Here is a 144,179-nt window from a genome sequence, read left to right as displayed (position 1 = left end):
AGCACGCAGTAGTGATGCTGGCACCGCAGAGAGTAGGGGGAGAGGAACGGGGCTTCGTTCGCCCCCATGGCTGGACCGTGGGACAGGTGAGTGTCCAATTATTAAAAGTCAGCAGTTACACTTTTTGTAGCTGCTGACTTTTAAATGGGTGGAAATTCCGCTTTAAGTTACTTACAACGCGACTTACAAGGTGACAACGCTTTGTACCTGTCTCCCAATTTTGCTCCTGCATTGTCAGCCTGTCCCTGTGGTTTCCAATGGAGACAAAATGTGACCATTTCATCACAGGTTATGCAGGCATGGTCTAACAAATAACTCTGCGCTACCCAAAAAAGAGAGCAGCTAACACAGCAAAAAGGATATATGCACTAAATATGGAAAACAGAACAGTGTAGCTGTAATATAAAAAATCATGAAAAGAAAAAATGTATGCAATATGAAAAGTGAAACACACAACACATACAATTATGTGTATAGTGTAAGTACCATAAATTTAGTGGCTACTGGTGCATCATCAAAAATCCAAATAGAAAACAATAATAAATAGGTGATATGAGTCCCATATGTATGAAAAACTTCATATGAAGATCGTGACAGTGAACAGATAAAGTCCTGAAGTGAAGAAAACACCACCAACAACAACAAGGAGGCTTACCAGAACGTTTGAACCCAAAAGAACATACGTTTGATGGGTCAAACAAACTTGTGTTGTAAAACAGCCAATGCGAATGTGAAGTTCTATGGAAGTTGCAACAGGAACCTACCACCATCCATGGACTGATGTATCTCTCGGAAGTGGTGTCCCAATATGCATATGCAACAGCTGGGTTAAGATAAGAAGAACAGAAAAGGCCACATAGTGTAATTCCATATATAAAAATTAAAAAATTATTAAAAATAAGATAAACTCACATTTGAGTAGATAAAACAGCGCTGTGCAATATAAAATGGCGGCAGTGGGGTCCTACCCGACGCGTTTTGTCTCCTTGGACATCGTCTGGTGGTCCCCCCACTGCAGCCAACAAAGTATATGTAGGCAATATGACCTCAAAATTAAAAGCCAAGTTCCCAGTGTGTTTAGCATGGAGAAAATATTACTTCCGGTTTTTAGGCAAAATGGCCGATCAGCGTGCGTTCCACACCTCACTATGAAGCCTGTAATATGCTGACCTGGAACTACTTCTGATGGAAAAGCATGCGTTCCACAACATAAAATGTAACCCATATGTAATGTTAAATGACATTGCTTCATTATTAAGCCCGAGTCATTCTTATGTGCTTATTTAAATATTTAAATACTTTGTTATACTTTTCATAATTTATTTTCGGGACCGCCATCTTTGGATCACGTGCTTTTGTCATGTGACCTAGTGTAGTTGTGTCCGTTGCAAGCAATTTCCTTGTTTTGGAACGTACGTTTTAGACGGCGTTGAGACGCATGACGTAATCACGGCATCATTGTGTTTTGGAGCGCACGCTGTGAATGCCGGTGAGACGTCACTACACATCGACGCACCTGGAATACAAGCCGCTGGCTCTGCTGAGGTGCTGAGGTGCATTATGTCATTGCGCAGTCGCGCCTCCGAGCGGTACCCTTATATTTTATTCTTTATTTTTTTCTCAGTAACTATGCCTCTTACCTGGTTCTTTATGTCCCCTCATAAGACACGCTACTTAATGGCGCAATGTCATTTAACATTACATATGAGTTACATTTTATATTGTGGAATGCATGGTGCAATTTCTTGCTGAATGGTCTGCTCCACATTTATGTAGCTGAGTGTTTGGGTTCACTAAAGCCTCCTCAAGCTGTGCATGCCTTTTTCTGTCCATTTATTGCTGGAAAAGCCTTTTTGTATCTGGAGGATCATCCTGATAAGCATTATTTTCCCTCCTAAAAAGTTTTCACACTTTATCCTATGGTGGAGGAAATTCACTAAGTAGGGTATACCAGCAATTAACACTGCTATATCCTCTGTGAATAAGAGTTTGACTAGTTCGGCAGACAATGCTGAAATGCTTAGGGATCCAACGGATAAAAAAATGGAATTCCTATTAAAAAAAAAAAAAAAAACACTTTTTTCTCCGGCAGATTGAGTGTCTCAGCCTGCGCTGACAGTAATTTTTTAATCATTGAGAGACCAGTTTAAACAGGTGTTCAAGGTTATCCTGCTCAGCAGGCCCAGGATCTGGCAGCTTTATGTTTGCAATAGTTGCTATGAGAGATTCTATCCTTCAGGCCTTGCGCCCTTCGCTAAGCACCATGCAGAAGCTCCTGGCTAGTCTTTCTTTTTACGGTGAAACAGCTATTTGGGGATTTTTTGGATAATACTTCCAAAGAAATTCTAGTGGAAAAAGTACCCCTTTTGCCATTTAAGAAAAGAAGTAAATGTATTTTTGTTTTAAAGCTCCTTCTTCTGTGCCAGGGGCATTAGCCTCCAGGCAGTCACGACGGCTTCCGCCATCAGATTTAAAAGGTAGTCCTCAGGGTTAACCCCAGGGACAAAAGAGGTCTTGGGGGAGGAAACCTACAAGTACTGAAGCCTCCTTATGAGAAGGCACCCCTGCTCGCTCAATAGGGAGAATTCTTCTGCAGTTCTCAAGGATCTGGCAGGAAGAGTGTCAAGACGAATGGGGGACTTCCTCAATAGCTCCAAGGTACAAACTGGAGTTCCAAGAGTTCCCCTCTCCTCGTTTTCTCAGATCAAACGTTCCTAAGGATCCAGAGAAAAAGAAGTCTTTCTCTCAAGCATTAGGCCATCTTTTGGCAAAAAGTGATCATGGTGGCCCCCATGTAAGAGCAGAGGTTGGGGTTTGGTTAACTCCAAATGGACATTCTGGATCTCAAAAATCTAAATTCAATTCCTGAATATAACTACTCTTTTTTTGCATGGAGTCAATCCAATCAGTTATCTCCATCCTACAAGGAGGAGAACTTCTGGCGTGAATCGACGTTAAAGATGTATACCACCATATCCTCGCTCACTAGTAATATCTACTTTTCAAGGTGGAAAATCTTAATTTTCAGTGTGTAGCTCTGCTTTCCAGTCTAGCTACTGCACCTTGAGTGTTTACAAAGGATCTGACCCCTCTTCTAGCCAGATTAAGGGCCCAAGGTATGACAATTATGGTTTACCTGGACGATCTGTTCTTGATAGTCCAGTCGGTAGGCCAAAGTATGGACACCATTTTCAACTACCTGGAATATCTAGGTCAGATTCTCAGCCTAGAAGAAATCTTCTTTAAAACCGTGAAAAGGGCTAAGATACTTGGGTCTGATCATAGGCACACCCAGAAAAGGGTATTCTTGCCCCAGCAAAGATCAGCGCCATAAAGGAATTGATTTAGGTGGTTGAAGCAAGATGAATTCTTCTATTCAACTTGGCATGAGGTAGTTGGGAAAGATGGTGGTTTCATTTGAGGCCATTCCTTATGCTCAGTTTCATTTGAGACTGCTGCAAAACATTATCCTATTGGCTTGGAACAAAGGGTTGAAGCTCTAGATTCCCAATGTGTCTGACTCCAAAGCCTACGGCCACGTCACCCTGAAAGCACCCGATCTCGTCTGATCTTGAAGGCTAAGCAGGGTCGGGCCTGGTTAGTACCCAGCAGTGTTGCCAACTGTCAGTATTTTTACTGGCAGTCAGTAAAAAACAGGCAATTTCCTCCTGCCAGTAAATGCCAGTAAAAGTAAAAGGTTGCCAGTAAAAAAATATGGCTGTGACGTTTGGCTTGGTCTGGAGCTAGCTGAGACCATCCGAGTGCCTGCTACAGTGTGATCGGGCGGCTCTCGTGGAGGCGGTGCCTGAGCATGTCGTGTGATGTCATGGTGCAATGGAGCCAAGCAAAGCGGCCAAAGCCTCGTGTGGGGATGGGGGATTGGGCGCGATTTCACCGTGCATCAGCGCCACACCTGTCACTCCATGCGTGCGACGCCCAGTGGGCGTCCCTTCACGCAGGTGTGTGCTATTTCAGCTTGGCTGACACATGGTGAGTAGGTCTGGCTGCTGTCGTGCTGTCTCTCCCTTGTCATGTCAGTGTGACGCTGGATGGTACCCTGGCCCTTGGGCTCACTCTGCAGTTCCCCCTCAGTGACCTTTTCTCAGCAGTCCCATATTGCATTCCATTTTTGGTTCATATCCCATTAGGACCTATATGGGTAAATACATAGCAAGCTTTTGATCTAGTCTAAATTCCTGTATAACAAGCATTACTAATATTTCTTTACTCCAGTTTTCATCCATTTCTCCTGATTTCAGGAATTTCATCTCCTCTTCCCTATTCTTACTCTATGGACACCCTATTTTTTCATTCTGTTCACTTTGTTGATATGCTCCACAATATACTTCTATACTGTGGTGATGGGTTTACTCTATATGACATTTCTTTTTATTTATACCAATATGGTAACAAACCACTTTGTCAGAGAACCATTGCAACGCTCGTTTCTGTGCGCCAGCCAGACGTGCGGCACGAACGCGTGAACCCCGGACCAGGCACGCACGTTAGTACTCTCATACGAACGAGTGCACGTCGGCGTGGGCACGTCCGCACGCCAACGAATCACAGCACAGGGCGCCCTATTTAAAGGATCAGTATACTAGTATCAGTGCTGGATTGTCTCAGCTAGTTCCTGTATCCTTGATTGCTGTTTGATTGAACCTTGATCCTGAAACCTTGGCCTTCCTGACTACTCTTTTGGATTATCCCTGCAACTCTGCTTACTTCTGCTTCCTGTACCAAACCCGGCTTGAATTTCTGACCACGGCTCTGTCTTCCGAACTTGTACCTCTGCCAGCCCATTGCCAACCTCCGCTAGCCCCTGACTACGAACCTGCCTATCATTTGTGTACCTTCCTGCCAGCACGTTGCCGACTCCTGTTTGTTCCCGACCTTGCAAGTTCTCCTGTTGGACTTTCCTGAACCAATCCAGGATCAACATCTCACCAGCACCTCTAAGGCTCCGGTGTTCCTGATCCTGCCAACAGGCACCTGCACCCTTCCGTTGCCCTAGCAGCCCTGTCTCCACCTCCAGGGGTGTTAGGACCGGAACCGTGCAAAAGGCCACCCTCGTCATTTCAGACTCCACAGTAAGGTACGTGACACACTTACTTTATTGTATACAATACAGAAATCCCATCTACAGTTACATCAAGATTTTTCTATACACACTTTTTTTGGGGGGACTGTGTGTGTGCTCCAGATCCATGCTTGGGTACTTTCCTCAGCTTCCGTGCTGGACATAATTATCTGGCTGACCCCCAGCAGGTGGTATCGCATGGCCTAGTATCAGCTCTTATGTGAGTACTTTCAGTTATGGCCGTTTATTTTGTTCATCATCATCTTTAACCCCTCTACCCCTCCAGTCTGTGGTTATATTAAACTAAAATCGTGATTTTTCTTTATCGTACATCACGGGACACAGAGCATCATAATAATGACTATGTGGGTTATACACTTACCTTTAGGTGATTGGACACTGGCAACCAATAGTAAGGCGGTTCCTCCCATATAACCCCTCCTACACAGGAAGTGCCTCAGTTTTTTCGCCAGTGTCATGAGGGTGATGGTCATGGCTGTTGAAGCTCTTCAGTTTCTTCAAAGAAATGTCCCACTGAGGACGTTATAATCGGATCCATTCGGATGGCTTCCTAAGCTAAAGTGGATGGTACCCGAACCTCAGTTCAAGAACGAGGTGTTGCTTGTAATGTGTCCTTTATAGGCGCTGGACCCTTGTTAAAGTTGGTATTCCTGGTCAATCTTGCCCAAGGAAACCATAAAGGGTGCTTTACAGGTCCAGGGGTGTGGACCCCAATATGGGGGACCCAGTCCCTGAAGGTCCTTAGATGCGCTACCCGCCGTGATGGGGGAAGATTGGGCCTGGCAAGACAAGCCCTGCTGCTTGGGATTGTGAGTACTCCCTTTGGGGCCTTTTTTATATATGTATATATATATATATATATGTAAAACTGCTAGTGTAAGCCTTGAGCCTGTGGCAGGATTACAGAGGCCGGTTTGGCGCGCATTTTTTAAATTTTTTGCGTGCGAGTGCACATGCGTGTGCGCGCCGCGTGCACACCGCGTGCGCATCAACGGCATGCGAGTGCACATCACAGGTGTGCCGCGAGCGTCAGGACAGCGCATGCGCCATGCGGTAGGCGGGTCGCCAATCGCTGACGCGCATGCTCGCTCTCATGCTAGTGCTTATAAGCATGGAGCTCCTGACGTGCGCATGGAGGAAGCAGAGCGAATGGTGGGCACGTGAGCCTGGTGGTCTTGGACACAGCGGTGACAGGTTTAAAACTAGTTGTAGTTTGTGGGAAGTACTCCTTTTTAGATTCCTCATGTGTAAGCAATGTCTTCCAGAAAACGAGGAACAGGGAACAAGGCAAGCACAGGGGTAAGAGTCCCTCCACAAAAGACAGGAGACCAACCCCATGCTGATGCAGCCTCAGTTTCTCCTGAAGGACCTGCGGCTTCTGACCTGGCTGAGCCATTGCACTTGTCAGACATAGTAGCCACTACCAATGTACCTGCCTCAGCTTATGTTACAAAGGATGATTTGGCATCTGCCTTAGCGGGTCTTGAAGGCAAAATAGCTGGCATGATTGCCTCTGTAACACAGGGGGAAAGGAAGTGTAATAGATCTCCCTCCCCCGGGCCTGGGCCAAGTGGTGAGTCACTAGAGCCCCAGGACTCTTATAGCCAGATGGGTCCAGGTAACCTGGAACCAGAATGGGCAGAGGATCCTGATGAGGTGGTCATGAAGGACCAGGAGGTAGGAGAGGCTGAAGATTCCTCGGCTGAGGACTCTGACTCTGAGGAGCCAATTTCAGCCTCCCATTGCCAGAAATTGTTTATCCAATCTCTAATGGAGATGGTACAAATTGGGTTTAAGTTACCCCCGGTTCAGGAGTCTGCACTCTCTTGTTCCACTCTGGGATCTTTGCGACATAAACAAATTGCCAAGCCTTTCCCTTGCATCCATTACTGGAGCTGGTGATTTATGCGGACTGGGAGCATCCTGACAGGATATACTTACCTCCCAAAAGGTTTTCTGTTTTATACTCTATGGAGGAGAAGTTTAGGAAGAAATGGAGCACACCTTTGGTAGATGCTGCCATATCTTCCATGGTTAAAAACGTAACCTGTCCAGTGGATAATGTCCAGGTTTTTAAGGATCCGGATGATAAAAAGCTAGAGTCCTTATTGAAGGCCTCCTTTTCAGTTGCCAGTGCAGCAGTTCAGCCTGCTATTGCAGCCATTGGGATTTGTCAATCCCTAAAGGATCGCTTTAAGAGGATAGTAAAGAACATACCTGGCCTGGAGGAATCTGCTGAGGAGCTATCAGAGATCCCTCATGCCATGTGTTTTGCGGTAGACGCTTTAAAAGACTTATCCAACAGATGTCTCGTTTTGCGTTACTATCAGTTCATATGCGCCAATTATTGTGGCTAAAGAACTGGTCTGCTGAGACGCCATGTAAAAGGCTACTTGCTGCTTTTCCATTTCATGGAGAGCGCCTGTTTGGTGAAGATCTGGATAAATATATCCAAAAGATCTCTGGAGGAAAGAGCGCTCTGCTTCCTATTAAAAAGAAGGGGAAGCAGCCCTCTTATAAAATTCCTAATCCTCCAGGGCCTGGTGTCTCTTCCCCTAAGCGGTATCGACGGCCTCAGCCATCTGGGTTTAAAAGACCACAGGGTCAGAAAAAACCCTGGACCCAAAAGCCACCCAAGCCCAACTCCAAGTCTACCTTGTGAAGGGGCGCCCCCGCTCTCACGGGTGAGGGGCAGGCTTCGGCTGTTTGGGGAGGCCTGGGAAGAACTGGTTCAAGGCAGATGGGTCATTTCCACTGTAAAATACGGTTACAGTATAGAGTTCCAGGAGGTCCCCCCGAACCGGTTTCTGTACTCAAGGGTCCTCCAAGGGTCCCACATCCCCCCAGATGTGGATCTGCTGGCATCCAGATTCAATGCCAAACTGGACAGGTTTGTGTCCAGGACCAAGGATCCGCTTGCTGTCGGGATAGAGGCATTAGTGGTTCCTTGGGATCAGTATTCTCTGATATATGCCTTCCCTCTGATCCAAATTCTGCTGCACTTACTGCGCAGAATACGGGAGGAACGGAAGCCGGTGATCTTAGTGGCCCCAGCGTGGCCCAGGAGATCATGGTACTCGCAGATTGTGAAGTTGGCAGTAGGAGATCCGTTGGTTCATCCTTGCCGCCCAGACCTGTTGTCTCAAGGGCCCATATTCCATCCTTCTTTACGGTTGCTGAATTTGATGGCCTGGCTATTGAGACCAGACTATTGAAAGACCGTGGTATTATGGGTTCAGTCTTGTCCACTTTGATAAACGCTAGAAACTCAGTTTCTAGAGCTATCTATTATAGAGTCTGGAAGTCATACATTTCTTGGTGTGAGAAAAGAAAATGGAACCCTCGTAGGTATACGATTGGAAGGGTGCTCGCCTTTCTCCAAACAGGAGTAGACTTGCAGCTTGCTTTAGGGACAATCAAGGGACAGATTTCGGCCTTATCGGTTTTTTTCCAAAGACCAATTGCATCCCATTCTTTGGTGCGAACCTTTGTCAGGGGAGTAACACACCTGAGGCCACCGCTTAAACCACCTTTATGTCCTTGGGACCTAAATTTGGTACTGTCAGCCTTACAGAGTCAGCCCTTTGAACCTATTAGGCATATCCCTTTTGTCCTATTAACCAGGAAATTAGTTTTCCTAGTGGCTATAACATCGGCTGGAAGAGTGTCAGAATTGGCCGCCCTTTCGTGCAAAGAACCTTTTATGGTTCTTCATCAGGACAGAGTGGTCATGCGTCCTAGTCCGGATTTTCTACGGAAGGTAGTTTCCAAATTTCATTTGAATCAGGATATCATTTTACCTCCCTTTTTTCCAAACCCTAAAACTGGGGAGGAAAGGTCGCTTCACTCACTGGATGTGGTAAGAGCGATAAGGGTTTACTTGGAAATGTCAGCTCCCTTTCGGAAAACTGACTGTCTTTTTGTCTTGCCTGAGGGTCCTAAAAAAGGACAGCCGGCAACAAGTTCATCTATATCCAGGTGGATTCGCCAGACTATTGTCCAGGAGTATGGATTAAAGCGCAGGGTTCCACCCCGGGATTTAAAAGCACATTCCACTAGAGGAGTTAGTGCATCATGGGCAGTATGCCAGCAGGTGTCTATGGCTCAGGTTTGCAAAGCAGCCGTTTGGTCTTCAGTTCATACGTTCACCAGGTTTTACCAGGTGGATGTGAGATCTCAAAATTAGACTGTTTTTGGCCACAGCGTGTTGAAGGTTGCTTTATAATCTCAGATCCATTGGGTCTAGGGATGATGTGTCCCCCCCTCAGATGCATTGCTTTAGGACATCCCACAGTCATTATTATGGTACTCTGTGTCCCGTGATGTACGATAAAGAAAAATGGATTTTTAAAACAGCTTACCTGTAAAATCCTTTTCTTGGAGTACATCACGGGACACAGAGGTCCCTCCCCTCTTTTTCTGGGATCATCATTGCTTGCTACAAAACTGAGACACTTCCCGGGTAGGAGGGGTTATATGGGAGGAACCGTCTTACTATTGGTTGCCAGTGTCCAATCATTATTATGGTGCTCTGTGTCCTGTGATGTATTCCAAGAAAAGGATTTTACAGGTAAGCTGTTTTAAAACAATTTTTTTATCCCCTTTTAGTACATGGATGCACTTGCTCCTGATGAGTGGATAGAAGTCCACGAAGCGTCGTCAAGCTTATGTTGATGCATCCATTTCACATTTATGATTCCAGATGGTTTTTATTGCTCTACCACCCTGACATAATGTTATGCCTACTCTATTTGAGGGACTGTGATGTATAATATTTACTTTCTGTGTCATGTTGGTGACTATCCTTAATATGTATGTTGATACTTTGTATTTTATATGCCAATGTGCTATTATGCATGTATATGGGTTAATCCATGCCCCATCTTTGGTCTAATAAAGAATACAATTTTTTACATATGTATATGGTTTTGTCTGGCTCTACCCCACGCACCTCATCTAAAGTCCCCCCCCCCCCCCTCTTTTTTGCAAAAGCAACCAGGGATGGAGGCGCACTATTCCCCGTTGCAGCTTATTTAAAGTCACAAATATTCCCCTTTTTTCTTTAAAGCCTCGTGTGCGGGTCTGCGGTATGGGAGCAAGGCAGGGTGGGACCAGGACCATCAGTGCTGTTTAGACTGGAGTTGACTGGGAGACTTGGCTTGGAGGGAGACTGTCATTGTGACTCAAGAGGGGACATGTTGTGTCAGTGAGATGTCATCATCATCTGAGCTGCTGTACACTGCTGTCAGTGTCACTGAGAGTCAATTTTGTGTGTGCGCGCCATCCATTCTAATTCTTTGCCCTCCTGAGTCCTGTCCCTGAGCTACTTCTTTACTATATCAAAAATAAAATAAGAAATATGTTTTTTGCCTTATTATCTACCTTAAATCATATTGTTAATTGCATATTGCATTTGTTTGTAGCCTAAATACTCAGATTTGCACTTTAAACTGTAATTTTGTAACTTTTGGAAGTGCCAGTAAAAACTTGGCTGTGCCAGTAAATTTCGGGTGTTGTGTCAGTAAATTTAAATCTGGTAGGTTGGCAACACTGGTACCCGGATGGACCACCTGGAAATACCGGGTACTGTAGGCTGGGTACGCCGGAGCCTCAGTTTATGGTTAATATCCAAAAATCTGCAAAGGGGAAAAACCTTCCTTCAGTTACCACGGAAGTGGCCAAGATCAGAAATGGCCTTGCCCATTATCTTTCTAGAAATTCAGGCAAAGCATTTGGTTCTGAGGGCCTGAACGTTCAGTTTACTGTATTGTCCTGCCAGGATTCAATCCGCCTATGCCACAGCAATGGCCTATAATAATCACCAAGGTAGCAAAAGAAGTTGTGCGGCCCAGAGAAAGGTGAATCCTATCCTATCTTGGGCAGAAAACAATGTACTTTGCCTATCGGCGGTCTTCATTCTAGGAATAGAAAATTGTCAGGCGGACTACTTGAGTCGCCAGTAGGAATGAGCTTTGTGTTCGAGTCGAACCCATGTTCGACTCGAACATTGTGTGTTCGGTCGTTCAACGAATAACGAACGATATGGGCCGTTCGGTCCAAATTCGAGTGGCGCGTCATGGCCCATAATTCCCTGCGGCATCGCAGTGCATTGCTGGCTGATGAATGGCCAAGCATGCACTAAGACTTGCATGCTTGGCCAATCACAGCGCCATCTGAACAGAGAGCCGTAATTGGCCAAAGCCGAGGAGGCTTTGGCCAATTATGGCTCAGGGGGTTTAGTACAGGCCCCACATTATATAAGGCCGCCTGCACGGCGGTGTATTGTGTATATATATGCATCCCAGGTGTTGTATATATATATATATATATATATATATATATATATATATATATATATATATATATATATATATATATACACATACACTGTATTCAGTTTAGCTAGATCCTGTTCTTCTCTTCCTAATATACTGACAGACAGGCAAGTGTTTTTACAAAAGAAATCAAAAAAAGACTGCGCTAGAATACCTATTGAACACCTTGTATGATTAGGTAATTAATAAAAAAGCAATAAGTCAATTATTCAAAGGTAAATGAATGAAAATAGGTGAACCGAATATGACACAGATGATGACATTGAAATATATGTGTCAACTGCCAAGAATATGTCCAAAGGATTGGTGAAAATGTTCAAAAAAGAAAAGTGAGTCTCTGAAGTTAGAGCTTAATAAAGGGTGATCAAACGGTTAACACTCAGCACCCAGTGAGAAATCCTCCACCTTATAAGATATACGCTTACCAGAGGTAAGCTGGATAATAGCTTATCTATGGATATCCACACAGGGGACACAACTCTATGGACCTCCTCGCCAGGAAGGGGTAGACAGGAACTCTCTTGCAGCGGACCTCAGACAGCATACCAAGGGGACCCAAAAATAAAAGGAATTTCCTCCATAGTGTGAATCCGTTTTGTATTTTATTGTGAAATAAGGTAAAAACACTTACATAAAATCTGGTTAAAATCACAGAGACAGCCGGCCGGCTAGCATACACCCGTTCGGTGAGATGAAACGATGACGTCAGCGCGTCGACCTTCCGACGTACGTTTCGTCCTATTGGACGTCGTCATGGGAACGGGCGACGCACTGACTCATCGCTACTTATAGGAACAAATCGAAACCAAGCCTCGCTGTGAAGCTCGGATGGCGTCATCACAACATCCGGTTGGAAGGGGATGTGTGTATCAAATGACATAGCATAGGCTGACGTTTCCCTCGTCAGCCAATCATAGCATCCTATTGTGAGGGAAGAGTTAGATTAGTAAAACACATTGGAGGGCGTGATCGAAAACTGATACACGCCATCTAGTGGACTGAATGAAATAAACATTCAAAACCACATACTGTTGCGTGGAAGGAAAAAATAACCAGTAAATTAGAATAGAAAAAATAAAAAAGAAAAAAATTGAAGAAACTTATGTAGATAGAATTGTGATATCTGAATGTTAGAAAAAATGACTTATTGACGCCATCAGAGAATCAAAGGAAGCTTGCAAAATTGTATGAACATCATATCAATATAAATATTGTAATGCAAAAATAAAAATAAAATAAAACTCATCCAAATAATGCGTAGAGAATATCACCCCTCACATCCTACTCAGTAGATTAGATGAAATGATGATAGGATAATGGAATTTAAACCATACAGTATATTGATTTAAGAATTATCTAGAAAAGCGTTTAAATCTACGTCAACATTGAGCCCAAAGGGGGTATAACACTTCAATCTGTGTATCCAGGTCATCTCGAGTCTGGAAATCCCTCGTAAAACAGACCCTCCCCTCCAATGTGGAGTGTACCTATCAATACCTAAAAAGATAGTTTTCCTGGGGTCACGATCATGTACTTCTAGGTAGTGTCTTGAGACCGGGTGTTTGGGAAAACCAGTTAGGATGTTGGTAATATGCTCGTTAAGCCTTACGGATAAGGGGCGCTTGGTTCTTCCTACATATTGTAGGCCGCAAGGACATTGAAGAAGGTACACCACTCGCTCTGTGGAACACGTGATAAATGGTCTGATCTCATATTCCATCTGAGTGCTGGTGGAAATAAAGTTATGTGTCCTTCTATGTGTGCAACCACTAAGGGAACAAACCCTACACCTCCTGCACTGATAAAAACCAGTCATGTATTCAAAAAATCCTTTTTTAATGAGAGGAGGATCTAAGACATTCGGAGCCACTCTATTTCTAAGCGAGGGGGCACCTCTATAAATTACCTGTGGTTTAGCCGGGAGGATAGGACCAAGCACATGGTCATTTTTAAGAACATGCCAATGTTTTTTTATTAGTTTAGCTACATTGTTATGTTGGAAGGAATAGGTGGTAATAAAAGGAATGGCGGGTAATCTCTCACATTGAGGCTTCTTAGTTTCGAGTAAAGTACATCTATCAATCTTGGCCACTTCATCCAATGTGTTCCTCAAAGATGTCTCCACGTAGCCCTTTTCTAGGAAACGTTTTAATAGAATATCCGCTTGGGCTAGAAATTCAGCATGGTTAGAACAATTACGTTTTAAACGGATAAATTGGCTTTTCGGCACAGACTTCAACCAGGCCTCATGGTGGCAGCTGTCAGTCGGTATGTAGGAATTCCGATCTGTGTTTTTAAAGAAGGTGGCTGTGGTGAATTCCCCATCCTTCACACCAATCTTTAGGTCCAAGAAATTAATCTCGGACTGGCTGGCCTCATATGAAAGTTGGATCCCCCGGTCATTGTTATTCAACCCCACCATATATGCATCGAGATCATCACGATCACCATTCCATAGGAGGAGGATGTCATCTATGTATCTAGCCCACAACACCACCTGAGGTTTCTGTTGGGCATAGATGACATCCTCCTCCCACAGGGCCATAAAGAGGTTCGCCAAGCTGGGGGCATATTTTGCCCCCATGGCGACCCCCCTATCCTGCCTATAAAACTGACCCCCAAACCAAAAATAATTTCTAGTGGCCACAAAGTGGAGTAATTGCATGATGAAACATATTTGTTCATCAAACAATGACGAATCTCGTCTAAGATAATATTCAACCGCAAACAACCCCAAGTCATGGGGTATTACGGTGTACAATGAGGCGACGTCCGCTGTCACCAACCACCAATTGGGCCCAGGGGTATAATTGGAGAGCAAATTGATTACATGACGGGTATCCTTTAGGTACGACGGCATCTTAGTAACTAATGGCTGCAGGTAGAAATCTATATACCTGCCCACCCGGGATGATACGGAATCAATTCCACTAACAATTGGACGTCCCGGGGGGCAGGTAGGATGCTTGTGAATTTTTGGCAGGTAATAAAGAACAGGGGTACGGGGGGCTTTCGGTACCAAATAGGATTTCTCCTTGTTATTTAGGATACCCTGCTCTGATCCAAACTTAATCAGCACCTCCAATTCTTTTTTATACTGAACTTTTGGGTCTGATCTAAGGGGGGTATAGGTGTCACGATCCCCCAATATATTAGACATTTCTTTGAGGTAATCTTTTCTGTCCAGAACTATAATACCACCCCCCTTATCTGCTGGTCTGATTACTAAGTTTTTGTTGTGACACAAAGAGTCCAAACCAGTTTTCAAATTCCTGTCAAAATATACTCTTTTAAGGGGTAATTCCTTTACAGTATTTCTAGTTACTGTACTGTGTACCCTGCACAGTCTCACCTACAGTATAGCTATCTGCAGCCAGGTGCTTGTTTAGGCTAATTGAAGTATTTCCAGCTACTGTACTGTGTACCCTGCACAGTCTCACCTACAGTATAGCTACCTGCAGCCAGGTGCTTGTGTAGGCTCATTGAAGTATTTCCAGTTACTGTACTGTCTACGCTGCACAGTCTCACCCACAGTATAGCTACCTGCAGCCAGGTGCTTGTGTAGGCTCATTGAAGTATTTAGAGTTACTGTACTGTGTACCCTGCACAGTCTCACCCACAGTATAGCTACCTGCAGCCAGGTGCTTGTGTAGGCTCATTGAAGTATTTCCAGCTACTGTACTGTGTACCCTGCACAGTCTCACCTACAGTATAGCTACCTGCAGCCAGGTGCTTGTGTAGGCTCATTGAAGTATTTCTAGTTACTGTACTGTGTACCCTGCACAGTCTCACCTACAGTATAGCTACCTGCAGCCAGGTGCTTGTTTAGGCTAATTTAAGTATTTCCAGCTACTGTACTGTGTACCCTGCACAGTCTCACCTACAGTATAGCTACCTGCAGCCAGGTGCTTGTGTAGGCTCATTGAAGTATTTCCAGTTACTGTACTGTGTACCCTGCACAGTCTCACCTACAGTATAGCTACCTGCAGCCAGGTGCTTGTGTAGGCTCATTGAAGTATTTCCAGCTACTGTACTTTGTACCCTGCACAGTCTCACCTACAGTATAGCTACCTGCAGCCAGATGCTTGTGTAGGCTCATTGAAGTATTTTCAGTTACTGTACTGTGTACCCTGAACAGTCTCACCTACAGTATAGCTACCTGCAGCCAGGTGCTTGTGTAAGCTCATTGAAGTATTTCCAGCTACTGTACTGTGTACCCTGCACAGTCTCACCTACAGTATAGCTACCTGCAGCCAGGTGCTTGTGTAGGCTCATTGAAGTATTTCTAGTTACTGTACTGTGTACCCTGCACAGTCTCACCTACAGTATAGCTACCTGCAGCCAGGTGCTTGTGTAGGCTCATTGAAGTATTTACACCTATTGTACTGTCTACCCTGCAAAGTCTCACCTACAGTATAGCTACCTGCAGCCAGGTGCTTGTGTAGGCTCATTGAAGTATTTCCAGTTACTGTACTGTGTACCCTGCACAGTCTCAACTACAGTATAGCTACCTGCAGCCAGGTGCTTGTGTAGGCTAATTTAAGTATTTCCAGCTACTGTACTGTGTACCCTGCACAGTCTCACCTACAGTATAGCTACCTGCAGCCAGGTGCTTGTGTAGGCTCATTGAAGTATTTCCAGTTACTGTACTGTGTACCCTGAACAGTCTCACCTACAGTATAGCTACCTGCAGCCAGGTGCTTGTGTAGGCTCATTGAAGTATTTCCAGCTACTGTACTTTGTACCCTGCACAGTCTCACCTACAGTATAGCTACCTGCAGCCAGGTGCTTGTGTAGGCTCATTGAAGTATTTCCAGTTACTGTACTGTGTACCCTGCACAGTCTCACCTACAGTATAGCTACCTGCAGCCAGGTGCTTGTGTAGGCTCATTGAAGTATTTCCAGCTACTGTACTGTGTACCCTGCACAGTCTCACCAACAGTATAGCTACCTGCAGCCAGGTGCTTGTGTAGGCTCATTGAAGTATTTCTAGTTACTGTACTGTGTACCCTGCACAGTCTCACCTACAGTATAGCTACCTGCAGCCAGGTGCTTGTGTAGGCTCATTGAAGTATTTACACCTATTGTACTGTCTACCCTGCAAAGTCTCACCTACAGTATAGCTACCTGCAGCCAGGTGCTTGTGTAGGCTCATTGAAGTATTTCCAGTTACTGTACTGTGTACCCTGCACAGTCTCAACTACAGTATAGCTACCTGCAGCCAGGTGCTTGTGTAGGCTCATTGAAGTATTTCCAGTTACTGTACTGTGTACCCTGCACAGTCTCACCTACAGTATAGCTACCTGCAGCCAGGTGCTTGTGTAGGCTCATTGAAGTATTTCCAGCTACTGTACTGTGTACCCTGCACAGTCTCACCTACAGTATAGCTACCTGCAGCCAGGTGCTTCTGTAGGCTCATTGAAGTATTTCTAGTTACTGTACTGTGTACCCTGCACAGTCTCACCTACAGTATAGCTACCTGCAGCCAGGTGCTTGTGTAGGCTCATTGAAGTATTTACACCTATTGTACTGTCTACCCTGCACAGTCTCACCTACAGTATAGCTACCTGCAGCCAGGTGCTTGTGTAGGCTCATTGAAGTATTTCCAGTTACTGTACTGTGTACCCTGCAAAGTCTCAACTACAGTATAGCTACCTGCAGCCAGGTGCTTGGGTAGGCTCATTGAAGTATTTCCAGTTACTGTACTGTGTACCCTGCACAGTCTCACCTACAGTATAGCTACCTGCAGCCAGGTGCTTGTGTAGGGTCACTGAAGTATTTCCAGCTACTGTACTGTGTACCCTGCACAGTCTCACCACCAGTATAGCTACCTGCAGTCAGGTGCTTGTGTAGGCTCTTTGAAGTATTTCCAGTTACTGTACTGTGTACCCTACACAGTCTCACCTACAGTATAGCTCCCTGCAGCCAGGTGCTTGTGTAGGCTCATTGAAGTATTTCCAGTTACTGTACTGTGTACCCTGCACAGTCTCACCTACAGTATAGCTACCTGCAGCCAGGTGCTTGTGTAGGGTCACTGAAGTATTTCCAGCTACTGTACTGTGTACCCTGCACAGTCTCACCACCAGTATAGCTACCTGCAGTCAGGTGCTTGTGTAGGGTCACTGAAGTATTTCCAGCTACTGTACTGTGTACCCTGCACAGTCTCACCTACAGTATAGCTACCTGCAGCCAGGTGCTTGTGTAGGCTCATTGAAGTATTTCCAGCTACTGTACTGTGTACCCTGCACAGTCTCACCTACAGTATAGCTACCTGCAGCCAGGTGCTTGTGTAGGCTCATTGAAGTATTTCCAGTTACTGTACTGTGTACCCTGAACAGTCTCACCTACAGTATAGCTACCTGCAGCCAGGTGCTTGTGTAGGCTCATTGAAGTATTTCCAGCTACTGTACTTTGTACCCTGCACAGTCTCACCTACAGTATAGCTACCTGCAGCCAGGTGCTTGTGTAGGCTCATTGAAGTATTTCCAGTTACTGTACTGTGTACCCTGCACAGTCTCACCTACAGTATAGCTACCTGCAGCCAGGTGCTTGTGTAGGCTCATTGAAGTATTTCCAGCTACTGTACTGTGTACCCTGCACAGTCTCACCTACAGTATAGCTACCTGCAGCCAGGTGCTTGTGTAGGCTCATTGAAGTATTTCTAGTTACTGTACTGTGTACCCTGCACAGTCTCACCTACAGTATAGCTACCTGCAGCCAGGTGCTTGTGTAGGCTCATTGAAGTATTTACACCTATTGTACTGTCTACCCTGCAAAGTCTCACCTACAGTATAGCTACCTGCAGCCAGGTGCTTGTGTAGGCTCATTGAAGTATTTCCAGTTACTGTACTGTGTACCCTGCACAGTCTCAACTACAGTATAGCTACCTGCAGCCAGGTGCTTGTGTAGGCTCATTGAAGTATTTCCAGTTACTGTACTGTGTACCCTGCACAGTCTCACCTACAGTATAGCTACCTGCAGCCAGGTGCTTGTGTAGGCTCATTGAAGTATTTCCAGCTACTGTACTGTGTACCCTGCACAGTCTCACCTACAGTATAGCTACCTGCAGCCAGGTGCTTCTGTAGGCTCATTGAAGTATTTCTAGTTACTGTACTGTGTACCCTGCACAGTCTCACCTACAGTATAGCTACCTGCAGCCAGGTGCTTGTGTAGGCTCATTGAAGTATTTACACCTATTGTACTGTCTACCCTGCACAGTCTCACCTACAGTATAGCTACCTGCAGCCAGGTGCTTGTGTAGGCTCATTGAAGTACTTCCATTTATTGTATTGTGTACCCCGCACAGTCTCACCTACAGTATAGCTACCTGCAGCCAGGTGCTTGTGTAGGCTCATTGAAGTATTTCCAGTTACTGTACTGTGTACCCTGCACAGTCTCACCTACAGTATAGCTACCTGCAGCCAGGTGCTTGTGTAGGGTCACTGAAGTATTTCCAGCTACTGTACTGTGTACCCTGCACAGTCTCACCACCAGTATAGCTACCTGCAGTCAGGTGCTTGTGTAGGCTCATTGAAGTATTTCCAGTTACTGTACTGTGTACCCTGCAAAGTTGCACCTACAGTATAGCTACCTGCAGTCAGGTGCTTGTGTAGGCTCATTGAAGTATTTCCAGTTACTGTACTGTGTACCCTGCACAGTCTCACCTACAGTATAGCTACCTGCAGTCAGGTGCTTGTGTAGGCTCTTTGAAGTATTTCCAGTTACTGTACTGTGTACTCTACACAGTCTCACCTACAGTATAGCTCCCTGCAGCCAGGTGCTTGTGTAGGCTCATTGAAGTATTTCCAGTTACTGTACTGTGTACCCTGCACAGTCTCACCTACAGTATAGCTACCTGCAGCCAGGTGCTTGTGTAGGCTCATTGAAGTATTTCCAGTTACTGTACTGTGTACCCTACACAGTCTCACCTACAGTATAGCTCCCTGCAGCCAGGTGCTTGTGTAGGCTCATTGAAGTATTTCCAGTTACTGTACTGTGTACCCTGCACAGTCTCACCTACAGTATAGCTACCTGCAGCCAAGTGCTTGTGTAGGCTCATTGAAGTATTTCCAGCTACTGTACTGTGTACCCTGCACAGTCTCACCTACAGTATAGCTACCTGCAGCCAGGTGCTTGTGTAGGCTCATTGAAGTATTTCCAGCTACTGTACTGTGTACCCTGCACAGTCTCACCTACAGTATAGCTACCTGCAGCCAGGTGCTTGTTTAGGCTAATTTAAGTATTTCCAGCTACTGTACTGTGTACCCTGCACAGTCTCACCTACAGTATAGCTACCTGCAGCCAGGTGCTTGTTTAGGCTAATTTAAGTATTTCCAGCTACTGTACTGTGTACCCTGCACAGTCTCACCTACAGTATAGCTACCTGCAGCCAGGTGCTTGTGTAGGCTCATTGAAGTATTTCCAGTTACTGTACTGTGTACCTTGCACAGTCTCACCTACAGTATAGCTACCTGCAGCCAGGTGCTTGTGTAGGCTCATTGAAGTATTTACACCTATTGTACTGTCTACCCTGCACAGTCTCATCTACAGTATAGCTACCTGCAGCCAGGTGCTTGTGTAGGCTCATTGAAGTATTTCCAGTTACTGTACTGTGTACCCTGCACAGTCTCACCTACAGTATAGCTATCTGCAGCCAGGTGCTTGTGTAGGCTCATTGAAGTATTTCCAGCTACTGTACTGTGTACCCTGCACAGTCTCACCAACAGTATAGCTACCTGCAGCCAGGTGCTTGTGTAGGCTCATTGAAGTATTTCTAGTTACTGTACTGTGTACCCTGCACAGTCTCACCTACAGTATAGCTACCTGCAGCCAGGTGCTTGTGTAGGCTCATTGAAGTATTTACACCTATTGTACTGTCTACCCTGCAAAGTCTCACCTACAGTATAGCTACCTGCAGCCAGGTGCTTGTGTAGGCTCATTGAAGTATTTCCAGTTACTGTACTGTGTACCCTGCACAGTCTCAACTACAGTATAGCTACCTGCAGCCAGGTGCTTGTGTAGGCTCATTGAAGTATTTCCAGTTACTGTACTGTGTACCCTGCACAGTCTCACCTACAGTATAGCTACCTGCAGCCAGGTGCTTGTGTAGGCTCATTGACGTATTTCCAGCTACTGTACTGTGTACCCTGCACAGTCTCACCTACAGTATAGCTACCTGCAGCCAGGTGCTTGTGTAGGGTCACTGAAGTATTTCCAGTTACTGTACTGTGTACCCTGCACAGTCTCAACTACAGTATAGCTACCTGCAGCCAGGTGCTTGTGTAGGCTCATTGAAGTATTTCCAGTTACTGTACTGTGTACCCTGCACAGTCTCACCTACAGTATAGCTACCTGCAGCCAGGTGCTTGTGTAGGGTCACTGAAGTATTTCCAGCTACTGTACTGTGTACCCTGCACAGTCTCACCACCAGTATAGCTACCTGCAGTCAGGTGCTTGTGTAGGGTCACTGAAGTATTTCCAGCTACTGTACTGTGTACCCTGCACAGTCTCAACTACAGTATAGCTACCTGCAGCCAGGTGCTTGTGTAGGCTAATTTAAGTATTTCCAGCTACTGTACTGTGTACCCTGCACAGTCTCACCTACAGTATAGCTACCTGCAGCCAGGTGCTTGTGTAGGCTCATTGAAGTATTTCCAGTTACTGTACTGTGTACCCTGCACAGTCTCAACTACAGTATAGCTACCTGCAGCCAGGTGCTTGTGTAGGCTCATTGAAGTATTTCCAGTTACTGTACTGTGTACCCTGCACAGTCTCACCTACAGTATAGCTACCTGCAGCCAGGTGCTTGTGTAGGGTCACTGAAGTATTTCCAGCTACTGTACTGTGTACCCTGCACAGTCTCACCACCAGTATAGCTACCTGCAGTCAGGTGCTTGTGTAGGGTCACTGAAGTATTTCCAGCTACTGTACTGTGTACCCTGCACAGTCTCAACTACAGTATAGCTACCTGCAGCCAGGTGCTTGTGTAGGCTAATTTAAGTATTTCCAGCTACTGTACTGTGTACCCTGCACAGTCTCACCTACAGTATAGCTACCTGCAGCCAGGTGCTTGTGTAGGCTCATTGAAGTATTTCCAGTTACTGTACTGTGTACCCTGAACAGTCTCACCTACAGTATAGCTACCTGCAGCCAGGTGCTTGTGTAGGCTCATTGAAGTATTTCCAGCTACTGTACTTTGTACCCTGCACAGTCTCACCTACAGTATAGCTACCTGCAGCCAGGTGCTTGTGTAGGCTCATTGAAGTATTTCCAGCTACTGTACTGTGTGCCCTGCACAGTCTCACCTACAGTATAGCTACCTGCAGCCAGGTGCTTGTGTAGGCTCATTGAAGTATTTCCAGCTACTGTACTGTGTACCCTGCACAGTCTCACCTACAGTATAGCTACCTGCAGCCAGGTGCTTGTGTAGGCTCATTGAAGTATTTCTAGTTACTGTACTGTGTACCCTGCACAGTCTCACCTACAGTATAGCTACCTGCAGCCAGGTGCTTGTGTAGGCTCATTGAAGTATTTACACCTATTGTACTGTCTACCCTGCAAAGTCTCACCTACAGTATAGCTACCTGCAGCCAGGTGCTTGTGTAGGCTCATTGAAGTATTTCCAGTTACTGTACTGTGTACCCTGCACAGTCTCAACTACAGTATAGCTACCTGCAGCCAGGTGCTTGTGTAGGCTCATTGAAGTATTTCCAGTTACTGTACTGTGTACCCTGCACAGTCTCACCTACAGTATAGCTACCTGCAGCCAGGTGCTTGTGTAGGCTCATTGAAGTATTTCCAGCTACTGTACTGTGTACCCTGCACAGTCTCACCTACAGTATAGCTACCTGCAGCCAGGTGCTTCTGTAGGCTCATTGAAGTATTTCTAGTTACTGTACTGTGTACCCTGCACAGTCTCACCTACAGTATAGCTACCTGCAGCCAGGTGCTTGTGTAGGCTCATTGAAGTATTTACACCTATTGTACTGTCTACCCTGCACAGTCTCACCTACAGTATAGCTACCTGCAGCCAGGTGCTTGTGTAGGCTCATTGAAGTACTTCCATTTATTGTATTGTGTACCCCGCACAGTCTCACCTACAGTATAGCTACCTGCAGCCAGGTGCTTGTGTAGGCTCATTGAAGTATTTCCAGTTACTGTACTGTGTACCCTGCACAGTCTCACCTACAGTATAGCTACCTGCAGCCAGGTGCTTGTGTAGGGTCACTGAAGTATTTCCAGCTACTGTACTGTGTACCCTGCACAGTCTCACCACCAGTATAGCTACCTGCAGTCAGGTGCTTGTGTAGGCTCATTGAAGTATTTCCAGTTACTGTACTGTGTACCCTGCAAAGTTGCACCTACAGTATAGCTACCTGCAGTCAGGTGCTTGTGTAGGCTCATTGAAGTATTTCCAGTTACTGTACTGTGTACCCTGCACAGTCTCACCTACAGTATAGCTACCTGCAGTCAGGTGCTTGTGTAGGCTCTTTGAAGTATTTCCAGTTACTGTACTGTGTACCCTACACAGTCTCACCTACAGTATAGCTCCCTGCAGCCAGGTGCTTGTGTAGGCTCATTGAAGTATTTCCAGTTACTGTACTGTGTACCCTGCACAGTCTCACCTACAGTATAGCTACCTGCAGCCAGGTGCTTGTGTAGGCTCATTGAAGTATTTCCAGTTACTGTACTGTGTACCCTACACAGTCTCACCTACATTATAGCTCCCTGCAGCCAGGTGCTTGTGTAGGCTCATTGAAGTATTTCCAGTTACTGTACTGTGTACCCTGCACAGTCTCACCTACAGTATAGCTACCTGCAACCAAGTGCTTGTGTAGGCTCATTGAAGTATTTCCAGCTACTGTACTGTGTACCCTGCACAGTCTCACCTACAGTATAGCTACCTGCAGCCAGGTGCTTGTGTAGGCTCATTGAAGTATTTCCAGCTACTGTACTGTGTACCCTGCACAGTCTCACCTACAGTATAGCTACCTGCAGCCAGGTGCTTGTTTAGGCTAATTTAAGTATTTCCAGCTACTGTACTGTGTACCCTGCACAGTCTCACCTACAGTATAGCTACCTGCAGCCAGGTGCTTGTTTAGGCTAATTTAAGTATTTCCAGCTACTGTACTGTGTACCCTGCACAGTCTCACCTACAGTATAGCTACCTGCAGCCAGGTGCTTGTGTAGGCTCATTGAAGTATTTCCAGTTACTGTACTGTGTACCTTGCACAGTCTCACCTACAGTATAGCTACCTGCAGCCAGGTGCTTGTGTAGGCTCATTGAAGTATTTACACCTATTGTACTGTCTACCCTGCACAGTCTCATCTACAGTATAGCTACCTGCAGCCAGGTGCTTGTGTAGGCTCATTGAAGTATTTCCAGTTACTGTACTGTGTACCCTGCACAGTCTCACCTACAGTATAGCTATCTGCAGCCAGGTGCTTGTGTAGGCTCATTGAAGTATTTCCAGCTACTGTACTGTGTACCCTGCACAGTCTCACCAACAGTATAGCTACCTGCAGCCAGGTGCTTGTGTAGGCTCATTGAAGTATTTCTAGTTACTGTACTGTGTACCCTGCACAGTCTCACCTACAGTATAGCTACCTGCAGCCAGGTGCTTGTGTAGGCTCATTGAAGTATTTACACCTATTGTACTGTCTACCCTGCAAAGTCTCACCTACAGTATAGCTACCTGCAGCCAGGTGCTTGTGTAGGCTCATTGAAGTATTTCCAGTTACTGTACTGTGTACCCTGCACAGTCTCAACTACAGTATAGCTACCTGCAGCCAGGTGCTTGTGTAGGCTCATTGAAGTATTTCCAGTTACTGTACTGTGTACCCTGCACAGTCTCACCTACAGTATAGCTACCTGCAGCCAGGTGCTTGTGTAGGCTCATTGACGTATTTCCAGCTACTGTACTGTGTACCCTGCACAGTCTCACCTACAGTATAGCTACCTGCAGCCAGGTGCTTGTGTAGGGTCACTGAAGTATTTCCAGTTACTGTACTGTGTACCCTGCACAGTCTCAACTACAGTATAGCTACCTGCAGCCAGGTGCTTGTGTAGGCTCATTGAAGTATTTCCAGTTACTGTACTGTGTACCCTGCACAGTCTCACCTACAGTATAGCTACCTGCAGCCAGGTGCTTGTGTAGGGTCACTGAAGTATTTCCAGCTACTGTACTGTGTACCCTGCACAGTCTCACCACCAGTATAGCTACCTGCAGTCAGGTGCTTGTGTAGGGTCACTGAAGTATTTCCAGCTACTGTACTGTGTACCCTGCACAGTCTCAACTACAGTATAGCTACCTGCAGCCAGGTGCTTGTGTAGGCTAATTTAAGTATTTCCAGCTACTGTACTGTGTACCCTGCACAGTCTCACCTACAGTATAGCTACCTGCAGCCAGGTGCTTGTGTAGGCTCATTGAAGTATTTCCAGTTACTGTACTGTGTACCCTGCACAGTCTCAACTACAGTATAGCTACCTGCAGCCAGGTGCTTGTGTAGGCTCATTGAAGTATTTCCAGTTACTGTACTGTGTACCCTGCACAGTCTCACCTACAGTATAGCTACCTGCAGCCAGGTGCTTGTGTAGGGTCACTGAAGTATTTCCAGCTACTGTACTGTGTACCCTGCACAGTCTCACCACCAGTATAGCTACCTGCAGTCAGGTGCTTGTGTAGGGTCACTGAAGTATTTCCAGCTACTGTACTGTGTACCCTGCACAGTCTCAACTACAGTATAGCTACCTGCAGCCAGGTGCTTGTGTAGGCTAATTTAAGTATTTCCAGCTACTGTACTGTGTACCCTGCACAGTCTCACCTACAGTATAGCTACCTGCAGCCAGGTGCTTGTGTAGGCTCATTGAAGTATTTCCAGTTACTGTACTGTGCACCCTGAACAGTCTCACCTACAGTATAGCTACCTGCAGCCAGGTGCTTGTGTAGGCTCATTGAAGTATTTCCAGCTACTGTACTTTGTACCCTGCACAGTCTCACCTACAGTATAGCTACCTGCAGCCAGGTGCTTGTGTAGGCTCATTGAAGTATTTCCAGCTACTGTACTGTGTGCCCTGCACAGTCTCACCAACAGTATAGCTACCTGCAGCCAGGTGCTTGTGTAGGCTCATTGAAGTATTTCTAGTTACTGTACTGTGTACCCTGCACAGTCTCACCTACAGTATAGCTACCTGCAGCCAGGTGCTTGTGTAGGCTCATTGAAGTATTTACACCTATTGTACTGTCTACCCTGCACAGTCTCACCTACAGTATAGCTACCTGCAGCCAGGTGCTTGTGTAGGCTCATTGAAGTATTTCCAGTTACTGTACTGTGTACCCTGCACAGTCTCAACTACAGTATAGCTACCTGCAGCCAGGTGCTTGTGTAGGCTCATTGAAGTATTTCCAGTTACTGTACTGTGTACCCTGCACAGTCTCACCTACAGTATAGCTACCTGCAGCCAGGTGCTTGTTTAGGCTAATTTAAGTATTTCCAGCTACTGTACTGTGTACCCTGCACAGTCTCACCTACAGTATAGCTACCTGCAGCCAGGTGCTTGTGTAGGCTCATTGAAGTATTTCCAGTTACTGTACTGTGTACCTTGCACAGTCTCACCTACAGTATAGCTACCTGCAGCCAGGTGCTTGTGTAGGCTCATTGAAGTATTTACACCTATTGTACTGTCTACCCTGCACAGTCTCACCTACAGTATAGCTACCTGCAGCCAGGTGCTTGTGTAGGCTCATTGAAGTATTTCCAGTTACTGTACTGTGTACCCTGCACAGTCTCACCTACAGTATAGCTATCTGCAGCCAGGTGCTTGTGTAGGGTCATTGAAGTATTTCCAGCTACTGTACTGTGTACCCTGCACAGTCTCACCTACAGTATAGCTACCTGCAGTCAGGTGCTTGTGTAGGCTCATTGAAGTATTTCCAGTTACTGTACTGTGTACCCTGCAAAGTTGCACCTACAGTATAGCTACCTGCAGTCAAGTGCTTATGTAGGCTCATTGAAGTATTTCTAGTTACTGTACTGTGTACCCTGCACAGTCTCACCTACAGTATAGCTACCTGCAGTCAGGTGCTTGTGTAGGCTCTTTGAAGTATTTCCAGTTACTGTACTGTGTACCCTACACAGTCTCACCTACAGTATAGCTCCCTGCAGCCAGGTGCTTGTGTAGGCTCATTGAAGTATTTCCAGTTACTGTACTGTGTACCCTGCACAGTCTCACCTACAGTATAGCTACCTGCAGCCAAGTGCTTGTGAAAGCTCATTGAAGTATTTCCAGTTACTGTACTGTGTACCCTGCACAGTCTCACCTACAGTATAGCTACCTGCAGCCAGGTGCTTGTGTAGGCTCATTGAAGTATTTCCAGTTACTGTACTGTGTACCCTGCACAGTCTCACCTACAGTATAGCTACCTGCAGTCAGGTGCTTGTGTAGGCTCTTTGAATTATTTCTAGTAACTGTACTGTGTACCCTGCACAGTCTCACCTACAGTATAACTACCTACAGCCAGGTGCTTGTGTAGGCTCATTGAAGTATTTCCAGTTACTGTACTGTGTACCCTGCACAGTCTCACCTACAGTATAGCTACCTGCAGCCAGGTGTTTGTGTAGGCTCTTTGAAGTATTTCCAGTTACTGTACTGTGTACCCTGCACAGTCTCACCTACAGTATAGCTACCTGCAGCCAGGTGCTTGTGTAGGCTCATTGAAGTATTTACACCTATTGTACTGTCTACCCTGCACAGTCTCACCTACAGTATAGTTACCTGCAGCCAGGTGCTTGTGTAGGCTCATTGAAGTATTTCCAGTTACTGTACTGTGTACCCTGCACAGTCTCACCTACAGTATAGCTATCTGCAGCCAGGTGCTTGTGTAGGGTCATTGAAGTATTTCCAGCTACTGTACTGTGTACCCTGCACAGTCTCACCTACAGTATAGCTACCTGCAGTCAGGTGCTTGTGTAGGCTCATTGAAGTATTTCCAGTTACTGTACTGTGTACCCTGCAAAGTTGCACCTACAGTATAGCTACCTGCAGTCAAGTGCTTATGTAGGCTCATTGAAGTATTTCCAGTTACTGTACTGTGTACCCTGCACAGTCTCACCTACAGTATAGCTACCTGCAGTCAGGTGCTTGTGTAGGCTCTTTGAAGTATTTCCAGTTACTGTACTGTGTACCCTACACAGTCTCACCTACAGTATAGCTCCCTGCAGCCAGGTGCTTGTGTAGGCTCATTGAAGTATTTCCAGTTACTGTACTGTGTACCCTGCACAGTCTCACCTACAGTATAGCTACCTGCAGCCAAGTGCTTGTGAAAGCTCATTGAAGTATTTCCAGTTACTGTACTGTGTACCCTGCACAGTCTCACCTACAGTATAGCTACCTGCAGCCAGGTGCTTGTGTAGGCTCATTGAAGTATTTCCAGTTACTGTACTGTGTACCCTGCACAGTCTCACCTACAGTATAGCTACCTGCAGTCAGGTGCTTGTGTAGGCTCTTTGAATTATTTCTAGTAACTGTACTGTGTACCCTGCACAGTCTCACCTACAGTATAACTACCTACAGCCAGGTGCTTGTGTAGGCTCATTGAAGTATTTCCAGTTACTGTACTGTGTACCCTGCACAGTCTCACCTACAGTATAGCTACCTGCAGCCAGGTGCTTGTGTAGGCTCATTGAAGTACTTCCATTTATTGTACTGTGTACCCCGCACAGTCTCACCTACAGTATAGCTACCTGCAGCCAGGTGCTTGTGTAGGCTCATTGAAGTATTTCCAGTTACTGTACTGTGTACTCTGCACAGTCTCACCTACAGTATAGCTACCTGCAGCCAGGTGCTTGTGTAGGCTCATTGAAGTATTTCCAGTTACTGTACTGTGTACCCTGCACAGTCACACCTACAGTATAGCTACCTACAGCCAGGTGCTTGTGTAGGCTCATTGAAGTATTTCCAGCTACTGTACTGTGTACCCTGCACAGTCTCACCTACAGTATAGCTACCTGCAGCCAGGTGTTTGTGTAGGCTCTTTGAAGTATTTCTAGTAACTGTACTGTATATCCTACACAGTCTCACCTACAGTATAACTACCTGCAGCCAGGTGCTTGTGTAGGCTCATTGAAGTATTTCCAGTTACTGTACTGTGTACCCTGCACAGTCTCACCTACAGTATAGCTACCTGCAGCCAGGTGTTTGTGTAGGCTCTTTGAAGTATTTCCAGTTACTGTACTGTGTACCCTGCACAGTCGCACCTACAGTATAGCTACCTGCAGCCAGGCGCTTGTGTAGGCTCTTTGAAGTATTTCCAGTTACTGTACTGTGTACCCTGCACAGTTGCACCTACAGTATAGCTACCTGAAGACAAGTGCAGGTGTTATCATACTAATAATACTACAGGCAGGCAGTTGATTCTACTAGTTGCAGTATAATCGGTGTATATATATATATATATATATATATAATATATACATCCCAGTTTTGTGCAGCTCACTGCAGGCCAATAGTATGTCTGGAAGGCCAACAAGTGGAGGCAGACAGTCACAAGCCAATAAAAGAGGGCAAGCAGGCTCTGTGTCTAGAGGCAACAGTGCTGGTCGTGGACACGGTGCATCCTCATCAGCACATGGCCGTGGGACACGCTTGGCCTTTTTTTCGGCAGCTGGCCGTGTTGAGCAGCAACATGCGGAAGACTTGGTCGAGTGGATGACCAAGCCATCCTCATCCTCCTCATCCTCTCTCACCCAGTCTCAGGGTACTTTATCTGGCAAAGCAGCTGCCAACGTGGCCTCTTCCCTCGGCTCAATGGCATCAGTGACTCCTTCCCTAACCCCACCATGTCCTCCTGAGGAGTCCCTCGAACTGTTTGACCACAGTGTTGGGTACATGCTCCAGGAGGATGCCCAGCGTTTTGAAGGCTCCGATGATGGCACTCAGCTAGAGGAAGGCAGTAACGTGAGCCCAGACAGAGGGGGTGCCCAAGAAGGACAGCAATCTGGCAGTCATGTTCCCCCTGCTGCAGCATACTGCCAGCTTTGCTCCAGTGATGAGGAGGGAGGGGATGATGAGGTCACTGACTCCATGTGGGTGCCTGATAGGAGAGAGGAGGAGGAGGCACATCACAAACGAGGCAGGATGCCCTCCAGGGGCCAGCCTAAGGGCAGCACACTGACTGCATCACACCGCAGAGCTCCGCATGTGCAGGGAGCTGCTGTCTCTATGCGTTATTCCAAAAGTCCTTTGGTGTGGGCCTTTTTTGAGACGAGTGCATCAGATCGCACCGCTGCTATTTGCAACATATGTCTCAAGCGTATCTCTCGTGGCCAAAACATCTCCCGCTTGGGCACCACATGCTTGACCAGACATATGTTGACCTGCCATGCAGTTCGTTGGCAAGCGTACCTAAAAGACCCACACCAAAGAACAAAGAGGACCTCTCCTTGCTCCTCATCAGCTCCATCAGAGTGAACATTTTTGGTTCTGGGTGCTGCCACCAGTGGCTAAGGCCCAATTTTTCAGCCCCTGTTCAACAGGGGCGTGTAATTACAATTTTTGATGCAATACTTTGCAGCAGGGCTCGTTCCTGCACTCCAACTAGAGTATCTGTGAGGGGTTGCAGTGTTGTGGCACCAGCACCAGTGCCTTAGGCCCAATTTTTCAGCCCCTGTTTAACAGGGGCGTGTAATTATAATTTTTGATGCAATTCTTTGCAGCAGGGCTCATTCCTGCAACACCAACTAGAGTATCTGTGAGGGGTTGCAGTGTTGTGGCACCAGCACCAGTGCCTAAGACTCAATTTTTCTGCCCCTGTTCAACAAGTGCATTTAATTACAATTCTTGATCTAATATTTCACAGCAGGGCCCTGTGAGGGCTTACAGTGTTGTGGCAACACCAACACCTAAGGCCCAAATTTCTGCTGAGTATATAGGGCAGGCCCCTACTTTCAAACATCCAACTTACAAATGACTCCTACTTGCAAATGGAAGGAGACAACAGGAAATTAGATGAAATCTACCCCTAGGAAGGAAAATTCTCTCCTGTAAGAGTTAATATGGGAAAAACGTTTCTCCTTTCCACTGATGCTTTATCACCAATCCTTGTTTCACTAAAAACCCCAAATTTTCTAAAAACATTTGTCATTGGGACAGATAGTGAGGTGAAATCTTCTGAAGAGGAGCACAAACAGCAAAACAAATGTCACAGGGGTGATAACCCTTCCCTATGTTTTCCAAAAAGCTTAAAATAGATTTTTTGGCTGGAGCTAAACACGTTAAAAATGTACCAGTTCAAAATTACAAACAGATTCTACTTAACAACAAACCTACAGTCCCTGTCTTGTTTGCACCGCCTGTATACTGCTGTTCAGAGTATATAGGGCCTGGTGGCCCCACACCTTTCCTTTTTTTTAATTTGGGTGTGGGGTTCCCCTTAATATCCATACAAGACCCAAAGAGCCTGATAATGGATTGGGGGGTACCCATGCCATTTGTCTCACTGATTTTCATCCATATTGCCAGGACCGGACATTACATTAAAGCTGCAAGCAGTTTAAAATTACTTTTATTCCTTTAAAAATGTCATTTTGTGCAGGGACTGTTCTAAGCACGGGAAACACGCAGCACTTTACAGGCATACTGTAGACACCCCCAGGTACGATATTTAACCACTTCAGCACCGGGCCATAGACATATGACGTCCACAGATGGGTTCTCCCATCCTGGGTGGACATCATATGACGGCCTGGGATTCCCGGCCGTCTAGGGGGTGCGCGCCCGCCCGCCGTGTTGCTCGGGACCTGGTGCGTGTGCCCGGCGGCCGCGATGTCCGCCGGACACCCGCGATTGCCCGTTAACCGGGCCGGACCGTGGATCTGTGTGTGTAAACACACAGATCCATGTCCTGTCAGTTGTGAGGAGAGCGATCTGTGTTCGCAGTACAGCGGAACACTGATCGGTCTCCTCCCCTTGTACGTCCCCGCCCCCTACAGTTAGAATCATTCCCTAGGAAACATACGTAACCCCTTGTGTCCCCCTAGTGGTTAACCCCTTCACTGCCTGTCACATTTACACAGTAATCAATGCAATTTTATAGCATTGATCGCTGTATAAATGTGAATGGTCCCAAAAATGTGTCAAAAGTGTCTGATGTGTCCGACATAATGTCGCAGTCACGAAAAAAAATCGTGATCGCCGCTATTACTAGTAAAAAAAAAAAAATAAATAATTTTTTTTTAAAAATGCCATAAATCTATCCCGTATTTTGTAGATGCTATAAATTTTGCGCAAACCAATCAATATACGCTTATTGCGATTTTTTTTACCAAAAATATGTAGAAGAATACGTATCGGCCGAAACTGAGGAAAAAATTTGTTTTTTAAAAAAAAAATTGGGATATTTATTATAGCAAAAAGTAAAAAATATTGTGTTTTTTTCAAAATTGTTGCTCTTCTTTTGTTTATAGAGCAAAAAATAAAAACCGCAGAGGTGATCAAATACCACCAAAAGAAAGCTCTATTTGTGGGGAAAAAAAGGACGTCAATTTTTTTTGGGTACAACGTCGCACGACAGCGCAATTGTCGTTTAAAGTGCGACAGCGCTGAAAACTAAAAATTGGCCTGGGAAGGAAGGGGGTGAAAATGCCCTGTATTGAACCGGTTAAAGGAATATTTCACTTTTTTTTTTTTTTTTTTTTTACTTTAAGCATCATTAAAATCACTGCTCCCGAAAAAACAGACGTTTTTAAAACTTTTTTTTGCATTGATATATGTCCCCTGAGGCAGGACCCGGGTCCCCAAACCCTTTTTAGGACAATACTATGCAAATTAGCCTTTAAAATTAGCACTATTGATTTTGAACATTCAAGTCCCATAGACATCAATGGGGTTCTAACGTTTGTGCAAATTTTCGGTCCGTTCGCAGGTTCTGGTGCGAACCGAACCGGGGGGGTGTTCGGCTCATCCCTAGTCGCCAGCAGTTGTTCCCGGGAGAATGGTTCCTTCACCCTGATATCTTCCTGTCAATATGTCAAAGATGGGGGATCCCAGACATAGATCTGTTTACGTCTAGGTTCAACAAAGAAATCAACGACTTTGTGTCAAAAACAAAGGATCCACCAGCATGTGGAACAGAGAGAATAGTAAGGCCTCAGTTACAATTCAGTAAAGAGCTGGTGTAGGTACCATCATTCCAAAATTGTATAGTAAAAGGGGATATGGGGATGGAGACGTGACGGCAGTTGCTGCTACTGTCTATTCACGTGTGCACCCCCAAAATTGGAAGTTGGGACTATCACGGTACTCGATAATAATATACAGTTACAAAAATCTTTAAAAATTGTATACATTTTTAATAATTCAAAATACAGAATTACAAGCACAATATCTACATACAATCATAAAATCAAGAAATATACCGCACTGAATACAGTGAGTAGAACCCGCACATTTTTACGGGGGATGTATGTAAAACTTTAATCTCGACCGGTTTCGCGGTTGAAACCGCTTCTTCAGGAGAAACAAGTCTACAAGGTAATTAAGGATAACTTTAATATATAGGTAGATTAGACAAGTGCAGCAAACATCATTAATCACAAGGTAATCACAAAACATAATACATAAAAGATAAAATTAAGGACAGGCTCACCCACTCAGGCGGAATCAGTGGGACAGCAGGACCCAACACAATTCCCCCCGCGGCGGACACGGGGGATTGTGAACAGACTCTGGTTTGGTAAACAATGGATAAAAATAATATAATAATTGGAGTAATGACAACGTAAAGTAGTGTGCAGGGGAGTGCATATCCAATGGAGGAACGGTGAGCCCAGGATAGTGAAATTGGGAAGGGGAGGAGGAGAGGAGGATTGGAAGGAAGGGGGGAAAAAGGGTGATGGGAATAGGGATAGATGGGTTGCAAAACATTTTCATGACTACTACACTAGTCTTTACAATTTACCGCAGCAACACAAACTGCCAAGAATGACAGGTGACAGATCCCAGATCATCAGAGAATATCTAGACAAGAGTGGGCTCCTGTCATTGGAGGACATAGAGGCCAATACACTTGATTGTCCAATAGACACAACTGAGAATAAACTGGCCATTAAAAATTTGAAACAAGGTAAAAGCCCGGGTCCGGACGGGTACATGGCAATTTATTATAAAACATTTACAGATCTATTAACGGTCCCGCTGGCAGCGGCCTTGAACTCCGTGTCCGACTCCAAAGAGATAACACCTGATTTGCTCTCAGCATTTATAACGGTCATCCCAAAAGAGGGTAAGGACCCTCATGAATGTGCAAGCTACCGTCCCATATCCTTGCTAAATATAGACGTTAAAATATTCGCAAAAATACTCGCCAACAGACTGAAACCCGTCCTTCATAAATTAATTGGGCCTGAACAGGTTGGCTTCATGCCTGGTCGTGAGGCCAAGGATAATGTCATTAAATCTCTGTTACTAATAAACAAGATTAGAACTGGCGACACAGAGGGCCTTCTCCTATCCACAGATGCGGAGAAGGCCTTCGACCGAGTGGCTTGGGACTACATGCTGGCCACCTGCAAACATGTAGGGCTGGGCGCGAGGATGTTGGCTTGGATTTCAGATCTTTATCAAAAGCCCACGGCAAGATTAAAAATTAATGGCACGCTCTCCGAGAGAGTCCACATTGCAAATGGTACAAGACAGGGGTGCCCTTTATCCCCTCTCCTGTTTATATTGTCCTTGGAACCATTCATCAGACAAACCAATTTAAATCCCTCTATAAGGGGTTGGCATGTGAAGGATCGGGAGTTCAAGATCGCTGCTTATGCAGACGACTTATTGTTCTTTATATCTAGACCTCAAATTACTTTCCCAAACCTCATGAAGGAATTTGGACATTATGGTTATGTGTCTAACTTAAAAATAAACTACTCTAAGTCAGAAGCCATTAACATTTTGCTTCCCACCCACTCACTCTCTTCTCTAATGGACAACTCTCCTTTCAAGTGGGACCCTAAAAAACTGAAGTATTAATTTAACCCCACAGATTTCTTCATCCTATGATCAAAACTTCACTCATCTATTGAAAAATATTGACAGAGACCTACATAACTGGCACTCAGGAACTTTTCGTGGTTTGGTAGAGCGGCCATTATTAAAATGACCGTTTTGCCCAGGCTTCTTTACGTAATACGCACACTACCGATTAAGTTACCACCAAGTTTGTTTAGGACCTTAAGAACTTTGTTCTTGAGATTCATCTGGGCACATAAAAAACCAAGAATCAAATTTGAATCATTATTAAAAGTAAAAGAATTGGGGGGGCTCGGAGTACCCAACTTGAGAGATTACTATCTGGCATCACACGTAGCGAGGATTATAGACTGGCATTGCCATCAAGACAGTAAAGATTGGGTGAAGTTGGAGATGGATCTCTCTCCCACACCACTTTCTTTTGCCCCATGGTTACAATGGTCAACTTACCCTGAGGACCTAAAGCGCCACCCCATAACAGGAACCACTCTTAAATTGATTCATGATTTACCTAGAGGTACCAAGATCACTTCTGCATTAGGTCCACTAACACCGATGAAAGACAACCCAGAGTTTATCCCAGGGATTAATAATGCTCATCTCAAATCACCTCTCACTGACAGACCTCTTCTGACAGGTGAGTGTTATCATCAGGATAGAGTAAAGGATTACCACGTCCTAAAGAGGGAGGATAATGTGACAGATCTACCCTTTTGGGTTTACTTACAAGCTAGAAGTTATCTTAAGGATAACCACAAGGGGGGAGACTTCTCTAGACCCCTGACGGAATTTGAGTCGGTGTGCCATAAGGGGGAACCGGTTAGCAGAACAACTTCCATTTCTTACGCTTGGTTACAGGTTGCAAGGGGTCCAGCAGATGACAGACTCAGAGGGAGGTGGTCTGATGCTCTACAGATAAACATAACATCTAAACAATGGAAGAACACTTGTATTTTATCACACAAGTGCTCCATCAGAACTAAGGTTCAAGAAACAGCATATAAATTGTTGACACAGTGGTACTTGACACCAATGGAATTAAACTAGTGGTATCCACAAGCGTCAGACAGTTGCTGGAGATGCTTGAAGGATAAGGGTTCTTTGCTGCATATTTGGTGGCAATGGCCTCTGATCGCTAGCTATTGGAACAAAGTCTTAGAACTAATCAAACTTATAATGGAGACAACTTTACCTCTGGATGCAGCTTGTTGCCTATTACACATCTCAAATTGGTCTCTAAAAAAATACAAGCGTTCTCTCACAAGACATCTACTAAATGCTGCCAAATCACTTATTCCAATTCACTGGAAATCTAAACGAGTACCAACAGTCACTGAGTGGCTGCATAGAGTTGCAGATTTCTATGAAATGGAGGACACTCTCGCTCAATCCAATGAGCGGGTAGAAAACTTTCTTGAGACCTGGCGTCCCTGGAATGTATTCAAATACTCTAAGACTTTCAATGACATTATCAATGCTCAAACAACTGGACCTGTTTAAGATCAGAATGCATGTTTTCCTTTTTTTTTTGCATTAACAGGCTCTCACTGGATCTATACTGCTGGGCAATGCGGTTGGTCACTTGCCGATATTTATCTGATTATACAATGGTCATAAATTCTTTTTCCTTCTGTTTCCTTTTTTTCAGTTTTTTTGTTTTTTTCACTATCTCTCTTAAATCTGGCAAACAAATCGGATGACTCTCTTTATTGTATCACCTTTGAGAAGAATAGGTCTTGACAAGGATAAGTGTGAGTGCCAAGGGTCTTTAACATGGTTAAATTTTATACAAAAGACCACACTTAACAAAACTGATATTAATTTTATAATATACCATAAGTTGTTTGCTTTCAGTTTTAATGTAATCTAATGTCGACCAACTATTGTTATATAAGGATACTTGAAACCATTACAGTTACCCTGATTTGTACTGACTTTCAACTACTAAATAAACTTTTTTGATAAAAAAAAAAAAAAAAAAAAAAAAAAAAAAGATGGGAACAAGGGAAGGGAAAAAGGAAAAAGAAGGGGGAGCGGAGAGAAAGGGGGGAAAAAGGGGGGGGGAGAGGGAAGGAGGGGGAGAAAGGAGGGGGGGGGACGGCGGGAGGAACCGGGGTGGGAACGGAGGAAAGGGAGGAAGGGCAAGGAAGGAAAGGGGAAGGAGGGAAGGAAAGAAAGAAAAGAGGGGGGGGAAAGGGAAGGGGGGCAGAAGGGGGTGGGGGCCAGGAAGGAAAAGGAGGGAAACCAAGGGGGAAAAAGGGGAAGGAGAGGACAAGAAGGAAATATAGTGTATAGGATAGGAAAAGGAAGGGGGGAGGGGGGAGTGGGGGATGAAGAAGGAAGGGGGGGAAAGAGGAGGTGGAAGGGGAAAGAAAAGAGAGAGGGGGGGAGGGGAGGAAAGGGGGGGGAAACACCAAGGGACCCCGGGTATGGACGTGCTGGGGGATTATAAATTATTAATTTTGTTATTAAAAAATGATAAAGAACACGGAAAACTGGCACTCACCGGGTATTAAGTGAGCCACAATTATGCGCATGAGCTGTGAATGATGCAAGGTGCTAGAGGTGGGCAGCATAAATCGAAAGCATGGAGGGAAAATGATGTTTGATGGTTAAACCTCAGGATTTCAGGGTTACAATACTGCTGGGCACCATAAAACATGACAAATTCAGCTAAAAGGTAGAAAGTATGTACATCACAATCAAGCAATGTGACCAGTATAGATGGATCACAGCCCCAGGGGTCAGAGGTAAGGAAAGATACTACTGAACACACAGAAAAAGAGGAGGGGGAGGGGACCAAACGTACTGCAGTTAGCAGAGGTATGGGTAGAGAGAGAGAAGGTATAGGGTGAAACAGCCCTGTAAAGATTACAGGGACACACAATATATAGGAAAGAAGGAAACCAAGAGAAAGTGAGAACATGCCTCTGCACTTGGTACAAGTGCAGACCGACACTGGGAATTAGGGAGAGGTGTGGGGATAATAAAGGACTGCATAATAGAAAGCAGTAAGGAACTGACCTTAGGGTGAGTGATCCATCTGGCAGCTCATCGCAGGAGTCCCTCAGCTCAGACAGCGGTCCTTGCATATCCGCTAAAAGGGTTCCCCAACCCGGAAGTCAGAGCACGCCGACGTGGGCGGCCTCTGACATAGCCGGGTCTGTTTGCCCGCACTGAGCAGGTGCGCGATCGCGTGCTACTGCGCAAGCGCGCGCCGGTGTCGAAAGGCATTACAGTCCCAGACACACAGTCGCAAGCAGACCTAATTGAGGCTGCCAGGGCAAACACATGTCTGCCGAGGGGAGAGAAGAATGGAATCCCGCAGAGTGCCACCACCGCTGAGGGAAAGGGGGAGCGCGTCCTCTTACAGCAAGCAAGAGTTCAATAAACAGGAGTTACAAATAAGTGATCAAAAAATATGTAAAATATATGGTGATCTCAGGTGATATCACCTAGGGACTGTCATTAATCCCAACATAACTAATAAGTCAGTCATAGAATAAAATGGAATAGTGGAATAATACAAAATTCGAAATTAAAAGGAGAACTAACAGTAACAATTGCCATCATCCATAGGGAAGAAGGGGGGGGAAGGGGGAAGAAGGGGAGGCAGGGGGGACAGGGGGGATGGGAAGCAGGGAAGGAATGCAGCACTAAAGGAAGAAAGGGAGAGAAGAAGGAGGGGAGGGAGAGTAGGAAGAGGAAAGAAGAAGGGAAAAAGAAAAAGAGAGAAAGAAAGAGAAAGAGGGAGAGAGAGAGAGAGAGAGAGAGAGAGAGAGAGAGAGAGAGAGAGAGAGAGAGAAAGAGAGAGAGAGAGGGGGAGAGAGAGAGAGGGAAGGAGAGAGGGAGAGAAACAGAAAGAGAAAGAAAGAGAAAGAGAGAGAGAGAGGGGGGGGGGAAGGGGAGGAGAAAGGAAGGGAGGAAAGGGCACGAACGAATGGGGAAATAAGGGGTGGAATGATTGAAGGGACCCAAGGTTATCACAGGAAGGGTTTATAAGATACTGTCTCATTAAGGCCAGGGGGGAAGGTGGCATTGAGCCACTCAATCCATAAGGTCTCCCTCTGAAGGACTGAGCGGTCCCAATCGCCACCCCTGGGGTTAGATTGAACTACCTCGAGGACCAGAAATTGGACAACAGAGCTGTCAAATTTATAATATAGGCCAATGTGTCTACCAATCGTGGTCAGTTTCCCATTCTCCGAGTAGTAGAGGTGGTCACCAATCCTTTGTCTAAATTCTCGGATGGTTTTTCCCATGTGCATACCATCAAGTAGATCACTCCTTTTGTACCGCAGTTAGCGAAGGTCCGTGGGACAAGGGGCTCTCCATTGGGTAGGATGAAGCGCCTGCCCTTGCGGACCCAGGGGCAGCGGGGACAATCCCCACATCTAAACGTGCTGTTAGGTCCTGTCCTAGGAGGTTTAGTAAGAGTGTATTGGCTGGAGGTTAGTTGGTCCCGCAAGGAACGAGCCCTGCGGAACACTAATTCCGGGGTGGGCCGTATATATTTGGCTAAAGTATGATGCTCAGCCAAAAAATGCCAATTCTTGGTTAAAATGTTGCGAAGCATATTATGATGTGCCGAGTAGGTGGTGATGAATCTCACGGTATCATTAGAGGGAGGGGGCTTTTTACGATTGAGTAGTAGGGAATTACGAGAACGTGACACAGCTCTATTGTATGCTTTTCTGAGATTAGTGGAGGAATAACCCCGCAAGAGCAAACGTTCACGTAGCGCCTTGGTCTGGAGTTTAAAGTCGCTATCAAGTGTACAATTTCTGCGCAAACGCAGGTATTGTGCTATGGTATACTGTGCAATAGTGGACTGGGGTGAGCACTAGTGGCAAACAGAAGCGTATTACCGGCCGTGGGTTTACGGTAAAGGTCCGTACCCAGGGTACCATCTTGTTGTTTGGTAATATTCAGATCTAAAAAGGAAATCTGGTCTGTATCAATCTTGAAAGTGAATTTAAGATTTAAGTCATTGATGTCCAACTCATGGAGGAACTGCAGCAATTTGTCAAAGTAATAATAGATGAACCTTGCGAGCCACTTACGGATAAATGCCCAAAAAAAAAAAAAATCAAAATGATGTATAACCAATCCTGTGTAACCAATCAGCTGCAAACAGTCAATCACGTTTCATAATCGTGTAAGTGACAAATAGAAAAAAATGTGTCTGCGCTAGATAAAAATTATCGTTTCAATAATAAATACAAAATTAAATACGTAAAAAAATTGTTATAGCTATCCAATAAATCAAAAAATAACCATAAGTACATAAATTTGTAAAGTGCTCAGTGCTATATCAAACATGCAATAAAGGTGCTCAATCAGAGAATAGAATATCAAAAAATTCGATATAAGTACTCAATCAAAAAATTGAATACAGTATAAAAGGGAATATCTTCTTGTGAATCTAATAAAGTCCAAGACAATGTGCATCCAAAGATGTAAAAGTGCCCAAAAACATTGTCCATATTCAGTGAAATCCACACATCTTTCCTTCTGAAGGTGTATCACCATAAAACGTGCTAAAGTGTCTTCCAGTGTTCCCCATAAGCATGTATGCTCACCTTCTTGCGTGTGACACAGTGGTTACACTCTGTCAGGAGTGTCTCCAAAGCTTGGTTTGACAGAGTGTAACCACTGTGTCACACGCAAGAAGGTGAGCATACATGCTTATGGGGAACACTGGAAGACACTTTAGCACGTTTTATGGTGATACACCTTCAGAAGGAAAGATGTGTGGATTTCACTGAATATGGACAATGTTTTTGGGCACTTTTACATCTTTGGATGCACATTGTCTTGGACTTTATTAGATTCACAAGAAGATATTCCCTTTTATACTGTATTCAATTTTTTGATTGAGCACTTATATCGAATTTTTTGATATTCTATTCTCTGATTGAGCACCTTTATTGCATGTTTGATATAGCACTGAGCACTTTACAAATTTATGTACTTATGGTTATTTTTTGATTTATTGGATAGCTATAACAATTTTTTTACGTATTTAATTTTGTATTTATTATTGAAACGATAATTTTTATCTAGCGCAGACACATTTTTTTCTATTTGCAGCAATTTGTCCCTGGGTCCAGTCCATACCAATAGTAGATCATCAATGAAATGGTACCACAGAAGAATGTCATCCAGAAATTCTGAAAATCTATCATCCGAATAGATATGCCTCTCCCAACCACCTAGATATAGGTTTGCGTAGGCTGGGGCACAGATTGATTGTTAAAGGTAAAATAGTTTTTGGTTAATATAAAGTGTAGTAATGCAAGCACAAAGTGGTTTAAAGGCCACGTGGTGGTATCCTGTTCAAACAAGAAGGAACCAGCCGTCCGTACGCCCTGCTCGTGGGGGATACTGGAGTAAAGTGCCTCAATATCTACAGCCACGAGCAGGGCGTCAGGAGAGATCTGGTTTCCTTCAAGGCATTGCAGTAGGTCGGTGGTGTCTCCAATGTAGGACGGGAGGCTGCGGACATGTGGCATCAGAAATGCATCCACAAATTTAATGGCATTATCAGTTAAAGAACCTATCCCTGAGACTATGGGTCTTCCTGGGGGGGGGGGGTTTACATTTTTGTGAGTCTTGGGTAGGGAATAGAAGGTGGGGACACAGGGAAATTTGGGGACCAGGAACTCCAGGGTGTCTTTGTCAATGAGGCCAGAGAAGTAGGCCTCAGTGCAAAGAACCTGGAGTTCCTGTGCAAAGGAAGATACATAAGATTGGGTGATGGGTAAGTACCAGTTCCTATTATTGAGAATGGCCAGGCACATAGATTGGTATTGGTAGTGTGTCATGAGGACGATGTTCCCGCCCTTGTCAGACTGTTTTATGATGACATCCATGCATCTCTGCAAGGATTGAAGTGCTCGAGTTTGGCTAGAATTGAGATTAGAGGGAAAATCAGGCCATTGTTGTTTTTTAAGGTCTCTGATAGTAGTTTGGAGAAAGGCCCAAATCTCCGGACAGGTATTGAGATCAGGGAACCTGCGAGACCGTAATCGAAAAGGTTTGGATCGTGAGACTTGGTTGGGGGCAGCAGTTCGACCAGGAGAGCTAGATATAGGGGTGTGGTAAGAGGAAGTCCCCATAGAGGACACTCTCTGAGGGGTATCAACAGGGGGCCGGGTGTTCAGGGACAGACCGGAATCCCCCGTATCCCCCTCATCAAAAAGGAGCATGAAGTCACGGAGCGCCCGAAACCCCTCCATAGTGAAGTGTCTGGTGCGCTCCGCGAGCTCCCGCTCCAAATTGAGGTTGGTACGGTCAGTGTCGTAAATGTATCTAAATGTGAGGTTGCGTGCAAACAAGTATAAGTCCTTGATGGTCTTGGTGACTTTGAGCACATCAAGGGGACAAAGGCCTAGCCCCAATTGCAATAACGAGATTTCCTCGTCAGTTAGCATGTAGGGAGTGAGATTTATGACATTGAGGTTGGTGTCACGTGAGGACTGTTCTGCTGGAGTTGTGAAGGTTTCAGGACATATGTGTCTAGGTTGCTCTGTTGCTTCTTCAGGTCTAAAAAAATGGCATCTTCATTAATTTTGGTATATTTATTTGTCATCAAAGCTGAACTCAAAACTTTTGGAATAGTGCCATGTAGTGTAGAGTGGCCAACTGCCCCTTCTAAGGAGGTAGTGGTATCATTGGGGGTTTGTGTAAGGGGTGCACATGAAGATCTGGGGCCTTTAGGGCCTTTTTTATCCTTTTTAGGATTCGTTGGTGGAGTGTTACCCCCAAAACGAAGTCTCTTATGTGAAGAATTGGATGCAGGTAAAGCATTAGGATGGACGGTGCTCTGAAAGGACAGGGTTGAGGATAAAGAAGAGTCAGATTCAATATCCGTAGTGGAATTTCTAGTGGTGTTGGCCCGAGGAGGACCACGTCTACCCTGGTTCCTTCCGGACCAACGGTAGGCTAGGCCCTCTGTAAAGGCTGACTTGTCCCTCCCAAATTTGATTTGTTTCTTGACAATGATATCTTTATTCATACTTTCCAAGCGCTCTTTGAGCTCTTTCCACTTGATTTTAAATACAGTATTGTCTACCAAGTGAGAGTAATCAGAGTTAAGACGTTCTATGTCACTGTCAAGAATAGTCATATCATGGGTGTATTGGGTAATAAGAAGTCTTATTAGGTCAAGACTACAATTCGTTAGGATATTCTCCCAGGTTTTCTTAAAGTCCACTGATGGATCTTTTATGGTGGGGAATATCTGACCTCTCAAACCGAGAGGGCAAATATTCTTGCTGACATACATTTTAAAGTATTCGATGTGCCAATGTAAGTGCGACTTACGTTTAAGTAGTTTAAACATTTTAGCAAAGAATGTTTGGATGTCGTCTTCAGTTTTATGATCATTTAGACATGCAGTTTTAAGGTTCGACATAAAGCCTACCCAATCGGTGCCTAGGACGTCCATATTTATATTCATCTATGACAAAGAGACCCAGATTATGTTAAGGTGACAGAAAGATGCGTTGATAGAGGTCATACAAGAGGGAAACAAAAGATATAAAGGCACAATTGAGGGCATCAATTGATGTTGCTGTCCATCAAGAGATGCACAGACCGGAAAAAATGGGTGTATTGTCCACCCTATGTATACTAGAGAGAATAGTAAGGCCTCAGTTACAATTCAGTAAAGAGCTGGTGTAGGTACCATCATCCCGAAATTGTATAGTAAAAGGGGATATGGGGATGGAGACGTGACGGCAGTTGCTGCTACTGTCTATTCACGTGTGCACCCCCAAAATTGGAAGTTGGGACTATCACGGTATTCGATAATGATATACAGTTACAAAAATCTAAAAAAATGTATACATTTTTAATGATTCAAAATACAGAATTACAAACACAATATCTACATACAATCATAAAATCAAGAAATATACCGCACTGAATACAGCGAGTGGAACCCGCACATTTTTACGGGGGATGTATGTAAAACTTTAATCTCGACCGGTTTCGCGGTTGAAACCGCTTCTTCAGGAGAAACAAGTCTACAAGGTAATTAAGGATAACTTTAATATATAGGTAGATTAGACAAGTGCAGCAAACATCATTAATCACAAGGTAATCACAAAACATAATACATAAAAGATAAAATTGAGGACAGGCTCACCCGCTCAGGCGGAATCAGTGGGTTCAATCGGTTCTCACTGATTTATGCATTCCCTCCTATTCTGCCTGCGTCCACGACTTCTTCGCAGGTTTATGCAGAAAGGGAAGTCAGTGATTCTTGTGGTCCCCAGCGGGGCCCAGGAAATCTTGGTATGCAGGGATCATAAAGATGACAGTAGGGGACCCATGGGCCCTACCGCCACAGCCAAACCTTCTTTCCTAAGGTCCGGTATTCCATCCTATTTTACAAACGCTAAATTTAACGGTTTGGCTATTGAGACCCACACTCTGAAGAAACATGGGCTGTCAGGTTCAGTGGTTTCTATCTTGGTTAATGCAAGGGAGCCGGCCTCCATAATTATATATTATGGAGTCTGGGAAGCATATGTCTCCTGGTGTGAAACCAGGGGTTGCACCCCAGGTAATAGGTGAAAGGTAGAATCCTTGACTTTCTGCAGATGGGGTGAGAAATAAAGCTGTCCATAAGTGCTTTCTAAGGACAGGTCTCAGCCTTATCTGTATTATTTCAATGACCACTTGCTTCACTTTGGTTCTAACTTTATTCAGGGGGTAACACGGCTTAATCCCCGGTTAGGTCACCCCTGAACCCTTGGGGCTTGAATTTAGTTTTGGCAGCATTACAAAACAGCCTTTTTTTGGACCGATACAACATATTCCTTTGGTCCTTTTTTTGACAAGGAAACAATTTTTTCTGGTAACTATATCTGCTGCAAGAAGGGTATCAGAATTGGCTGCTCTTTCTTGTAAAGAGCCATATTATTATTGTTCTCAAGGATAAGGTAGTATTGCATCCTCATCCTAACTTTTTACCGAAGGTAGTATCAGGTTTTTATCTAAACCAGGATATTGTTCTATCTTCATTTTTTTCAGAACCCTGTTCTATGGAAGAAAAATCACTACATTCTCTTGATGTGGTGAGAGCAGTCTACTTAAAGACTACTGCTCAGATTCGGAAAACGGATGTTTTGTTCGTATTGCCTGAAGGTCCTAAAAGAGGACAGGCAGTATGGAAATCTACTATTCTAAATGGATTGGACAAGTAATCGTTCAAGCTTATGGTTTAAAGAGGTAGTTTCTACCCTCAAAGCACACTCCTTTAGGGCTGTTAGTGCTTCGTGGGCAGTGCATTACCAGGTCTCCATGGATCAAATCTGCAAGGCCGCAACTTGGTCTTCAATCCATACATTTACCAGATTCTATCAGGTGGATGTAAAAGACATAAGGATGTCGCCTTTGGGCGCAGTGTGCTGCAGGCAGCAGTATAAGTCCTTTGATCTCATGGTGCCCTACTTTTGTTGTGTCTCCCTCCCCTCAGTTGGCATTGCTCTGGGACATCCCACATAGTAATTACTATGGCTCTGTGTCCCGTGATGTATGATTAATTTTTATAACAGCTTACCTGTAAAATCCTTTTCTTTTGAAGTACATCACGGGACACAGGGGTCCCGCCCTTGTTTCTAGTATACACGTGTATTGCTTTGCTACAAAACTGAGATGCTCCTGGAATGGGAGGGGTTATATAGGGAGGCAACTTCCTGTTTAGGGTGTGCCAGTGTCCAGCACCTGAAGGTGGACTATAACCACATAGTAATTACTATGGCTCTGTGTCCCATGATGTACTTCAAAAGAAAAGGATTTTACAGGTAATCTGTTATACAAATCCTATTTTCTTTACTACACTGCTATGGGCTCTAGCCCCAGATCTTTTGTAGACCTAGCAACGCCCCTGATTGCATGACCACAATTTTACCTAAGACAGCTAAGACAGGTATTCCAGAAATGTTTTGACACCCATGTATTTTATTTTGCTTGCTTCCGGGCAATGCACTACCACTCCCTACCTGTCTGCCATATTATTGATAAAAACAAACTAAAAAAACATTGTAAAAATGTCTATTTCTAGTCAAATGTCTAGGACATATGTTACCCTATGTCTCCTAAGTTCCACTAGCTGTCTTAGGGAGGATGGATCTTGCTACACTATGTTGATGTGGGGTACTGTCCTGGCACTATAACTCCTGGTGTTCCACAGTGAACATGCTCCTAGGACCATTACTGGGTGGAAAAAGAGTTGCTGTAAGTCACTCCAAACAGAGCTAGAGATAAAACCATGAGATCAGCTAACTCTGGCTCTGGGATCCCTTCTTCCAATAAATTGACCCACCTCCGCCCATGTGGCCGCTTTGTTTGTATATTTTGCTTTTAGTTTTACATTTTTTTTGTTTTTTTTTTCCAGGCTGGTCATGTGACGGGCTGGTCTTCTTCCTCCTCAAATCTTTTTTTTTTTCAGACGTGAGAAATCCCTTATAAGACAGAGATTGGTGCTATGGTGAAGACATCAGTTCTACTCATTGCATCAATACACTGTATGAGGGGGTACCATGTTTATGCTCCTTTAAGGGGTTGGCCCATGACACCCTACCATAGCTCCCAACTGTCCCTGATTTTGTGGGACTGCTCCTGATATGGAACAATGTCCCTCTGGCCCTCTTTCTTCCTTATTTCTCCCTCATTTTGGTCTGATCTATATAGTTGTATATAAAATGCACTACTTATCTATTAAAAAAGTGTTTCCCAGTGCTAAACCTTTCATCCAATTATTCTCCTTTAAGTGGGGTGTGGCACGGGGTGTGTCTTATGCCTATATACTTTTGCTAATATGTATCCTTCATTGCCATCTCAGAAAGTTGGGAGGTATGCCCTACATTCACCAGATGTCCTCAGTTTTGTGGGTTAAATGATGCATTGGAGAGGAACATCATTGAAAAAGAGGTGAATATTGCAGCCAGAGAATTTTAATAATAAAATAGCCTGGTGCTGGCATTAAGGAAGGAACATGATTTGTTCATTATGGCAAAAAGTTAATCAAATGAACCTGATTTTAAGAGATCAAGAAAAAAAATTAGCATTTATTATTTGCCATGTGTTTTAATAACAGAAATTAGATGTACATAGATGTAGACATATTGGTGTCTTAGAAAGGCACCCCCCCCCCCGCGCGTGCGGGAGACGTACGGGAAAGCGGCAACCCCCCGCAGGAGATGGATGGGAAGGCAGCACCCCCCCCCTTTGTGGGACATGGACAGGAAGGCGGCGATACACCATTTTCATAGCCCTGACTCATGCGGGCCCTCCTGGCCAAGCTCTTTGTACCCATGTTGGAGAGGACAAGGGCCTCTTTACCACCACCCTGGCTTGTCAGGATTATCAGAATATGAAAGCCCTCTTTAAAAAAAGGTAACCTAGAAATAAGCACCTAAATGACTGACAAGTCCATTATTAAAAAAAAAAAAAAAATCCCCAAAAAATTACCCTACCCTAAATTAATCCAACCTCAATTACAATGCCCACCACCCCAAGAATCGCCGAAAAAAAAAAAAAAAAAACAATGGACCAGGCATACAGGACTGATCCTGATGCCACTACTCACTAAATGACAGCTCCCTGACAGCTAAATAAAGGAACAGGTGAGGAAAGTGGTAACATCATTGATTAAACATGGCCATGGCCATATTTGGTTAATATACCTGCCCAAATATGACCAGTGGCCATATTTGGGCAGTGATGTCAATGCTATCCCCGCCCCTGTATTTATGTGGCCAGGGATTCCTAGTCATGTACAGTAAGTCAATGGTGCCAGTTACATCAATGGTTGCTAAGGATGCAGCAAATATCAGAACCTACCCCTTCCAAAGCAATAATTGACAGTGGAAAGCTGTCATCTATAGAAGCGGTAGAGAAATACTGCCTTTTATATACGAAGTTTGGCTCCCGAAGAACAGGGAGGGAAACAGGCCAACTGACCAAATTAACCTGTCCAACAGTCTGAGTAAAAAAACAGGGGTTTAGTTAGTACGCATTTGCAAACGCATGCATAAGCTGCAAGGCCTCTTCACGGCACCCTGTGTATGCTTGCAGTCCTAACGCTACTGAATTTATAAGCGTCTCCACAATGGAAGCACATGCATTAAAGGGATAGATGAGGGGCAGGTGGGCCTGGAGGTAGCCCAATGCCCCTTAAAGGAACAGGAGCACACTGGACACAAAGCAAGAGCAGCTTATGCATGCGTTTGCAAATGCGTGCTAACTAAACCCCTGTTTTTAACGCCTCCAGGCCCACCTGCCCCTCATCTATCCATCTGCCCCTCATCTAATTATAAGCGGAGACTTGGAGTAAGCCTTCTTGTCCAACATCAGTGCCTGATCTCACAAATGTGCTTCTGGAAGAATGGTCAAACATTTCCATAGACACACTCCTATACCTTGTGGACAGCCTTTCCAGAAGAGTTATAGCTATTAAGGGTGGGCCAACTCAATATTGAACCCTACGGACTAAGACTGGGATGTCATTAAAGTTCATGTGCGTGTAAAAGCCGACGTCCCAATACTTTTGTCAATATAGCGTTGATTTTATCATTCCCTTTCTCTACAGCCCCAGCTGCACCAACTAATTATTAGGAAGCACTCTGAGGCTTCCTTCTCATTCACAAACTGAAGCATAGTAAAGCCATTTTACTATGCCTCAGTGATGAATGAACACATGAGTGATTGGTACAGATTGCTCACTGTTCATTCAGGAAAGGAAGGGGCCAATAAATTACATTTACTGACTCGTTTCCCGCTCTCCATCCTGAAAGTAGGAGAAGCTGGCAGTGTTACAGGGAGAGGCTGAAGAGGATCGGTGTCTGCAATAAGACAGTACAGCCGGCCCTCCTGCTCAGCAGGTGCCCGGGCCCCCCTTTTGAACTGATGGGGCCCGGGCCCAGTACAGGAGGGCTGGCTGTACTGCCTTATCAGTGGGCCTGGTTGTTTTACAAGGTCATTGTTTACAATCTTTTTAAAGAATAAAATGTAACTGTTGGTCGCTCGATGTAGTTCATTGAGGTTCCTGGCAGAATGTAACTGCCTGTCCATAGTAAAGGTACAGGCAGACAGCTACACAGCCAGTCTGCAGGACCGTGGCATTACACCCACCGTCTACTGATTTTGGGTGCAATGCTTTACAGGTCCCTAACAAAAATAAATAATAAATGCATATTTTTTTACCTGCAAAAAATGTGCATTTATTTTTTTTATTTCTTTGTAAAAGTGAACTTATCCTTTAAGAAAACTATAGCATTCACCACATCTCAGGACTAGTAGCTGCGATTTATTACATATTTGTTCTTGGATTTAGATACAATAAATAATACTAATTAAATAAATAATACAATAAATACAATTAAAGGAATACTAAAATATCTTTAAAATACCATTGGTTGTGAGGCCACGTGGCATACCTTATGTATACTTCGGTAATATTACAGGTTGATAAAGCAGGGTCTATGCCTCTAAAGCATTGTTAAATTTTTTTTTTGTTACGTTCTCATTCCTACCAAGTTCTTGTCTTCTAACTTGTTTTGCTGCATATTTCCATTATAATCTATGACATTGATTAAAAGGATGACTTTTTAGTTTCCTCATACCATTGGTCATATTCACCCCCCTCCAGATTTCACATAAAATAGGCTCAGCATTGACCTCCAGCAGTAGTGACGGAGGTGACACCAGGGCAGAACACGTTGGGTGGAGAATGGACGGTCTGCTGAGTTTTCTCTGCCTGCTTTGTGTCTTCATAACACCAGGTATGTCTGATCCCAGCAGGGGATAGATTTTGAACTACATCCATGCTATCTCTGTGGAATGAGAAGGTCCACGTCCCGTCATAGTCAATGAGATAGTTAGGTGTGTTGCTGGTTGGATCACCAGGCCATATATTACATCTTTATTCTTGGGTTTAGTGGTTGTCACTTTTGTCTTGCAGCCCTGGGGTTATGGGGTTAAATCCTAGTCAGGATTACATGGAGTTTACATGTTCTCCATTTGCTTGCATACTCCAAAGACATGCTGGTAGACTAATTGCCTCCTGTGTAAATTATCCCTAGTATGTGAGCGAGGGAAACCTTAGATTGTAAGCTATTTGAGGGCATGGACTGGTGAATGTACAATATTTAAAATGCTGTGTGAATTGATGGCACCATTTAAATACCTGTAATAAATACAATTTTACAATAAATGGAAGCTAGTGTTCATGCAAGGGGTTCTGTCTGTCAATCAATATTCACTCTTATATTCTAATATATTTTTCAGGTCATTCTCTTTCATGCATCAAATGTGTGGGACTAAATTCCTGCACGGGAGATTCTGAGACATGTATGTCTAATTACAGTTGCGGCGTGGTCTATAGAGAGACCACTGAAGGTAAGCCTTGCAAAATATTTCTGGAGTACAATCAATTTTTATTTTCATTATTTATTATATTTAATGAGGACTCATAGGCGTGCGCACAGGTGGTGCCAGATGTTGCTGGGCACACCCTAATCACCCTGTTTTGCACAGAATCCCCCTGCTGCTTGGCTGCAGAAAAAGGGACTGAGGAATCTCTGTCCCCAGTCTCTTTCTCTGTCTCAAAAGTGAGACATCAGGGGTCTGTCCAGACCCCTGATATTTCATCAAAGCCCCCAATGGGGCTCCTAAAAAACTGTAAAAAAATAAAACAATAAAAAATTATTGTAAAAGAGTATGGTAAAAAATGCCCTACTAACACCGTTCACTGCTCTACTGACACTGTCCACTGCCCTGATGCTATATATATATATATATATATATATATATATATATATATATATATATATATATGTATGTATGTATATATATATATATATATATATATATATATATATATGTATGTATGTATATATATATATATATATATATATATATATATATTCAGTCACACAGTATGTGTGTGAGTTTTGGGGTGCACACCCTAATGCAATAGGCTGCACACACCTATGTGAGGACTCCGACAAAAGCAAATAATTCTAAGTAGAGTGAGTGAAAGTGATTTTCTCCGATGGGTTTGTGAGGGTTCCCTGATCCTTGAAGTCTGTATTGCCTTGGGCAAGATTGTCTTGTGGTGACTTTAGGTTCTCTAGTATGCATAGTCTTGTATGTATGATTCTTAAAGGCTGTATTGTCTCCACCATGTTTGTCTTGTGGTGGATTCAGGGCTTCTAATATGTCTACTCTAATACTCTATGTGTGATATTTCAAGGCTGTATTGTCTTGGCCATGCTTGTTTTATGGTGTCTTAAAGTGTAGTTCCACCCAAAAGTGGAACCTCTGCTTATCTTCTTCCTCCCCCCCTCCGGTGCCACATTTGGCACCTTTCAAGGGGGAGGGGGGAACGGGTACCTGTTTTTGACAGGTACCCGTCCCCACTTCCTGGAGACAGAGCCATGGCGCCATCCCTCAGAAGTTTGGTCCCCTCCTCCGCCGCCAGGCCAGTTATAAAATGTAACACGCTTCGTGCATGTGCAGTAGGGAACCAGCTGTCAAGCCAAAAGGCTTCACTACCAGTTTCCCTTATGACGAATGGTGACAGAGGCACCCGACAGCCAATACGAAAATCGGCTGTTGTGCCAACATCACGGGCTCCCTGGACAGGTAAGTGTCCATATATTAAAAATCAGCAGCTACAGTATTTGTAGCTGCTGACTTTCAATTTTTTCCCCAGGCAGAACACCTCTTTAAGTTCTCCAGTATGTCTAGTCCACTGTGTAAAAAAATGATCATGTCTTAAAGGGTCAGTCCACCCAAAACAGATTTTAGTTTTTGAGAAATATAAACCTTAGCGCCTTTGGATTATATAATTGATCATCAAACTCCAGCTGCAGTAAAAAAAGCTCGCTAGTAAGCAAATGGCAAAGAAGCAAAGTAGGAATGTAAAAACAGTTTGCTGTGCTTAGGGTTGATCAAATTCATATAAAACATGCAAAATACGCAAAAAAATTCAGAACATGCAAAAAACATGCATAACACACAAAGGGTTAATAAAGTCCCATTAGGTGATGAAATAAAGTCCTTGTGCTTAAATTGACATCTCCTGTGCAATGGTGTTAAGACTGGGTGCCCCACATAGATGTACACACACCCTGGATGTTGACCAACTATCACTAGTATGGTCCAAAAGGCATGTGGGGATACCCCTAGGGAGCCTGTTGAAATGACATCTCTTGCAAGAGTGCACCTGAAAACGACAAACGAAAACGACAAACGAAAACCTTCATTGTGCAATGTTGTAAAATGCGCAATGAAGGTTTTCCTTTAAAAATATTTGCATATGGTTTCTCCATAGATGTACACATAAACTAACTGCGGCTGTCTCCTGATGAAGTGGGCGCTGTCCCGTGAAATGCATAGAGATTACCGCTTCTGCAAATCAACAATGATTTACTAACCACATTGGCATTTAGAATGCCCTTTGGTGAAACAGTGTTTTTATTTCTTCACGAAAATGTGGATATGTATATGTTTTTTTATGTAAATTGAAATCATTTTTATATATTTTTTTAATTTGTTGTACCATTTTACTTAGCACCAATCCTAAAAGTCTTTTTGGTTGTTCTGGTATATTGGGGACTGAGTGCTGCTAAGGTCTGAGCATGGGGGGGGGGCTGTTTTTGTTTCTAGATTAATATATTGCAGCTATATAATTCTACTGTATTAATTATTGTGCAGGGGGAAACATCACTACAGTCTATATACAGTCATGTGTGTCGAATAGCAAGTGTAATAAAACGGGCAGCATCAGCTATACTGGCGGCACAATAAAGATGGGGATTTCATGCTGCGACACCGATAACTGCACTGCACCTCCACCCCAATGTAAGTTCCTTTATTTTATTATTAATATTTTTATGTTCTCATTCACAAAATATTAAAATATTAACATATTCACAATATTAATACTTTTATAGTCACATATTTACATTTCCCTAAATACAAACCCCAATATATCCTCAACGTGAAATCAATTTCACCTCTATACATAAAAGTGTATCAATTCTTCAAAATTAAGTAAATCAAATATTTCATATAAATTTCATTTCATAAATAGTATAAAAAAATCACAATGTTTGGGTGCAGTCTTACCCCAAGTTTCCAGGTATCTGTAAATACTTTAATTGTTCTTTCAATTATTTTATTTATTCCATCATAAGACAAGTTCAAATACATATACATATACAGTAGAACAGGCTAATATTACATCCATTATCACATGAAATCATATCTTAATATCTATCATGTAGTAAATTAAGTCGCTACCCGGACACTACTCATCAGCACAAAATTCTTAACCAAGAATCCCCTGTCCAGCCAGCCTGTAGTCTCGAACTCGTCTTAATCTATTTTATACAAAAGAAAATATTTTATACAAAAACAACAAAACAACAAAGCAACAAAAAAAAAAAAAAAGGGGGGGGGGGGAGGTCAAGCTCCTCCATGGAAATATACCTCAATTGTGCTCATGTATCAAAAGGAGGATTGAGTTAAGAACCTTGAATTAAGTACTCCCTCTAACTACCCGGATTAATGTCAAGGAGGGTGCTTCCCTCCCCTGAAACCATAAACACATTCCAAAGTCACCAAGTCTTAGAGTAACGCTCCTGCTGGTGTCGCGCAGAAATCCATAAACATTTGAACAATACGTCTAATTTCTGTCCAAAACTTCTCTAGTTTAGGACACTTCCAGAAAATATGTAACATCGTACACCTGTCTCTCTGACATCTCCAACACAAGTCAGAGGAGTCAGGAAAGATTCTCTTCAGTTTCACTGGCGTTCTGTACCACCGAGCGAAAATTTTGTAATTAGTCTCTTGAACTTTCGCACAGATCGATGATTCATGCGTAAATTTAAGAATATGTTGTAACTGTGTTAAGCTAAAAGGCTTTCCCAACTCTTGTTCCCATTCCTGAACACACTTCAAAAGATTACTTCCCTTAAGTGTAATCAATAGTTCATAATTGACCGATAAAGTATGAGATATTGCTCCAGTCTCTGCGCACATTTTTTCAAAAGTGTTAAGGGGCCTGGTAAACCGTTCCGGGGCCGGAAGAGTGCTAAAAAAGTGGGTGATCTGGAGAGCATTCCAGAATCTTAGTCTAAACATACCTGCCTGTTCCATCAACTCCGAGACTGTCTGCCACGCCCCAGCTTTTATATAGCAAGACACCTGTACATAGCCCATATTCCATAAGTGCTTAAATGCCACATCTTCCATCCCAGGAGGAAAACAGGGGTTTCCCAGTATCGGGTATAGGGGGGATTCCTCGGATGTTATGCCCATACTAGGTAACAAAGCTGAACAGAGCCTAATAGTAGTACCTATTAAAGGATGTTTGGTAGGCTCTCCAGGAAGATGGGCAGAGCACCATAGAGCTCCGTCCAATGGAACGAGCGACTGAGCATATTCCAACTGTACCCATAGTTTAAGATCTTTATGTCTGTTCCAATCAATTAATCTGCTCAGATGTATAGCTTGATAATATTTTAGTATATCTGGAACCGCTAGTCCCCCACATCTTTTTGGAAGTGTTAATTGGTTGCGTTGCAACCGAGGTTGTTTATGTGCCCAAATAAAGTCAAAGATTAACCTCTGAGTTTGTTTAAAATATGTAGATGGTATACGTATCGGCAATGGCTGTAGAAGAAAAAGAAATTTGGGGAGAATGCTCATTTTAATGATGTTACAGCGTCCAAGCCATGAGTGAAAGCCCGTTTTCCAATTATCCAGTAAACTTTTAACCTTTTTAAGCAATGGGGGGAAATTTGACTCAAAGATCTTACCTATATTGGGTGGAATCAACGTACCCAAATATGTTAGCGCTTTATCTGTCCATTTAAATTTAAAATTTTGCTTAAATTGCTCAATTGATATTCGAGGACAATTAACCCCCATTGCTTCTGACTTAGAAAAATTAATACGGAGATTGGAAATTAGACTATATTTCTCAAATTCTCTCATTAAATTTGGAATTGTGATCAAAGGGTTTGTGAGAGAGAATAGCATATCGTCTGCATACGCTGAAATTTTACATTGGGCCTCCCCTATTTGTATTCCTGTAATGTCTTGATTCAGACGTATTGTGCAAAGAAACGGTTCCAATGACAGGGCGAACAGGAGTGGTGACAGGGGGCATCCCTGGCATGTCCCATTAAAGATTGAAAAAGTTTCTGATAATATCCCGTTCGCCCGAACTCAAGCTGCTGGGCGAGAGTAAATGGAGGTGATCCACTGCAACATTTTATTCCCAAAACCTCCATATTGCAAAACTGCCAGCATATACCTCCAGTTCACCCTATCAAAGGCCTTTTCTGCATCTGTATTTAAAAACACACATTGTGTCTGTGTTTTATTCATTACCTGTAAAAGATTCAGGACCTTCGTAGTATTGTCTCTTGCTTCACGTGTGGGAACGAATCCCAGATCCAGGTGTATCAGGTTTGGAACATACTGTTGAATCCTATTTGCTAAAATTTTGGTAAAGATTTTGAGATCTAAATTGAGCAAAGAAATCGGTCTATAGCTTCCACAGGAAGCTGAGTCTCTCCCCTCCTTCGGTATCACCGAAATATGAGCTAGCAAGGTATCCTGTGTTAGTGTTGCTGACAAACCAAGAGCGTTAAATAATTTAGTCATATATTGGGCTAGAGAAGGGAGCAGAATCTTATAATATTGTGCCGTCAAGCCGTCGGGGCCTGGTGCTTTACCCATTTTAATGGCCTTTACAGCTTCTTGAAGTTCTTCCATAGTTATGGGACTTTCAAGGTTATTTCTATCCTCATCCGACAATTGGGACATTAATGACCTCGAAAGATACCGATCTATCTGGGCTTGAGTGGGGGGTTGCGTCTGTAAATTATACTATTAGATGTAACCAAGTGTGGGATATAGTTCCTTGATTTCTGCTCACGCAGAGACCTAGCTAAAAATTTTCCACACTTGTCCCCAGACTCGTATGAGAACTTCCTACAAGTTTGTAGTGCTGCCTTCGCCTTAAACGATAATTCTCCCGCTCTACAAGACTCTGGTCCGCCCGCACCTGGAGTATGCTGTCCAGTTCTGGGCACCAGTCCTCAGGAGGGACATACTGGAAATGGAGCGAGTACAAAGAAGGGCAACAAAGCTAATAAAGGGTCTGGAGGATCTTAGTTATGAGGAAAGGTTGCGAGCACTGAACTTATTCTCTCTGGAGAAGAGACGCTTGAGAGGGGATATGATTTCAATTTACAAATACTGTACTGGTGACCCCACAATAGGGATAAAACTTTTTCGCAGAAGAGAGTTTAATAAGACTCGTGGCCACTCATTGCAATTAGAGGAAAAGAGGTTTAACCTTAAACTACGTAGAGGGTTCTTTACTGTAAGAGCGGCAAGGATGTGGAATTCCCTTCCACAGGCGGTGGTCTCAGCGGGGAGCATTGATAGCTTCAAGAAACTATTAGATAATCACCTGAATGACCGCAATATACAGGGATATGTAATGTAATACTGACACATAATCACACACATAGGTTGGACTTGATGGACTTGTGTCTTTTTTCAACCTCACCTACTATGTAACTATGTAACTATGCCTTATATTGTAGAAGATCTGAAATTTGTGCCAGTTTAGCCAAAAGATCTGTCTCTAATGACGCGGATTGAGCTTGTTTATGCCGCTGCTCTAAAGAAGTCAACTCCTCCAATAGTAATTTAAGCTGTTCTGCCCATTTCCGTTTAATCCTAGCTCCATGTTTGATCAGCACCCCTCTAATGACCGCCTTATGTGCTGCCCAGACAATTCCGGGATCACAATCTGGGGTATCGTTGGCGCTAAAGTAAAATTCTAACTCTTTGATTACGTCTTCCCGGACATCTTTGTCCTGTAGGAGACTCTCATTCAATCTCCATTGAGTCGGTCTATTCGTCCGGGATTTATCTAGGTCATATGTCAAAAATATAGGTGCATGGTCTGACAAAGTAATAGAGCCGATTGTAGCAGTTCGTACTGAATGAAGTTGGGCACGTGGAACGAAGAAGATATCTATACGGGAGTAGGATTTATGCGGAAGGGAGTAAAAAGTATTGTCTTTTTCTGTAGGATGGAGTATACGCCATATATCAATCAATTGGTTCCTGTACAGGATTTGGGCAATACCATTCCGTGTACTAAAAGAAATAGATGACAGTCCAGTGGAAGTATCCTCCACTGGGTTTAATGACATGTTCCAGTCTCCTCCTAAGATCAACTGACCTTCTGAAAATTCAGTTAACCGCTTAAGCGTTTTATCCAAGAAAGTCCCTTGATGTACATTGGGAGCATACACTGTCGCCAATGTAACCCCCACATCGCCCACCCTGCCCTTTACAAACAAGAAGCGCCCTCCAGGATCTCTAACTGCGTCTACAAAACACCATGGTACTCTACTCGAGAGGATAATAGACACTCCCCTTGACTTCGCCATTTGATTTGTAGAATGATAAACTATTGGATATGGCCGGCTTTTTAAAATAGGTACTTTATCATCTCTAAAATGTGTCTCCTGTATAAATGCAACCTCTATCTTAAGACGCTGCAAGTCATGCAGGAGCATCCTCCTTTTTTCTGGCGTATTTAGGCCCTTAACATTGAGCGAGAGCACATTGAGGGTTTCCATGGTGAGGAGAAAGGGAAAAGAGAAAAAGGAAAGAAAAAAAAAATGAAAAAAGGGGGGGGGGAGGGGAGGGATAAAGCAATAAGGGATAAACACTTAAACATCTAACCTAAAAAAAATAAATAAAAAAATTTTAAAAAAGCAATATACTGCTAAAACGCTCACCGGTCCAACCCGGTACTTGAGCGTTAACCTATATGGGGTTGTGGACAAAAATGGTCGGAGGTGGGGATCCGGGTCCACCCATCTCCCCCGACCATCTAAAAAATATATACATAAAATTAAAAAAAAGAAGCCGACTTTCTAGGCCATATCGAACAACATATAACAATCTTTATGTTATTACACGGTATCAACTTACAAGAGGGTACAATCTTATAATTCGCAGTTTATAATCAAAGGCATATGGTAATGTCCCTTCAAAGTCTGAGGGTTCCCCTTTCTAAAAAAAAAAAAAAAAAGACCCAATATTCATTTAAGTCATTACATAAAAAAAAAAAAAAAAAAAAAAGAGGGGGAGGTACCTATTGCTTCCATGAATTAAAACACCAGTAAGTGCAAGAGTGAAAAAAAAAAAAAAAGAGGGGGAGGTACCTATTGCTTCCATGAATTAAAACACCAGTAAGTGCAAGAGAGAAAAAAAAAAAAATAAAATAAGAGGGGGGGGGGGATGAGAAGGGAAATATCCTTCCAATTGTGATAGCTAAATATCTATTTATCAAGTGCTCTAGGGCAACAGGCAAAGCTTCAAAAAAAAAAAATATAGAAGGGGGTGACCCCAATATCACACCAGAACGAACCTATACACCCATGTTTCTACTGGTTCTTCTACTTCCAGACCCAGTTTAACCATCTTTACATTTGGACAGTATAAAAAAAAGGGGGGTGTCTTACAAAATATATCATATATATATTAGGGGGCTACCGCTAGACCCCAAATAATATTGCTATCAATGGACACTTGAACAAAACAAGAAATCACAGATTCAAAAGGAGAAACCAGTGCCATAGACACTTTAGAAGAAGGAAGGATACACCAGCTGCCTCAATTAAAACACAAACACAAAAAAAACCAAAAAATTATTATCAAGTACAAATTTCAAAATCTATGACTCAAAAAAAAAAAGAAAAACAACCGTGCTATCCAAGTGTGAGGAAAAAAAATAAAAAGCCCTGTGAAAAAACAGATAATTGAACATCCAACTGTGAACTTATAAAAAGAAGAAGGACTATAACCTTCTAAATTGACAAATCTCCACATAGCAATCTCGTGTTCCAAACAAACCCTTAACCACTAATTGATTTTGTGTTAAGAAAAAAGGAGAGAGGGAAATACCCTTTCAACTGTGAATAATTGATTGCCTATTAAGTGCTATGAGGCAGCAGGTGCAAACCTTCCTAAATAATTACACACAAAAAAACAACAGAACCACACAAAAAAAAAAAGAAAAAAGGAGGGGGGAAGACTTATACATCATACTGAATGCAAATAATTATCTTCTTAATGCATCCTAAATAAAGGGCTAGCCATTTCTTATTTCAATAAGTAATTACATTAGTGTCCTGTTTTAGGGTATCTATAGCATCCATTCAGAAATTCCAGGGTGCCTATCTTAGTACCTATAGCAGAGGTCGAAATTACAGCTCTAAGATAGGAGGGACTGTATAAAAAAAAATACAAAATAAAAAAAAATAAAGGGTCCCCCTAGTATTCTTTCTGTCACCTCTTTCCTTCAATTGGACAAAAGGTCTGAGTCCTGGTTCTTAGTTCTGTGTTCTGCTGAAACTTTGGGGTCCACATCAAGGTTGCTATTGTTGTATCACTTAAGAGTTATTTCTCCGACCTTGCTTGCTCTGGAGGCCCGATCTACCCCCCATATGTGGAATATAAAAGAGCCAGTTGGGGGTCTGAATAGGTGGCACATCCATAAAAGCAAATGGTCCCGGGAGATCTGTCGGTGTACGAAGCATATATGAAGATGATGCCTTACGAAATGTCACCGTCAGTGGATATCCCCATCTATATGTGTACCCCTGTTTTTTAGCCAGATCTAAAATTGGCCGCAGACATGCTCTTCTCTGGAGGGTAGCCCGGGATAGATCCGGCAAAATTTTAATAGGGTTCCCCTCAAAGTCAATATTCCCTACTCCCCACGCAGCTCTAAGTATTTGCTCCTTCTGTGAATATCTATATAGTCGACATATAACATTTCTAGGTCTTTCTGGATCTCTTGATTTTGGGCCCAGGGCTCTGTGGACCCTGTCTAACTCAACCACCAACTGAGGGGATTTTAAAGCCGTCTGAAATATAGTATTCACTATTTTTTGGAGATCTTCTACCTCCGTCACTTCAGGGATACCCCGAAGCCGCAAATTGTTGCGGCGGCTTCTATCTTCCAAAACCTCCATATGGAGCTGTAGTTCCACCGCTGTATCAGCCTGAACAGTCTGTGTTTTTTCAATAGCTTTAACCCGCTGTTCAAGTGAAGACACAGTTCCCTCTCCTATGCTCACCCTCTCCACGAGTGTTTCAATGTCTGCCCTTACCGCTTGAATGTCCCGGTGGTGTGATTCCTCTACCCGGCGAATCAGGTCCTCAATATCCCGGCGTGTGGGGAGCTTTCTCAGTAGCGCTCGGATGTCTCCTTCCATGCTGCCTGTATCCTCAGCTTGTAGAGGATAGCCGGCTTCCGCATGCGCATGTTGTGAGGACACCGGGACTTCCAGCTTAGAATCCGGCATATGGGGTAAAGCAGGTATGCTCGGCTTGATACTGACAGCCCGACTTGAGCTGTGTAAAGCAGCCACTGTAACGCCTGGAGACTCTCGTAAGGGTGAGACAAAGTATTGCTGGATATCTCCCTGTATAGTGTGGGAAGCAGGAGGCTGGGCTCTCCTTGTTGTAGATCGTGTCTCCCGGGCTGTTCTCATACCGCGGCAATGCCTATTGGTCGGCTATTGTTTGGTCGGGGAGAGCATGGTGTTCCCGGTGCTCCACTCTAGCGTGTCTTCACACCGCCATGTCCAGGCCACGCCCCTACTTTAATCGTTCTTGTTGTTGTTCAGTTATTTAGTTGTGTCCGACTCTTCGTGACCTCATGGACCATAGAGTGCCAGGCTTCTTTGTCCTCCACTCCCAGAGTTTGCTTAAAGCGTTTGTTAACCCCCCCAAAAAATGGATCCTGCTCCTTTAAAGCATGTTATATGACACAGTGCTTGTCCTGTGTCATTTGGCCCCCTATAACACCTAAAACACCTGGCTGATCCTGCCAGTTTCTCCCCACCTCTCTGTAAACTGGCCACGGTGTATACTGGCTGCTGAGCCCTAACACTGTGGTCAGTTTCATCACCAGCCTGCTATCTACTCTCCTCTTTGCTCCTGTGTCCTCCTCCTCTCTCTGTCTGTGTGTGAGCCACCCCTCCCCCCTCCTGCTGCTCTCATAACACTTACACTAACACACCATCAGCACTGCCTCCTATTGCAGTGCCCCCCTCTGTGAATGATTTATAAATAGAAATGCTGTAAATACCTAATTTAAGAGCCGAGATAGCGATCACATGACCAGCCAGCCATGACCTCTCCTCCCCTCCTCCTCCCTCCACACTGACATCAGCAGGGGAATATCAGCCCCGCCCACTGCATCTCTCAGAGGAGGAAAGGAGAAAGCTGGCCGGTCATGTGATAGCAATCTTGGCAGTGAAATTAGGTATTTGCAGCATTTATTTATATAAATAACACACAGAGGGGGATACTACAATAGGAGGCAGTGCTGATCGTGTATACAGGTTAGGGCTCTGTCACACGGGGCGGATCAGTGATGATCTGCCTCGTGAACATCCGCTTGCTCAGTGGGGATCGCTCGGCTGATCCCCGCTGAGCAGGAAGATGACAGGTCCCTCGCTGCACACTGTGCAGCGAGGGACCTGTCAGAGCGCCGCTCTCCCCTATGGGGGATTGGATGATGACGGACCGTAGAGTCCGTCGTCACCCGATCCGATCCGAAAACGGATGGAAAAGTAGGGTTTTCCTCCGTTACACTTTTCGGATCGGAGCGGGTCGGATGTCAGCAGACATGTCACCGCTGACATCCGACGCTCCATAGGGATACATGTATGTCCGTTTTTCATCCGAAAACGGAAGCATGAAAAACGGACATACGCATCATCCGTGTGAAAGAGGCCTTAACATCCACTTTAAAGAGAAGTTCCGCCTGAAAAAAAAGTCAGCAGCTACAAATAGTGTAGCTGCTGACTTTTAATATATGGACACTTACCTGTCCAGGGAGCCCGTAATGTCGGCACCTGAAGCCGATCTTCGGATCGACTCATGGGTGCAGCCGCCACCATTCCTGGTAATGGAACCAGGCAGTGGAGACTTTCTTCTTCACGCCTGGTTCCCTACTGTGCATGCGTGAGTCGCGCTGCACTAGTTTGATATTCTTGCTGTCCAAGGGACTTTCATTTCTTCTCCAACACCCTAGTTCAAAAGCACTGATTGTTCGGCGTTCAGCCTTCCCTATGGTACAACTTTCACAGCCATAGGTCACTACTGGGAATACCATAGCTTTAACTATACAGCACTTTGGGGGTTATTTACTAAAGGCAAATCCACTTTGCACTACAAGTGCAAACTACAAGTGCAAAGTGCACTTGAAATTACACTGAAAGTGCACTTGGAAATGCAGTCACTGTAAATCTAAGGGGTAGATCTGAAATGAGGGGAAGCTCTGCTGATTTTATCATCCAATCATGTGCAAGCTAAAATGGTGTTTTTTATTTTCCTTGCATGTCCCCCTCAGATCTACAGCGACTGCACTTCCAAGTGCACTTTCAGTGGAATTTCAAGTGCACATTGCACTTGTAGTTTGCACTTGTAGTGCAAAGTGGATTTGCCTTTAGTAAATAACCCTCTATGTCGGTAGGGTGATGTCTGCTTTTGATGTCTGCTTTTTTATAATGTTGTCTAGGTTTGCCATGGCTTTCCTCCCAAGAAGCAAGCGTCTCTTAATTTCATGGCTACAGTCACCGTCTGCCGTGATCTTGGAGCCTAGGAAGATAAAATCTGTCGTGGGACACTGTACACAAATAAAATTGTCTTTTTTTTCCCACAATTAAAGCTTTCTTTTGGTGGTATTTGATTACTTCTGCGGTTTTATTTTTTTACGCTATAAACGAAACAAGACTGAGAATTTTGAAAAAAATAAATATTTTTTACTTATTGCTATAAAACACATCCAGTAAAAAAAAATCGAATTTCTTCATAAATTTAGGCCAATATGTATTCTGCTACATGTTTTTGGTAAAAAGCCGGTCCGCTCTGCTGCAGTATATATATGCGGTGGGCGGTCCAGAAGTGGTTAATACATAATTCGCTGCCAGCAAGACAAAATTTAAGGGGAAATCTCTCTAACCACAGCTAGCTGTCCATGTTTGCATGTCTTGTGCATATTGGCTGAGCCAATGCAGAAATGACAGCCCAAATACTGTTTTGGTCCAAAAGAAACCAAATAGGATGGAGGGGTGGGAGATGTTACGTCGTGGTTAGATTATTGTAGCATAGCCGTATTATGCAATGTGCAAAATCTATTTTTTCATCTGGGAATTAAGGTATTTTATAAGTCACCCACAGTGAAATTTTATTCTGTGCTTTGCCCCATTTAATAAAGCCCCTGAAGTTATGTTTCTGTTTCTGGAAAAAAAAGTATATTTAATGTTGAGCTACAAACAAAATTTGTTTTTGTATGAATTGTATATAAAAAAAAAAATAATGAAGAAAAATAAAAGCTAAAGGAAGAAGGTAATGATGGGGTTAATAAAAAGCAATTGGGGTTAACAAGGGTTTAAACTTTCATTCATGTGTTTGTAATAGGTTTACAATTCACAATGAGTAATTTATGAAGAATGACTACAACTATAGACTTCAGAAATAAAACTGTTGAAGAGATAAAGAGTAGGTCTCAGCTTTCGGTATTTGCAATATAGCCAGGGCTGCGGTTAGAAATCATGGGGCCCCATACAGCCTACCTAATCATTATTAGTGGACACAAACATAACAGAAAACCTGTGTGAATTACCCTTTTCTTATTTGTTTTTTTTTTAAAAAATGTATATATATATACAGAGGCGGCTCTCTAATTAGGCGAAATAGGCGGTGGCCTCAGGCCTCACAGTCATAGGGGCCTCGCACAGCTGGATTGTTTACCTAATCAGAGAGCCACAGAGGTATCCGCCATCACACAGTCCTGAGTCCCCTCGTTTTGTTACAGGGAGAGATAACAAGGCTGCGAGTGAGATGTGTGATCGGAGCTCAGTACATCTCCGATCACAGATAGGGAGAGCCGCTCAGCATAGCCTGTTCTGACAGATCTCCCCCCTCCCCCTGCTGCCCGCACAGCCAGACAGAAGAGGAGAGAGAGCTTCTGCTCCTCCTCCTCCCGCCCTCTCCTCCTGTGTCTGCCCCGCCCACTCTCCTCGGCAGTGTTCTCTGCTCTGCCTCAGAAGGGGATGTGTGGGCGGGAAGATTCATGCTGAAGAAGAAAACGGAAAAGGAAAAGGGGACTCTGATCCATCCCTCCAGTCCCTCCTGCGTCCCAGTGAGTACACTGATGTAGGGGATGCTCTTCCTTCCCTTCTTCCTCCACCCCCTTCTCTTTCTTTCCTTCCATTTTTCTTTCTTTCTTTCCATCCATCTTTCTTTCTTTCTTTCTTTCTTTCTTTCTTTCTTTCTTTCTTTCTTTCTTTCTTTCTTTCTTTCTTTCTTTCTTTCTTTCCTTCCATCCATCCATCCATCCATCCATCCATCTTTCTTTCTTTCTTTCTTTCCTTCCATCTCTCATTCCATCCATCCATCCATCCATCCATCCATCTTTCTCTTTCTTTCTTTCTTTCTTTCTTTCTTTCTTTCTTTCTTTCTTTCTTTCTTTCTTTCTTTCTTTCTTTCTTTCTTTCTTTCTTTCTTTCTTTCTTTCTTTCTTTCTTTCCTTCCTTCTTTCTTTCCTTCCATCTCTCATTCTTTCCATCCATCTCTCATTCTTTCCATCCATCCATCCATGTTTCTCTTTCTTTCTTTTCTTCTATCTTTCTTTCTATTTCTTTCTTTCTTTCCATCTTTTTTTCTCTTTCTTTCTTTCCTTCCATCTTTCTTTCTTTCTCTTTCTTTCTTTCCTTCCATCTTTCTTTCTATTTCTTTCTTTCTCTTTCCTTCCATCCATGTTTCTCTTTCTTTCTTTCCTTCCATCTTTCTTTCTATTTCTTTCTTTCTTTCCATCTTTTTTTCTCTTTCTTTCTTTCCTTGCATCTTTCTTTCTCTTTCTTTTTTTCCTTCCATCTTTCTTTCTTTCTTTCTTTCTTTCTTTCTTTCTTTCTTTCTTTCTTTCTTTCTTTCTTTCTTTCTTTCTTTCTTTCTTTCTTTCTTTCTTTCTTTCTTTCTTTCTTTCCATCCCTTCCATCCATCTTTCTTTCTCTTTCTTTCTTTCCTTACATCTTTCTTTCTCTTTCTTTCTTTCCTTCCATCCATCTTTCTTTCTCTTTCTTTCTTTCCTTACATCTTTCTTTCTCTTTCTTTCTTTCCTTCCATCCATCTTTCTTTCTCTTTCTTTCTTTCTTTCCTTCCATCCATCTTTATCTTTCTTTCTTTCTTTCTTTCTTTCTTTCTTTCTTTCTTTCTTTCTTTCTTTCTTTCTTTCTTTCTTTCTTTCTTTCCTTCCATCTTTCTTTCTCTTTCTTTCTTTCCTTCCATCTTTTTTTCCTTCCATCTTTCTTTCTCTTTCTTTCTTTCCTTCCATCTTTCTCTTTCTTTCTCTTTCTTTTTTTCTTTCTTTCTTTCTCTTTCTTTCTTTCCTTCCATCTTTCTTTCTCTTTCTTTCTTTCCTTCCATCCATCTTTCTTTCTTTCCTTACATCCCTTCCATCCATCTTTATTTCTCTTTCTTTCTTTCCTTCCATCCATCTTTCTTTCTCTTTCTTTCTTTCCTTACATCTTTCTTTCTCTTTCTTTCTTTCCTTCCATCCATCTTTCTTTCTCTTTCTTTCTTTCTTTCCTTCCATCCATCTTTATCTTTCTTTCTTTCTTTCTTTCTTTCTTTCTTTCTTTCTTTCTTTCTTTCTTTCTTTCTTTCTTTCTTTCTTTCTTTCTTTCTTTCTTTCTTTCTTTCTTTCTTTCTTTCTTTCTTTCTTTCTTTCTTTCTTTCTTTCCATCCCTTCCATCCATCTTTATTTCTCTTTCTTTCTTTCCTTCCATCCATCTTTATTTCTCTTTCTTTCTTTCCTTCCATCCATCTTTCTCTTTCTTTCTTTTCGTCCATCTTTCTTTCTCTTTCTTTCTTTTTCTTTCTTTCTTTCTTTCTTTCTTTCTTTCTTTCTTTCTTTCTTTCTTTCTTTCTTTCTTTCTTTCTTTCTTTCTTTCTTTCTTTCTTTCTTTCTTTCTTTCTTTCTTTCCTTCTTTCTTTCCTTCCATCTCTCATTCTTTCCATCCATCTCTCATTCTTTCCATCCATCCATCCATGTTTCTCTTTCTTTCTTTTCTTCTATCTTTCTTTCTATTTCTTTCTTTCTTTCCATCTTTTTTTCTCTTTCTTTCTTTCCTTCCATCTTTCTTTCTTTCTCTTTCTTTCTTTCCTTCCATCTTTCTTTCTATTTCTTTCTTTCTCTTTCCTTCCATCCATGTTTCTCTTTCTTTCTTTCCTTCCATCTTTCTTTCTATTTCTTTCTTTCTTTCCATCTTTTTTTCTCTTTCTTTCTTTCCTTGCATCTTTCTTTCTCTTTCTTTTTTTCCTTCCATCTTTCTTTCTTTCTTTCTTTCTTTCTTTCTTTCTTTCTTTCTTTCTTTCTTTCTTTCTTTCTTTCTTTCTTTCTTTCTTTCTTTCTTTCTTTCTTTCTTTCTTTCTTTCTTTCTTTCCTTCCATCTTTCTTTCTCTTTCTTTCTTTCCTTCCATCTTTTTTTCCTTCCATCTTTCTTTCTCTTTCTTTCTTTCCTTCCATCTTTCTCTTTCTTTCTCTTTCTTTTTTTCTTTCTTTCTTTCTCTTTCTTTCTTTCCTTCCATCTTTCTTTCTCTTTCTTTCTTTCCTTCCATCCATCTTTCTTTCTTTCCTTACATCCCTTCCATCCATCTTTATTTCTCTTTCTTTCTTTCCTTCCATCCATCTTTCTTTCTCTTTCTTTCTTTCCTTACATCTTTCTTTCTCTTTCTTTCTTTCCTTCCATCCATCTTTCTTTCTCTTTCTTTCTTTCTTTCCTTCCATCCATCTTTATCTTTCTTTCTTTCTTTCTTTCTTTCTTTCTTTCTTTCTTTCTTTCTTTCTTTCTTTCTTTCTTTCTTTCTTTCTTTCTTTCTTTCTTTCTTTCTTTCCTTCCATCTTTCTTTCTCTTTCTTTCTTTCCTTCCATCTTTTTTTCCTTCCATCTTTCTTTCTCTTTCTTTCTTTCCTTCCATCTTTCTCTTTCTTTCTCTTTCTTTTTTTCTTTCTTTCTTTCTCTTTCTTTCTTTCCTTCCATCTTTCTTTCTCTTTCTTTCTTTCCTTCCATCTTTCTCTTTCTTTCTCTTTCTTTTTTTCTTTCTTTCTTTCTCTTTCTTTCTTTCCATTCATATTTCTTTCTCTTTCTTTCTTTCCTTCCATCTTTCTCTTTCTTTCTCTTTCTTTTTTTCTTTCTTTCTCTTTCTTTCTTTCCATTCATATTTCTTTCTCTTTCTTTCTTTCATATTTCTTTCTCTTTCTTTCTTTCCTTCCATCTTTCTTTCTCTCTTTTTCTCTTTCCTTCCTTCCTTCCTTCCTTCCTTCCTTCCTTCCTTCCTTCCTTCCTTCCTTCCTTCCTTCCTTCTCCACCCATCCCCCTTTATTTCTCTCTTTGTGACAGCCTACCAGAATAGGTAGGATCTGTGAGAGCAGCTTCCCTGTGCAGCTCTGCTTGAGGAAAATATATCTTTATTATGCCCACTTACCTACCCCCTGTACTGTCCACTCCCCTATACTGTCCACTCCTAATACAGTTCATTTTCATCCCTTGAATTATTTTTCCCATTATGGGAGTGAGTGGGGCCTCATGTCTAAGTTTTGCCTAAGGCCTCACAAAGTCTAGAGCCGCCTCTGTATATATATATATATATAAGAGGACAGATTACTCTCCTTTGACAGGGCTACAGTCAGCACTAGAGAAAGCAAATGCAGCCGACTGTCCCTTCTGTGGTCTGTGCCAGAAACCCAGGACAGCAAGGGAATCCAGCGGCCATGGCTGCGCCCTAGGCATCAGTGCCCCCTAGTCGGCTGCCTAGTTTGCCTTGCAGAAGCACCGGCCCTGGGAAGGAGATGCCCCCCCCCCCCCGCCCCAGCTACACGCTCTCCATTGCAGCACCTAAGGCAGGTGCCTCTCCTGCCTCTGGCTTGGCCCAGCCCTGGATCGACTTGCACTTCTCTCTTCTCATAAATCTTTTTTCTATCTCTTTCATTTTTTTTCAGCAGATGCCTCAGGCAGTTCGGCATTGATCCTCCTTGTTCTGCTCTCATTTGACACTTTTGTTTCTCAAAAACATATTTTCTATTTCCTTCTGTTTCAGCACATTGCCTCAAGCAGTTTAGAATTTCTGTGCTCTTGATTGAAATTCTGAACTCTACATACTATAGAAACCAGTGTTACAATATGACATCTCGGTCTACTGTCATTATTTACAGTAGCTTTGTTAGTTCCAAGTCATTGAGTTTTCTCCTAATGCTTGTCAGGACCTTCTCAACCTTGGGAGAAGTTCAATAACATCAAAATGTAATCAAGTAGAGGAGTGCAGCGTTATATCATATGGATCTTATACTATTACCAAACAAATGGCCCCTGCCCCCACCTATAACTGGCCTTCACAGCAAGGAGCACATGGAAGGGCAAACACATAAAAGACAAAAACAGTCTTCGTTGGACAGTCTGTTTTTAATGCAGACTGCTGGACAGGTTCATTCAGTTGGTCAGCAGAATGGTTGGTGAGTTGGAATGTTCTGTTTTTGTCTTTTATCTTATACTATATGGCCTATGTATGTGGACCACCCTCCACATAGAGTTCAGATGTTTCCAGTGAAGTGTACAATTAATGCTACAACATATAAAGACATTTTTGACAAATGTGTGCTTCCAATTTTGTGGCCAAATCCATTTCTGTTCCAGCATGACAGTATCCCTGGGCACAAATCCAGCTCCATAGAGATATGGTTTGATGAGTTTGGTTTTGAGAAACTCAAGTGTCCTGAACAGAGCCCTGACCTCAATTCTACTGAACACCTTTGCGATGAATTGAAATGCCCATAGCAAGCCAGGTCTTCCTTTCCAAGTACCTGGCCATCCTCTTTTGGCTGAATGAGTACAAATTCGCACAGACACACTCAAAAAATATTGTGGAAAGTCGTCCCAGAAGACGGGAGGCCACAAAATGTGAAATTCCGTGTTAACAGCCATGGTTTTGGAATGAAATGTCCTACAAACTCATATAGGTGTAACAGTCAGGTGTCCGGACACCATTGACCGATTACTCACCTGGTAATAACTTTTTCTGCTGGTTAATACTTTGCACTGGGACTCTACTAAAAATGGAAGTGTGATTCCAAACAGAAATGGAAATAAAGAACATTCTTTTCGATCTGTAGTCCTATCTTGTACATTTTATGTCTGTGTGAAGAACTTTGGAGGACAGTAAGAAACTCAGATTTAGGGCCCATCTCTGGTATATTGTCTGGTGACTAAGATGATACAAGAGAATGTCTGATACTGTCAGTAAAACCTTTTCTACATGTTTAGCTAGTAGTAGTTAGTTATATTCTGTGGAGCTGTTCTGTAATGTTGAAGATGTTTCCTCACTTATCCAAGGTCCAATGGATGTTGGGAACATTCCCCAGCATTTATAGCTTCAAATATGAGTCACCTTAATCAAATCACACCTTTGTTACATCTTCATCAATGTAAGGTTTATTAAGAAACGACACAAATACCGCATCTCTCAGTTTTCATGGCACCATGGATATTGGGTTACGTAATTAGAGCAGTGTGGTTTCACAAACTCACACCTCCCATGTTTTTGGACAATCAGAATTTGCCTTGACACATAACATGACACCATGGCCATGGAATTGCCTCGTTAGCACTGGCATGATGATCACATGACTTTGTTTGTAAATAAAAGGTTAGGGTTACTGTTATGGTTCATTATTATCTACCGTCATGTTCCCAGCTAACAAGGGGCCTTTTTGCACACAATAAGAGGTCCAGGATAGTTGAATGGGACTTCTCTAACCCTCATGAGCCATTTAAAGCCATTACACCCTTAAAAACCACGAAAATTTGTACCCTAATGCATTTTAGCAACATTTCAACAATACAAAAACTGATGTTTAAGGGTTAATCTAACCCAAAACCTGCTGAGCTTACATAGAGCCATAAAATAATGTTCTGCTTAATTATTAAGACTTCAAAATTGTCTTTGAAGAATACTTTTGTATCATACTTATGTTTTTTTTTTTTAAACTAACATTATCATGTTCTAACAGTGCCAGCTACCAGTTCCCAGGCCAATGAACTTGTTTGCCCATCATGCCGAGGGCAGTTCTGGTGTGATCAAGAGACGAATATACAATGTACTGGCAGTGAGAAAACTTGCATTTTTCAACCTTCATTAGGTATTTTAACATTATTTTATGTTTGTATGTGTTTATTTACTTTAATTAAAAAGCATTTGACATGAAAACACATTCCCAACCACATCAAAATTAGTCTTTAACCCTATCAGTGCTTTGAAGTGATAGAGATGCACGAGGCTGCCATCTTTATCTTGGAAAAGCTTCTGTCCTTCAGCTGTATTGTCCCAATGACCATCGGATCGGTCGGCCTCCATGACTTACTTTTCATTGCTAGGGGGAGGTGGCCAAAGCCAGTTCCTTCTGATGCCTAGGGCAAGAGGAGAAGGCAAACGTTCTGGGGAATGTGGTGGGTCAATGTGTGTGTATATGTTGGAAAATGGAGGCAAAATGGAATCTCATGGTACAGTATGGACTTACACAATGAATTTAGAAAAAATATAAATTTATTATACAAAAAATATTTGTAGACAAATGTATACTAAACACCGGATGCTGCTCATTGGGCTAGCTTTACTGTTTAGTATTTTTTTTAATTCATTAAAGTGTATCTTTTCCAAAAAAATTAGGTTTGAAAGAACACTGAGCAAATATGGTGTTACATAAAATATTGCAACGACCAACATTTTACTCTCTAGGGTCTCTAAAAAAAAGACGGAGGCTCCTTACCTCGTGATCAGCTGTGACCAATCAGCTGTGAACCAGGAAGTGCCGGTAAACGACTTTCCTCGGTTCGCTCAGACAGGGAGAGCCGATCGGCGGCTCTCCCTGTCAGAGGGAAAGGTCTGTGCTGATAATCAGCACATTTATTATTAGTGCAGCCCCCATCAGAGGTGCCCATCAGCTGCCAATCACTGACTATCAGCTGCCAACCTGTGCCCAATAAAGAATGCCTGTCAGTGCCCAAAGTGCCAATCAGTGCCCATAAATGTGCCAATCAGTGCCCCATCAGTAATGCCTGTCAGTAGCTCTTCATCAGTGCCGCCTATCAGTGCCATTTATCAGTGCCATCTATTAGTGCCCATTAGTGCCGCCTATCAGTGCCCATCAGTTTTTGTTTTTTTAAATTTTCGGTCTTTTTGTAGTTTGTTTAGCAAAAAATAAAAACTTCAGTGTAGATCAAATACCACCAAAAGAAAGCTCTATTTATGGGAAGAAAATGCTAAAAATGTAGTATGGGTACAGTGTTGCATGACTGTGCAATTTTCATTGAAAGTGTGACAGCACTGATAATTGTCCTGGGCAGGAAGGGGGGAAAGTGCCCGGTATTGAAGTGGTTAATGTGCAATATATTGACTGTACCATTTGGATAAATAAACGTTGTTTTTTACGGCTATGCCTGGCGTTCCTCTGACCCTGGAGATAACATGAATGAACGAAAACCCATTTGACAAACTTTTCCAAATATTCGTAAATTAGAATATTCAAAAATTCGTAAATTTGAGTAAAATTTGGAAATTTGAAAAAATGTGTAAATTCGGGAATTCAAAAAAAAATCATAAATTCGTAAATTGAAAAAAAAAAAAAAAAACGGAAATTCTTACATTCTAATAAATTCGTAAGTTTGGAAATTCGATAAAAAAACAGAAATTCAAAGAAAATCAGAAATTCAGAAATTAAAAAAAAATCTAAAATTCGGAAATTCGAAAAAAAATCAGAAATTCGGAAGTTCGAAACCCTGAAAATTCGGAAATCTGAAATAATAACTAATTAATAATAACTTAACTATTACTAGCTATTAAATTATAGATATTGGAATTTCCTTTCAAATTTGGCTGTTGGTGAACGTAACAAATATAAATTTATTCCGAAGTTACGAATTATCCGAAATAAAGAATGCCGCATCTAAACGAATGGAACGTAACTAATTAATAATAATAAATTACAATAATATTAATAAAAAAAATTTTATTATTATTAATTTGTTCCGTTCCATTTGTTTAGATGCGGCATTTGTTATTTCGGATAATTCGTAACTTTGGATAAATTCGTCTTTGTTATGTTCACTAACAGCCAAATTTGAAAGGAATTTCCAATACCTATAATCTAATAGTTAGTAATAGTTAAGTTATTATTAGTTAGTTATTATTTTAGATTTTCAAATTTTCGGGTTTTCGAATTTCCGAATTACCGATTTTTTTCCAATTTCTGAAATTTCCAATTTTTATTGAATTTCTGATTTTTATCGAATGTCTGAATTTCAGATTTTTTTTCCAATTTCTGATTTTTTATTAAAATTTTTTAGAATTCCCAATTTTTTTTTAATTTAAGAATTGCGATCATAACTAATGACCCAAAAAACAAAAAAACAAAAACAAAAAAACAAATGAAATGAAAACAAACAAATTTTTCGGCAGTGCACATGTCTAGTAATTATACAAATATATCCATACCTGGAATTCTTCATTAACTGTGATTTTACGTGTTACCTGAAATTGTTTCTAAATTTGAGATTTGTTTGTTTTCTTCAGAAGCTGTGATGGGCTGCGCAACTTCAACCCTCTGTGATGTGGCAGATTATTCCTATAATTCTACAAATTACTTTGTAGCAATAGAATTTTATTGTTTCCCTGCAACCAGCAGCAATGCAACAGGTAAGAAAAAGACTATTCCGTTGTGCCTATGAAGGTTTCGATGTGCGGAGGTCATGGTATATCTAGTAGTAGTTGGTTGCATTAAATTGGACTTGAGTAACGTTATAGACGTTTTGCAAATCATTCAGGCAGTCCCTTCAGCACATACCCCAGCCTCAGTCACCTTCATAGGCGTGTGCAGAGGGTGTGCCAGGTGTGCATGGGCACACCCTAATCACTACGTGCAGTCAGTGGTGGCCCGTCCATAAGGGGCGCAGGGGCACCCCCCCCCCCAATCCATTCGCCTGGCCCCTAATCTACATGGACGCATGGATGCCAATACATTTTTTATTTGGAAGCATGTGATTAGAGCCGGAGGCTTTAATTGGCTTCAAAAAGGGTGGGCTCGGGGGCGCAGTGCCCTGCACCCCCGAGCCCACCCAGTTATGTGACAATAGCGATTGAATGTTCACTATTGCTACACTGATCCTCCTCCTGGCCAATCAGGAAGCAGGTCTTGTGACCCCTCACCCGATTGGCTGAAAGGACAGGCGATCCTATTGAACACCTAGGAGGAGGGAGGAGCCGCACAAGAGAAGTGGCCTTGATGCAAAAGAGGAGGAGAGGACACAGGAGCCACTGCCCACCGTCTGTAGGAGCCAACAACCTGCCCATAGGAGCCGACTGCCCGTAAGAGTCCCTCAACCCGCCCATAGGAGCCCGCAATCCAGCTGTAGGAGCCCGCAATCCGCCTATAGGAGCCCACTACCCGTAGGAGCCCGCAATCTGCCCATAGGAGTCCACTACCCGTAGGAGCCCACAATCCGCCCATAGGAGCCCACTACCCGTAGGAGCCCGCAATCCGCCCATAGGAGCCCACTACCCGTAGGAGCCCGCAATCCGCCCATAGGAGCCCACTGCCCGTAGAAGGCCGCAATCCGCCCATAGGAGCTCACTGCCTGTAGGAGCCCGCAATCCACCCGTAGAAGCCCGCAATCCGCCCATAGGAGCCCACTGCCCGTAGGAGCCCGCAATCCGCCCATAGGAGCCCACTGCCTCTAGGAGCCCGCAATCCGCCCGTAGGAGCCCACTGCCCATAGGAGCCCGCAATCCGCCCGCAGGAGCCCACTGCCTGTAGGAGCCCGTAACCCGCCCAAAGGAGCCTGCAATCTGTATGCTGCCTGCCGCCGGTAGGAGCCCCCAAGCTAGTTGGGGTAAGTGCCAGGGATGGTTGTTTGCACTGCACTCCGAGCCCACCCACTTGTGTGACAATAGCAATTTAATATTCGCTATTGTCTTCCTGATTCTTCTCCCAGGCTAATCAGGAAGCGGGTCCTGAGACCCGATTGGCCCGAGAGGAGAAGCACGGGCCTCCATTCTCCCACATCATCCAGGTACGCCTGACACTTTGACTCGGCTCCCCTGGTCCCCTGGTCTCCAGTCCCGCTTCCCACCTCCCGCAGGGGTAAGTGCAGGGCTGGTGGGGTGGACGGGCGAGCGAGCGATGGGGGGGGGATCGACTGAGCAGGGGGGGTGGCCATTGGTTTGTTTGCCGCCCCCAAAAATGAGCACCAGCTGGCACTGCGTGCAGTGCAAATTCCCGCTACTGCCTGGGCTACCCCCCGCTCCGCAGTGTTGCAAGCTTCCCTCCTCTCTCCCTGGTTGCTGCAGGATGGAGAGCGGGGGAAGGGGCTAGTAAATATGTAATTTACCAGTCCCTTCCTTTTTTAAACTCACTCACTGTGTTCATTCAAAACTGAAGCATTGTAAACTGTGTTTACTTTGCTTCAGTTTGTGAATGAGCAGAAAGTGCTCTTGCAGGGGTCTCCAAACTATGGCCCTCCAGAACTACAATTCCCATCATGCCTGGTCATGTCTGTGAATGTCAGAGTTTTACAATGCCTCATGGGATGTGTAGTTTTTCAACAGCTGGTGGGCCGTAGTTTGGAGATCCCTACGTCTATTGGATGAGATGTGTTGAGTGTGGAGGCCATTGGAGTACAGGGACCTCATTGTCCAGTGGTGAGATGATTGGAGCTTTGTGACATGGTGCATTATCCTGCTGGAAGGAGCCATCAGAAGATGGGGACACTGTAGTCATAAAGGGATGGACATGGTCAGCAACAATACTCAGGTAGGCCGTGGTAACCACTTCAGCCCTGGAAGATTTGGTTGCTCAATGACCAGGTCATTTTTTGCGGTTCGGCACTGCGCCGCTTTAACTGACAATTGCGCGGTTGTGCAACGTTGTACCCAAACAAAATTTGACATCCTTTTTTTCCCACAAATAGAGCTTTCTTTTGGTGGTATTTGATCACCTCTGCGGTTTTTATTTTTTGCACGATAAACAAAAAAAGACCGACAATTTTGAAAAAAAAAACTACCACTATTTTATTCTCTAAGGTGTCTGCTTTCAGAGAATATATAATATTTGTGGGTAATATTCAGGCCTAAAATTATTTTTTTAAACGTGTGCAAAAAAACCCTGCAAAAACAGCTCTGGCAGCGAAAGGGTTAATTATTTTTTTTTAGGTGGGGGGACTGGAGCTTCTCTTTAGTTGACATTAACCTGCTGGTTCCTTTTTTTTTTGTTGTAAAAATTTGCATGAGACCCCTAAGAATCCCCCCAAAATACATACATGACACCATAGGTGTGCGCAGCCTAATGCATTAGGGTGTGCACCCTTAAGCTCAAACGTACATGCATGTGTATGTATCTACATATATATGATCCTGGCACATTGATCTCCCTGCTGGCACAGTGAAAGAGAAAAGGATAAACACTTCTCTTATGGCAGAGCCGGTAAGAGGGAGATCTTTCCCATGTTCCTGTTGCTACACAGAATGATAACAATAATGCGCATGGGGGGATTAGGGTGTGCCTGGGCACACCCGGCACACCCTGTGCGCACACCTATGCATGACACGTAGACCAGGTTCACAGTTGTGCAGCCGCGGCTTCCAGCCTGGGGTCCGGTGCGTTTCTGATCCAAATTTTTGCCTGAATTTGCACCTGAACCGGACCCAAAACACGCACAGGGCCCTTTTAGAATGCACATCGTGGCCGCCCCGGACATGTGTGAACCGGCTCCATTGCGAATCATGCGAACTGAACGCAATAAAAAAAAAATCGAATTCACACATACACTATATTACCAAAAGTATTGGGACGTGCTTCTGGAAGAATGTTTGAACATTCCCATAGACACACTCCTAAACCTTGTGGACGGCCTTCCCAGAAGAGTTGAAGCTGTTATAGCTGCAAAGGGTGGGCCAACTCAATATTGAACCCTACGGACTAAGACTGGGATGTCATTAAAGTTCATGTGTGTGTAAAGGCAGGCGTCCCAATACTTTTGGTAATATAGTGTAGGTGAACTCAGCCTTAAGGTCTCATATGTATCTTGGAGGATCCCAGAGATCCACATGCTGTTAATAAAATAAAAAAAAGAGAGAAAAAAAGCCGGCATGGAAATGTCAACTACCACAATCTAAATGACTTCTAAATGCCTTGGTACCCCCAAACATATTATTAAATCATTAAAGTGTTACTAAACCCACAACAGTACAATCAGTCTGTATATGCAGTAAAGCATGCTTGTTATACTCACTATGGAACCTAAGGGGTTAATCCTCTGCATTGTGTAAAAAGGCTGTTTGATCCTGTCTTCTCTGATCCTCACCTTCTTCCACTGTCCCCAATCCATCTGCTGATAGAACAGAGTAGTGGTGGCTGGTGGTATATTTTTTGGGGTCCCGTACCTACCCTATCTAGGTCGGGGGCCTCTGCTTCTCCTCCTTCCTTGGCTTCACGCCGGCGTGGCTTCCCCTGCATCTCCTCCCTACTCCTCCTCCAATAGAGTCGCTTCTCCTCTCAGCCAATCTCAGGACTTGAGCCTGGATTGGCTGGGAGGAGAATCAGAAAGACAATAGTGAATATCAGCCAATTAGAGCCTCCAGCTCTAATCATGTGCTTCTAAAAAAAAACAAAAAAAACAAACCCCATTGGAATCCATGTGTCCGGAGCCCTGCATGTAAATTAGGGGACGGGCACATGGATTTGGGGGGTGGCGCTAGAGTTACCAACTTAGTGGCAACCCTAGTCAAACCCGAACACTTTAGCGGCACACAGCAATTTTTTGTTTATAATATAAACTATACATATATTTTGCTATTAAATAACATTTCTAATTGTATGAAGTTAATAAGAAGAGTTCCCCTTTACATCAGAGGCCACAGAGTTCCCCTTTTACATCTGAAATTGCAAAGTTCCCCTTTTACTGTAAGGAGAGACTCTGCAGACTCTGATGTAAGGGAGAACTCTGGGGACTCTAACATAAGGGATGCTCTGGGAACCCCGATTTAAGGGGGGACACTGAGAACTCTGAGGTATGGAGAGGACTCTGATGTAAGGGGGGACACTGTGGCCTCTGGTGTAAAGGGGAACTCTGATGTAAGGGGTGCTCTGAGAACCCTGAATTATCTTAGTGTACTCACTCAGAGGCAGGAGAGAGAAGGGGGAGACTTCAGTCACAGACAGGAATGGATGGTGAGCTCACTCACCCCTTGGCAGTCAGCATCTCTTATCTAGATGTATCTGGAAGCCATAGTCTGGTCTGAATAATGTGCCGGGTTTCAGGCAGTCTGAAACCTAGACACATGACTCTGAACCCAAAATGTCCAGATGAATCCCGTACAGGTGGCAACCCCGCCACTTTTCTTGGGAGAGTACATGTGATCAGCACAGGGCCAATCAGAACTGTCCAGACAGAGGGTTAGGGGTCCTGCAGCCTCAAAGGACAGTCAGAGGAGAATGAAAACTCCTCCTACAAGCTTTAACCAGACACTGGTAGAAGTCATGAGACTGCTATATACTGCTGATGAGAAAAAGTATTTAGCAGTTCATATTTTGTAAAATAATTGCATTTCCATGTTCTGTGTATTGAGGGAGACCAGATATAGTGAATGCAGGGTCCTGGGTTTAGTAACACTTTAATTGTTTTTTTTTTTTAAATGAAAGCAGTGTAAGCACTTGAATTGTACTGGTTATCAGCCTTATACTGGGGGAGGGAGAATAAATAAGGAGCCAATCAAATGGACTGCAGTGCAAAGGACATGCTGAAAGGAGGAGAGAGCAGAGTGACAGAGAGCTGAGCTTATCAGTTTTCAGTTTTGAAGTTCATCTTTAATGTGATTGTTTTGTATTTTAGGCACTTCATGTGTCGTCTGCTCATCCTGGAATTCCCTAACATGTAACGCCTCATTAAGTGTAATCCCTGCAAATTCCAAATGTGCGTCCGCTTACCAGATATCCACCACAAGTAAGAGACATTTTTATATTCTTTTGGTTCGCTCTCATCTGTAAACTTTCTTCCTTCTGTACAAACATCTAAAAATCAGAAGGGGCTAAATATAAATCTCAGAATATTATTTTGTCAGCTGCATAATAATAGCTCTAATGTTTGTTTTCTACTCAAAAAAAAAGTCTTTCTTGGTTTTTATTGTATATTTTATACATTTATCACACAATAACAAATAACTTATCACAACCTAAAAAATAAAAAGCAGTAAACACTTTATTGGGGGTTATTATCTAAAGCCCCGTTCACACTTTTCCGGTGTCCGGTGCCTTAAAGTGTCTCTGAACCCACAACAGTGAAATCAGTCTGTATATGCAGTAAATCATGCTTGTTATACTCACTATGGAACCTAAGGGGCTAATCCTCTGCAGTGTGCAAAAAATGGAAAATTTCTATCAAATACTTACCGTAATTTTCCTTTCCTGACGGACTCCATGGCAGCCTACCTGTGGGAAATAACTAGCCATACACACCCAGGTGGGCAGAGTGCTGGACAAAAGAAAAAAGGTTTAATTGTCACCATCAACAGACAAGATACGTAAACCAAATTTAACAGAAGATAACAAAGCTGGCTCTATGCAGTAGTGCATCATGAACGTGTTAATTGAAGACCACGAGGCCGCCTTGCAAATAAATCCTGGAGCCACGTGACGTGAAGCCGCCCATGATGTAGACACACTCCTAGTTGAGTGAGCAGTCACCACTTCTGGAGGCGCCAAGCCCTTAGCTTTGTAAGCCCACTGAATGGCCAGAACAATCCATGCTGTGATAGATCTGGTAGAAGCACGCATTCCCTTATTCTTCCCATGAAAAAGAACAAACGGGTGGTCAGTCTGACGGAACGAAGCTGTAGCTTCTAGATATTGACTCGGAGCTTTCCTGACATCTAGGGGATGAATACTGGAATCCTCAGAAGATTTGAACATTGGAAGAGCAATCTCCCGGATTGTCGTGAAACACAGATGACACTTTGGGGTTTGAACCCAACATAGGGATTAAGACTACCCGATCAGGAAAAAAGGTTAGAAATGGCTCCTTGCATCCCAGAGAGCTGATTTCAGAGACCTTCTTGGCCGATGTTATAGCCACCAGGAAGGCAACTTTTAGAGAAAGTTCTTTAATAGAGGACTGATCTTCATGTTCCAACTCTCTGCAGGACAATGGGAAGATCCCATTTAGAGAATTTTGGCTTTTTCTGAGGTCTGAGCCTTATTGCGCCTCTGAAAAAGTGCTGAGTAAGAGGGTGTCTAGCCCAGGAAATGCCCATAAAAGGCAGAAATTGCAGAGACTTGGACCTGCAGCGAGCTGACTGACAAGGAGAGATCCAAGCCCAATTGTAGGAAGCCCAGAATATTATTTATCTTTGGATTATTGCAAGACCCTGCAGTGGAAGAGGTGTAGTCTGCAAATTTTTTTTCCAGATCGTCTGGTAGACCCTGTTGGTGCCTGCTCTTCTGGCATTCAAGAACGTGGAGATAGCCCTACTTGGACAGCCTAGGCCCATGCTTTCCCAGAGGTGGTTTTAGACTCCTCTCTGTGGTGCTTAGATCTAAAGGGAGATCTATGACGTCTGGAGCCTGAAGAGGAGTGACGACATTGAGACCTAGGACGGTCTTTGTCTTCACATGCTGTGCTTTGGTGTTCAGACCTAGAAGGGCTGAGTAAAAAAGAAAGGGTTAAGAGCTTCTGAATGAGTGAACCCAAGCATCACAGGCAGAAAAGATCTAAATCCTACCTGCAGCGCAAGGGTTGGCCACAGGGGGGCGGTGACAGATCCATGGCAAGGCAGCTTAAAACTGAAAAGAACAATTAAAGCCTTATGAGAAACAGAAGTGACAACAGGCATGAGAGAACACATAACAAACATAACTAGCAACCAGCACCCAGGGTGCCTGCAGCAAACAATTTACCTTGGAAACTGCTGCATAAGCCCGCAAGTCAGCCCAAGGTATAGCTGCTTTGACAGCTATTTAAATCTGCCGCCGTTGATGACGTCACCACCCCCAGTGCGCCTGCGGCAGAAAACGTCACCACCCGGCAGCGGCCGAGCGCATGCGTGACTGCCGCCATTTTGGCAAAACCATGCCTGCTTGAACCAAGCACGGAATCTTCGTTCACAGCTTGCAGACAGGTCCTGGTGAATTCCTGAAATGGCGAGCTGGAACGCAGCTGCGCTCCAGCCGCCATGGCCATCCACTGGAGCTTGATAGCAAATAAGGAGACACACAAAACACAGAGAAACGGCTGCCATATAAAACAAAAATCCATGTACATTGCCACCATGGCACGATCCGGACCAGAACCTGGGACACGCCGAGTTCGTATGCCTCAGTTGGTATCTTCAGTCAGTCCCGGCTCCACAATGCTCGTCAGATATAGTGGGTGTATATTGGGTATAAGGAAAGGAGCATGGGACACTGTCACAATCTAACGGCAGGAGACGAGCTCGGCGCTCGTGGATGTTACATGCCGTAGTCTGCTTTTAAATGTGAGTCTGCTTTACTGTTTTAATAAAATTGGTTCATTATACGGGATTATGCTATGTATGCTCTTTCCTTATACCCAATATACACCCACTATATCTGACGAGCATTGTGGAGCCGGGACTGACTGAAGATACCAACTGAGGCATACGAACTCAGCGTTCGTGGATTGGTGCCCACACTCATTTTAAAAAAAGTGAGTGCATCCTTTTTCATCTGGTCTGTCCCCTCTCACTCTGGTCATCATGGTGTCATACTTGATATATTGTTTATGTCGTTTTCCATTATCGTTCTTTATATCCACCATTGGAACCATTTCAAATATCGGATGGATATCTATGTCTGCCCGCGGTCTGCAACTAAGCACACGCTGTATACCTTACAGCAGTAAGGTGAGCTGATTACAGACACGGAGGTGTTCATACTGAAGATTTTTAAGCTGCTCGGTGGTGGGACTGCTATATTTCACTTATATGGACTCACTTTATTTAGTTTTCAGATCTATGTCAGTCAATATGTATTAGTTTTGTGACTAGATCATTTGGACACTGAGTTTTTTTCACTTAAGTTTGTTTGTCTTTATCCATTTGATCATTTAAATTCTTGCGACATTTGTCATATGTCACACAGCTGTTACATTTGTTATATATTACATTTGCCACATATTTGTTACATTTTGTTTTATCACTTTTGATATCGCTTTTTTAGTGTATCTGTGGCCCCACTTTGGCTGCTTTCACCTCTCTATTTTATTTAGTCCCTTCCACATCCCACCCCCTGTTCCCCTTTATATCACAGCCCAATCACCATCTTTCTTTTTGTCACAACTCCAAGTCGCTTTGGATAAGTCTCTATGAGCTTGCCACATCTTACCACTGGGATTTTTGCCCGTTCCTCCTTACAAAACTCCTCCAGCTCCTTCAAGTTGGATGGTTTGCACTTGTGAAGAGCAATCTTTAAGTCTGACCTCAGATTTTCTGTTGGATTGAGGTCTGGGCTTTGACTAGGCCATTCCAACACATTTATGCCCTGTACACACGGTCGGATTTTCCGACGGAAAATGTGTGATAGGACCTTGTTGTCGGAAATTCCAACCGTGTGTAGGCTCTAGCACACATTTTCCATCGGATTTTCCGACACACAAAGTTTGAGAGCTGGATATAAAATTTTCCGACAACAAAATCCATTGTCGGAATTTCCGATCGTGTATAGTGTACACAAATCCGACGCACAAAGTGCCACGCATGCTCAGAATAAATAAAGAAATGAAAGCTATTGGCTACTGCCCCGTTTATAGTCCCGGCGTACGTGTTTTACATCACCGCGTTCAGAATGATCGGATTTTCCTTGAACTTTGTGTGACCGTGTGTATGCAAGACAAGTTTGAGCCAACATCCGTCTGAAAAAATCCTAGGATTTTGTTGTCCGAACAAAGTCCGACCGTGTGTACGGGGCATTAGATGTTTCCCCTTAAACCACTCAAGTGTTGCTTTAGCAGTGTGTTTGGGGTCATTGTCCTGCTGGAAGGAGAACCTCCATCCTAGCCTCAAATCACACACAGAGTGGTACAGGTTTTGCTCAAGAATATCCCTGTATTTAGCACCATCCATCTTTCCCTCAACTCTGACCAGTTTTACCAGATAGATTTGATGGTGCTCCTAGGGATCATCAAAGATGTTGATATTTTTTTTAGAACCTAACCCTGACTTGTTCTTCTCAACAACATTGTCCATTACTTGTTTGGAGAGTTCCTTGGTCTTCATGACAGTGTTTGGTTAGTGGTGCCTCTTTCTTAGGTGTTGCAGCCTCTGGGGCCTTTCAAAAAGGTGTGTATATGTAATGACAGATCATGTGACACTTAGATTGCACACAGGTGGACATCATTTCACTAATTATGTGACTTCTGAAGGTAATTGGTTGCACCAGAGATTTTTATGGGCTTCATAACAAAGGGGGTGAATACATACGCACATGCCAAATATCCTTTTTTTTATTTCTGAAAAATAGTTTTATGTATATATTTTTCTAATTTTACTTCACCAACTTAGACTATTGTGTTCTGATCCATCACATATAATTCAGATTAAAAAAACATTGAACTAAATGCTGTAATGTAACAAAATAGGTAAAAAGCCAAGGGGGGTGAATACTTTTGCAAGGCACTGTATATCTTATACTAGGTCCACTATAGGGCCCACTTTAAAGTGATTGTAAAGGTTGAAGGTTTTTTACCTTCATGCATTCTATGCTTGAAGGTAAAAAAAAACCTTCTGTGTGCAGCAGCACTTCTACTACTTACATGAATCCCCTCCTGATTCCAGCAATGTGCACGAGAGCCTCGGCTGTCCCAGGACTCCCTCTCCTCATTGGCTGAGACAGCAGTGGCAGCCATTGGCTGCCACTGCTGTCAATGACAGCCAGTGAGCCAATGAGGAGAGAGCGGGTAGCGGGGCTGAGCCTCGACTCTACGGGTCTTATGGACGCACAGAGCAGGGCTCGAGAGTGAGCACCCAGCAGTACCCCTGTAGCAAGCGTCTTGCTACTGCGGACACTGGTCAAGGGGGAGGAGCCAGGAGCTCCAGCGGGGGACTTGAGAAGAAGAGGAGGATCCGGGTTGCTCCGTGCAAAACCACTGCACAGAGCAGGTAAGTATAACATGTTTGTTTTTTTTAAAGCCAAACCTTTAATACTACTTTAAGCAACTTTGGAAAACCATAAGGCTTGCGTTGTTTCTGTCAATGTTTTAGAGAACTTTTATAAATTTTTCAGATGGAGTGACGGCATACAAAGTCATCCGATCTTGGGCTCCTGTAAACAAATGTAACATCGCTGGTTCCATGACTGTAGATGGCACCAAGTACTCGATGGGTATAAGTTGCTGTGATGGAGATGGCTGTACCCCATCAATATCAGATAGTAAGTAAATCTACCCTTCTATTACACTATATTATCAAAAGTATTGGGACACCTGCCTTTACACGCACATGAACTTTAATGACATCCCAGTCTTAGTCCGTAGGGTTCAATGTTCAAGGTTCAATGAAGTATAGGGGTCGCTGAAGTCGCCATGGCGACTGGGCCTCTTGCTGCAGGGGGCCCTCGAGGGCCCCCTGTATACAGTACTTCGATAGGAGGAGCAGAGACAAGCTCCCCGATCCTAAGCCGAACTGTAATCGGCACTGTGCGGGGAGCTCGTCACATTGATTACAAAGTGAAAGCACAGTGCTGTGCTTTTTATCTCCCCCTACAGTGCAGTACCCGGCAGGAAGAGCTAAGGTAAAGGACTGCCGTTTTTTTCTACTGTATGTATGTTTGCATGTGTGTGTGCATGTATGTGTTTATATCAGTGGCGGGGCGTCCATTAAGGCACACGGGTGCTGCCCCCTCTCTCCAGCCACCCCTTTATCACCAATAGATAGATTCATGCATTGCACAGGGGGTATTTTTGAGGCACTATTAGGCTTCAAAATAGGTGAACTGTGAGCACCATGCTGGGTACTCGCAGTTCACCCAGGTGTGTTAGAAAAGCGAATAAATATTCGCTTTCCTACCACTGAACTGCCTCTCCACCAATCAGGTCTGTTACCTGTCACCTGATTGGCTGAAACGACAGGCGCTGCTATTGGACGCCTATCAGGAGGATAGGATGGGAGGAGACGCATGGAGGACACCGCTCGTCGCCGTCACCCACTGCCCCACCGAGACAGGCTAAGTGCCAGGCAGACTGCGAGCGGGTGGGGGCACAGTGGCTGTGTTTCAGGGCACAGTGGCTGCGATTGATGGGCACAGTGGCTGCGTTTGATGTGTTTTTTTTTAAAGAATTTTTCAGTTTGCTTGCACCCCCCCAAACATTTTGAGCACCCACTGTTTTATATGTGTGTACATTTATATATATATATGTGTGTGTGTTTATACATGTGTGTATGTATATATACACAGTATTTGTGTGTGTGTATGTTTGTGTGTTTACATGACCCCCTATATGTGTACAATCAGAACCGATTTAAAATTTTTTTTTGCTTGCTCATAGTACCAGCAAAAAACATGTTGTTCTGGCTAGCAGTATCTGCTCTAATTCATCCCAAAGGTGTTCTATTGGGTTGAGGTCAGGACTCTGTGCAGGCCAGTCAAGCTCCTCCACCCCAAACTCGCTTATCCATGTCTTTATGGGCCTTGCTTTGTGCACTGGTCCAAACCATTTAGTGAAGGGGGAATTATGGTGTGGGGTTGTTTTTCAGGGGTTGGGCTTGGCCCCTTAGTTCCAGTGAAGGGAACTCTTAAGGCGTCAGCATGCCAAGACATTTTGGACAATATCATGCTCCCAGCATTGTGGGAACAGTTTGGGGATGGCCCTTTCCTGTTCCAACATGACTGCGCCCCATTGCACAAAGCAAGGTCCATAAAGACTTGGATGAGCGAGTTTGGGGTGGAGGAACTTGACTGGCCTCTAACATCAGTGCCTGACCTCACAGATGCGCTTCTGGAAGAATGGTCAAACATTCCCATAGACACACTCCTAAACCTTGTGGACAGCCTTCCCAGAAGAGTTGAAGCTGTTATAGCTGCAAAGGGTGGGCCAGCTCAATATTAAACCCTACGGACTAAGACTGGGATGCCATTAAAGTTCAAGTGCGTGTAAAGTTAGGAGTCAAACAAGCTAGAAAAGCTCCAACACAGGATGGATCTGTGGGAGCCTAGAGTAGTGCAGTGCCACGTCCTCAACAGTAGTAGAAATTTGAAAAGCACAAAAAAAATGGACTTTAACGGCACCAATTATACTAAAAATAAAGTAAATTTTATTACATATATATTACAAAAACATGTTAAAAAATACTGCCCAATGCAGTGATGACTAAACCTCTCCAATGTGGATCAAACACATCAAAAACATGTCAAATAAGACATATAATGTATACTGAATAATAACATGAATTGCTAGCTCTACATGTTTCGTGAGGATGCTTCTTCAGGAGATGACTAATTTCTAAGAGAGGAAAAAGAGGCAGTCAATAATAGTGTTAATGGTTTACAGTCAGTATAAAATATTTGTCTCAGGGAACCCATGGGCCCACCATGGCAGCAGACCAGACAAGACCAGATACAGGGCATGCAAGTAGTGTAATGGACAACACATGGGGGCGTGCCTAATAAGGATGGTAAGAAAGTATCGTGAGATGGGTACACCATGCAACAACATATAGTGCAATCAGGCACTAAAAGTGGATAATATAGATAGCCAACACCCCCTATGTATCAAAGAGACCCGAATATATACTGTATTTAAAAGGTACCACTAGTGATTCATATTTTACATACTTTCTTTGGATATATCAGCACGTTTTTTTTGATACATAGGGGGTGTTGGCTATCTATATTATCCACATAGGATAATATAGATCAAAGAGACCCAAATATATACTTTATTTAAAGGTACCACTAGTGATTCATATTTCTTTCTCGAACATCACGGGACACAGAGCCACAGTAATTACTGATGGGTTATATAGGTATCACTGGTGATTGGACACTGGCACACCCTATCAGGAAGTTCAACCCCCTATATAATCCCTCCCCCTTGCAGGGATACCTCAGTTTTTACGCCAGTGTCTTAGGTGATGGACGTGTAAAGATGTCCTGTGCTGAGCTCCAAAGGGAATATCCTAAGATCCTATACTGGGGCAAGCCAGGCGAACCGGATCCATTCAAAGTGTCTTTTCATGGCCGAATTGAATGGTACCCGGGCCTCGTGTCCGAAGAAACGAGGTTTTACCCGTAATGATTCTCTTTTTAGAGAGCTGGACCCCGCAGATCAGAAAATGGCTTTAAACTTCCTAATTTCTGGCGAGGTGCTTTACGGTCCCAGAACTGTTGGATCCCCCTACTGATGGGGGCCCCAGTCTCTGACGGTTTTTTCAAACGGAGCCCACCATGAGAGGTGAAGATTGGGTCTGTGTAAACAGCACCCTGCGGCTGGATAAGGTAAGAGGAGATTCCACAAAATTTTTGAGTTCTAGTGGTTTTTCTCCTTTAAGGTAAATGCATGCTATGCCTATTGTGACCACCGGGGGCTGCCAAGAGCACAAACCTACACATGCTGACTGACTGTCTAAGGTGTTCAGTGCTAGGGATGAGCCGAACACCCCCCTGTTCGGTTCGCACCAGAACATGCGAACAGGAAAAAAGTTCGCTTGAACACGCGAACACCGTTAAAGTCTATGGGACACGAACATGAATAATCAAAAGTGCTAATTTTAAAGGCTTATATGCAAGTTATTGTCATAAAAAGTGTTTGGGGACCTGGGTCCTGCCCCAGGGGACATGGATCAATGCAAAAAAAAGTTTTAAAAACGGCCGTTTTTTCAGGAGCAGTGATTTTAATAATGCTTAAAGTCAAACAATAAAAGTGTAATATCCCTTTAAATTTCGTACCTGGGGGGTGTCTATAGTATGCCTGTAAAGGGGCGCATGTTTCCCGTGTTTAGAACAGTCTGACAGCAAAATGACATTTGGAAGGAAAAAACACATTTAAAACTACCCGCGGCTATTGCATTGCCGACAATACACATAGAAGTTCATTGATAAAAACGGCATGGGAATTCCCCCCAGGGAAACCCCGAACCAAAATTTAAAAAAAAAAAATGACGTGGGGGGGTCCCCCTAAATTCCATACCAGGCCCTTCAGGTCTGGTATGGATATTAAGGGGAACCCCGGCCAAAATTAAAAAAAAAAATGACGTGGGGTTCCCCCTAAATTCCATACCAGACCCTTCAGGTCTGGTATGGATTTTAAGGGGAACCCCGCGCCAAAAAAAAAAAAAAAAACGGCGTGGGGTCCCCCCAAAAATCCATACCAGACCCTTATCCGAGCACGCAACCTGGCAGGCCGCAGGAAAAGAGGGGGGGATGAGAGTGCGGCCCCCCCCCCCCTCCTGAACCGTACCAGGCCACATGCCCTCAACATTGGGAGGGTGCTTTGGGGTAGCCCCCCAAAACACCTTGTCCCCATGTTGATGAGGACAAGGGCCTCATCCCCACAACCGTGGCCGGTGGTTGTGGGGGTCTGCGGGCGGGGGGCTTATCGGAATCTGGAAGCCCCCTTTAACAAGGGGACCCCCAGATCCCGGCCCCCCCCTGTGTGAAATGGTAAGGGGGTACTTACCCCTACCATTTCACTAAAAAACTGTCAAAATAGTTAAAAATGACAAGAGACAGTTTTTGACAATTCCTTTATTTAAATGCTTCTTCTATCTTCCTTCATCTTCTTCTTCTTCTGGTTCTTCTGACTCTTCTGGTTCTTCCTCCGGCGTTCTCGTCCAGCATCTTCTCCGCGGCGTCTTCTATCTTCTTCTCCTCGGGCCGCTCCGCACCCATGGCATGAGGGGAGGCTCCCGCTCTTCTCTTCATCTTCTTCTTCATCCTCTTCTCTTCTTCATCTTCTTCATCTTCATCTTCTCTTCTTTTCTTCTCCGGGCCGCTCCGCATCCATGCATGGAGGGAGGCTCCCGCTGTGTGACGGCGTCTCCTCTTCTGACGGTTCTTAAATAACGGGGGGCGGGGTCACCCCGCCCCCCTCTGACGCACGGTGACTTGACGGGACTTCCCTGTGACGTCACGGGGAATGCCACAGGGAAGTCCCGTCATGGCCCCGCCCCCCGTTATTTAAGAACCGTCAGACGAGGAGACGCCGTCACACAGCGGGAGCCTCCCTCCATGCATGGATGCGGAGCGGCCCGCAGAAGAAAAGAAGAGAAGATGAAGATGAAGAAGAGAAGAGGATGAAGAAGAAGATGAAGAGAAGAGCGGGAGCCTCCCCTCATGCCATGGGTGCGGAGCGGCCCGAGGAGAAGAAGATAGAAGACGCCGCGGAGAAGATGCTGGATGAGAACGCCGGAGGAAGAACCAGAAGAGCCAGAAGAACCAGAAGAAGAAGAAGATGAAGGAAGATAGAAGAAGCATTTAAATAAAGGAATTGTCAAAAACTGTCTCTTGTCATTTTTAACTATTTTGACAGTTTTTTAGTGAAATGGTAGGGGTAAGTACCCCCTTACCATTTCACACAGGGGGGGGCCGGGATCTGGGGGTCCCCTTGTTAAAGGGGGCTTCCAGATTCCGATAAGCCCCCCGCCCGCAGACCCCCACAACCACCGGCCACGGTTGTGGGGATGAGGCCCTTGTCCTCATCAACATGGGGACAAGGTGTTTTGGGGGGCTACCCCAAAGCACCCTCCCAATGTTGAGGGCATGTGGCCTGGTACGGTTCAGGAGGGGGGGGGGCGCACTCTCGTCCCCCCCTCTTTTCCTGCGGCCTGCCAGGTTGCGTGCTCGGATAAGGGTCTGGTATGGATCTTTGGGGGAACCCCACGCCGTTTTTTTTTTTTTTTTTTGGCGCGGGGTTCCCCTTAAAATCCATACCAGACCTGAAGGGTCTGGTATGGAATTTAGGGGGAACCCCACGTCATTTTTTTTTAAAAATTTTGGCCGGGGTTCCCCTTAATATCCATACCAGACCTGAAGGGCCTGGTATGGAATTTAGGGGGACCCCCCACGTCATTTTTTTTTTTTTTAATTTTGGTTCGGGGTTTCCCTGGGGGGAATTCCCATGCCGTTTTTATCAATGAACTTCTATGTGTATTGTCGGCAATGCAATAGCCGCGGGTAGTTTTAAATGTGTTTTTTCCTTCCAAATGTCATTTTGCTGTCAGACTGTTCTAAACACGGGAAACATGCGCCCCTTTACAGGCATACTATAGACACCCCCCAGGTACAAAATTTAAAGGGATATTACACTTTTATTGATTGACTTTAAGCATTATTAAAATCACTGCTCCTGAAAAAACGGCCGTTTTTAAAACTTTTTTTTGCATTGATCCATGTCCCCTGGGGCAGGACCCAGGTCCCCAAACACTTTTTATGACAATAACTTGCATATAAGCCTTTAAAATTAGCACTTTTGATTTCTCCCATAGACTTTTAAAGGGTGTTCCGCGGCATTCGAATTTGCCGCGAACACCCCAAATTGTTCGGTGTTCGGCGAACTTGCGAACAGCTAATGTTCGAGTCGAACATGAGTTCGACTCGAACTCGAAGCTCATCCCTATTCAGTGCTGATTATTCCCAGCATCTCAAAGCAGGCTGCAAACAGGTAAGGTGGAAAGGGGGATTTCTCATGTTTGAATGTTCCCCCCAGGCTAGAGAGGGGCCACAGGGGTCTAGAAAGTGGTTATACCACCCGGGCACTGCGGCCTAATGGCCACCATCTCTGAAGATAGCCGTTCAGGCAAATCTTGTTACCAGTCTCCCTCCTTCTCCCCCCCATCCCCAGCCTTTTCTCCAGAAGCATGACAGGAGAGTCGGCAGTGCGGGAAGCGCTCGTTTTTTTCAAAACTCGAGGGGGGGGGAGCGGTAGAGGAGGGGGCGGGACGTCAGCACAGAGTGCTTAGACTCCCACTCAGGCCAGCTGCAGGCTAATAAAGGCACTCTGTACAGGTGCACTCAGCCTTCTGAGAGACACAGAGCTGACGGTCGCATGTAAGGTGGGACACAGGCATTCTCCTAGGCAGCATTTACTGAAGTAACACCAGACTGAGCATTGGGTAGCAAGGCTTTTAGCCAGACTACATCGCTCAGCGGGCAGTGTTCATTTGTATACCTCACACCTTGTTGCTTTGCACTATGGGTAGAAGAGGTTCAAGCACCCCAGGAACCAGAGACACTAGGGGATCTCGTTCAGGTTCTGAGGGCCCCCTGTCGGCAGCATCCTCCCCCCCTAAAGATGGGCCAGGGACGGCTAGCCAGGGAGAGCCATCAGGGTCAGGGGCTACACCTGCTTCTGGCACTTCAGCCCCTGTATATATTACACAAGAGGTTTTTTCCTCAACCATTAATGGTCTAGAGGAAAGATTAATGGCCGTGATTACGTCTTCACTCAGTGGAAGAAAACGCACTAGGCCTTCCTCTGTTCCCCAAGACCCTCAGACAGAGGAGCTCTGAGATAAAGGAGATGAATCCCTTTCAGAGGATCGGGATGGGACGGATGATTCCTCTTCGGGGGAATCAGGTGGAGAGGGACCCTCTGCGACTTCCCAAGAGGAGAAAGTCTTAGTGCAGATCCTCACTGGATTGGTCCGATCCACATTTAAGTTGCCAATACCTGAAACTACTAAAGAATCCTCTTCTGCTTTGGGGTCACTGAAACCTTTCCAAGCAGCACATGCTTTTCCTGTTCATACTTTACTTGAAAAGCTCATTTATTCTGAGTGGGATCACCCAGACAAACGTTTTTTTCCGCCGAGAAAGTTTTCAACACTTTATCCGATGGAAGAAAAGTTTATTAAAATGTGGGGAATACCGGCTATTGATGCCGCCATTTCCTCCGTAAATAATAGCCTGACTTGTCCTGTAGACAATGCTCAGATGCTCAGGGATCCTGTAGATAAAAGGATGGAATCCCTATTGAAGGATGTTTTCTCCTTAGCAGGATCAGTGGCCCAACCTGCAGTAGCAGCGATTGGAGTCTGTCAATACTTAAGAGACCATGTTAAGCAGGTCATCAAAGTATTACCTGAACAGCAGGCCCAGGGGTTTGCTAACCTTCCAGCGGCCTTATGCTTTGTGGTTGACGCCATTAGAGATTCTATCGTGCAAACCTCCCGTCTTTCACTGGGGTTGGTGCATATACGTAGAATCCTATGGTTGAAAAATTGGTCAGCCGAAGCACCATGTAAGAAGCTACTGGCTGGGTTTCCATTTCGTGGTGCAAAGTTGTTTGGAGAGGACTTGAATAACTATATCAAGAGAATCTCTTGTGGGAAAAGCACTCTCTTACCTGTCAAGAAGAAGAGTAAGCATCCCTCTTTCAAACGGACTCTTTTCCCAGCGCCGGGGGCTTCAGCCTCCAGGCAGTCTCGACGGCCGCCTCCATTGGGGTCCAGAGACAAGAGTCAACCCCAGGGACAAAAGAAGTCCTGGGGAAAGAAACCTACTAGGCAAAACACTAAGACCTCTGCATGAGGGGGCGCCCCCGCTCACTCGAGTGGGGGGAAGACTGCGACAGTTCTCAGAGCTCTGGCACGAGGACTTCCAGGACAGATGGGTAATCTCCACGGTAACCTTAGGGTACAAGCTGGAGTTTCAGGAATTCCCTTCTCCTCGGTTCCTCAGATCAAATGTTCCCAGAGACCCAGAGAAGAAGCAGTCACTCCTTCTAGCGTTAGAGCGATTTTTGTCGCAGGAGGTCATTATGATAGTTCCCGCAAAGGACCAGGGATTGGGCTTCTATTCCAACCTTTTTACGGTCCAAAAGCCAAATGGGGATGTCAGGCCCATTTTGGACTTAAGGGATCTGAACCGATTCCTAAGGATTCAATCCTTCCGCACGGAATCAATTCGAACAGTAGTTCCCACCCTGCAGGGAGGAGAATTTCTGGCATCAATAGACATTAGAGATGCATATCTGCATGTGCCCATTTTTCCTGCTCATCAGAAGTTTCTGCGCTTCAAGGTAGGAGGGCGCTATTTCCAGTTTGTGGCTCTGCCTTTTGGGATAGCCACTGCACCTCGAGTGTTAACAAAGATCTTGGCCAGATTAAGGGCTCAGGGTATAGCTGTCATAGCATACCTAGACGACCTGCTCTTGATAGACCGGTCGGTAGCCTCTTTGAATGGAAACTTGAGGACCACGGTCAGGTATCTAGAACACCTAGGTTGGATCCTCAACTTAGAACAGTCTTTCCTAAAACCAGTAAGAAGACTAGAGTATTTAGGTCTGATTATAGATACAAGCCAGGAGAAAATATTTCTACCTCAGGCAAAGATCACTGCTTTGAGAGAGCTGATTCTGACAGTAGGACCAAGAAGGGTCCCTCAGTCCGCCTTTGTATGAGGCTAATAGGGAAGATGGTGTCTTCATTCGAAGCAGTTCCCTATGCTCAGTTTCACTCAAGAATGCTGCAACACAGTATTCTGTCGACCTGGAACAAGAAGGTTCAGGCATTAGACTTTCCGATGCACCTGTCGCATGCGGTGCGTCAGAGCCTCAATTGGTGGCTCATACCCGAAAACCTGCAGAAGGGGAAATCCTTTCTACCGGTTACCTGGACGGTGGTAACAACAGATGCCAGTCTGTCAGGTTGGGGAGCAGTTCTGGAACAGGCTGCGGTCCAAGGGGTATGGTCCAAGACAGAGAGGACCTTACCCATCAACATTCTGGAGATCCGGGCGATACATCTAGCTCTAAAGGCCTGGACTATCAGGCTACAGGGTTGTCCGGTCAGGATCCAGTCCGACAATGCCACAGCAGTGGCTTATGTCAATCATCAGGGAGGCACCCGGAGCCGAGCTGCTCAAAAATAGGTGAACCAGATCTTAGTCTGGGCAGAGATGCATGTGCCATGCATATCGGCAGTTTTCATCCCGGGAATAGAGAATTGGCAGGCGGACTATCTAAGTCGCCAGCAGTTACTTCCAGGGGAATGGTCTCTGCATCCCGACGTCTTTTGGGCCATATGCCAAAGATGGGGGGTTCCAGATGTAGATCTCTTTGCATCCCGATTCAACAAAAAGATAGACAGATTTGTGGCAAGGACAAAAGATCCTCTTGCATGCGGGACGGATGCGTTGGTGATTCCGTGGCATCGGTTCTCACTGATTTACGCATTCCCGCCTATTCTGCTACTACCACGACTCCTTCGCAGGATCAGGCAGGAAAGGAAGTCGGTACTTCTGGTGGCCCCCGCTTGGCCCAGAAGGACTTGGTATGCAGAAATAGTAAGGATGACGGTGGGTTCCTCGTGGACCCTACCGGTACGCCCAGACCTGTTATCTCAAGGTCCAGTGTTCCATCCTGCCTTACAAACGCTAAATTTGACGGTTTGGCTGTTGAGACCCACGTTCTTAAGAGTCGTGGGCTCTCAGGTCCTGTCATATCTACCTTGATTAATGCAAGGAAGCCAGCTTCCAGGATGATTTATCATAGAGTCTGGAAGGCTTATATAACCTGGTGTGAATCCAGAGGTTGGCATCCCAGGAAATATGTCATAGGTAGAATCCTTGATTTTCTACAGATGGGATTAGAGATGAAGCTGGCCTTGAGTACCATCAAGGGCCAGGTCTCTGCTTTATCAGTATTATTTCAGCGGCCACTTGCTTCGCATTCTTTGGTCCGAAACTTTATGCAGGGGGTGATGCGTCTTAATCCTCCGGTTAAAGCGCCCCTAAGCCCCTGGGACTTGAATTTGGTCCTGGCTGTGTTACAGAAACAGCCTTTTGAACCAATAAGTCAGATTCCTTTGGTCTTGTTGACAAGGAAATTAATTTTTCTGGTGGCCATCTCTTCTGCTAGAAGAGTATCAGAATTAGCAGCTCTTTCCTGTAAGGAGCCTTATTTGATTATACACAAGGATAGAGTGGTACTACGCCCTCATCCTAGTTTTTTACCGAAGGTGGTTTCTGATTTTCATTTAAACCAAGACATTGTTCTACCTTCCTTTTTTCCAGATCCCTGTTCTCCGGAAGAGAGATCACTACATTCGTTGGATGTAGTAAGAGCAGTTAAGGCCTATCTAGGGGCAACTACTCAGATCCGCAAGACAGATGTTTTGTTTGTGCTGCCAGAGGGTCCCAATAGAGGACAGGCAGCGTCAAAAGCTACCATTTCTAAATGGATTCGACAGTTGATCATTCAAGCTTACGGTTTGAAACAGAAGATTCCTCCGTTTCAGATCAGGGCACATTCCACAAGGGCTATTGGTGCTTCTTGGGCAGTGCATCACCGGGCCTCTATGGCTCAAATCTGCAAGGCCGCAACCTGGTTTTCAGTTCATACATTCACCAGATTCTATCAGGTGGATGTGAGAAGGCATGAGGATATCGCCTTTGGGCGTAGTGTGCTGCAGGCAGCGGTACAGGGTCCTCAGGTCTGATTGCACCCTACTTGGTCGTGGTTCCCCCCCCTCAGGTAGCATTGCTCTGGGACATCCCATCAATAATTACTGTGGCTCTGTGTCCCGTGATGTTCGAGAAAGAAAATAGGATTTTTTAAAACAGCTTACCTGTAAAATCCTTTCTTTCGAAGGACATCACGGGACACAGAGGTCCCGCCCCTCTTCTAATACACTATATTGCTTGGCTACAAAACTGAGGTATCCCTGCAAGGGGGAGGGATTATATAGGGGGTTGAACTTCCTGATAGGGAGTGCCAGTGTCCAATCACCAGTGATACCTATATAACCCATCAGTAATTACTGTGGCTCTGTGTCCCGTGATGTCCTTCGAAAGAAAAGGATTTTACAGGTAAGCTGTTTTAAAAAATCCTATTTTTACATACTTTCTTTGGATATATCAGCACGGGTTTTTTTGATACATGGGGGTGTTGGCTATCTATGTTATCCACGGTTATATTTGATATACCCACTTTTAGTGCCTGATTGCACTATATGTTGTTACATGGTGTACCCATCTCACGTAACTTTCCTATCAATCTTATTAGGCACGCCCCCACGTGTTGTCCATTGCACTACTTGTATGCTCTGTATCTGGTCTTGTCTGGTCTGCTGCCATGGTGGGCCCATGGGTTCCCTGAGACAAATATTTTATACTGACTGTACGCCATTAACACTATTATTGACTCATGCAAAAGTGTGAACAAGATATGGTGAAAAATACTCCTGCGCTAGTGAGATCGTTTGCTGTAAAACAAAGGTAGTATTGTAGTCAGAGATAGGACTGGGGGAGATGATGGAGCGTGTCCCGCTGCCTTAGCGGACCAGGGGTAGAAAGCGTCTTGCTATCCCTAGGCAGCAAGACACTTTCTATCCAGGCATCAGCTGCCTCAAGGACACCTCCTCCCTCCTCCTCCCCCCCTTCTGCTGCCAGGATCACACGGCTCTCCACTCCAAAGGATCTTTACAGTTTGCAGCTGCGTCTACACACTTCTCCTGAGACAGGCACATCTGACAGCCTAACAGCACCGCAAAAAGAAAATACAATCTATTTACATCCATAGAACACCTGGGTATGGAACTTGGAATAATCAATTGTCCATCACAGGACACATCCTCCTACTAGCAACACCACCTCTCCCCATGTACACATGTCGGCCTACTGGCCCATACAGACTGTGCTCCAGTTCTCCTGGCTCTGATGAAGAGGTTTTTCCTCGAATTGCGTCAGCCTTTCTTAAATACCTGCCTCAATATGGGCACACCCCAATTTTAACTTCCTAGTACTTATTTTGTTACCTGTTTTTCCTTTTTTTTTTTTAATATTATGTAGTATTTGTATGATTTTATATCTATATATCTATATGTCTGTATTCTTTTACATAAATAAACCATACATTTCTTGATGTAAGCGTCTGATCACGCGCCTTCCACCCACTTCCTACTAAACACTATTATTGACTGCCTCTTTTTCCTCTCTTAGAAATTAGTCAGCTCCTGAAGAAGCATCCTTGCGAAACATGTAGAGCTAGCAATTCATGTTATTATTCAGTATAAATTATATGTCTTATTTTGACATGTTTTTGATGTGTTTGATCCACATTGGAGAGGTTTAGTCATCACTGCATTGGGCAATATTTTTTAACATGTTTTTATAATATATATGTAATAAAATTTACTTTATTTTTAGTATAATTGGTGTCTTTAAAGTCCATTTATTTGTGCTTTTCAAATTTCTAAAGTTAGGAGTCCTAATACCAAATCTGAACTCTTCTATTTTATAAACAGCAGCCATGTAATGCAGTGAGGGCTGGTGTTTTTTTTTGGGGGGGGGCGGCAAACAACCACCAGCGGCACTTACCCCATCTAGGTTAGGGGCTCCTATGGGCGGCAGGCAGCAACCGGGTTGCAGGCTCCTATAGGTGGGTTGTGGGCTCCTATGGGCAGGTTGCGGGCTCCTACAGGTGTCGGGCAGCAGCTTCTGTGTCCTCTACTCCTCTTTTGCATCATGGCTGCTTCTGCTGTGCGGCTCTTCCCTCCTCCTCCTAGGCGTCCAATAAGATTGCATGTCCTTTAAGCCAATCGGGTGACGGGTCTCAAGACCTGCTTCCTAAATGGCCAGGAGGAGGATTGGTGTGGCAATAGTTAATATTCATTTGCTATTGTCACAAAACTGGGTAGGGGGGCACAGTACCCTGTGCCCCGAGCCCACCTTTTTTTGAAACCCCCGAGCCCCTCCTCACCTTTCCCCCGCACTAACCTGTTGTGCGGTTGCGCAGCAATCTCCCGTTCTGAGCCCCGGGGCTTAGAAATCCCCTCTGCATTCATGCGTCTTCTTCCCCGCTGACAGGATGGGTTGGAATGCTCCGAAACGTCTCTCCGGATGGGGGAACGTTTTGGAGATTCAGATGCGGCGATTTCTAACCTCTGGACCCCTGAATTGGCTATACCAGGTGTCAGAATGGGAGATCGCCACAATCCAGGTCAGCGGGACTGGGGGGGAGGGGGGGTGAGAAGGGGGTCCTGTGTAAGTTCACCTTACAGATTTTTCTGTAAAGGTGAACTTACCCTTTAACGACTTACTCTAAGTTAAGCCACAGTAAAGCAGAAAGTAAGTATATAATAAAGGGGGGTCTTTACAAGACCCTTATAGTTACAATGCAATTCAAGGCAAGAAGGGCCCTGCTCATGAAAGCTTACAATCTACAGGGATGGTGAAGTGATACAAAAAGTACTAATGCCCCGTATACATGGTCGGATTTTCCGACAGAAAATGTTCGATGGGAGCTTATTGTCAGAAATTTCGACCGTGTGTAGGCTCCATCGGACATTTTCCATCGGAATTTCCGACACACAAAATTTGAGATCTGGATCTCAAATTTTCCGACAACAAAATCCGTTCTGGTAAATTCCGATTGTGTGTACACAATTCCAACGCACAAAGTTCCACGCATGCTCGGAATCAAGCAGAAGAGCCGCACTGACTATTGAACTTAATTTTCTTTCTCGAACATCACGAGACACAGAGCCACAGTAATTACTGATGGGTTATATAGGGTATCACTAGTGATTGGACACTGGCACACCCTATCAGAAAAGTTCAACCCCCTATATAATCCCTCCCCTTGCAGGGATACCTCAGTTTTTACACCAGTGTCTTAGGTGTTGGACGTGTAAAAGATGTCCTGTGCTGAGCTCCAAAGGGGGAATATCCCATATCCTATACTGGGGCAAGCCAGGCGAACCGGATCCATTCAAAGTGTCTTTTCATGGCCGAATTGGATGGTACCCGGGCCTCGTGTCCGAAGAAACGAGGCTTTACCTGTAACACTTCTCTTTTTAGAGAGCTGGACCCCGCATATTAGAAAATGGTTTTTCTAGCCTAATTTCTAGCCGGGTGCTTTACAGGTCCAGAACTGCAGGATCCCCCTATTCGTAGGGGGCCCCAGTCTCTGACGGTTTTCTAAACGGAGCCCACCGTGAGAGGTGAAGATTGGGTCTGTACAACAGAACCCTGCGGCTGGATAAGGTAAGAGGAGATTCCACAGAATGTTTAAATTCTAGTAGGTTTTCTCCTTTAAAGTAAATGCTATGCCTATTGTGACCACTGGGGGCTGCCAAGAGCACATACCTTGTCATGCTGATGTCGGCTCAGTGTTCTTATGCTGCACAGCGTCTCCGGCCGGCTCCAGGTAGGATGGATGGGGGAATTTCTCATCAGAGATGTTCCCCCCAGGCAGAGGGAGGCCACAGGGGTCTGAAAAGCGGTTATACACCACTCGAACACCGCCGCCGCCATTACAGGCAGGCACCATCACTACCGGCCCCTCTCCTTCCTCCCCCTCTCCCAACCTTCCTCCATATTAGTTCTGGAGGGTCGGCCAGCGCGGGAAGCGCTCGTTTTTTCTAAATTTAAGCGGGGGGGGCGGTAGAGGGGGGGGCGGGACGTCAGCACAGGTGCTTAGACTCCCACTCAGGCCAGCTGCAGGCTATTAAAGCACTCTGTACAGGTGCACACAGCCTTCGGAGGGACACAGAGCTGACAGGTCATATGTAAGGTGGGACACAGGCATTCTCCTAGGCAGCATTTGCTAAGGTAACACCGGACTGGGCATTGGGTAGCAGGGCTTTTAGCCGGACTACATCGCTCAGCAGTCAGTGTTTATTTGTGATACCTCCACCTTGTTGCTTTGCACTATGGGTAGAAGAGGTTCAAACACCCCAAGAACCAGAGACACTAGGGGATCTCGGTCGGGTTCTGAGGACCCCCTTTCTGCAGCATCCTCCCCTCCTGAGGGGCCAGGGACGGCTAGCCAGAGGGAGCCATTGGGGTCAGGGGCTATACCTGCCTCTGGCACTTCAGCCCCTGTATACATTACACAGGAGGTTTTTTTCTCAACCATTAGTGGTTTAGAGGAAAGATTAATGGCCGTGATTACATCTTCACTCAGTGGAAGAAAACGCACTAGGCCTTCCTCTGTTTCCCAAGACCCTCAGGAAGAGGAACTCTGGGATAAAGGAGAGGAATCCCTTTCAGAGGATCGGGATGGGACGGACGATTCCTCTTCGGAGGAATCAGGTGGAGAGGGACCCTCTGCGACTTCCCAAGAGGAGAAAGTCTTAGTGCAGATCCTTACTGGATTGGTCCACTCCACATTTAAGTTGCCCGTATCTGAATCAGTTAAAGAACCCTCTTCTTCTTTGGGGTCACTGAAGCCTCCTCATACAGCACATGCTTTTCCTGTTCATATTTACTTGAAAAGCTCATTTATTCTGAGTGGGATCACCCAGACAAACGTTTTTTTCTGTCAAGAGTTTTCAACAAAGTTTGTTAAAATATGGGGAATACCGGCCATTGATGCCGCTATTTCCTCTGTAAATAATAGTCTGACTTGTCCTGTAGACAATGCTCAGATGCTCAGGGATCCTGTAGATAAAAAGATGGAATCCCTATTGAAGGATGTTTTCTCCTTAGCAGGTTCAGTGGCTCAACCTGCAGTAGCAGCGATTGGAGTCTGTCAATACTTAAGAGACCATGTGAAACAGGTCATCAAAGTTTTACCTGAACAGCAGGCCCAGGGGTTGGCTAACCTTCCTGCAGCCTTATGTTATGTCGTTGATGCCATCAGAGATTCTATCGTGCAAACCTCTCGTCTTCCACTGGGGTTGGTGCATATAAGTAGAATCCTATGGTTGAAAAATTGGTCAGCCGAAGCACCAGGTAAGAAACTGCTGGCTGGGTTTCCGTTTCGTGGTGCAAGGTTGTTTGGAGATGACTTGGATGACTATATCAAGAAAATCTCTGGTGGGAAAAGTACTCTCTTACCTGTCAAGAAGAAGAGTAAGTGTCCCTCTTTCAAATGGACTCTTTCCCCAGCGCCGGGGGCTTCAGCCTCCAGGCAGTCTCGACAGCCTCCTCCGTCTGGGTTCAGAAGCAAGAGTCAACCCCAGGAACAAAAAAAGTCCTGGGGGAAGAAGCCTACTAGGCAAAACACTAAGACCTCTTCATTAAGGGGCGCCCCCGCTCGCTCGAGTGGGGGGAAGATTGCGACAGTTCTCAGAGCTCTGGCAGGAGGACTTCCAGGACAGATGGGTAATCTCCACGGTAACCTTAGGGTACAAGCTGGAGTTTAAGAAATTTCCCTCTCCTCGGTTACTCAGATCAAGTGTCCCCAGAGACCCAGAGAAGAAGCAGTCGCTCCTTCTAGCGTTAGAGCAAGAGGTCATTATGATGGTTCTCGCAAAGGACTAGGGATTGGGCTTCTACTCCAACCTTTTTACGGTCCAAAAACCAAATGGGGATGTCAGACCCATTCTGGATTTAAGGGATCTGAACCGGTTCCTAAGGATTCAGTCTTTCCACATGGAATCAATTCGGACAGTAGTCTCCACCCTGCAGGGAGGAGAATTTCTGGCATCGATAGACATCAGAGATGCATATCTGCATATGCCCATTTTTCCTGCTCATCAGAAGTTTCTGCGTTTCGAGATAGGAGAGCGCCATTTCCAGTTTGTGGCTCTGCCTTTTGGGATAGCCACTGCACCTCGGGTGTTCACAAAGGTCTTGGCCCCTCCTCTGGCCAGTTTAAGGGCCCAGGGTATAGCTGTCATAGCATACCTAGACAACCTGCTATTAATAGACCGATCGGTAGCTTCCTTGAATGGAAATTTGAGGACCACAGTCAGGTATCTGGAAGACTGGAGTATTTAGGTCTGGTCATAGATACAAGCCAGGAGAAAATATTCTACCGCAGGCAAAGATCACTGCTCTAAGAGAGCTGATTCTGGTAGTCAGGACCAAGAAGGTCCTTCTGTCCGCCTTTGTATGAGACTACTAGGGAAGATGGTGTCTTCATTCGAAGCAGTTCCCTATGCTCAGTTCCATTCAAGAATGCTGCAACACAGTATTCTGTCGACCTGGAACAAGAAGGTTCAGGCATTAGACTTTCCGATGCACCTGTCGCATGCGGTGCGTCAAAGCCTCAATTGGTGGCTCATACCCAAAAACCTGCAGAAGGGGAAATCCTTTCTACCGGTTACCTGGACGGTGGTAACAGATGCCAGTCTGTCAGGTTGGGGAGCAGTTCTGGAACAGTCTGCGATTCAGGGGCTATGGTCCAAGACTGAGAGGACCTTACCCATCAACATTCTGGAGATCCGGGCAGTATACCTGGCCCTAAAAGCCTGGACTATCAGGCTTATGTCAATCATCAGGGAGGCACCCGGAGCCGAGCTGCTCAAAAGGAGGTGAACCAGATCTTAGTCTGGGCGGAGATGCATGTACCATGCATATCGGCAGTTTTCATTCCAGGGATAGAGAACTGGCAGGCAGACTATCTAAGTCACCAACAGCTACTTCCAGGGGAATGGTCTCTACATCCCGACGTCTTTTGGAATATATGCCAAAGATGGGGGGTCCCAGATGTAGATCTCTTTGCATCCCGGTTCAACAAAAAGATAGACAGATTTGTGGCAAGGACGAGGGATCCTCTTGCATGCGGGAAAGATGCCTTGGTGATTCAGTGGCATCGGTTCTCACTGATTTATGCATTCCCGCCTATTCTGCTACTACCACGAATCCTTCGCAGGATCAGGCAGGAAAGGAAGTCAGTACTTCTGGTGGCCCCCGCTTGGCCCAGAAGGACTTGGTATGCAGAAATAGTAAGGATGACGGTGGGTTCCCCGTGGACCCTACCGGTATGCCCAGACCTGTTATCTCAAGGTCCAGTGTTCCATCCTGCCTTACAAACGCTAAATTTGACGGTTTGGCTATTGAGACCCACGTTCTGAAGAGTCGTGGACTTTCAGGTCCTGTCATATCTACCTTGATCAATGCAATGAGTCTGGAAAGCTTATGTTTCCTGGTGTGAATCCAGGGGTTGGCATCCCAGAAAATATGTCATAGGTAGAATTCTTGATTTTCTACAATTAGGATTAGAGATGAAGCTGGCCTTGAGTACCATCAGGGGCCAGGTCTCGGCTTTATCAGTATTATGTCAACAGCCACTTGCTTCGCATTCTTTGGTCCGAAACTTTATGCAGGGGGTGATGCCTCTTAATCCTCCGGTTAAAGCGCCCCTAAACCCCTGGGACTTGAACTTGGTCCTGGCTGTGTTACAGAAACAGCCTTTTGAACCAATAAGTCAGATTCCTTTGGTCTTGTTGACAAGGAAGTTAATTTTTCTGGTGGCCCTTTCTTCTGCTAGAAGAGTATCAGAATTAGCAGCCCTTTCCTGTAAGGAACCTTATTTGATTGTACACAAGGATAGAGTGGTACTACGCCCTCATCCTAGTTTTTTACCAAAGGTGGTTTCTGATTTTCATTTAAATCAAGACATTGTTTTGCCTTCCTTTTTTCCAGATCCCTGTTCTCTGGAAGAGAGATCACTACATTCGTTGGATGTAGTAAGAGCAGTCAAGGCCTATCTCGAGGCAACTGCTCAGATTCGCAAAATGGATGTTTTGTTTGTGCTGCCAGACGGTCCCAATAGAGGACAGGCAGCGTCACAGGCTACCATTTCTAAATGGATTCATCAGTTGATTATTCAGGCTTATGGTTTGAAACAGAAGGTTCCTCCGTTTCAGACAGGGCCGGACTGGGAAAAAAAACCAGCCCTGGAAATAATTTCATACCAGCCCCATAGTATTTTTATACCAGCCCAACCGCATAACGTCGTTATTTTCTTGTTCACAAAAGGGAAAACCATACATTTTAAAGCACATTTGAAGAGTGTATTATATATAGATAAGAGAGACATGGAATTTACAAACAGCAGCAAATTTTTTTTCTGGCAAAAATCATGGCATTTACTGGCACATTTTTTATTGGCACTGCAAAAAAAAGGTGCCGTAAATGGCAGTTTTCAGTGAAAATATCAATATTTAAGCTATAAACTGCTATTAGCAATGTGTTAAGTTAAACAAAAGTCAAAAACCATATTTCTCCATTTACATGAAAGTCAGATTAATATAACCCAACACAGAGTTCCCCTATATATCAGGAGGATTCCCCTTTACAGTGCAAGGAAACTCTAAATTAAGGGGAACATTGCAGATCATGATCTAAGCGGGAACTCTGATATAAAAGGGGGGCACTGGTGACCAGAGACCCCACTTATATCATAGTCCACTGCATTCCCCTTTACATCAGAGTTCCCCCTTGCACTGTAAGGTGTAATCCTGCAGGCTATGATGTAAAGGGGAACTCTGGGAATGTGGGGAGGACTCTGGTGACCAGAGACCACCTTCTGCGGAAAGAAAACACTAAAGTAAGGGGGTTTACTGATATAAGGGGTAAACCTTTATATCAGTGCCCCCTTACAATATTGTATTTACCCCCCCCCCCGCCTCAGGCTGGGCTGGCGGCGCTTTTACTGACCTCCTCTCAGGTGCACCGTACAGGGCTCAGTCAGTTGGCTCCAGCTCGGTGGCTCTGGTTCTAGTTTCCTCTCCACATTCCATACATGTCTGACTTCTCCCATGACCCCCATCCCTGCAGCACTCCCACTCTTGACTCCTCTATAGACTGCAGACGTGATATAAGACAAGAGATGGTCAGAGGCTGCGGATGCTACAGGGGAGGTCAGAGGCTGCAGATGGTACAGGGGAGGTCAGAGGCTGCAGATGGTACAGGGGAGGTCAGAGGCTGCGGATGGTACAGGGGAGGTCAGAGGCTGCACATGGTACAGGGGAGGTCAGAGGCTGCACATGGTACAGGGGAGGCCAGAGGCTGCGGATGGTACAGGGGAGGTCAGAGGCTGCGGATGGTACAGGGAAGGTCAGAGGCTGCAGATGGTACAGGGGAGGTCAGAGGCTGCGGATGGTACAGGGGAGGTCAAAGGCTGCAGATGGTACAGGGGAGGTCAGAGGCTGCAGATGGTACAGGGGAGGTTAGAGGCTGCGGATGGTACAGGGGAGGTAGGGTTGCCACATCATCCCTTTAATCCAGGACACACATTAATTACACAGGTTCTGTGGCTGATTAAGGTGGTAATTAAACTCACTTGGTGCCTTATCTGCATTAAATCAGCCTCTGAACATGTGGAATTCATATGTGTCCTGGATTAAAGGGATGAGGTGGCAACCCTAAGGGGAGGTCAGAGGCTGCAAATGGTACAGGGGAGGTCAGAGGCTGCGGAGGGGAGGGGGGCGGACAGTAGGTCAGAAGCTGCGGAGGGGACAACAGGAGAGGTCAGAGGCTGCGGGGGGAATGACAGGAGAGGTCAGAGGCTGCGGGGGGAGGGGGGCGGACAGGAGGTCAGAGGCTGCAGGGGGATGACAGGAGGTCAGAGGCTGCAGGGGGGGGACAGGAGGTCAGAGGCTGCGGGGGGATGACAGGAGGTCAGAGGCTGCAGGGGGATGACAGGAGGTCAGAGGCTGTGGGGGGATGACAGGAGGTCAGAGGCTGCAGGGGGGGCAGGAGGTCAGAGGCTGCAGGGGGATGACAGGAGGTCAGAGGCTGCAGGGGGGGGACAGGAGGTCAGAGGCTGCAGGGGGGGGACAGGAGGTCAGAGGCTGCAGGGGGGGGACAGGAGGTCAGAGGCTGCAGAGGGATGACAGGAGGTCAGAGGCTGCAGGGGGATGACAGGAGGTCAGAGGCTGCAGGGGGGGGACAGGAGGTCAGAGGCTGCAGGGGGGGGACAGGAGGTCAGAGGCTGCAGTGGGGGGACAGGAGGTCAGAGGCTGCAGGGGGGGACAGGAGGTCAGAGGCTGCAGGGGGGGACAGGAGGTCAGAGGCTGCAGGGGGGGGACAGGAGGTCAGAGGCTGCAGGGGGGGGACAGGAGGTCAGAGGCTGCAGGGGGGGGGGACAGGAGGTCAGAGGCTGCAGGGGGGGGACAGGAGGTCAGAGGATGCAGGGGGGGGACAGGAGGTCAGAAGCTGCAGGGGGGGGACAGGAGGTCAGAGGCTGCAGAGGGATGACAGGAGGTCAGAGGCTGCAGGGGGATGACAGGAGGTCAGAGGCTGCAGGGGGGATGCAGGAGGTCAGAGGCTGCAGGGGGGATGCAGGAGGTCAGAGGCTGCAGTGGGGGGACAGGAGGTCAGAGGCTGCGGGGGGATGACAGGAGGTCAGAGGCTGCGGGGGGATGACAGGAGGTCAGAGGCTGCGGGGGGATGACAGGAGGTCAGAGGCTGCAGGGGGGATGCAGGAGGTCAGAGGCTGCAGTGGGGGGACAGGAGGTCAGAGGCTGCGGGGGGATGACAGGAGGTCAGAGGCTGCGGGGGGATGACAGGAGGTCAGAGGCTGCGGGGGATGACAGGAGGTCAGAGGCTGCGGGGGGATGACAGGAGGTCAGAGGCTGCAGGGGGGATGCAGGAGGTCAGAGGCTGCAGTGGGGGGACAGGAGGTCAGAGGCTGCGGGGGGATGCAGGAGGTCAGAGGCTGCAGTGGGGGGACAGGAGGTCAGAGGCTGCGGGGGGATGACAGGAGGTCAGAGGCTGCAGGGGGATGACAGGAGGTCAGAGGCTGCGGGGGGATGACAGGAGGTCAGAGGCTGCGGGGGGATAACAGGAGGTCAGAGGCTGCAGGGGGGGGCAGGAGGTCAGAGGCTGCAGGGGGGGGACAGGAGGTCAGAGGCGGCAGAGGGATGACAGGAGGTCAGAGGCTGCAGGGGGGGACAGGAGGTCAGAGGCTGCAGGGGGATGACAGGAGGTCAGAGGCTGCAGGGGGGGACAGGAGGTCAGAGGCTGCAGTGGGGGGACAGGAGGTCAGAGGCTGCAGGGGGGGACAGGAGGTCAGAGGCTGCAGGGGGGCAGGAGGTCAGAGGCTGCAGGGGGGACAGTAGGTCAGAGGCTGCAGTGGGGGGACAGGAGGTCAGAGGCTGCAGGGGGGGGACAGAAGGTCAGAGGCTGCAGGGGGGGGACAGGAGGTCAGAGGCTGCAGGGGGGGGACAGGAGGTCAGAGGCTGCAGGGGGGGGGACAGGAGGTCAGAGGCTGCAGGGGGATGACAGGAGGTCAGAGGCTGCAGGGGGGGGGCAGGAGTTCAGAGGCTGCAGGTGGGGGACAGGAGCTCAGAGACTGCGGGGGGATGACAGGAGGTCAGAGGCTGCAGGGGGGGACAGGAGGTCAGAGGCTGCAGGGGGGGACAGGAGGTCAGAGGCTGCAGGGGGGGACAGGAGGTCAGAGGCTGCAGGGGGGGGACAGGAGGTCAGAGGCTGCAGGGGGGGGACAGGAGGTCAGAGGCTGCAGGGGGGGACAGGAGGTCAGAGACTGCGGGGGGATGACAGGAGGTCAGAGGCTGCAGGGGGGGGGCAGGAGTTCAGAGGCTGCAGGTGGGGGACAGGAGCTCAGAGACTGCGGGGGGATGACAGGAGGTCAGAGGCTGCAGGGGGGGGACAGGAGGTCAGAGACTGCGGGGGGATGACAGGAGGTCAGAGGCTGCAGGGGGGGACAGGAGGTCAGAGGCTGCAGGGGGGGACAGGAGGTCAGAGGCTGCAGGGGGGGACAGGAGGTCAGAGGCTGTAGGGGGGGGACAGGAGGTCAGAGGCTGCAGGGGGGGGACAGGAGCTCAGAGACTGCGGGGAGATGACAGGAGGTCAGAGGCTGCGGGGGGGGGACAGGAGGTCAGAGGCTGCAGGTGGGTGACAGGAGCTCAGAGACTGCGGGGGGATGACAGGAGGTCAGAGGCTGCAGGGGGGGACAGGAGGTCAGAGACTGCGGGGGGATGACAGGAGGTCAGAGGCTGCAGGGGGGGACAGGAGGTCAGAGGCTGCAGGTGGGGGACAGGAGCTCAGAGACTGCGGGTGGATGACAGGAGGTCAGAGGCTGCAGGGGAGGACAGGAGGTCAGAGGCTGCAGGGGGGGGACAGGAGGTCAGAGGCTGCAGGGGGGGACAGGAGGTCAGAGGCTGCAGGGGGGAACAGGAGGTCAGAGGCTGCAGGAGGGGGACAGGAGGTCAGAGGCTGCAGGAGGGGGACAGGAGGTCAGAGGCTGCAGGGGGGGGACAGGAGGTCAGAGGCTGCGGAGGGGATGACAGGAGGTCAGAGGCTGCAGGGGGGGGCAGGAGGTCAGAGGCTGCGGAGGGGATGACAGGAGGTCAGAGGCTGCAGGGGGGGGGCAGGAGGTCAGAGGCTGTAGGGGGGACATAGGAAGAGGCCACCAGGTGAGTACTCACTGAGCGGCGAGCGCTGTAACTGCTTTACTTTTAAAAATGGCGCCGCTCTGCACCATCGTGTCACTGCGCATGCGCCCGCATTTCTGGGAATTGCCGAGTGTATACGGGCTTTCCCGAGCACGGCTAGCTCGGGAAAGCCCTACACACTTCCGAGAACAATCCGAGCCCGCATTTCCGAGAACAGCGATGGCGCCTGCGCAGCTGCATGTCAGCCCGGCCCCGCAGCCATATTTCTTTCAGGCGCCGCTGCCCTCACAGCGACCCCAGGGGCAGCCAGACAGCCGGCCCACCGGGGGATTTCCCGGTGTCCCAGTAGGCCAGTCCGGTCCTGGTTTCAGATCAGGGCACATTCCACAAGGGCTATTGGTGCTTCTTGGGCAGTGCATCACCGGGCCTCTATGGCTCAAATCTGTAAGGCCTCAACCTGGTCTTCAGTCCATACATTCACCAGATTCTATCAGGTGGATGTGAGAAGGCATGAGGATATCGCCTTTGGGCGTAGTGTGCTGCAGGCAGCGGTACAGGGTCCTCAGGTATGATTGCACCCTACTTGGTCGTGGTTCCCCCCCCTCAGGTAGCATTGCTCTGGGACATCCCATCAGTAATTACTGTGGCTCTGTGTCCCGTGATGTTTGAGAAAGAAAATAGGATTTTTTAAGACAGCTTACCTTTAAAATCCTTTTCTTTCGATGGACATCACGGGAGACAGAGGTCCCGCCCCTCTTCTATTACACTATATTGCTTGGCTACAAAACTGAGGTATCCCTGCAAGGGGAGGGATTATATAGGGGGTTGAACTTTTCTGATAGGGTGTGCCAGTGTCCAATCACCAGTGATACCCTATATAACCCATCAGTAATTACTGTGGCTCTGTGTCCCGTGATGTCCATCGAAAGAAAAGGATTTTACAGGTAAGCTGTCTTAAAAAATCCTATTTTTCTCGGATCGTCATACGTGTTGTACGTCACCGCGTTCTTGACGTTCGGAATTTCCGACAGGATTTGTGTGACTGCGTGTATGCAAGACAAGTTTGAGCCAACATCCATCGGAAAAAAAACATGGATTTTGTTGTCGGGAAATCCTATCGTGTGTACAGGGCATTAGAAATCATGGGGCCCCATACAGCCTACCTGACAGCCCCCCCCCCCCCCCCCATGAAAAAATATTAAAGTTATATCTTCACTAATAATACATGAAAATCATTATTAGTGGACACAAACATTCCGTCATACATAAAAAACATAAATTCTGTCTGGAATCCAAAATTCTCCCCAAACAATATTGCACAATTCCCCCAACTGCCAGTTCAAATCCCCCCTCCCAGCACGAATCTTTGCCCCCAACCCCAGTTCAAATCCCATCCCAATTCCCATCCTAGCACAAATTCCTCACTCCAAAAAAAATCAACCCACTAACACATATTTTCTTTCTTCCCAAACTTTCTATCCTAGCACAAATCTTCTCCTCCAAATCCCCCATGTCAGCACAAATCCCTCCTATTAGCCCATATTCCCTCACCCCCTCCTGGCACAAAATCCCCCCCCCCCCCCATCTCCTCTCCTGGCACAGATTTTCTTTCTCCAATCCCCCTCCTAGGACAAATTCCCACAAATTCAACCCCTTACATATCCCCTTCTTCCTTCCTTCCTACCCCAATCCCCCACCCCCCTCCTAGCACTAATGTCCCCCCCTTCTGGCTTAAAAGACCCTCCCCCCTCATTCTTCCTTCTATCACATATCCCCCTTCCCCAAATCTCCATTACACTTCCCAGCACAGATATTCACCCATCCCCCTCCCCCAACTTACATGGGGGAGCCAGTGCAAAGCCAGGAGGAGATGCGCTGTGTTGTGCTCTTGCCCTCTGTCAGAAGAGTGCTCGTCTATACATTACATGAGACAGGATCGCTATTAGATAGCATTGGACTGTACACACACACTGCCCCTATCTCCTCCAAAGGCTGCTCATCTCCCGGCAGCAGAAAATAAGGATAGGGGGAGGTGTGTGTGTGTACAGCATACCTTCCAACCGTCCCGGATTCGCTGAGACCGTCCCAGGATTTGCTGTATGTCCCGGCAACACGGCGAATTAAAGCAACATCCCAGAATGGAGCCCAATGCCGGGAAAAGTCACGGCACTTGGCTCCATTGACTTCCCTGACAGGGATGCACTGGCGCTGGCACCAGCAAGGATTTTTTTCAGCCGGCGCTGCTCACTTCTTCCTGCCAGAGGCGGCACCTTCATAAGCCTGTGATCAATCAGGGATGTCGGGGCCGGTGGCTCCACCCCCCTGTACCGGGACTCTGCGACCCAGGGGCGTACTGACCACATCGGGCACTGGGCCAGTAGGGAGAGTGCAGTGGCAGCTGGTACGGGGAGCGGGACAGTAAATGCCAACAGGTGTGGGCAGGACGACCACACCCGGCTCAAGGATGGCGCGGACAAGGTGAGCAGCGAGGGCAGCAAGGAATGAATGACCCTGGAGGGAGAAGAGCTCTGAGGACCTCCCAGGACCGGAGAAGAGGCTGACCAGAGCCAGAGAAGGAGTGGGAGATGTAGGCAGCCAGGGACAGCTGTATCTCACAGCAAACAGATCCTCTGGAAGGAGCAGAGCACCTCCGTAACCTCCTGTCCTCACCCAGCTACAAGAAAGGGTCCTGCCCACTGCTAGCATGGAAGGTACTGTACCAGGCATCACACACATCTTCCCACAGACTGGTTTTGTTTAACCTCTCCATTTAAGCCCCTCACACTGGCAAGAGTTTGGCCACACACATTTTGCCGATATGCATGCCGCAAGTCGTCCCTTACCTCAAGTGTCTCTTATTCAAAAGTTTAGAGGTTGGAAGGTATGGTACAGTCCAATGCAATCTAAGAGTGATCCTGTCTCATGTACTGTATAGATGAGCGCTTTTCTGATACGAGGCGACAACACAACACAGCACATCTCCTCCTGGCTGTTTATTCTCTGCCTCTTCTCAGTGCTCCAGCCTCCCGTCTCCTTGTCCCGGTCCTAAGTGCAGGCTGGGGTGGTCGGGGGAAGGCGCTCAGTGGGCGTCGGCCAGACACAACATCCAGGGGAGGCCTGGGGGGGAGAACTAAAATCTGGCAAATATATCTATATTGGGGTGTGGCGCTACCTAATAGGTATATGGGATAATGAGCTAAATGGAGGAGGGGGCTGACTACTGTCTAGAGTGGTGAGCGTGTCCCTCCTATGCCCAGATTAAGTGATAATTACAAACTAAATATTACCCAGTAAGGGTTATAAAAATCAACATTCAATTGTACCAAAGTGTTAACTTCTCTATGTGATAAAGAAAATCGTGATAGATACCGTGCACATTGACATATGGTTCCTTCTAATAATAGATAAGGTGAAAATAGAGAACTCTAATAGTCCCCTATAGATAATAGTGATGTGCCATCAAAAAAATACCATTATACATATAACATTGTGGGTTTACACTATGCGAGGCCATAAACTGCAACCTCTACATATCAGTTCAAACATATAAACATAGCATCAAACAGGATCATGTAGTGTTCATAGTCCATAAATAATAGGATTTCTGCAAAAATCGTGTTCAAATTCTTCAAACAGAACCGTGACTGGAGTGCTCTCAAAGTTCTTGGTGACTTTTGTACTCCCCCTCAAGGGTCCCCACTCACCAAATCCAATCACCCCAAAAGGGGCAATGTGCGTATGGATATATCCTCCACGATCTCCTCACCACTGTATTTGTCAGGGCACCCAGGGTAATCTCCGGCCTCCTTATGGATAGTTAACTCATATTCATGGTGACTCCCTGGAGCTCCCACCTTCAGATACAACCAAAACCAAAAAATTCCCGCCCTGATGGGTTCCCTGTAGTTCCTGGTATTTTTTTGATGGCACTATCTACAGGGGACTATTAGAGTTCTCTATTTTCACCTTATCTAGAAGGAACCATATGTCAATGTGCACGGTATCTATCACGATTTTCTTTATCACATAGAGAAGTTAACACTTTGGTACAATTGAATGTTGATTTTTATAACCCTTACTGGGTAATATTTAGTTTGTAATTATCACTTAATCTGGGCATAGTAGGGACACGCTCACCACTCTAGACAGTAGTCAGCCCCCTCCTCCATTTAGCTCATTATCCCATATACCTATTAGGTAGCGCCACACCCCAATAAAGATATATTTGCAATTAGTTGGAGGATCCCTAGGGAAGCTCCTTTCAGGGGGGCTGCACACCCAATTACTGTCCTAAGCGCAGCCATCATATATATTTAAAATCTGGCAAAGCCCACCCCAGCACCCCCCTAAATTTGGCCATGTGTGTCTCTCACCCATCAGCTGAAAGCCGGCGGGAGGGAGAGGGGGAGAAACAGTCTTTCAGATGCTGCAGAGAGCCACACAGGACATTGTTCTGTCATCGTTCGATTCTCTGCTCCACCAATCCTCCTGCTGTCCGGGCCCCCCCTGTCTGCCCGGGCCCCCTACAGGAGGTACCCCCCTATCAGCGGCCCTATATATGAGGACTACAAAACATCTCCCTCTATGTCATGGAGAAGAGATGTAGAGGTGTTCTGTAGTCCCATTCTAGAATGACAACAGTGCTCCTCCATTAACTCATTGTGGTGAGTGAACCTGTAGTACACCTTAGGTTTATTTATCTCTGTATGTTTGTATTATATTTCAACAGCAACATCTACGAGCCAAGTATCAAATGATGTGCAATGCAAAACATGTGAATCTTTTGGCTCCAGCTCCTGTGAGACTTACACCACCATGAACTGCACCGGACAAGAGACCCAGTGTGTGAGCTATGCACAGACAGCCATGTTAGGTAAATTCATACACATTTGATAACACCTTACATATTGCAGTTTCATAACGCAAATGTGTCTTGTCCTAGTATATTGACCTCAGACATCACTCAGCCCCTACCTTCCCATGTGACAGTGTTGGTGCTTGGTGATTGGCCCAGTGCTGTCACATAGAGGTGGGCAGAGAGTCCTGAACCTTGTGTAAGCTCCAACCAGAATTAACTTCAAGCTTACACAGGACCAGAGGAGGACTTGGCCGTTGAGAGTTTCCTAGGCAGAACAAATGATATACACTATATTACCAAAAGTATTGGGACGCCTTCCTTTACACGCACATGAACTTTAGTGGCATCCAGATCTTAGTCCTCAGGGTTCAATATTCAGCTGGCCCACCCTTTGCAGCTTCAACTCTTCTGAGAAGGCTGTCCACAAGGTTTAGGAGCGTGTCTATGGGAATGTTTGGTCAGGCGCTGATGTTAGATGAGAAGGCCTGGCTTGCAGTCTCTGCTCTAATTCATCCCAAAGGTGTTCTATCAGGTTGAGGTCAGGACTCTGTGCAGGCCAGTCCAGGGGCAGACTGACAACTCATGGGGTCCCCGGGCAATAGAAGATCATGGGGCCCCCTGTGTCCCCGCCCACACGCAAGCCATACCTATACAAATCCCCACCTACATAAATCATGGGGCACACAGTAAGGCACATCACATGGCACACAGCAGAGCTTAGGGCACATCATGGGGCACACAGGAGGGCGCATAATGGGGCACACAGCAGGGCACTGAGCACATCACAGGGCATGGGGCACATCACAGGGCACACAGCAGGGTTTATTATGCTGTACACAGCAGGGCAAATTATTGAGCACAGCATGGTGCATCACAGGGGGTACAGGGCACATCATGAGGTACACAGCAGGGCATGCCGCACATCACAGGGCATGTGGCACATAGTATGGCACACAGCAGAGCACACAGTAGGGCACTAGGGTGACCACATTTCCAAACTGCCATTCAGGGAAACCCACCCCCACCCCCCCTTCCAAAAATTAGCTTGTGCTGTAACGAATCACAGAGCACCTGGGGTGGTAGGTGCACGCTTTACCCAGAAGCAGTGGCGGCCCGTCCATTAGGGCCGCCCGAGCGTCACCCCCTCTCTCCACGCCACCCCTATATGCATAATAGATAGATTCATACATAGCATGAATCTATCCACGGCTGCCGCGGCCACCTCCTACTCATGCGTCCGACCCCTTTCAGGGCACCGGGTGCATGAATTACAGCGGCAGGGGATTTTTTCCAAGCGCCTGATTAGAGCCAAAGGCTTCAAAATAGGGTGGGCTCGGGTCGCAGAGAATACAACCGGAGCCCACCCAGGTGTGTCACAACAGCAAATTAATATTCGCTGTTGAAACACTGATTCTCAATCCGGCCAATTAAAAGCAGATGTAAGACCTGTTTACCGATTGGCCGAAAAGAGAAGACTCTCGATTGGGCGCCGAGGAGGGGGGAGGAAACAAAAGTCGCCACCATGGAAAAGCAGGAGAACGGGAGGCTGCCGAGCAGGGGAAGCTGCCGGCGATGGGGTAAGTGCTACCAACCGACTGACGGGGGGGGGGGGGGTTCATTCTGTTTGCCGCTCCCCCAAAAAAAATTTCTACCAGCCACCACTGCCGAGAAGCACTGATTGCACCCCCCAAAAAAAGGCCGCCGCATCGCCACTTTACTCACTGACAGTACTTGTCCTGGCCGGCCGAGACCTGTTTTACCTTGTTCCACCGCTGGCTCTACACTGATTAAACACAAAAGGTGGGCATTATTATTTCTCCAATCACAAGTAGGGGAAGGGGATTGTGCCTCTCCAGACATTCCCAGCCAGGACAAGTACTGTCAGTGAGTAAAGCGGCGATCTGACGGCCTTTTTTTGGGGCATCAGATCGCCCCGGGGGTAGCTGTGTCAGTTTCATTCCGGGACACTGCATTATACTGGAATGAAGGTTCCCGGGACAGACCTGCAAAATGCGGGACTGTCCCGGCAATCCGGGACACGTGGTAACCCTATAGGGCACATGATTGGGAACAGGGCACATTAGGCGGTACACAGCAGGGCACATCACAGGGCATGAGGCACACATCCCAGGGCATGGGGCACACAGTAGGGCACATCAGGGAGTACACAGCACATCACAGGGCATGGGACACACAGTAGAGCACATCACAGGGCACATAGTAGAGCACAACAGGTGGAACACAGCAGGGCATGGGGCACATAGCAGGGCACAGGACACATCACAGGGCAAGAGGCACACAGTAGAGCACATTAGGGGGTACACAGCAGGGCACATCACAGGCCATGGGGCACGCAGTAGGGCAAATACCAAAACACAGGGCACACAGTAGATCACTGGGATCCTCCAGATTCAGTACAGTGTCTCTTAGGGTGGCACAGGTGGGCCACTGTGGGTGGAGGGCACAGGGGGGACACTGTGGGGGTGGGTGGCATAAGGGAACACTGGGTGGAGGGCACAAGGGGACACTGTGGGTGGGTAGAGGAGACACTGGGGGGGGGGGGGTGGAGGGCTCAGGGGGGACACTGTGGGTGGAGGGCACAGGGGGGACACTGGGTGGGTGGAGGGCACAGGGGGGACACTGTGGGGGGGTGGGTGGCATAAGGGGACACTGGGTGGAGGGCACAAGGGGACACTGTGGGTGGGTGGAGGGCACAGGGGGGACACTGTGAGTGGGTGGAGGGCACAGGGGGGACACGTAGGGTTGCCACCTTTTCTTTAAGTCAAACCCGAACATTTTAGCGGCACACAGCAATTTTCTTTTGTAGTATAAACTATACATATATTTTGCTATTAAATAACATTTCTAATCATATGAAGTTAATAACGAGTCCCTCTTTACATCAGAGTCCACAGAGTTCCCCTTTTACATCTGAACTCACAGAATTCCCTTTCACTGTAAGGGGGGACTCTGCAGACTCTGATGTAAGGGAGAACTCTGGGGCCTCTAACATTAGGGATGCTCTGAGAACCCTAATTTAAGGGGGAACACTGAGAACTCTGATGCACGGTGAAGACTCTGATGTAAGGGGGAACACTGTGGCCTCTGGTGTAAAGGGGAACTCTGATGTAAGGGGTGCTCTGAGAACCCTGATTTACCTTAGTGTACTCACTCAGAGGCAGGAGAGAGAAGGGGGAGACTTCAATCACCGACAGGGATGGATGGTGAGCTCACTCACCCCTTAGCAGTCAGTACCTCTCATCCAGATGTATCTGAGGCTGCTGAACTTCAAATTTCCAGCCCCCACTTTCCTTTTCTGAGGAGTGTGGGCAGACACAGAGGGGTAGGGGTGGGAGGAAGAGGTGCAGATTGAGCCCTCTCCCATCTGTGTGTGTGGGGGGGGGGGGGGGATTGTTAGTGCTGGCTTTGGGCAGCATGAAAGAGAGTGTAACAGACACTCTCAGCTTAGACAACTGCAGCCAGCAACCCTGCTGGGAAGCCATAGTCTTGTCTCAATGATGTGTCCGGGTTTCAGGCAGTCTGAAACCCGGTTACACGATTCCAAACCCAAACTCTCCGGGTGAATCCCGGACAGGTGGCAACCCTAGGGACACGGTGGGTGGATGGCACAGGGGGGACACTGTGGGTGGATGGCACAGGGGGGACACCGGGGGGTGGGTAACATAAGGGGACACTGGGTGGAGGGCACAAGGGGACACTGCGGGTGGGTGGAGGGCACAGGGGGGACACTGTGGGTGGAGAGCACGGGGGGACATGGGTGGATGGCACAAGGGGACACTATGGGTGGGTGGAGAGCACAGGGGGGACACTGTGGGTGGAGGGCACAGGGGGGACACTGTGGGTGAGTGGAGGGCACAGGGGGGACACTGTGGGTGGAGGGCACAGGGGGGACACTGTGGGTGAGTGGAGGGCACAGGGGGGACACTGTGGTTGAGTGGAGGGCACAGGGGGGACACTGGGTGGATAGCACAGGGGGGACAAAGCAAGCCCCATAAAAACATGGATGAGCGAGTTTGGGATGGAGGAACTTGACTGGCCTGCACAGAGTCCTGACCTCGACCCAATAGAATGCCTTTGAGATGAATTAGAGCAGAGACTGCGAGCCAGGCCTTCTCGTCCAACATCAGTGCCTGACCTCACAGGACACATCACAGGGCAAGCGGCACACAGTAGGGCACATCAGGGGATACACAGCAGGGCACATCACAGGCCATGGGGCACGCAGTAGGGCAAATACCAAAACACAGGGCACACAGTAGATCACTGGTATCCTCCAGACTCAGCACAGTGTCTCTCAGGGTGGCACAGGGGGGACACTGTGGGTGGGTGGCATAAGGGGACACTGGGCAGAGGGCACAAGGGGACAAGGTGGGTAGAGGGCACAAGGGGACACTGGGGGGGGTGGAGGGCACAGGGGGGACACTGTGGGGGGGGTGGCATAAGGGGACACTGGGTGGAGGGCACAAGGGGACACGGTGGGTAGGTGGAGGGCACAGGGGGGGACACTATGGGTGGGTGGATGGCACAAGGGGACACGGTGGGTGGATGGCACAGGGGGGACCCTGTGGGTGGATGGCACAGGGGGGACACTGTGGGGGAGGTGGGTAACATAAGGGGACACTGGGTGGAGGGCACAAGGGGACACTATGGGTGGGTGGAGAGCACAAGGGGGACACTGTGGGTGGATGGCACAAGGGGCAAAAAGCAAGGCCCATAAAAACATGGATGAGCGAGTTTGGGGTGGAGGAACTTGACTGGCCTGCACAGAGTCCTGACCTCAACCCAATAGAACGCCTTTGAGATGAATTAGAGCTGAGACTGTGAGCCAGGCCTTCTCGTCTAACGTCTGTGCCTGACCTCACAAATTTGCTTCTGGAAGAATGGTGAAACATTCCCATAGACACACTCCTAAACCTTGTGGACGGCCTTCCTAGAAGAGTTGAAGCTGTTATAGCTGCAAAGGATGGGCCAACTCAATATTGAACCCTACGGACTAAGACTGGGATGTCAATAAAGTTCATGTGCGTGTAAAGGCAGAAGTCCCAATACTTTTGACAATATACTGTATATTCGGCTCATCTCTATCTGTTACAGCCTCCACTCCTAGGAAGATTTTCCACACAATTTTGGAGCGTGACAGTGGTAATTTGTGCCCATTCAGGCAAAAGAGAATTTGTGAGGTCAGGTACAGATGTTGGATGGGAAGACCTGGCTCGCTATCAATGTTCCAACTTATCCCAAAGCTGTTTAATAGTGATGAGGTCAGGGCTCTGTGCAGGACACACCAAACCCATCAAATCATGTCTTTATGGAGCTGGGTGCAGTGGTGTATTTTGGTTTTGTGCTGCCCTAGGCAAGACTAAAATTGGGTGCCCCCCCATCTAAATTTGTCTAACCCCAGCTGCAGTATACCGTTCTTGCCTCAGGGTCTGATGTGGAAGCTGCAGCCATTCACAAAGAACAGCTGTGCCTCCTCATCAGACTCTGAGACATGGTTCATCCAAGTGCCACATATGTGGTCAGTGGAGCAGAGGATGGAGTCAGTGGCACATAGGACGGGGTCAGCAGGGCAGAGAATGAGGCGGCACTGATGAAGCTGCACTGATATGCGGCACTGATAGGCTACACTGGGGTAATGAATGCCAAAAATCTCCAGAAACTTTGTTTAGATCGTGATCCGCTGTGATTGGACACAACTGATCGCGTGGTAAAGAGCCACTGTGATAGGCTCTTTTTCCCCGACATGTGATCAGCTGTGTCCAAAGCAGTGGGCGGGCACGGTTCTGAGGACATCAATGGACGCCAGTGGCGGTTGTTTGTAAAGGGAGCAGGGGCGGCGCCCCCCTAATCAATGCGTCAGGCCCCTAATCTCCATGCAGGGTGCCGGACGCATGGATTTCAATGGATTTCATTTTTTTTTTTTAAGCACATGATTAGAGTTTGAGGCTCTAATTGGCTTCCAAAAGGGTGGGCTCGGGCCGCAGAGCACTGCACCCTGAGCCCACCCACTTGTGTGACATTGGCAAATTAATATTTACTAATGTCTTACTGCTTCTTCTCCTATCCGGGAGTCCTAAGACCCCATTGGCCAGGAGGGGAATCGACCGCCGGGACTCAGGAGGAGATGCAGGGGGGAAGCCGCCCAAGCCGCGACCTGGATGGGGTAAGTGTGGGGCTGGTGGGCGACGGGTGAGTGAAGCGGCGATCGAATGGACGATCGACCGATCAAGAGAAGGGGGGTGGGTGGGGGGATTGACTGGGTAAGGTTAATTTGCTGCACCCCTCCCCAAAGAAATTGAGCGCCAGCCGCCACTGTTGGATGCCCTCCCAGAACTGGACAATTGCCCTGTAGCTGTCATAGGCTATAGCGTGGTCACCTTGGGGGGCGGCGTCGCCCTCCTAAAAAATGCCGCCCGAGGCAAGCGCCGTGTTTGCCTCAAGGCAGATACGCCCCTGGCTGGGTGTATAGACATACTATAGGCATGGTCCACTGCTGTCACCACCAACAAACCCACCCTGAGAAATGCCATGCAGCCATCGTTGGAGTGTATATAGATGGGAAGCGGTTGCAGCGAGACTGCAGGAGATCAGCAAGACAGATATAACAAATGTTGAGAAGTAAAAAACATTTTATTAAGTGTTCTTGCATAGCAAGACCTATTACTGTTATCTCACATATATATTATTAGTGGGAATGCTTTAGCAGTCCCACTATTGTTATTCGATTTTATTTATTTTTAATTTTAATTTCAATTTTTTTATTCCGTACGTTTTTGGCTCTGCGTAACTTCTGCATACTTTAAGCTATTAAAACCATTCAGCTATTAAAATGTTCGTCTCTTTCAGCTGATGATGGGACTTTTTCAACTTTTTTTCTACCATTTATACTTTTTAAAATATTAAGCTTTTTATCATTTTTTTTTAACATAGAAGTCAATGGGAGCATGCTTCAGAAACTTAAAATCTTCTTCCGCTCCCAAAAGTTTCAGCTCCTTCATACTTTCACCTACAGACGCCAAACAAACTTTAAAATGTTTACAAAATATTCAGCTATCTGGCTATATCTTTTCAGTTTGATATCTTTTACAGTTTTTGAGAAAAAGCTTTTTGTTTAGAGGTCATTTCAGGAAATTTTAGCCATTAATCAGAGTGTACTGTGTTTGTTTTGTTGCCATGGTTACCAAAGCTTCATGTTATACACAGGGGGGGAGGTGGCTGGAGCATCTCAGCTCTGATTACAGAGCCCGGGGGAGGGGACAGACACACCATGTACTGATTTATGATAGAGGAATATGATGGGGCATTTTTGATAGGGCAAATCTGATGGGGCAGTTTTGATGGGGCAATTATGATGGGGCAGTTTTGATGGTGGCAATATGATGGGGCAGTTTTGATGGGACAATTCTGATGGGGCAGTTTTGATGGTGGCAATATGATGGGGCAGTTTTGATAGGGCAATTCTGATGGGGCAGTTTTCATGGTGGCAATATGATGGGGCAGTTTTGATGGTGGCAATATGATGGGGCAGTTTTAATGGGGACAATTTTGATGGGGCAATTCTGATGGGGCAGTTTTGATGGCAGTATGATGGGGCAGTTTTGATGGCGGCCATTTTAGCAATTTAGCTATTCAGCATTCCCACGCATTTTCCCCAGGAAATGCATTTTCTAGTTTTTATTATTCTGTATGTTTTTTGGCTCTGCGTAACTTCTGCATACTTTCAGCTATTAAAACCATTCAACTATTAAAATGTTCGTCTCTTTCAGCTGATGATGGGACTTTTTCAATTTTTTTTCTACCATTTATACTTTTTAAAATATTAAGCTTTTTAACACTTTTTTTTAACATTGAAGTCAATGGGAGCATGCTTCAGATCCTTAAAATCTTCTTCCGCTCCCAAAAGTTTCAGCTCCTTCATACTTTCACCTACAGACGCCAAACAAACTTTAAAATGTTCACAAAATATTCAGCTATCTGGCTATATCTTTTCAGTTGGATATCTTTTACAGTTTTTGTGAAAAAGCTTTTTGTTTAGAGGTAATTTCAGGAAATTTTAGCCATTAATCAGAGTGTACTGTGTTTGTTTTGTTGCCATGGTTACCAAAGCTTCTGTTATACACAGGGAGGAAGGTGGCTGGAGCATCTCAGCTCTGATTACAGAGCCCGGGGGAGGGGACAGACACACCATGTACTGATTTATAATAGAGGAAAATGATGGGGCAGTTTTGATGGGGCAGTTTTGATGGGGCTGTTTTGATGGTGGCAATATGATGGGGCAGTTTTGATGGGACAATTCTGATGGGGCAGTTTTGATGGTGGCAATATGATGGGGCAGTTTTGATGGGGCAATTCTGATAGGGCAGTTTTGATGGTGGCAATATGATGGGGCTGTTTTGATGGGGCAATTCTGATGGGTCAGTTTTTATGGGGACAATTTTGATGGGGCAATTCTGATGGGGCAGTTTTGATGGCAATATGATGGAGGCAGTTTTGATGGTGGCAACATGATGGGGCAGTTTTGATGGTGGCAATTCTAATGGGGCAGTTTTGATGGGGCAATTCTAATGGGGCAGTTTTGATGGGGCAATTCTGATGGGGCAGTTTTGATGGTGTCAATATGAAGGGGCAGTTTTGATGGGGCAATTCTGATGGAGCAGTTTTGATGGTGGCAATATGATGGGGCAGTTTTGATGGGGCAATTCTGATGGGGCAGTTTTGATGGTGGCAATATGATGGGGCAGTTTTGATGGGGACAATTTTGATGGGGCAATTCTGATGGGGGCAGTTTTGATGGCTGCCGTTTTAGCAATTCAGCTATTCAGCATTCCCACGCATTTTCCCCAGGAAATGCATTTTCTAGTTATTCTTATTATAGCCAAATTTACCACCCTAACTCCTCCCACAGTTTTTACACTACATAGACAAGTAATATACCGAAACGTGCAGATTGTTCCCGAATGGTGTGCTATTACTTTGTGGAACGTTTCGCCAAATGGTTCACGAAATATTGTCGTTTTTGCTGGGAAATTGGTCCCATAGGAATGAATGGGGAGTTGTTCAAAACTAGAGTGGGAGGTGACAAAAGCTGAAAAATCAGAACATGATTTCTAAACTGCCGCCACTCCCTCATTTTCAAGCCCACCTACACAAATCTTATATCAAAACGTTCAGCTATCCCTGTTGCCACTAAACATGTCCACGGCTAAGCCATAGTCCTGATAGTTTTCACAATATGACCATTTGTTTGTAACTCACGCCGTCCATTGACATTCATTGAAACTACACTCTAGCCCCCTCCAGATTTGAAGGGCAATTTCTAAACTGCGACCGTGCTTTCATTTTTAATATTTCAGAGACATACTATGCATCAAAATCTAGGTCTGGGTCTTGTGATTCTCATAATATAAAGCTCTTTGCTGTAGGATTTATAGTTTTTAAAATACGACAGTTTGAAGTACTGCACAGTTATTACATCTATCATGATCCTGTGTATTGTGTATTGAGCAGTATTTGTGAAGCATAAACAGGACATGAGCATTGCTAGGAAACAGTGGTTGTAAACACAAGATGCTGAGACCCCCCAAATGCATGTGGTCATACCTTCATCTGCTAGACTTGATAATGCTTGTAGACTAGTGGTGGAGGCAAGAACACTTCACACAATTTCCCCAGAAATTGTAGCTTTTCTAGTTTTTATTAAAGTCAATTGTATATGATACGCTTCAACAAAACTGATGTCATTCATCTTAGGGTTACATCTATTTTAATGAAAGTCAGAAGTTAAATGTCACTTGTGTTAAAATTCTATTCCTGCAGGAAGCATCCCTTCTTCTTCAATGATTCAAGGCTGCGGTACTAAACCTCTGTGTGATGCTCAAATCTTATCCTCTACTATGAATTATATGACTGTTGTAAATAACTTTACTTGTGAAAGCACCACCATCAATCCCAGCACTACTACTCTGAGCACCGCTACTCCGAGCACCACTACTCCAAGCACCACTACTCCAAGCACTACTACTCCGAGCACCACTACTTCGAGCACCACTACTCCGAGCACTACTACTCCGAGCACTACTACTCCGAGCACCACTACTTCGAGCACTACTACTCCCAGCACTACTACTCTGAGCACCACTACTCCGAGCACCACTACTCCGAGCACCACTACTCCGAGCACTACTACTCCGAGCACCACTACTCCGAGCACCACTACTCCAAGCACCATCACTCCGAGCACCACTACTCCGAGCACCACTACTCCGAGCACCACTACTCCGAGCACCACTACTCCAAGCACCACTACTCCAAGCACCACTACTCCAAGCACTACTACTCCGAGCACTACTACTCCGAGCACTACTACTCCGAGCACCACTACTCCCAGCACTACTACTCTGAGCACCACTACTCCCAGCACTACTACTCCCAGCACTACTACTCCCAGCACCACTACTTTGAGCACTACTACTCCAAGCACTACTACTCCGAGCACTACTACTCCGAGCACTACTACTCCGAGCACCACTACTCCGAGCACTACTACTCCGAGCACCACTACTCCGAGCACCACTACTCCAAGCACCACTACTCCAAGCACCACTACTCCAAGCACTACTACTCCGAGCACTACTACTCCGAGCACTACTACTCCGAGCACTACTACTCCGAGCACCACTACTCCGAGCACCACTACTTCGAGCACCACTACTCCGAGCACCACTACTCCGAGCGCCACTGCTCCGAGCGCCACTGCTCCGAGCGCCACTGCTCCGAGCGCCACTGCTCCGAGCACTACTACTCCGAGCACCACTACTTCGAGCGCCACTGCTCCGAGCGCCACTGCTCCGAGCGCCACTGCTCCGAGCGCCACTGCTCCGAGCACCACTACTCCGAGCACCACTACTCCGAGCACCACTACTTCGAGCACTACTACTCCGAGCGCCACTACTCCGAGCGCCACTGCTCCGAGCGCCACTGCTCCGAGCGCCACTGCTCCGAGCACTACTACTCCGAGCACTACTACTCCGAGCACCACTACTCCCAGCACCACTACTCCAAGCACCACTACTCCCAGCACCACTACTCCAAGCACCACTACTCCAAGCACCACTACTCCAAGCACTACTACTCCGAGCACTACTACTCCGAGCACTACTACTCCGAGCACCACTACTCCCAGCACTACTACTCTGAGCACCACTACTCCCAGCACTACTACTCCCAGCACCACTACTTTGAGCACTACTACTCCGAGCACTACTACTCCGAGCACTACTACTCCGAGCACCACTACTCCGAGCACCACTACTTCGAGCACTACTACTCCGAGCGCCACTGCTCCGAGCGCCACTGCTCCGAGCGCCACTGCTCCGAGCACTACTACTCCGAGCGCCACTACTTCGAGCGCCACTACTTCGAGCGCCACTACTCCGAGCGCCACTGCTCCGAGCGCCACTGCTCCGAACACCACTACTCCGAGCACCACTACTCCGAGCACCACTACTTCGAGCACCACTACTCCGAGCGCCACTGCTCCGAGCGCCACTGCTCCGAGCGCCACTGCTCCGAGCACCACTACTCCGAGCACCACTACTCCGAGCACCACTACTTCGAGCACTACTACTCCGAGCACCACTACTCCGAGCGCCACTGCTCCGAGCGCCACTGCTCCGAGTGCCACTGCTCCGAGCACTACTACTCCGAGCACCACTACTTCGAGCACCACTACTCCGAGCACCACTACTCCGAGCACCACTACTCCGAGCACTACTACTCCCAGCACTACTACTCCGAGCACCACTACTCTGAGCGCCACTGCTCCGAGCGCCACTGCTCCGAGCGCCACTGCTCCGAGCGCCACTGCTCCGAGCACTACTACTCCGAGCACTACTACTCCGAGCACTACTACTCCGAGCACCACTACTTCGAGCACTACTACTCCGAGCACCACTACTCCGAGCACTACTACTCCCAGCACTACTGCTCCGAGCACCACTACTCCGAGCACCACTGCTCCGAGCACCACTGCTCCGAGCGCCACTGCTCCGAGCACTACTACTCCGAGCACCACTACTCCGAGCACCACTACTCCGAGCACTACTACTCCGAGCACTACTTCTCACAGCACTACTACTCCGAGCACCACTACTCCAAGCACTACTACTCCAAGCACTACTACTCCGAGCACTACTACTCCGAGTATCACTACTACTCCGAGTATCACTACTCCGAGTATCACTACTCCGAGCACTACTACTCCGACCACTACTACTCCGACCACTACTACTCCAAGCACTACTACTCCAAGCATTACTACTCCGAGCACTACTACTCCGAGCAAGGGGGGAAACAGCACTACAAGCAATGGGGGAAACGGCATTACTGCTCAGAGCAACGGGGGAGTTATTTTCCTGCTTTTTTCCACACTCACCGCCATCCTTATCCTCCACCAGTTTAATTAGGATCCCTAAACATCTCGGGACGCCTGCTTGTGAAAACAGGAATGGCCATTGGAGGATGAATTCAGGGGAACAATAAATGTATATTGCTAGGACTGAAAGTTCAAAGTCAAACTGGCATTAAATATCTTGTTCATGTATGACATGTTCTGTATGAGTGTAACACTTCCATGTATCACAGTACTCCCCCCTCCTGACAATGCATTTATTTGTCTTTTCTCTCCAGAAGGATGCGCCATAGTTGTTTGGGAATGTTTAACTTTAAGCAGAAATCTTGACCTTTAAAATACTTACATTTTCACATGCTTGTGCTTTCCTATAGTTGTTATTACAATAAATATTAAGATTTGCAGACTAGCCACTAGAGGGAACTCTGTATTCAATCTAGCCCTAACCACTTGAAGACCGGGCCTTTCCTGGAACTTTTTGTTCACAAGTTTAATTTGTATTTTTTGCTAGAAAATTATTTAGAACCTACAAAATATATATATTTATATATATATTATTTATATTATATATATTTTTTTATATATATATATTTTTTTTTTTAATCAAAGACCCTAGAGAATAAAATGGCTATCATTGCAATGTTTTATGTCACACCCACGCAGTGGTCTTTCAAACGTAATTTTTTGGGAAAAAATACACTTTTTTGAATTTAAAATAAACAAATTAGTAATGTTAGCCCGATTTTTTTGTATAATGTGAAAGATGATGTTATGCCAAATAAATAGATACCGAACATGTCATGCTTTAAAATTGTGCACGCTCGTGGAATGGCGACAAACTATGGTACTTGTTATATAGAAAAGAAACTTGTGCGCTGCTATGCCAAATATACCTTATACTGTGAGATATTAATAAAGTGAACAAAGAACAGCTGCTACCATTCAATAAGTGAACTCACACTCATAAATAATAAATATACAAAATAATGGTGCGCTTATTCAATGTAAAACTGTAAAGCATTAATACTTGGTACTTAAAAATATATATAGGCGACACTTTCACATTTTTTACAGGTTACCAGTTTAGAGAGGAGGTTGAGTGCTAGAATTATTGTTCTTGCTCTAACGATCATAATGTGTGATAACATGTGTGGTTTGAACGGCGTTTACATATGGAGGGATGGGGCGCTTTACATTTTTCTCTTATTTATTTTACTTATTATACTTTATTTTTACACTGCCCCTTTAATTTTATTTTATTTTTTATCACATTTATTTCTATTTTAAGGACTGTAAACATCCCTTGTGATAGAAATAGGTATGACAGTTCCTCTTTATTGAGAGATCTATGGTCCTTTTCTGGAACTTTTTGTTCAAATTAGCATTTTTTGCTAGAAATCCCCCAAACATTATATATATGAGGTCAGGTGTGAATCCATTAACAAATGTCCAGAAAAAAAAAAAAATTTATATATATATATATATATATATATATATATATATATATATATATATATTAATATATAAAATATAATAATCAAAAATAATGCATGATCCATAAACAAAATAAAAATCCATAAACAAATAAACCTAATTTTAATGATCTATAAAAATAAATGCAGGTCAAAGTGCGAGTTTAAACCTTTAGGTCATAAAGAATTAATTAAAAAAAATTGGAAGTACAATTGGAACTATGTTTTAATACTAGGATAAATTGAACTTTTTTCTGTGTGATTGGAGCGTGATTACATCTCGTTGAGTCATCTCTCTAGAGTTTAGGATTAACCACTTAAGGACTAGCCTTGTTTTGGATTTTAGGTGTTTACATGTTTAAAACAGGTTTTTCTGCTAGAAAATTACTTAGAACCCCCAAACATTATATATGGTTTTTCTTCTAACACCCTAGAGAATACAATGGCGGTCATTGCAATACTTTTTTTTGCACCGTATTTGCGCAGCGGTCTTATAAGCGCACTTTTTTTGGAAAAAATTCACTTTTTTGAATAAAAAAAATAAAACAACAGTAAAGTTATCCCAATTTTTTTTAATATTGTGAAATATAATGTTACGCCAAGTAAATTGATACTCAACATGTCATGCTTGAAAATTGCGCCCGCTCGTGGAATGGCGTCAAACTTTTACCCTCAAAAATCTCCATAGGCGACGTTTAAAAAATTCTACAGGTTGCATATTTTGCGCTACAGAGGAGGTCTAGGACTAGAATTATTGCTCTCGCTCTACCGGTCGCGGCAATACCTCACATGTGTGGTTTAACCACCGTTTTCATATGCGGGCGCTACTCGCGTATGCGTTCGCTTCTGCGCGCAAGCTCGTCGGGACAGGGGGGTTTTAAAAATTTTTTTTTTTTATTTTTATTATTTATTTTAAAATATTTTATTTATTTTTACACTGTTTAAAAAAAAAAAAAAAAAAAAAAATTGTGTCACTTTTATTCCTATTACAAGGAATGTAAACATCCCTTGTAATAGAAAAAAGCATGGCAGGACCTCTTAAATATGAGATCTGGGGTCAAAAAGACCTCAGATCTCATATTTACACTAAAATGCAATAAAAAAAAAAAAAAAAAAGTCATTTAGAAAAATTACATTTGAAAAAATATGCCTTTAAGAGGCGTGGACGGAAGTGACGTTTTGACGTCGCTTCCGCCCAGAAGTATCTTGGAGACGAGTGAGCGCCATCTTGGCCTCGCTTGTCTCCTGACACACAACGGCAGAGGACGCGATCGCCTCCACCGCTACCGACGGCTCCGGTAAGCGGCGGAGGGCACCGGATCGCGGCGGGAGGGGGGGGCCCCTCTCCCGCCACCGATAAAAGTGATCTCGCAGCGAATCCGCCGCAGGGACCACTTTTATCTGAAAGCTGGCCGCCGCACGAAAACAGGGATACCGGGGTTATGGCAGCTAGCTGCTGCCATAACAACGATATCCCCGTTCAAACTTAGGACGTATATAGTCGTGCGGCGGCCGGGAAGTGGTTAAAATAATTATGATAATTTGTATTGATTAATTGATTAATTGATGCCTAATGGATTTCTGGTGTGAAATGTAACAATATAAAATGAAGTGACAATAATGTCAGTATACATCTTGTTCTCATCTGAAGAAGGGCATAAGCTTTGTAGCCCGAAACTGTTATTTGCAACGACATGAAAAGTATGTCATTTATTACATGTGAAATTAATAAATATTAAGTGCAGCAATTCCTGGACTTTTTCATATATATATATATATATATATATTAGCAGAGACCCTAGAGAATAAAATGGCGATTGTTGCAATGTTTTACGTCACACTCTATTTGCTCAGCGGTCTTTCAAACGCAATTTTTTGGGAAAACATAACATTTTGAATTTTAAAAAAATCAGTAAAGTTAGCCCAATGTTTTTATACTGTATAATGTGAAAGATGGTGTTACACCGAGTAAATAGGTACCTCACATGTCATGCTTTAAAATTGCGCACACTCGTGGAATGGCGACAAACAACGGTACTTAAAAATCTCCATAGGCGACCCTTACATTTTTTTTTACAGGTTACCTGTTTAGAGTTACAGAGGAAGTCTAGTGCTAGAATTATTGCATCTCTCAAAGGTCGCATGAAAGTCGCATCTTAATGTTATCAATGAGACAGTTGTGCAGCAGTCAAAGCCAAAGTTGCTTTTAAGCCACACCCATCCAAAGTTGCAATGGAAATCGCACAACTGGGTTCACACTGGAGAATGCAGCGGCACACAGCAGGAGTCTGGTGCGCCTCCATTCACAGTTTCAGGTCCGATTTCAGCCCGAATTTTTGGACCTGGTTGCCTTCCTCTGCACTTTCTCCAGTTCCCCGATATCTTTTTTGAGAACTGGTGCCCAAAACTGAACTACATATTCCAGATGAGGTCTTACTAATGATTTGTACAGGGGGGCAAAATTATATATCTCTCTCTCTGGAGTCCATACCTCTCCTAATACAAGAAAGGACTTTGCTCGCTTTGGAAACCACAGCTTGGCATTGCATGTTATTATTGAGATTGTGATCTACCAGAACCCCCAGATCCTTCTCCACCATGGATTCCCCCAGTTGTACTCCCCCTAGTATGTATGATGCGTGCATATTCTTAGCCCCCAAGTGCATAACTTTACATTTATCAACATTAAACCTCATTTTCCACATAGTTGCCCAATGAAACGCATTGCATTGAGGTCAGCTTGTAAATTGGAGACATCCTGTAAGGACGTTATTCCACTATGCACTGAAATTGTGATTTTAATCCCAGACCCAATATCATTTATAAAGATATTAAAAAGTAAGGGTCCCAACACTGAACCTTGGGGTACACCACTGATGAACTTAGACCATTCAGAGTGAGAATCATTAACCACTACTCTCTGAATTCTGTCTTTTAGCCGATTTTCTGTCCATTTACAAACTGATATTTCCAAGCCTGTAGACTTTACCTTACACATGAGCCGTGTGTGCGGAACTGTGTCAAATGCTTTGGCAAAATCCAAGTATGCCACGTCCACAGCCACCCCTCTGTCCAAGTATACCACGTCCACAGCCACCCCTCTGTCCAAGTATACCACGTCCACAGCCACCCCTCTGTCCAAGTATACCACGTCCACAGCCACCCCTCTGTCCAAGGTTTTACTCACCTCTTCATAAACAGAAATCAGGTTTGTCTGACTTCTGTCTTTCATGAACCCATGTTATCTGTTGCTTAAAATATTTTCTTCCCAGCAAGAACTCATCTATGTGGTCTTTTATTAAAGTGGAAGTGCACTCTAACACCTAAATTCTCCACTGCAATCATTAATATGAGATAAGTTCAGTCTTATGCCTCAAAATGAAAAAAAAAATCCTACCATATTTATAATACCTTTATTTTACAGCATCCAGTGCCGTCAAATTACTTCAATTCTACTTCCTTCTGAGCCTAAAAGCATCCAGTGGGTGTGGTTACTGAAAGCTAGTGACATCACTTCCGGCACTGTTTCTGTGTAGCCAGTGGGTGTATACAGGATGGGAGGAGCTGATTATAGGTTCCCGTCCAGTGTTCTCTCATTGTACATCCTAATTCATGACAAAATGAACAAATAAAAAGCCCCATCCACGCCCCATCCACACGGGGGGAGGTGCAGTGCATATATACAGTATAGCTGTGCACAGGAGAAGGGAGCTGGACACAGAGTGGGGGGAACTGTCAGTGTAGCTGGAAGTGCTCTGGGGTCTCAGCTCACAGTCTACAATGATTATAGTACAGGCAACCACGCTACTTTGGACACAAAGTCACAGCCCATTTCAATGAAACCCATTCCCATCTTTGTGACTTTAAAAATCAGCAACTTTGAAAAGCAACCTACACTACTTCGATGCGACTTGTGATGCGACTTTGATCCAGAGTGTGAAGTCGCATTACAGTCGCACTCTAGCCTTGGGCAACGTTTCCATTAGTGCAACTCCAAAGCTGTGCAATTTTTAGTGCGACTTTGAGTGCAGCTTTGTTCCAACTTTACACTCTGGATCAAAATTGCATCAAAAGGTTGCATCAAAGTAGTGCAAGCCCCTTCTCAAAGTCGCTGACTTTCAAAGGTGCATAGATGGGAACGTGTGCCATTGAAATCAATAGGCTGTGACTTGTGATGCGACTTTATGTGTCCAAAGTCACATGACAAGTCGCACTAGTGGAAACTGAGTCTTAAACTCATTACTTACATGTAGCTCCCTCAGCTGGGCATGTGCCACACCATGCACACAGTGCCCATCACAGTACCATGCAGAAACAACCACGTGGTTGTGCACTGTAGAAAATCTGCAGCATGTTGCATTGTAATCTATCTTACAGTTTCTAACAAACAGAACATACTTCCTGCCCTCCCCCTCTCTCAGGAGAAACTACTGGCCAAAACAAGGTTATGAAGACAGGAGGAGATCTATGAAGGATAGGAGAGATGTGGGCGGGGCTGGGCAGGTCTGTCTAAAAAGGAGGGGCAGGATGGGGGTGGGTCTGGGAGGGGCTGGGCAAGACAGGAGCGGTTAGAATGAACAGTAGGAATGCCTGTGTAGGAGAGAAGGACAACGTTTTCAGGAAGTGAGAGGCCCCCCCGTGCAGAACTCAGAAATAAGGAAGTAAGGTTGTCCCTGAAGAACAGGAAATAGCTGATTATCTGGCTTTGATTAGACTTTCTAAGCTTGGCAATCAGCTATACAGAAAATGAATAATGTCAAAGATAAAGATATTTTACATAGAATTAACAGAAATTTTTTCATTTTTTGACTGGACTTTCACTTTAAACTCTCCAGTATCTACCCGACTATCAAAGTTAAACAAACAGGTCTATAATTACTTGGTAAAGACTTTGATCCCTTTTTAAATATGGACACCACATTGGCCTTCACCAATCCAGCAGTACTATTCCAGTCATTAGTCACGAGTCCCTAAAATTTTTAATAATATGGCTTTGAAATGACAGAGCTCAATTATTTTAGAATTCGTGGTTGGATGCCACCTGGTCCTGGTGCTTTATCCACCTTGATTCTGTCTAAATATTTCTGGATCATATCACTTTTGAGCCATTGTGGATCATTTGGGGATGTGTCAATACCAGTAATCACCTTTAGTACCATAGAGGGATATTCTATTAAATTAAATCCATGTTTATTTGTCAGCACACGTCATCTCCTCAGTGGCATCGTGTATTTTGTATGTAACATTTTAGGTGTCACTTCCTCTTTAAAGCCTGTCTGCTGACATCACACGGCATCCTCCAATCCCAGAAGCCGCCATTTTTTTGGGAAACGCGTTGGCTGGAGAACACGTGTGACGTCATCACAGCTGGTGGGACAGATGACACATCGGCCAGTTTGTTTGCTCTGCTTGTGCCTTTGCGTCTCATTGTAAGTGCATTTTCGTTTATTCTAATAAAACATTTTAGCCAATTCACACTATGAGGCTTCTCCCTGTTCATATTCCACATATGCTCCTGTGTTGAGCGGCGCTCATCAATAGAATGGGTTACTGTGAAGATACATTCATGTGGCGTATTTTTGAATGTGGATCACTTCCGTGGAGTTTGATTACATGCTGTGTTTGATCTCTGTAATGGGAATCACATCTGGTAAGAGGCCATCTGATCACATTTGATGAGCTCCTTTGTCAGCACTGGAGCACCTTTAAAGTGATTTCGATTGTGAAGCACTGAGCACTTTATCACAGTAATTTTTGTGATGGACTATTTTCAGTTTATTGATTAAGATTTATTTGTATGAATTTTTTTATGAGATATACATATTGTTTGTTTGCACTTAACACACCAGCACTTTATTTTTTGCATGTTACTATAGTGTGTTCAGTTGATTCATATACTGTTCATATGGTTTTTATATCATCCACATGATTTAAAGGAACAGCACACCTGTCTTAAACAAAAAGAAGATGGTGGTTGCGCTGTGACACAAAGGGAAAGGGAAGTGGAATGTGGCAGGGACTAGGTGAAAAATAGCTCACTCCTTCAGTCGCCTCACGTATTACTAATTTACTAACAGACATATCAGCCTGGATGTCACACCACTTCCTCAAACTCAATCTATCCAAAACTGAGCTCATAATATTTCCTCCCCCACGTGCCCCATACCCTGATCTCTCTGTCAAGATCAGTCCTTCCACGCTGCCAATGTTCTAGGCGTAATCCTGGACTCTGAACTATCCTTTCAGCCCCACGTCCGATCACTGTCCAAATCTTACACCTCAACCTCCGCAACATCTCCAAAATACACCCCTTTCCTGATCAATGACACAACAAAGCCCCTAGTTCACTCCATGGTCATCTCCCAGCTAAACTACTGCAACTCTCTTCTCATTGGCTTACCCTTATATAGGCTTCCCCCATTCAAATGCAAGACAGGTGTGCTGAATAAATGAATATGAGTGACTCCCGCGCTGTCACAAAGGGCCTATACTAAGGGACACTGCTGCAACACCTGTGTAACTGATCCAAGCAAAAAAAAGTATAAATAAAAAGAAGATGGTGGTTGCGCTGTGACACAAAGGGAAAGGGAAGTGGAATGTGGGAGGGACTAGGGGAAAAATAAAATATAATGGAGAGGTGAAAGCAGCCAAAGTGGATGTGACCACAGATACACTTATGTAGCAATAACTCTCGGTGGAGCTGCTGATTTAAGCGGGCTGTTACCGTCACCTTTTTACCTCTATTTCACCAGAACCGGGTCTAGGGTCCCATTGAGTTTACCATAAACAATGTAGGCACCGGACACTTGAGTATCTTTTCCAATGCTTTAATAAACATAAAATTGAAGGAAGTAGCAGGAAAGAGGCAGAAGGAAAGTTGCAGGGAAGCTCAAATACCTTTTCTTAATGTTCTTTGTGTAGCATTAGGGATTGAAAACTTGTAGCTGAATATACTCTCTCTGTAAGGTTGAATCTTTGCCCGCCTGGATAGGTTTCTCTCACCAACCTAGCAGCCAGTACGCAGCACGAACAAAAGTCTCTGCCACAGACTTGATTGGAACAAATCCCGTACGATCCTCTGCCACAGAATGTATTGGTTTACGATGAACAACGGATACAGCACTAGGACCTTTAAGCCAACCTAGTAGTACTATGCAGTAGGATTACTTTAGGATACGTCCTCCAACTGAGTCACCAGGCCCCTCTCCAGACCAGCACTCTGCATGATCCTTCCATGACGGGTCCTCCCCTGGGATCTTCTCAGTTGTCCAGCTTCTTCACTTAGGATAGACATCCCAGGACCATTCCTCTGCCGCTGTGGTAGGCCCCAGACAAGCCTCTGGGCCCAGCCACACGCCGCAGTGCCGTGGGCCTCCCGATCGGAGGACCACGAGGTAGTACTCTTAGCACATACCTGTCAGCCAGATGGGCCAGCAGGTGGATGGAAAAAAAACCCCTGAAACATGGCATCTGTCCCTTAAATACCCTCTCCCAGAATGCAACTCGGAGGACCACCTCCACCGAGTTATCTCTGGGACAGAGGAGCACTGGCCCATAGTACCACACCCACAGGCGCAGTGTGAAATTACATGCAATTCAGCCAAGCTGGAACAGAGGCAAATCTGACTATGTATAAACAAATAAACCAGTAAACCAGTAAATTTACCTATCAGCAGTAGATTAAAAATCTACCAGCGCTACATACTCCCCCCTCTACAATAGACGTTGTCCTCAACGTCTGTCAAAATAGCTCCCAAGCCTGAGAGTAGGTATTTGAACTTAAAAACTTGGATAAGGGCAAAGAAGAAGGAAGGATAGTGTAGAGATATTACAGATTCAACATTTATATAACAATATGTTCACATACGCAAACAAAATCACATTATAATTGTCACAACCCCCACTACCTATCTAGCTGAAAAGCCTAACAGCTTGATAAGGGATCCAATTTTTCCTGAAAAAAAACTAAGTTAGTCACACTCTAAATTAAACAGTTTAGGAGCAAAGTCTCATCCCCAAAGAAGAATGACACTCTCTTCCCGTATATCTTTTAATGAAACAAACTAAAGTAATTTTAGAAGTCCTTCCCTACTTTTAGGCACGTCACCTACTTTCAATAAAGAAAATCCAGCTAGCAAAGAGTCTTTGGATTTAGAAACACTGGGATAAACATTATCTCATGACCATGAAGATCTCCAGACGCTAACACTGTCTAACTATACACCCCAAAGTTCTTTATTCATAATCACCAATAAAACCGGGGATCTGGCAATGTCAGTTTCTTTCCCAGTTTATTCACTGTAGTAATAAAGTACACAATATCGTCTTTTCCGGGCCTGCAAATGACCACTTTGTCAGCATAGATGTGCCGACCATAGTTCCAGTGTAGGAAACATCCACTGAAGCATTCGTCCATGGCAAAAGAACATCCAGTTTTCCAGAAAGGCACAGACAAGTAGTCCCAAACAGCTTCACCGTACCAAAGCTCCCGGTTGGCCTCAATTTCTTGCATAATGTCCTGAGTAACATAGGGAAACTCCAGACCATATTCTGTAGCAACACGTTTGTTAAACACTCTCTGCAAACGTGCGAGTTTAGGCAAAGATCTATTTTTCCCCAAATCAGGAGGCACACAAGAGTTCAGTGATTTGCTCAAAGTAGTAACTTTTGGCAATGTCTCCTTGATAGTACTGTATGGCTCCACACAAGGTGATGTCTTCCCAGAATCCAGGGCTGTCCACTCTGAGAAAGTTAAGGCAGAAGCAACATCTTCACCCTGAGCCCATAACAGTTCCTGTGACATTGTCTCAAATAAATCATCATCACCGGAGAGATCCGACATGGAAACTATTTCCAAATCTCTCAACTCCTCTGCTGGCGAATATCTACACAGAGTCCCAGACATGTTTCCCTCTGATCTCTCACCCGTTCCTGATGTGGATTTCTCCGGATCCATATATTTCTCCGGCTCCGGTTCGGGTAGTCTCTGGGGTAGGCCTCGACCATGGCCGCGGGAATTCTTCACATTTTCCACCTTCCTCTGGACAGGTGCAACGGGGATAGGTGTAGTGGACGCAGAAATCAAAGTAATGTGATTGGAACAAATCCCGTACGATCCTCTGCCACAGGATGTATTGGTTTACGATGAACAACGGACACAGCACTAGGACCTTTAAGCCAACCTAGCAGTACTATGCGGTAGGATTACTTTAGGATACGTCCTCCAACTGAGTCACCAGGCCCCTCTCCAGACCAGCACTCTGCATGATCCTTCCATGACGGGTCCTCCCCTGGGATCTCCTCAGTTGTCCAGCTTCTTCACTTAGGATAGACATCCCAGGACCATTCCTCTGCCGCTGTGGTAGGCCCCAGACAAGCCTCTGGGCCCACCCACATGCCGCAGTGCCGTGGGCCTCCCGATCGGAGGACCACGAGGTAGTACTCTTAGCACATACCTGTCCGCCAGATGGGCCAGCAGGTGGACGGAAAAAAAAAACCCTGAAACATGACATCTGTCCCTTAAATACCCTCTCCCAGAATGCAACTCGGAGGACCACCTCCACCGAGTTATCTCTGGGACAGAGGAGCACTGGCCCATAGTACAACGACACCCACAGGCGCAGTGTGAAATTACATGCAATTCAGCCGAGCTGGAACAGAGGCAAATCTGACTATGTATAAACAAATAAACCACTAAGTTTACCTATCAGCAGTAGATTAAAAATCTACCAGCGCTACATACTCCCCCCACTACAATAGACATTGTCCTCAACGTCTGTCAAAATAGCTCCCAAGCCTGAGAGTAGGTATTTGAACTTAAAAACTTGGATAAGGGCAAAGAAGAAGGAAGGATAGTATAGCGATATTACAGTTTCAACATTTATATAACAATATGTTCACATACGCAAACAAAATCACATTATAATTGTCACAACCCCCACTACCTATCTAGCTGAAAAGCCTAACAGCTTGATAAGGGATTCAATTTTTCCTGAAAAAAAACAAAGTCAGTCACACTCTATATTAAACAGTTTAGGAGACAGACAGCAGGGGTTCTGTTCGTCTCCATTCATTCACCGTTTCAGGTCCCATTTCAGCCCAAATTTTTGGCTGAGTTCAGATCTGAAATGGACCAGAAGACCACAGGACTCCTGTGCAATTTGTACCAGAACCGACTCCATAGAGAGCCAGTCACAATCTCCTGACATGCAAATTGGATGCGGGGAAACCCACATCCAATTCACACTAGTGTAAACCCAGCCTAAGACATGTGCAATTTGTTTTGTTATGAATCGAAATTTGGATGAAAGTTTTGTTATTTGGAGATCTGGATGTATCCGAATTTTAAAATCACAATAGTAACGAGTTTCAAAGACTCTAAGGTACATTTTAACAAAATAAAATAACGTAACAAAATTAGAAAAATTTGACAGCAAATTATAAAAATCTAATTTGAATCTATTCTAACATCTTATTTCACTTTTACACCTTACTGTATTTATTGCAATATGTTTCCATTTCAAATTAATTTTCAAATTTGAATTCAAATTAATTTTCAAATTTGAATGTCAAATTCATTTTCAAATTTGAATTCAAATTAATTTTCAAATTTGAATGTCAAATTCATTTTCAAATTTGAATTCAAATTAATTTTCAAATTTGAATGTCAAATTCATTTTCAAATTTAAATGTCAAATTCATTTTCAAATTTGAATTTAAAATTCATTTTCAAATTTGAATTCATTTTCAAATTCAGATTCAAATTCATTTTGAAATTTGAATGTCAAATTCATTTTGAAATTTAAATGTCAAATTCATTTTGAAATTTGAATGTCAAATTTATTTTCAAATTTGAATTTCATATTTATTTTCAAATTTGAATTTGAATTCATTTTCAAATACACATTCAAATTCATTTTCAAATTCAGAATCAAATTCATTTTCGAATTCGAATATGGATTCAAATTTGAAATGCAAACATATTGCAATAAGTACAGAAAGGTAAAAAAGTGAAATAAGATGAGGATGAAATTAGAAAAGAATAGAAAAAAAATAGAATAGAATGAATATAGCCATCTTCCGAAATTTGAATAGAATATATTAACCAAATCCAAGTATACGTAACTAATCTGAATATACGAAACAAATCCAAATATACAAAACAAATTCCAAAAATGAAACATTCTAACATAAATATGACGAAATAAAATTATTAACTAAGGTAATACTTACCTGAGCCTCCCTCTTGATTCAGTGATGGGCACGAGAGCCTCACCTGTCCCAGGGCATTTGTTTTGAAAAGAATGGGACATGGAACCATGAAGCCATTGTAAAGAAGAAAAGGATCTTCCCCAAATTTGGAAGAGCATAATTGTCTAAAATGTTTTCCTATACTGCAGCATTAACAGGATCATTTGCTGTAAACTCCTGAATTCAAACATTTGGAGGGACATATAAAAAGAATTGGCCAATTTATGTATGATAAGGATGAAACAATAATATAGTAATGTAATAACATTCCATATTATTTTATTGGTTACAACTAAATGTCATATTACAAAGCTCTGCATTTTTTTCAGCCTGCCGGCATCCAGTCGACCAGGTATAATGTGATCTGTTTCCTGATTTATCTCCAGGTTATAATAAGGGTGTCACCTGTAGATGTTGTAAAGTTTCTTGCCCTTTATTATTGTATGACTGCAATGTTACCTGAGGCTACCAAGATCTGTATTTCAATGATTTTTTTTTGACACCCATGTATTTCATATTGTTTGCTTCTAGGAAGTGTACTACTCATCCCTGGCTGTCTGCCATATTAATAGAAACAAAACAAATGTGTAATATTTCTATTTCTAGCCAAATCTTTAGGGAACATGGTGTCCTATTTCCTTTATGTTCCACTAGCTGTCCTGGCCAAAAGGGAGGAAAAGGATGGTGCCCCTATATCAGCCTTTTTCAACCAGGGTGCATTCAGCTTTCTTCAGGGGTGTCTTGGCGAAATGCCTAAAAATTGCCCAAAAAAACTGTATACAAGCCAGCGGGTGCATGAAGCCTGCCTTTTAGTTACACAAAGCCACGGGTTTTCATTGTGCACCATTATAGTATTTTAGCCGCCAGCGTTTTAACAACCAATGACATCAATGATTGATATAGAGGACGTAGGATGCCTGCACATCATCCTTGTTTGCCCCCTCGCCTGCCCCTCTCCTTCAACACTGGGGTCACGTTAGCTGTGTGATGGAGAGAAACTAAGGAAGAAGAGAAGCATTGGAATACTAGTCAGTACCAGCGTGCAAAAGGTGTGTTTGCTTTGGAAGAATAAATATCCCCTAACCGCTTGCCGACTGCCCTATAGCAGTCTTTCTGCTAGGGGGCGGCAGCTGTGTGCCAGATCATGTATACACTATATTACAAAAAGTATTGGGACTCCTGCCTTTACACGCACATGAACCTTAATGGCATCCCAGTCTTAGTCCGTATGGTTCAATATTGAGTTGGCCCACCCTTTGAAGCAATAACAGTTTCAACTTTTCTGGGACGGGTGTCCACATGGTTTAGGACTGTGTCTATGGGAATGTTGGACCATTCTTCCAGAAGCTCATTTGTGAGGTCAGGCACTGATGTTGGACAAGAAGGCCTGGCTCAGTCTTCGCTCTAATTCATCCCAAATGTGTTCTATCGGCTTGAGGTCAGGACTCTGTGCAAGCCAGTCAAGTTCCTCCACCCCAAACTCGCTCATCCATGTCTTTATGGACCTTGCTTTGTGCACTGGTGAGCAGTCATTTTGGAACAGGAAGGGGCCACCACCAAACTGTTCCCACAAAGTTGAGAGCATGACATTTTCCAAATTGTCTTGGTATGCTGATGCCCTAAGAGTTCCCTTCACTGGAACTAAGGGGCCAAGTCAAACCCCTGAAAAACAACCCCACACCATAATCCCCCCTCCACCAAATTATTTGAACCAGTGCATGCGTAAGCCACTGAGCCTCGCCACGGTACCCTGGTATCTGTGGTCCTAACGCTAAACTATAAGTGTCCCCACAATGGAGGCACATGCATTCTGATGGATAGATGAGGGCAGGTGGACTGAAGGGGAACCCACCCCTTCTTAAAGGTACAGGAGCACACCAAACACCCAACATGTAGCTCAATGGCTGCAAAGGTGTTGGTGCATTGCTGGACCAATACAAACACCAATGTGATATGAAAAACAAAAACTCGCCACCGCCCCCATCTATAGCTGGCTATCGCAGTAAGCAGCTTTGGAAGGCTGAAACAGGTAACAAAGCCTGGGGAATTCCCAGGAAAAACCCAAGCCTACTTACCGACCAGCTCGCAGACAACCAAACAAACCTGTCTAACAGTATTCGTTAAAAACAGGGGTTTAGTCCGCACACATTTGCAAACGCATGCGTAAGCCACATGCTTACGGTGTTTGTATTGGTCCAGCAATGCACCAACACCTTTGCTGGCCATTGAGCTACATGCTGGGTGTTTGGTGTGCTCCTGTACCTTTAAGAAGGGGTGGGCTCCCCTTCAGTCCACCTGCCCTGATCTATCCATCGGAATGCATGTACCTCCATTGTGGGGACACTCATAGTTTAGTGTTAGGACAACTCAATATTGAACCCTACAGACTAAGACTGGGATGTCATTAAAGTCCATGTGCATGTAAAGGCAGGCGTCCCAATACTTTTGGTAATATAGTTTATTTATGTGAAGCCGCACTTCTGGGTAGGGGGCATGAACATGCAATGCCTGTGACTTGCTCCCGCTGTGATTACACACACCCTTCCCTGCCAATGTCAGTACAGTGATCAGTGCATATTTTTAGCACTGATCACTGTATTAGTGTCACTAGTCCCAAAATTTTTACCAAAAATATGTAGCAAAATACATATTGGCCTAAATTGATGAAGAAATTATTTTTTTAATTTTTTTTATTGGATATGTTTTATAGCAGAAAGTAAAAAATGTTGTTTTTTTTTTCAATTGTCAGTCTTTTTTTGTTTATAGCGCAAAAAATAAAAACCGCAGAGGTGATCAAATACCACCAAAAGAAAGCTCTATTTGTGGAAAAAAAAACATAAATGTTATTTGGATACACTGTTGCATGACTGTGCAATTGTCAGTTAAAGTAACACAGTGCTGTATCGCAAAAAAAATGGCCTGGTCATGAAGAGAGGTAAATTTTCCAGAGGTCAGGTAATTAACGTTAGGTGTCCTACATGTGTGAATGTTGCATTGGTGTATTTTTATACTTTTTATAATGGGGTGGCTCAAGACTGTACAGAACTTTAAATGGTGCCTTGACTATACAAAGGTTGAGAAACACTACTCTATACCATATTGATGTGGGGTACTGTCCAGGCACTACAACTTCTGGTATTCCATGGTATTCCATGGTCAGGTTCTAACATGGTCAAGCCATGGTCATGGTCTTAAGCCGGCCATAGATGGATTGAATTCTGAACATTTCAGCCGGGACTGCCCGAGATTCGATCAATCTATGGGCAGGCTGGTTGTACTGAGGTCAATCTATCCTCGACTTCAGTACAACCAGCCAGTTGGATATGTTCATGTGATTATTGCCGGCAGCTATAGCTGGGTTGACAGATGCATAGGAGAGGGACAGCACTGGATAGAAGGTAAGTACTGCACCCAGGGAGTTTTAAAAATATAATACAGTGTGATTCATAAAATAGTATAGTTTCAACGCACTATAAAACTAGAAAAATATAAGATATTTTATGCTACCTGTAACAGAATTGTAGAGGAACGTTTCAAGTTTTTTTAGAGACAGCCACTGGTGTTCACACATCGAGCCGGGAAGCTATTTCCGCCTTAACACGAGTTAAGATATCTGAATCTTTATACAAAGTAAGGAATTGGGCTATTTTGACCACTGAGAACTATCTTATACATTCGAGATAGCAAATGATTAGGCTCTGACATCTTCATACACAGATTCTCAAATATCGTAAGAGAGCTCAGAGGCCTTTTTTGGGGTTCTAATTTTGTGAAAAATGTATTTGACATTTGGAGATATCTCCACCTTGCCATAGGTATGCTCCCCTGGGATGACACCAGCTCCAAAAAAGGGAAATAAGGTTCCTCATGGGGCGTACTTGGCACATGTTGTATTCCGGAAGAGGGGTAAGTACAGCGCTGCACCAATAGTGGTAGAGAATGGTTACACAATAAGCAGCTGACACACCTCTTAGACAAAGGAAAAAAGAAAATAAAAAGTGTATATAGTGTAGCGCTATATGTGTAAGTACTCAATAAACACAGTGAACTAAGCCCAAACCATTCCTGGAGGACCCAAAAAAGGGAATAAAATAATTCAGAATAATATACAACTAATCAAACAAAATCAAAAATATGCTAGTGTCACACATTATCATATGAATTGATATTAATAAACAGTGAAAAGGCAATGTGAAAATTATCAAAGTAAAGGAAAAAACTCAATGTCCATAAATATTGAAATCTATGATCTCAATGGGATTCAACACCCGCCACCAAAAGTCTCTGAAGGTTGGATAATGAGAACAACGATGAGAAGCGTCTGCCACGTGGATAAATAAACACCAAATAGTAATGAAGTCTAAGTGAGTGTCAGAACCACCACCGAAGCATCAGAGGAGGCTTACCGGAACCAGATGACTTGAAAAGACATACGTCTTACAAGTCTCAGAAGGCGGGTTTAGCCACCAGGGCTGGCAAGATGGATCCTCAGGTGTCCTCAAGTTCCAAAAAAGGGGGGGGGGGAGATAAAGATGCCGTCTCAGCTTCAACCGTCCAAACTCATCAACAGGCCAACCGGATAGATTTACATGCCATGGGAGAAATAAGGCTCACATGGTATGATATCGTTTAAAAACATAATTTTATTAAAACAGTAAAAAGAGAACACTCACATATTAGGAGATCGGAATAAGCTTATCTATATATCCGCTATTGCGCACAGCCTTTCCACTTAGGACATGTCCAGCGGGCGGAGCGTGAAAGTGCGCCGACACGCTCAATTGGCCATGCTGACACCGAGGCTTGGTTAAATTCCCCCGCCCACAGAGTACATGTGGTATCCCCGTACTCAGGAGAAGCAGCTGAATGTATTTTGGGGTGCAATTCCACATATGCCCATGGCCTGTGTGAGCAATATATCATTTAGTGACAACTTTTTGTAATTTTTTTTTTTTTTTTTTGTCATTATTCAATCACTTGGGACAAAAAAAATGAATATTCAATGGGCTCAACATGCCTCTCAGCAATTTCCTTGGGGTGTCTACTTTCCAAAATGGGGTCATTTGGGGGGTGTTTGTACTGCCCTGCCATTTTAGCACCTCAAGAAATGACGCAGGCAGTCATAAACTAAAAGCTGTGTAAATTCCAGAAAATAACTTTTGCGCAAACCAATATATATACGCTTATTGACATTTTTTTTACCAAAGACATGTGGCCGAATACATTTTGGCCTAAATGTATGACTAAAATTGAGTTTATTGGATTTTTTAAATAACAAAAAGTAGAAAATATAATTGTTTTTCAAAATTTTCGGTCTTTTTCCGTTTATAGCGCAAAAAATCAAAATGGCAGAGGTGATCAAATACCATCAAATTTCGTTTGGGTACAGCATTTCATGACCGCGTAATTAGCAGTTAAAGCAACGCAGTGCCAAATTGTAAAAAGTGCTCTGGTCAGGAAGGGGGTAAATCCTTCTGGGGCTGAAGTGGTTAAAACTTTCTTTTGCATTGATACATGTCCCCTGGGGCAGGACCCGGGTCCCCAAACCCTTTTTAGGGCAATAACTTGCATATTAGCCTTTAAAATTTGCACTTTTGATTTGCCATGTTCGAGTCCCATAGACTTTAACGGTGTTCGAATGTTCGCGCAAACTTTCGGTCTGTTCGCATGTTCTGGATGCTAATAGAACCAGGGAGTGTATGGCCCATCCCTACTTGTGACTTTTTCCTGTGGGGATATGTAAAGGACAAGGTATTCGCCCCTCCCCTTGCTGTTGATCTGAAACAGCCACTATCACTGCACTTGATTCAGATATCTAGCTGAAGTCCAGAGGTATGGTACTTTATCCAATTTCAAAATAAATTTTGAGAAATCAGTAATATTACCAAGCCATGTACCAGTAGCAATGGCAACATCTCTGCAAAATACTTATCCCTTTATTTGGAATGCAAATTCCTTATACTATTTAGGAGTACATATTACATCAGATAGAAAATCATTATACAAACTTAATTATGGCCCCTTATTGGTAAGGTTAATGATGGATTTGCAGAGATGGAGACGCCATTCTTTGACATGGTTCGGTAGAGTCAACGCACTCAAAATGAACATAATACCTAGAATAATTTATGTTTTGTATACTATTCCTATCCCACTTCCACAGATTTTTTTTTAAAACAGATACGTAAAGCTTTTGTATCCTTTGTATGGAATGACAAAAGCCCTAGTATAGCATATGATATTTTACATAGAAGCAAAGGGGTAGGAGGAATTGGGCTTCCAGACATGGTCCTGTATTACAGAGCGATGTGTTTGGTACACATTTTAAATTGGTGCCATGATATAAGGCATGGGTCTCGCTGGAGAATATAATAGCAGGTAGAAACTTAGCAGGGACACCCTGGATTCCGACTGCGTCAAGGGGTCTCCCAAGGTGGACATCCCCATTAACACTGGGCTGTTTATCGGTGTGGGACAGAATGAATAAAACTGGCAAATATGCCCCCTGTGTATCACCATTAGCCCCACTGGAGGCATACCCTTGGTTCCCCCCCCCCCCCCGGGAGAGGAGATTTAGAGTTTTAGGCCTGTGGGGATCAGGGGGAATACAACATGTAAAAAGTGTATATAGTGTAGCGCTATATGTGTAAGTACTCAATAAACACAGTGAACTTATCGGAATCTGGAAGCCCCCTTTAACAAGGGGACCCCCAGATCCCGGCCCCCCCGTGTGAAATGGTAAGGGGGTACTTACCCCTACCATTTCACTAAAAAACTGTCAAAAATGTTAAAAATCACAAGAGACAGTTTTTGACAATTCCTTTATTTAAATACTTCTTCTTTCTTCTATCTTCCTTCATCTTCTGGTTCTTCTGGTTCTTCTGGCTCTTCTGGTTCTTCCTCCGGCGTTCTCGTCCAGCATCTCCTCCGCGGCATCTTCTATCTTCTTCTCCTCGGGCCGCTCCGCACCCATAGCATGGGGGGGAGGCTCCCGCTCTTCTCTTCTTCTTTTCTTCTCTTCTTCTCTTCTTCATTTTCTTCTCCGGGCCGCTCCGCATCCATGCTGGCATGGAGGGAGGCTCCCGCTGTGTGACGGTGCTCCTCGTCTGACAGTTCTTAAATAACGGGGGGTGGGGCCACCCAGTGACCCCGCCCCCCTCTGACGCACGGTGACTTGACGGGACTTCCCTGTGATGTCATGGGGAATGCCACAGGGAAGTCCCGTCATGTCCCGTGCGTCAGAGGGGGCGGGGTCACCGGGTGGCCCCGCCCCCCGTTATTTAAGAACTGTCAGACGAGGAGCGCCGTCACACAGCGGGAGCCTCCCTCCATGCCAGCATGGATGCGGAGCGGCCCGGAGAAGAAAATGAAGAAGAGAAGAAGAGAAGAAGAGAAGAAAAGAAGAAGAGAAGAGCGGGAGCCTCCCCCCCATGCCATGGGTGCGGAGCGGCCCGAGGAGAAGAAGATAGAAGACGCCGCG

The 144,179-nt window shown here is 45.1% G+C and overlaps 1 protein-coding gene across 1 annotated transcript; it reads left to right on the top strand.

The window, feature by feature from the left end:
• Nucleotides 1-49,193: 49,193 nt before the first annotated feature.
• LOC141111492 (uncharacterized) lies at nucleotides 49,194-124,386 on the top strand. The gene is made up of 10 exons (XM_073603784.1): nucleotides 49,194-49,257; nucleotides 49,763-49,873; nucleotides 52,196-52,342; nucleotides 69,671-69,799; nucleotides 72,229-72,351; nucleotides 77,541-77,651; nucleotides 82,943-83,089; nucleotides 111,419-111,562; nucleotides 121,385-121,500; nucleotides 123,922-124,386. Exons 1-10 carry the CDS (start codon nucleotides 49,206-49,208, stop codon nucleotides 124,030-124,032), a joined length of 1,191 nt encoding a protein of 396 aa, XP_073459885.1. The 5' UTR covers nucleotides 49,194-49,205; the 3' UTR covers nucleotides 124,033-124,386.
• The last annotated feature ends 19,793 nt before the right edge of the window (nucleotides 124,387-144,179 follow it).

This window comes from Aquarana catesbeiana, linkage group LG10 (genome assembly GCF_042186555.1).
Source record: "Aquarana catesbeiana isolate 2022-GZ linkage group LG10, ASM4218655v1, whole genome shotgun sequence".
NCBI classification, from domain to species: Eukaryota; Metazoa; Chordata; class Amphibia; order Anura; family Ranidae; genus Aquarana; species Aquarana catesbeiana.
This window is presented reverse-complemented; position numbering and strand designations above follow the sequence as displayed.

Coding starts and splice junctions, on each gene's coding strand:
- LOC141111492 (XM_073603784.1), top strand. CDS start 49,206: ATGGACGGTCTGCTGAGTTTTCTCTGCCTGCTTTGTGTCTTCATAACA. Junction 52,343..69,670: donor CACTGCACCTCCACCCCAAT/GTAAGTTCCTTT, acceptor ATGTTCTAACAG/TGCCAGCTACCAGTTCCCAG. Junction 121,501..123,921: donor TAAATAACTTTACTTGTGAA/AGCACCACCATC, acceptor AAGGGGGGAAAC/AGCACTACAAGCAATGGGGG.